Raw genomic sequence first — 142,202 nt, 5'->3', positions numbered from 1 at the left:
CAGTTGTTACTTTAGCAAATGGCCAACTAAATAAAAGCTACCTTAATGTGGGTTGTAATAGGCCTTCCGCTTTTCCTAGTAACATTGTGTGTCCCTTCCTGAAGAGGTTCCTGTCAGGGTGAGAGGTGGCCAGGCTCCCTTGCCTTCTTCCCAGGGAGATCCACAAAAGGCAATTCTAGAAAACTCAGACCTATCGGAGGGCTTGGTCTGAGCTTGGCTTCCTAACAGGATTTCTTAAAGTTCAATTTGCATTACAATATCGTCCCCACCAAGCTTCAGACCTGCTTCCCTTTGAAGCTGATGTTGGAGATGAGGGTACAGCCCAACAGGAAGACCTCAGCAGGAATGCATTTGGCTGATGCTAACTCTTCCACCTTTATCCTTTTCCACAAGGGGAGGGGTGGGGGGTGGGCAGAGAGAGGGGACTATGGGGGGAGCAAATGTGCTTCCTAAATGCAGCCATTACCAAGTCTGAGAAGTCTGAGTCTGCGTGCTGACAGCCTCATGCATATCAACGAGGAATCCTGGAAGTCGAAGCGGAGACTTTTCCCACTACCTCTGGCATAAAGTTACATCTTCTATTGATGTATTCTGGAGGCCAGAAGCAGAGCACACATTTTTAAATGATTAAAAAGAAAACAATACCTACCTCCCCCTCTTCCTCTTCCCTCATTTCCCTTCAGTTCTTACTCTTCAGACTTTAAAGAAAAAACAGATTACTGATTCGGCTTACTCAATTCTGGAAATCTCAACTCAAGGTTAAGCAGCTGGGAAAATTGTGCCCCACAGATGTGTCCCCAGAACCTGTGGCTTCCCCCATGGTGGCAACCATGAAGACGCGATAAAGAGGCCTCCAGGGCGGCTGCTCTGTGCTCAAAGCATAGGATTCCCTTCTAGCAGATCCACGGTCAGGAAACATGGCCACTGTAAGTGGGATTTATAAAGAATGGGAAGGAGACAAAGCCTTCAAAACCACAGCTCGCACTCATGATCGTATCTTATTAGATCACCAGACAGACAGAGGATAAGCGTGTAACATGCTCATTTGATACAGGAGAAACTGAGGGTCAGAGAGGTTGGCAACCTGTCTCTAGCAAGGGCAAGTCCACAGCAAACATGCAAGCACCCTTCTCAATATCCATTCATTGCCTCGGAATATCCATTAGTACAAAAAACTCCCACCCCCGCTCCTGGTACCCCAAAGATACCTGTGGCGACACCCCAACACAGTTCCCACCTGACACAGGCTTGTTGTTTGATGTTAAGTTCTCCAGAGAAAATCCGGGAAGGAGAAGAGCACAGGAAGGATGAACTAAGTACAGAAACTAACAAAATGAATGTCACACAGACAGTGTTCATTAGATGTAAGTACATATAAGCAGTAACTTCTGGAGGGACGTTAGCATGGATTAGTAGAGTGTGTGTGTGCACCAAACATGAAAAGAGACAGAAAAGCCAATGAGCACCAAATAATTGAGACTCACTAACTATGCATGCGGTACCTCAGCTCCCACGAGGTCATATGTGATAATTGCGGCTCTCAATATTGATGAGGTCTTAAATCAGGCACGCATGACTACCATCTCTTCTGGCCGCCCAAGTCATCCATTGTCCGTAGCTGCCCATGAGAAGATTCTGGAAATCACAGTAGTGGCTCAGGCATCATTAGCCCTGGCCCTGCATCTTTGGCTAGGGCAGTGTTGGTCCCAGGTACCTTTTAGCTACCTCGATTCCACCCCAACTTCAACCCTCACCCGTGTGACCTCACCATCAGCAGGGAAGGCTCCTGTAGCAGAGGGATTATCAGCTGGGAGCTCTGCACATACAAGAGATGGGGCCCTGCGGTCCCTCTCCTCAGTGCACGAACCACCCACCCGCGTCCCCTGCAGCATGCCATGTAGTTTGAACGTTGTCTACCAAACCATGCGATTCAAACATCTTCACTTGGTCCTTGGGCTTTCCCAATGAGCGTTGTTCTAGCCAGGCATGGAGCTTGAATTGCCTCTAGATAATTTCCTGTGGGACAGATCTCCCTCCTCGGAGGCTCCCCAGACAGGGAGAAGAGAGCAAGATGCACATTTGGAGTTAGGCTTCCTGGATTTTCAGATCTGCCTTGGCTACTAACCTCTTCAAGCTCCCATTTTCTCTAGATCCAGCAACCATGTGTGGAAATCCCTCTGTCACACAATTGCTGTGATGATTCAATAACAGTAAAACAAAACAAAACTTTGCAAAGCCAGTGGAATCTGTGTGGCATTTTCCACGACAGTCACATGAAAGGTCTCTTCACTGACTGCTCTGCCTGGGTGGAAATCGCTAATCTGTTTTCTTCTCTAGGCCGGCTTTACCCTCACTTAGGTGTATGGGAGGCTCAGGTCCCAAGGCCAGGCCTTGAGGCAGCTGTTGCTCCGTGGGTACCAGGGTAGGTCAAACCAAGGTCACACACTGGCTGTTTGGTAACCAGGCCTTGGGGCCTTCACTCCGTTGGAAGCCCTGCCTCTGTGTGGGGTTTAGAGACGAAAGCCACAGAAGCCCCACTGCAAAGCTCCCTGGGCCCTGGAATGCAGCTCGTGCGGCTGACATAGAGCAAAAGAATTTACAATGCACACAGCCTGACCTAGGACCACCACAGGCCAGCTCAGTGAGCACTGGCAGGGGCTCCTGTCCTGTGCATCGCATGCACCCCTCTGAGTCTTGATGTGTGTACGAGGGGTCCATCCTGGTACCCACCACACCGAGTTGTTAGGAAAATTACATAGACTGAAAAGTGCTTGCAGCCGTGTCTGGCATGATGTCCTCAGCGTTAGTCACTGTCGTTATTTTTAATACCATTATGAGCATTTCTGTAATCAAAGAGAAGAAAGGTGATAAAACACCATACACTGCTTCTCCCCCCCCCCCGCCCCCTTAAGCTACAGGCAATAGAAGGGACAACCCTTGGCTGGTCACAGTGACTCACACCTGCAGTCCAAGGCATCTGTATGGTCATGGTTGGAAGCCAGCCCAGACCAGAAAAAAGTTAATAAGATCTCATCTCTACTAATAGCTGTGCGGGGTGGTGCCTTTCAAATCACATAGAAAGTACGAATGGAAGGACTGTGGTTCCAGCTGACCTAGCTGAAAACGTGAGACCCTGTCTCACAAATGACAAAAGCCAAAAGGTGTGGGGAGGGCTATAGCCTACCAAACGAGGTTCAAGAGTTCACAGGCAACAACAAATGCTGGAGAGGGTGCGGGGAAAGAGGAACCCTTCTCCACTGTTGGTGGGAGTGCAAATTAGTATAACCACTTTGGAAAACAGTATGGAGGTTCCTCAAAAAGCTCAATATAGACCTACCCTATGACCCAGCCATACCACTCCTAGGCATCTATCCTGAACAACAGGTCTCAGGATATCAAAAAGACATCTGCACTTCCATGTTTATCGCTGCACAATTCATAATAGCCAAAATATGGAAACAACCCAGATGCCCCTCCACAGATGAATGGACCCCAAAAATATGGTACCTATACACAATGGAATACTACATAGCGATTAGAAATGATAAAATATTGGTATTCGCAGGGAAATGGTCAGAACTTGAAAAATAATGTTGAGTGAGACCAGCCTAGAACACAGAAAACAAAGGGGCATGGTCTCCTTGATATATGACTGTTAAGGTGGGGGAGGGGGGAGGGACAGTAGAGACCAGATCTGCGAAACAAAAAACTTCTTGTCAAATGGTATTTCCCACAGGTGTGGGTCAGTGACCTTACATTATGTATCTAAAACCAAACAACTACTCAACATAAAAAGGTCAAAACTAGACCTCTCAGTGGATCACAATAGCTCAACAGCTATGTATGTATGATCATATAAGACAAGGATAAGCAAACTCTATTGTTGACGTTATATTTAAAGTTCTAGGTGAATTTCCTTTGGCGTACACCACGTGGCTACTGTATGTGTTTTTGGTACACTGGGTATTGTGTATATGCCTCCCTGATCTAGGGAAGGGAAAGAAAAACGAGGGTGTAAGATATCACAAGAAATGTACTCACTGCCCTATTATGTAACTCTACCCCTTTTGCACAACCCCTTGTCAACAAAATTGAATTAATAAATAAATTTTAAAAAAGAGTTCAAACCCACAGATCTGCAGGAGAGTTTCTGCTGGGTGGAGTCAAGAAGCAGGCAGGCTGGGAAGTGCCCTCCTCTCCAGGCTCTCGGGCCCAGGGTGAGTGGGACAGAGAAGCCCAGGGGTCTCTGCAGGGCTGAGCTGAGCGGCAGGGCTGGGAGCGGGGCCAGGTCCCCGGCGAGATCCATAGTTGATTTGGAGTCTGTGATTGTGCAGGCGGTGGGCGCCGTCTATGGCTTCCCTCGCCCCCTGTGGCCTCCAGCCCTCGGCCCCGGCAAGGCTGTTTATCATTTTAACTCATTTCACGTGCACAGTCTAGTTCACCTCCCGAATAAATTAATTATGGAGACTTTAAAGGATTTTCAGACAGAATCTCATTACTAACTGCACATTCTGCTTGACCAATCAATAACCCTTTCATTTTTACATAGCAAGTTGGAAAGAAGTAGGGAGGGGATAGCAAAAAAAAAAAAAAATTAAACCCTGTTTCTTATTTCTTCATCTCCTTGCCTTGAGTTTAATTCATTTTAATGAATGCTCTGAACCATGTTCAAACTCTCCATCCCCACTGCGTGATGAACAAATGGATTAACAACCTCTCTGTGCCTCCTTTTAAAAAGTGTTTGCTTTTCCCTCGACTTCGAATGTCCATCACATTGCTTTCTACATGAAAAAAACTCCTATTCATTCTTGAAAACCCTTCTACATGCATAATACTGTAGACAGAGATCAGATAAACAAGCTTTAAAATCCTGGGTTCAAATCTTGCTCTGACACTAGCTAGGGTGGCTACAGGCAAGTCATTTTAGTCTCCATCTTCTTTGAAAACACTCCCAGGTAGTTGTGAGAAATGGAATGAGAGGATGAACACGAGGCCACTTGCCGTGGGCAGGGCAAGACACGTAATGTGTGCGCGAGATTCATGGGTCGTTATTATTCTGCGCTCATTGTCGTAGTCACATTGTGGTGTGGCATGCACATTCATTGGGATGCATGTTCGTGACAGCTCCTGAGCATAGGTAGGCCTGCCTGGCTCACTGCTCCTCTCTAAACCTCTCTCTGCTGGGTCCCCCCTCCTGTCTACCCACCAACAGGCATGTTTCCTGCTAAATGCTGGGCTCTAGAGAGCGGAGGCCATCCCTACTTGGCTTTGCATCCCAAGGGTAAGCGTGGTGCATGGCACACGGTAGGTATGCAAATGGCGCTCCAACGATTGTCTTCTAAAGCCCGGCTCAGGAGCCACGGAGCACTGAGGACAGAGCGTTCACACCGTGTGACCAGGGAGCTCAGGATTCTCAATAGAGGGACAGAAGGGGAAATCGCAAACAGCCTTGATGCCCTTTGGTGGATGAATGGATTAAGAAGTACACACACACACACACACACACACACACACACACACACACACACAATGGAATTTTACTCCACTGAAATGGATGGACTTGGAAAAAAAATATGTGAATAAAGTCAGGATGCATGTCTTCTGTCATATGTAGAAGTTAGGTCTAAATTATGAATATGTGTGTGTGTGTGTGTGTGTGTGTGTGTGCCCTGTATCTACTCCAATGTGACAATTCCAATGGTGCAATGCCTTTTGAACAACTGCTTTGTTGTCTAACATGATAATTATCAGGCAGCTGGCTCCTGAGGTGTTGGGGGGGGGGACCTGGTGGGGTGAGGGCAAGAGCAAGGGAGCAGGGTGGCGGTTAGAGAGAGAAAGGGAGGGAGAATGCAGTCAGGGGGCTGGGAATATGGCCTAGTGGTAAAGTGCTTACCTCGTATACATGAAGCCCTGGGTTCGATTCCTCAGTACCACATATAAACAAAGAGGCCAGAAGCGGCGCTGTGGCTCAAGTGGCAGAGTGCTAGCCTTGAGCAAAAAGAAGCCAGGGACAATGCTCAGGCCCTGAGTCCATGCCCCAGGACTGGCAACAAAAACAAAACAAATAAACTGAGAATGCAGTCAGGATAGTCAAGGCGAGACTAGGAACACAGATGGGGAGGATGAGGAAAGGGGTGACGTCCTCACACATTGATAAACTGACTTGAAACCCCTTTATACCATCACTTCCAGTTAATAATAATTTAATTTTACTTAATAGTATATTTTAAAAAAAAAACAGAATGGGAATTTCCTGGCTGGTGGGTGCCCAGGCCAGTGTGGAAGCCATCTGCCATATTGAAAAGTTTCATAATCAACTTATTCCCACAATGCCTTCTTCTGTGGAGATAGATTCTGTGGTCATTTTAGGGCTGGTCGCTATCAGTCCACCGGAAGGTCATGAGCTAAGTATGAGGCGCGAGGGCCCCTCCCGAGGGGGAGCAGGAAAGATGGTAGAAGACAGCAAGAATTTTTTTTTCATCTTGGTAAACATTATTTTATATGATCAGAGGCACAGAGACTGTATGCCTTTGGGTTCCTCCTCTAAGAGTATCTTCCTTTGGTCTCACTGTGTGGGAATGTCTAGAGTCTTGTGCACAGCAAGAATGTTCGAGATGACTTTAGCTTAATTCTGCCTGATGTCCTATCCCCCAAGACCTAACAGGTGGGAGATGTCCAGTAAAAACTGATCAAGTGACTAGGAAGGCACGTTGAAGAACCTAAAGATCATTTATGAGATTTTCATGTTGAGGAGAAGTGTTAAAAAATGCGTACCAGTCAGGCACTGGTAGCTCACACCTGTAATCCTAGTTACTCAAGACGCTGAGATCTGAGGATCATACTTCAAAGCCAACCCAGGCAGGAAAGTCCATGAGAGTTTTATAGCTCCAATGAATCAATAAAAGGCCAGAAGTAGAGCTATGGCTCAGGGGCTAATGAGACTGAGGAGCTGAACTTCATGTTAATTCAACACTCACACATGCCTATAACACAGATCCACACTGAGAGAGAGAGAGCGCACACAGAAAGTATCCCCTGCGGTACTCTCTTTTTGAAATATTTAAATCCCCATGGAACACTTAAGTCGCAGTTTTTAATATATTTTTATGCATCACAATGCCAATTCCCATTTCTGATCAGCATGGTGCAATTCCAAATTAAAGCTGGCTATCCAAGGCAGGTCGTGCTACCACAGGCAGCTCTGCCTCTCCACTGGTTCTGCCTCTATGGATGCAACCAACAGCAGATTGAAAACTCACGAAATATTGCATCCTCTGAACACATGTACTTGTGTCATGATTCCCCAAAAAGACAGCAGGACAACTATTTAAATCGTATTTATATGATGTTTGTTATTGTGAGTAATCTAGAGATGATTTTTTTTTAGACAGGACTATTCTGTGTAGCTCAAGCTAGATTTGAACTCACAATCCTCCTGAGTGCCAGGATTACAGATGTGTGCCCACTAAAGATGACTTTAGGTATACAGAAGGATGTATGCAAATAGTACTCCATTGTATGTAATGCATTTCAGTATTTTGTTCTTCACAGGAGGCCCCGGAACCAACCTATAATGAAATCCCATAGACAGGATGTCAGCAATGACCATTTCTTGAGTAGACCCACAGCAGAAGCAGAAGGGGATGATGGAGTAGACCCACAGCAGAAGCAGAGGGGGATGGATGATGGAGTAGACCCACAGCAGAAGCAGAAGGGGATGATGGAGTAGACCCACAGCAGGAGCAGAGGGGGATGACGGGGTAGACCCACAACAGAAGCAGAGGGGATTGTGGGGAGCATGCCCTGAATCTGAAAGCTGGCTCCTATTTACACCAACTCTGATGCCTGCTATGAAAAAAAAAAAAAGATAGTATCTATCTCGTGAGATGGTTAGAAAGATTAGGTTGTTGATTCCTAGTTAAACAATAAAACCTGGCAAAGCTTAACACCTCGGAGCTGTTTGTGTGAACTTTACACTTGTGATCTTAGTGAATCCCCTCATCAGCTCTCCAAAGAAGAAGTCACCTGGCCCATTTTTCAGATGAAGAAACACATTCAATGGAGACCATTACAAATACATGATCTATCCTCACACTGACAACAAGCAGGAAGCCAGGAATCAAATCCAGCTTTATCTAAAGCCCTGAATTAAAACAAACCTACAACATACATGAAGCAGCAGATTTCTTAGCATCAGGCTATGTAGAAAGAGCCATCCATCCCCAAGAAAGAGGAAACAAACACAGTGAGTCCTAAAAATGCTCTGGGGGTGGCTGAGTGAGGGCTATACAGAAAAGGGAGACCTCGGAGTCTAAAATGCTCTCCTGGTTAGCAGGTGGCTTCAGACAGCACAAGAAAGCTGCAATTTTCAGAAAAGAGTGCCAGAAAAGAAAGAACAACACAGAGAGAAACCAAATGCAAGAGAAAAAGACAGATACAGGCCTGAAAGTCTGCACAGGCACACATGAAATCTTCATCCGAGTGCTGGTGTAGCCAAGAGAACTACCAGATGTTGGGGGAATAAACAAAAAAAGAAGAAATAAAGAACGGGCCCTTTGTCACTATCCCTCCTGATTTGACCATCTGACCACACATGAAGCATCAGCTACTAACCTAAAGGATAGTTTCTCCCATAGGGTCCACAACCATCTCAGATCCTGCCAAACAAGCTTTTTTTTTTTTTTTGGCCAGTCCTGGGCCTTGAACTCAGGGCCTGAGCACTGTCCCTGGCTTCCTTTTGCTCAAGGCTAGCACTCTGCCACTTGAGCCACAGCGCGACTTCTGGCCGTTTTCTACATATGTGGCAGTGAGGAATCAAACCTAGGGCTTCATGTGTACGAGGCAAGCACTCTTGGCCATATTCCCAGCCCCCAAACAAGATTCAAATCTTTTGAAAGGATTGATGTGTTTCTAAAGTTTGCATCCCAAAACAAGGCTCAAATAAGGATATAGAAATATCCACAAAAATCTACAAAGGAACAATCTACAATGCCTGATCTTCAATCAAAACTTATCAGACGTGCAAAGAAGCAGAAATATATAACCCTTAGTGAAGAGAGCAATCAACCTACAGAAACAAACCCAGAAACGACATCAATGATAGAATTAGATAAAAATAGATTCAATTCTTAAAGGCAAATTGAGGGTAGGAAGGGGGATGAGGATAGAACATTCTACACAAAAGAACAAAGATAGACCAGGCTAGTGGCTCAATCCTAGCTACTCAGAAGACTGAAATTCAAGGATCACAGTTCAAAGCCAGCCCAGACAGGAAAGTCCATGAGACTCTTTAGCTCCAATTAATCATGGAAAAAGCTGAAAATGGTGCTGTGGCTCAAGTGGTAGAGTGCTAGCCTTGACCACAAAGAAGCTCAGGAACAACAGCCACGCCCTGAGCTCAAGCCCCAGGACTGACAAACATATACCCAAAAACCCAAGTCCACAGCTATTTGAGCAATAACAACTACATCCCAAGAGCCATCTGGTTGGTATCCATTGTAATATTCCTCGAGTGTAGACATGTCTCCATGTGAGAGAAATGAAGTGTGAAAAAGTGTCCAAGAGCCAATGAAATACAATGTGTGCCAAGCACTTACACTCATCACCCAACTTATATCTAATCTGCTCCTGTGATATAACAGACTTTAAATAAGACACTAAATTACAATCAAACATGATAGGGATCAAGGGTGTAGCTCAGATAAAGTGCAAGGTTAGCATTTATGAGATTCTGGGTTCAACACCCACCACCAAAAACCAAACAAGAATTGTTTGTAATCACAAAACTACATCCTCTTTTAGTTCCCATAACAACCCTGCAAGCAGGACACTCAATTTACATGGGAGAAAGCTTGGATGGCAACTTGGCCTTCCTCTCCTATAAGCATACATGGATTCCACTAGAAACAATAAAATAATGTAACCAGACTGGTCTGAATAAAGATTCAACCATTTCTGCACCAAGGGTTTTTTTTTAACCCATTCTTTTTTCATTAGATTTTATGGAAAGGTGATGTACAGAGGGGTTACAGTTACATAATAAGGTAGTGAGTACATTTCTTGTCGTATTTGTTACACCTTCCCTCATTTTTCTTTCCCTTCCCTAGTTCAGATAATCATATATACAATATCCAGTGTACCAAAATCATATACAATGACCACAAGGGATACGCAAAGGAAATTCACCTAGTACATTAAACATAACAACAACAATAAAATCCTCCTGTTTCCATCTCTTGGAGTTCATTTTGTTTAGCCTCATCTTATATAATCATATGTGCATAGCTGTTGAGCTATTGTGATCCTCTAACAGGTCTATCTTAGACCTTTTTATGTTTATTTAGTAATTGTTTGGTTTTAGAGACATAAAGTCACTGACCAAAACATGTGGAAATACCATTTGAAAAGAAGTTCGTTATTTTAGACACGATCTCTATTTTTTCTTTCCCCTTCTCCCTGCCCAACAGCCACATATCAGGGAGACCATGCGCCTTTGTTCTCTGTGTTCTAGGCTTGTCTCACTCAATGTTATTTGTTCAAGCTCTGACCGTTTCCCTGTGAATGCCATTATTTTATCAATTCTAATCGCTGTGTAGAATTCCATTGAGTACAGGTACCACAGTTTTTGGATCCATTCATCTGTAGTGGGGCATCTAGGTTGTTTCCATAGTTTGGCTATTGCGAATTGTGCAGCGATAAACATGGATGTGCAGATGTCTTTGTGGTATCCTGGATCCTGTTGTTCAGGATAGATGCCTAGGAGTGGTATGGCTGGGTCATAGGGTAGGTCTATGCTGAGTTTTTTGAGGAACCTCCATACTGTTCTCCAGAGTGGTTGTACTAGGTTGCACCCCCACCAACAGTGGAGAAGGATTCCTCTTTCCCTGCATCCCCTCCAGCATTTGTTGTTGTGTAAGTTCAGAGTATAGGCCATTCTAACTAACCAATTCTTTTTTTTATCTATATATTAGTTCTTTTTTTTTCTCAGATTTTTATTATCAAACTGATGTACAGAGAGGTTACAGTTTCATACGTTGGGCATTGGATACATTTTTTGTACTGTTTGTTACCTTGTCCCTCATGCCCCCCTCCCTCCCCCCTTTCCCTCGCCCCCCAGGTGTTCAGTTCACTTACACCAAACAGTTTTGCAAGTATTGCTTTTGTAGTTATTTCTCTTTTTTTACCCTGTGTCTCTCAAATTTGGTATTCCCTTTGCATTTCCTACTTCCAATACCAGTAAACACGGTTTCCAATATACTCAGATAAGATTACAGAGATAGTGTAGGTACAACCATAGGAAGGTGATACAAGAACATCATCAATAATAGAAACTACACATACACATAGGACGTTGAAAGTAGTTACAACTGTGATATATCAATTGTTTCCATAACATGGAGTTCATTTCACTTAGCATCATCTTATGTGTTCATAAGGGTATAGCTATTGGGCCTTGTGATGCTCTGCTATGACTTGCCTAAACCTGTACTAATTATTCCCAATAAGGGAGACCATAGAGTCCATGTTTCTTTGGGTCTGGCTCACTTCACTTAGTATAACTTTTTCCAAGTCCTTCCATTTCCTTACAAATGGAACAATGTCATTCTTTCTGATAGAGGCATAAAATTCCATTGTGTATATGTACCACATTTTCCTGATCCATTCATCTATGGAGGGGCATCTGGGTTGGTTCCAGATTCTCGCTATGACAAATTGTGCTGCGATGAACATTGTTGTGCTGGTGGCATTACTGTGATTTTGTTTGTGTTCTTTTGGATAGATACCCAACAGTGGGGCTGCTGGGTCATAGGGGAGTTCTATATTGAGCCTTCTGAGGAATCTCCATACTGCTTGCCAGAGTGGCTGAACCAGTTTGCATTCCCACCAACAATGAAGTAAGGTTCCCTTTTGGCCACATCCCCTCCAACAATTCTAACTAACCAATTCTTTTCAAAGCAAGAATTGGAAATAAATGTAATACACATCCTATATTAGTATGTACACACTAGCTCTATTAGTTCTTGGTCCAGGATGTGACTATAGATCATCTCAACCAAACCATTTTGAAGTCATCAAAGGACACCTTAGGTGTTACAGTGGACCAGAGATTCTGAGGTAGCTGCAGTGGAGACAGGGGTAAAGAACCCAAGCAGGGAAGCCAGGTCACTGGGTTCAAGTCCCGGCTTCAGCTGTGCCACTTACCACACAAGTGAGCCTGGGTGGTCTTACCTTCCCTGGACCTCCATTTCTTCTGTAAATGCAGGTGGCATGGTCCCACCCCTCTTGTAGGCTGTAGCAAGGATTAAAAGGCTTCGTATGCAGCAGCATTCATAGAGATTTTCATAGAGCTAGGTTGGTGTCCTACCAGATTGTAGAGTCAGGGTCATGGTCCCCAAGAGGAACGGCTGAAGAAGCCATTCAATGAGCTGATGCACACCTGTTTCACAGGGACCATTTCTGGACATGGGCGGGACATCACTCCCGTGCTCCTGCACACCCAGACACTACTCCTGTGCTCCTTCACTCCTGTGCACCCAGACATCGCTCCTGTGCACCCAGATATTGCTCCTGTGCACCTGGACAAAATCTCTGCCCACCCAGGACATGCACGAACAGGTGAGTTGGTGTACTGAAACCATTTTGTCACTCACAGGCAATCCAGCTCAGATCGTTTACGGTATTGTGTTTATAAAAGCTCACCCTGGAGTTCCCTTAACCCAGAATACATATTTTAAGCATTATTTCTACACTGCCTCAGAGGACTTCTTTCGAATGGCATCTGAGGCGTACCTTTCAATTAATACTAAACAAGTAGAAGGCAACTACTTGAGATCAATACTCATTTTTTCCTTTACTTTATAATTAATGGAGTGACTGCTTTGCTTTGGCAACTGTAACTTACTATGGCAAAGGGAGAAAAAAAAACCACAGGGTAGAGGGATGAGAGATGCTAGTGAAATGCTACTCGTATATTAAATATTTGACCGTCTCTTCTCATTTTTCACCAGAGGCTTTGTTTGAAAGCTCCTGCTGGGATGGGAATACGGCCTAGTGGCAAGAGTGCTTGCCTGGTATACATGAGGCCCTAGGTTCGATTCCTCAGCACCACATATATAGAAAAGGCCAGAAGTGGCACTGCGCCTCAAGAGGTAGAGTGCTAGCATTGAGCAAAAAGAAGCCAGGGACAGTGCTCAGGCCATGAGTCCAAGACCCAGGACTGGCAAAAAAAACAAAGCAAAACAAAAATAAATAAAGAAAACACTCTGGGTTTGAGGTACTAACGGAAGCTGTGCTCTTGGAATTTCATGGTGGAGCTGGCAAACTAAGGGGCAAAGGAAGCTGGGGGATCATCATAACGAAGAAGACAGGAAGCATGGAAAATGAAATTTGGTATTGGCACCTCCAAGATGGTATGTCTTGGTCTGGTATTTGAAGGCGATAGGCACCTGTGGTTTTGACAGCCGACCCTGCATCCCAAGTTTCCTGCTCCCCCTCGGGAGGGGCCCTCCCTCACGCTTCATACTTAGCTCATGACCTTCCAGCGGACTGATAGCGACCAGCCCTGTAATGACCACAGAATCTCTCTCCAAAGAAGAAGGCATTGTGAGAATAAATTATGATTACAAAATGTTTAAATATGTTTACTAACAGTCATTTGATTAAATGGGTGGGCCTATAAAATAGTTCCATTCACATTTGTTTACAAAGATACAATTTTTCAAGGCAGGTGCCAATGGCTCATGTCTGTCATCCTAACTACTCAGGAGGCGAAAATATGAGGCTCATGGTTCAAAGCCAGCCCAGGCAGTAAAATCTGTGACTCTTTTTGTTTATTTGTTTTGTTTTTGTAGCCAGTCCTGGGGCGTGGACTCAGGGCCTGAGCACTGTCCCTGGCTTCTTTTTGCTCAAGGCTAGCACTCTGCCACTTGAGCCACAGGGCCACTTCCGGCTTTTTTCTATATATGTGGTGCTGGGGAATTGAACCCAGAGTTTCATGTATACGAGGCGAGCACTTTACCACTAGGCCATATTCCCAGCCCAAATCTGTGAGACTCTTATCCCCAATTAACTATCAAAAAGCCAGAAGTGGAGTTGTGGCTCAAGGGATAGAACATCAGTCTTGAGCACAAAAGTTCAAGAACAGGGCCCAGGCTCTGAATTCAAACCTTAGAATTAGCGCACGCGCGCGCACACACACACACACACACACACACACACACACACACAAAATGATGTTTCCAGAAACAGACACACAAACACTAGAGCCAAAATGGGTAAATTGAGGAGGGGGGAGGAAAAGGTTACCTTCATATTGATTTTCTGCACTTTAGAAATAACAGGCAGAATGGTTATTTGTATATAATTAAGTACCTCAACCAGTTTCTTAGCCATATATGTCTATAATACAGTATCAATGACAATTTTAGGGAATTAACAGTTGTTATTTTTAATATTGCCATAAATTTTCCTGTACTGTCTTTGGAAATTTTAAGCTAAATAAATTCGGACTTTTTCAAAGCTTTGAATGACTTTTGACTATAGAGTCAAACATTTTGAATATCTGACTGCTAAGAGGCAACTTATAGAGAAAAGTTTGGTACTACTCTTTTTCATCACAGAAGTGTTGAGGCTTAATCACTTGACCTGCATATATATATATATACATACACACACATATATATAATAAAATTGATGGGAAATAATCTATTTTGATCAGTACACTATCACAATTGTGATGTTATGGGTGCTGTGAATCATGCCTATACCACAGCCAATTTCCCAGTACAAGTTTGCTTTAGAGATATCTTCATTTGGTTAAAAAAAAAAAAAAAGATTGTTTTACTTAAAATTGGGTTGCACCAAAAACTATATCTGCATGAATCTTAAACCAAGTAACTTTCACTTCAGTGTTGAACTTCTTAATCTATGACAAAATTCACACACTCGTCTCTAGCGTTCCTCCTCCTGTACAATGAATTTCTGGATTCGGTTTGTTTCTCATCACTGGATGAAAAATTCAAACCATGATAGAAATGAACTTTTCTAAGTATCTCAGAACACGTTTATAATGCTAGCAATATTTAACTCTTTGCAAGTTCTTAAAGGAGTTCATATTTTAAAAAGACATCATATTATTTTTTGTCGTACTGCACATAAAAAAAATGATGTAGGCAATGAATGGGGTTCACTTGGAAGAGTGGTCCGGGGCTCTAAAGAGCCGGGTTCTATAGAGTGATACGCACAATTACTGCACATGTTAAATTGCCATTGTTAGAGATTCTGATGGCCCACGTGTGCCTTCTACACGTGGTCAGTGACACGCATGCTCCCAGATCGTTCCTGTCAATCTTTTTTTTGGGGGGTGGGGGGGGAGGCAGTCCTGGGCCTTGGACTCAGGGCCTGAGCACTGTCCCTGGCTTCTTTTTGCTCAAGGCTAGCAGCACTCTGCCACTTGAGCCACAGCGCCACTTCTGGCCGTTTTCTGTATATGTGGTGCTGGGGAATCGAACCTAGGGCCTCATGTATACAAGGCAAGCACTCTTGCCACTAGGCCATATCCCCAGCCCCCCTGTCAATCTTTGTCATCAACTTTCTTGAGGGATGAAGAGAGTCATTCTCTGATATTTTTTATGAAACAAACACCTTCCTTTAGGGGCTGGGGATATGGCCTAGTGGCAAGAGTGCCTGCCTCATATACATGAGGCCCTGGGTTCGATTCCCCAGCACCACATATACAGAAAATGGCCAGAAGTGGCGCTGTGACTCAAGTGGCAGAGTGCTAGCCTTGAGCAAGAAGAAGCCAGGGACAGTGCTCAGGCCCTGAGTCCAAGCCCCAGGACTGGCCAAAAAAAAAAAAAAAAACACCTTCCTTTAGCTTAGTGGTATGAAAATAATGGAAAAAAAATTATTACAAAATAGAAAAGAATTGCCAAGCAATAAAGTGAATAGTCACGGGTCGTCCCGCACGGCATGGAAGAATGAGAAACAAGAGGGAAGGAGAGAGCACCAAAGCAAGGTTGCTGCGTGAACGACGTCAAGGTGAGATTGGGTGGTGCTTGCTCTGCCTCTCACCCTGCAGCTGTCACTCAACGAACCCCCCTCAGAGGCTCAAACCGTGGCAAGGATGGGGCGAATCACCTGACCAACAAATAGCAAACACCACCTAGCAGCTACCCACCCAAGAGACTCTCCCCTCCACACCTTGTGAGCTCTGATAGGGGAATGAGGCCCAACCCCAAGAGCACCAGCCAATCCGGTTAGGACCTCCGCCTCCCTGAAGTACAAAGTCCCCGCCCAGAGCACAGCCAGACATTTCTCCCCTCCCAGTTTATTTCCCTAGGTGCGCACTTGATGAACCTAACTGTTCTAGTCCCAATGGCTAGGAAAGAAACCACCGAACTATCTAGGTGGAGAACTGGCAACCTGCTTTGAAGATTCTCTCACCAAGGAAACAAAAAAGAAGAAAGAAAGAAAAGTTGAGAAGTTTCTAACTTCTTTCCAACTTCAGTAACTAATTTTGTTTTTACACCATATATCCCATCCCATGATTAATGTCGTAATTGTACACCCCCAACAAATATTCACTCAATCCTTAGAATTTACCTAGCCACAAGAAACAGACCCAAGGGCTGGGAATATGGCCTCGTGGCAAGAGTGCTTGCCTCATATACATGAAGCACTAGGTTCGATTCCTCAGCACCACATACATAGAAAAAGCCGGAAGTGGCGCTGTGGCTCAAGATGGCAGAGTGCTAGCCATGAGCAAAAAGAAGCCAGGGACAGTGCTCAGGCCCCGAGTTCAAGCCCCGGGACTGGCAAAAAAAAAACAGACCCAAGTGTGCAAGGGGTAGCTATGATGCCCTAAGTTTCAAATGAAATCCTTTTTCCCAGGAATAAAGTATTTTATCCTTTGTATAACTTTTGGGCTTATTATTATCACTCCCATCTTACCATTGGGAACATTACGGCTCAAAGGGCAGTTCATCCAGAGTCATGATTAATAATAATGTCCCTCTCTAGCTCTTACTAAGGAAATTCCATATATTTACTCCAAGTCAATTGAAACGTAGAAACTATTCACTTACAGTCCTTTTTAGGCTTTGGATTACTAGAAAAGTAAAATCATGAGATTATGTAGTCATTGGAGCAATGGCAGTTTTATTTGAATAAGCGGAAATTAGGGGAAATGCTAGTCTTCTCTTTTGAGTACTGTTCATGATGCCGCGCTGACCATTCTCGCTGCTTTGATTACCTTTTCTAGTAAAACTCACTGAGCAGAAAGCATTTCAATAGCCTGATCCAGAAATACACTCCCTGCCCACCATCAAACAACATAATGCACTCAGCAACAGCAAGCAGGACAGAAAGATCAGCGAGTGTTTGTTTGGGGAAATTGTAGAATACTGGATACTGGTCTCCTGTAATGAGCAAAAGCCTGAAAAAAGAATGTCAATACCTTGACAAGAAGTATCATTATCATAAAGCTAACTGAACTGCAATAAAGCCGGAGATTGCCACTTCTGTGTGTCTGCAAACCCTTGATTTCTAGCAGATAACTTCTCACCATGATCCAATTGTATCTTCCATTATTGAAGAACAGAAACAAAACTAAATTTTAAAACATCTTGAGCCAGGCACCAGTGGCTCATGCCTATAATCCCAGCTCTTTCCAGTTCCACCTCCTTAACTCTGTATCTACCAGTTATTCCCAGGGCTTTCTTATGCCCTCATGGATGGGAAATTCTGCTCTCCAAATACTCATTTTCCTCTGCTACACAGATTGTAAAAAGTGAGAACCATTCCCCAAATTGGCCTTTACAGAAGCTGCAAGGAGGTAAGGCTGTATCTCCCAATCTTTATCTACTCCAGTAAGATCTTCATTTCTCGTGTGTGTGTGTGTGTGTGTGTGTGTGTGTGTGTGTGTGTGTGTGTGTATCCTCTTTCTACTTCAATAAAGAAAGCCAACTAGAAAAATGGGGTAGAGGCAGGAAAAGGGAACAGAAAAGCAGAGCAGGGAAAAGGCAGCAGGCCTAGCAGCGGGACTGCTGCAGGTGATTTATTGATTCGAGATCTGTGCAGAGCCTGAGCAGAGACGGGAAAAGAAAATTGAAGCGAGTTTCTCTGGCTGACCTCCCTGCCACAGCGAGCATGTGCTCATGTGTTGCTAACGCCTGCCCCCTGGTGGAAATAGGTGGGACTGCCCAAGAGCTTCACGTCGACGGAGCTTCACAACCCATGGAAATGCTTGTTCGTGAAATTAATTTTCAAAAGCAAAAATTTTTAACTGCGCTTGGTCAGAACTTCATTTTAACACACCGATGAATCGGAGGAACGGTGAAGATCACCTTCCTCAGAGTTCTGTTTCCACGGCTGCTGGGGGAAGGTTAGACTCAAGGTTGAGGTAAGGAACCACAGCGGGCCCCCCGCCCCCAGCAGTATACCTGCGGTCCTGACGATTGCTAGGGGATCCCAGAACACACAAGCTGACCTCCAAGCCAGTGAGGGGCCATTTGGAAAGTGAGCAGAAGCACCTAGGGATAAGCACTCTGCTGGCTAGCTCAGGGTGAAAGAACCTGAATGAAAATTCAGTAAGATTTCCACGTGCATGATCACCTAACTCCTCTAAGAAATTATTTCAGCAATAGAGCCTGTCCAGGAGAACAAAACAGACCCAAAGTCTGGCAGATTTTTCTAGATTCTAGCCATGGGTTAAGTTCATGAGACGGGACAAATGATCTGAAATGAGTTAAAGCCGTACCCCGAGCTCCCTCTAGAGGCCATTCCCAGCCTTACACCACGGCTCCACTGAACGGCGAAGGCAGGGACAGGGACCTCCCCACCCGCGGGGGTCAGGAGCCCATTGGTCTTAACCTATGATGTACAGGATTCGAGCTCTGGGCGCTCCACCTCGCTTCCCTTCCCCTTCGCGATTAGACTTCCCTCACTTTTCTTCTCTGATGTCAGTGCACTCTTACCTTGCTGCCTCTTCGGTTTCTGCACACAATCTGAGTGTCTCTCCATGGGACTCTGGTCAACGCTTCCTTCTCCACCAGCACATGTGAGCTCCTCAACTGTGGAATAAACCTTTTTCGCACGTGTGTGTGTGTGTGTATGTGTGCGCGCGCGCACACATGCACTTGAAATAAAGGCCGGGGTGCTGTCCCTGAGTGTTTGTGCTCAAAGCTAGGAGTGCTCTACCGCTGGAGACTCAGCTCCACGTCGGGCTTTTTTGGTGGTTCACTGGAGATAGAGTCTGCAGGACTTTCCTGCCTAGCTGACTTCAGTGATCCTCAGACCTCAGCCTCCCGAGTAGCTAGGATTACAGGCGTGAGCCACCTGTGCCCGGTTTAAGCCTCTTCCCTTTATAGTCCCCCAGACTCTGCTGTTTCATTATAGAACAAAATGGGCTCCGACAGCATGCTGGCAATGCTCCTCTTCTTCCTTACCTAATTTTGGCAAACTCGGCACTCAGTCTTCTCTCTTCTGCACATAGTGTATTGCTATCAGTTTATTTCACCACTGCTCCAAAGCCGCCCTGTACCGCCTGCTATAGGACTGAGATGGACCCGGGCAATATTTTCCCTGCCAAGTGGATATGATGCTCAATTTTGCAGATAAAGAGATAAATAATAAGCAATTTTTAGGTCTGCTTTCTAAACAAATTAAAAGCGACCAGTCCTTCTAAAACCAATTCGCTCCTCGGCGAGGTACTTATGGTGCAGCTTGTCCATTGGTAAACGGGAAAGGACCCATGCTGTGTGCTTAGGAGGGCGAGCAGGCGGACGCGGGAGCTGCGCAGGCGCCGTCAACAGCTGGACTGGGGCTCGGCTGAGAAACGTCACGGTTCACCTCCCCAGGGAGGCGCTCCCACCACCTCTGCAAACGCTCCTGTCACCGCAGCTGCTCAGGAGACTGAGGCAGGAGGACTGCAGTTCAAGGTCAGCCTCGGCAGGAAAATCTGGGAGACTCTCCTCCCCGGTTCACCCCAAAGAAAACACAGAAGTGGAGCTGTAGCTCAAGTGGTAGAGCACTAGCCACACACACACACACACACACACACACACACACACACAACCACCATGAAGTACCATGAAGGACTCCACAGACAATACAGAAATGACCCCAAGGTCGGGCACACTCACTCCTGTGTCTATCAAAAGACCCCAGAATGACAGTGCGCGAAGGGTGGCCCTGCTGAGGAGGGCGGGTGTGGACGGCTCGGGGGCTGAGCAAGGCAGGGGACGTGACAGCAAGATGGCGGCGTCTCTCCCGCACCACGCAAGAACACCACGCAGACAGCACGCTCGGGAAAACCACCGGGCGGGCGGGAAACGGCTGCCTGCCATCCTCACGCAGCAGGATCGGCTTGCGGGTGGACCGGGGAGCGGCAGGCTGCTAACAGGTGCTGCATTTGACCCTGGAGCCACTGTGACATTTTAGAACCGGTGGTGATGGTTGTACAACACCGTGTGTGTGCCAGACGTGCCAGGCCCCAAACCCTAGCTCGTAGCAGAGGTGGCGGGTCCGGCGCCGGCCAGCCGTGACAGTGGCCCCGGCCCCCACTCCTCCATCTGCACGCTGAGCGGACGCGGTGATACCACCCGTTCCCGTGAGAAGGGCCTGCACCGGTCACGGGAGGGTCTCTTTGCGACATGGGGGACCCCTGGCCCCCCTGAGTGCTGGCTATGTCCAGGACACACTCTGGCCTGTGCACCTGTGTGCAAAACACACCCCAGGATTTGCACACGGACCTTCTGGGAACACTGGAGGAAAGTCCTCCAGCAGCCCAGCAGCCCACTGCACGCGCTGGGCCCCGCGTGCAAGGCGGGCTGGCTACGGGGGATCACACCACACACCAGGCGTGTTTACGAGGCAGAACACTCCCAAGTGCTCCTCTTGAACACTCAGCCCAGCCCAGGCACCCGGCAGCTGCTCAAGAAAGGGACACAGGACAGAGCTGGGAGCTGTTGCTTCTACCACACACACGGTCTTTAAGGCAGTTTAACGTGAGGCCACAAAACTACAACCATGACATGAACAACACTCAAATACAACGCAGCCCTCAACACGTGCGCACCGCCCCCCCCCATACCAGCGCACCCTCAACTCCCAAGGTGGCAGCCACTGTCAGGGCCGAGGAGCGGCTGGAAGGCGACCCCACAGGAGCACGCGTGGACGCACGGGACGCGAGCCGCCAGCCCGCCTCGCGGGTTAGTTCACAGGGACGTCTCTCGTACCACGAACAGAAACTCGGGACACAAGCGGCCAGACGTGGCCGCACGGGGAGGGACAGGTTGGCGACGGATCTGGCAGGCCCCTCTCAGGCACCGAGACGAAGCTTAAAAGTACGCCGGGGTGAGCTCTGTCTTTCCCTCCGTGGTGACCACCTGCATCAGGCTGCCTGAGCTCGGCCGGTTTTTCCCGGTGATCCAGTCGTGGAAGGTTCTAGAACAAAGAACAGACACTTAACGTTTTCAGAGCTCATCCGAGGCTCATGCGTATGGGGCGGGATCATGGGAGGAGAGGCTGGGAGACCTCTGGACATCACGGATTCCAACCCAGGTTCCAGGAGCTCTGGGCCTGAATCGCTCCCAGAAATTCTGTCCAACACTGTAGGATAATGTTCAAGTCATTTTCAAAGACTTTAGTTGGTTAACTCGAATAGACGGACACATGCACAGTACACAAGGCCTTCGGTATGTGCAGGGGATGGGTTCTAAGACCCGAGGACACCAAATCTGACAAGCTCAAGTCCCTCACAGAAAACAGCGTAACTGCACATAACCTACACGCAACCTCCCATACTTTAATCATCTCACCATTGCCAGTAACCGCCCCAGGGTGAACAGCTTTGAGACTGATTGTTTAGGAACTATTGACAAGTGAAAAAGTATCTGCACATGTTCAGGGCAGACACCATGGAAGAACTCATGCATGGGTGCAGAACATATAGATGCCATGGTTAACTACACTCAGAGCATCACAGAAAGTTGAGAGGAAACATGCTTTCCTTCGTAAATTTTGCTTTTGGTTCTCGGCCGTTCTGAGGTTTGAACTCAGCTTGCCAGGAAGACGCTCCACCTCCCAAACTATGTCCCCAACTGTTTTTTCTTCCAGTTATTTTGGAAACAGGGTCTTACACACGGCTCAGGAGGAACTCCGCTCCGTGGTCAGGGTACCTGCTTAGTGTGTGTAAAGCCCTGACACCACCAAGAAAAGAAAGGAAATTCAAATATAATCAGGGTTCAGTGCTTCGTCTCTTCCACAAGTTTGCTGTTACTACAAATCACTGTGGCCGCCAGTAGAGGTGTCACAGAATCCCAGCCGCTGTGACTCTGGTTAGGGAGCCACACTGCTTCTGCCGTGGGAGCGAAGACTCCGCCTCCCCCAATGTCCCTAAGCCCCAAGTCTTACATAAGGAGTTTGCGTTCAATAAGGTAACCATGAGGCCGCGGTCAGAATGCTGCTTAGCACCTAAGTGATTCCAGCGTATCACTTCCTCCCAACATCAAATATAAGTCAAGTCGCAAACTCTGCCCAATTGAACTTCAATGAGTTGGAACCTTCGGCCAGAAATGCATCCGGGACTCTGCCAATGCCGTGGAGTCGAGCCTTGCTCAGAGGGCTTAGTACTCACTGCCACATTTCATCCTCCCAACCACTCCCGTGGACCACTTCACGGAGATAGGCAATCTGGGGCCTGGGGCCGGAAACGAGCCAGTTTGGCTGGGCAGTGAGCCAAGGTCTACGGTGGCACCACACGAACCCCTCCAGGCTACTGCCCCTCTCCAGATCCTGAGTAGCCAGTCCCCTGGGCACAGATCCTCGGGGAACGGACGCACCCCGGGGTCCTCAATGATTCTGGAGCACCTGGGCTTCTCCTTTCCCCATCGATGACCAGAAGCCGCTCCGGCAGCCGTGGCTACGCTGATACTCACTCGACCAGGAATTCCAAGGGCGTCCAAGAGCTGAAGTCGGCCTCAGGCATCGACTTCCTGTTCATGGGGGTGTCCAGGGTCACCCTGAAATGCAGAGACAAGGTGTCATTTACAGCAACAGGTAGGTGCTTGGCCCTGAGCCAGGAAGACACAACCGGGCAGCAGTACCACCACAAGTGTCTGGCTGGCACCAAGTGTGACATTTACCATCAGAGACCAGGAAGCCGTCCAGGCTACAGAAATTACCTCTCAGGTTAGCAATGTGACTTAGTTGGTGGGAGAGTGCTTGCCTAACGTGCATGAAGCCCGGGGTTCGATGCCTCAGTACCACATACACAGAAAAAGCCAGAAGTAGCACTGTGGCTCAAGTGCCAGCCTTGAGCAAAAGAAACTCAGGGACAGTGCCCAAGCCCTGAGTTCAAGCCCCAGGACTGGCCAAAAAAAAATCTCAGTGTAATTGAACAAGGCTCTTCATGACTCACCCTGCCGGCCGACAAGAACAAAACAGGCAGGGACCCATTGCGCTTTTTATTTTAAATACAGTGGCTCTTGGAGAAAAGTGCTTTGTGCACTCCCAAAATGTGGCACGCTCATTCATCTCCAAGGATTGCAATGGAATAATATTCCTTCAATAGGAGAACATTAAACTATTAAGGTTTCCACAAGAGAAAACGGAGTTCAGACCTTCAGGAATGTCTCCAAAATCCGCACCTCAGGCACAGGTTGGGGAGGTGGGGGGGGGGGGGGACCGGGGTACACACCCACCGGAAAGGGACCAGAAGTCCCTTCATGAACTGACCCAAGGGTCGAGCCGCACAGTGTGGAATTCCTCCAGGAGGAACGAGATACCTCCAACGCGGCGGCTCTGCCGGGACTGCTGACCGGGGAAGGCTTCCAGGTCACGCTCTCTCCCTCCCCCACCCCGGCACCCTTGCCTAGACACACGCATGCAACACACGCACGCGCTGGCCCGTGTGAAACACAGAAGGTTATAGCAAAATAGAATGTGTAGACTAGTTCTACAAAAGGAACGAGAGGGGAAAGAAAAAGAGAAAGAAAATAAAAGGAAAAAAACAAAACAAACAAAACCACCAGGCGAACCCCAGCTAGCCAATCACCCAGTCCAGACAGTGCAGGGTAATCCAAGACCCGAGAAGCCCCAAGAAGTCCTGCCAGGGGCTGTGTCCTGTCCTGTCCCACCCCCCACCCCCCCCCAGGCCCGGCAGGGATGGGTTTCCTGCTCTCAGAGGGGCCTGCGGAGCTCTGCCCTCTCCCTAGCGAACGGCAGGGAAGGCACATGGGGCACGAGGCGGGTTCTCACCGGACCCCAAGTCCGCAGTGCCTCGGGCCTGAGCTCCCCAGAACTGCAGGCGACCATTTCTTTTGCTCATACCTGACCCAGCCTAGGACATTTGGGGACAGCAGCAGGAACAGACCAAGAGAAGTGTCTGAAGGGGCCTTTGGTGAGTTTGAGAACTGCAGGCGACCTGCACAGAAGTCCCTGGGGGGGAGAGCCGCCAGGCCAAGCCGGGGCGGGGGCACCTACGGGAGCACGGCGATGGCGGCGGCCCCGGGCGGCATGCCGCTGTTCTTCCCCGCCAGGCTCTGGCACAGCTGGTGGACGGCGCCTTTGGCCATGCCGTAGCCGATCATCCCTGGGAAGTGGAGAGGAAAACGAGGCGGTTACCGCAGCAGCCAGGGCGACGGCCGGATCCCGCCAGCTCCTTCCTCTGCTCCCCGACACCGGTGCCCTTGGGCCAGCTGTGTGCGCCCCTCGCCACGCCCTGCTCAGGGGACGCTGGGGGGGGGGGGGAGGACGGGGCCTAAGAACAAGGGCCTCAGAGGCTGCCAGGTGTTCCTGGGCGGCAGGGAGTCGTGGAAGGGTCCTGGGTGGGAGTGGAAAGTGGGGCTCTCCCCTCTTTACCCTCTGGTCTATTTCTCCACGCGGAGATGGCAACGGGGCTGCGGAAGGGCTGAAAGGCAAGACACGCAGAAGGCGGCCTGAGGGCTCCCCTGCCACCCACACCATCACGCGCGGACCCACGATGCCCTCTCTGCGGGGAGCAGCGGCGGCCTGTGGCATCGACACAGCCCTGGCCCTGACTCTGCCTCTCCTACCACCTGCCACTGCTCTGCCGTCCACAAAGCCTGAGCCCCAACGAGGCTGGGAGGGGCCCCTGCGCCCCGGCACCAGAACCCCCCCCCCCAGACCCATCGCACAGGTGGATGCCAGGAGCACGAGGGAGACCGAGGCCGCGAAGGGCTCTGAAGGGGAATCCCAGGGCACCGGGCAGGATCTCGGTTCCCGGCCAGGGCTAGGGACGCAGACTGAGTGTCTGTCACCCTTCCAGCCACCTGTCCCCCTGGCTAACTGCAACCCCAGTGCTCAAGTCCCAGGGCTTCCTGAGGACAAGACGCAGCAAGCAGGGCACCGGACGTGCCAGGGGTCTCTGGTGACCAAGTGACATGGAGCCCACAGAGGGCTCGGCCAAGGAGCCCAGGCAGCCGAGAGCTGCAATAGTTTAGGCTTTTGGGGATGCTCAACTTCAAACGCTACACAAACTCCTCCCCTCCCACGCTCGGTGAGCGGCTGCCAGCTGAAAGGGAGGGGAAGGGGGGTTTGGGTGGCCGCCCCAGCGGGGGGGGGGGGCCCTCTCACATCTGGGCTCCCACTGCAGCGACCACCACCACCACAAGGAAAATGGGCATTCACGGCGAACCCCTGGCCAGCGGCAGGAAAGCACTGCTCTTTCCCAGTGGCTTCCCGCGCTGCGCAGTGCAAGGGTTGACATGTTCCAGGGACGAGCGAGGCCCCGGCCCGGCCAGCAGCCAATCACCAGCCCACTTCCACAGCAACCTTCAACCGCAATAAAGAGGTTCGAGGTCTCCGAAAGCCACTTAGACGCGCCGGGGGTTATTTCTCCATCCTTGGCTTCTTGCTTCGTCAGCAGGCAGGAAGCCAGCAGTGGTATGAAGACACAAGCTCAAGCCAGGCACCGCTGCCAGCGGCTTACACTGTTAGTCCCAGCTACACAGGAGGCTGAGATATGGAAGACTGTGTGGTTCAAGGCCAGCCTGGGCAGAAAAGTTTGCTAGGCTCCATCTCCAAAATAACCAGCAACAAAGCCAGGCTGGAGATGTGGCTCAAACCGAAGAGGATCCATTGTACAAGCAAGCCTAGCATGAGGCCCTGACTGAGTGCAAACCGTAAATCAAACACTCAACCACCAACACATGAAGCTCCGCAAAGCCCTAGGACTCCCTTTCCAATCCACTGAAGCAACACCAGAGCAGGGAATCTTTGGGGGTACAACCCAAGCAACCAGCTACCCAAATGGCTTCACTCTGTGCCACAACCCTTTCTTGGGGTACACAATGCAGGTAAGAGATCATTTGCAAGATACAAAACAAAGTATCCATTACTAAGAAAACTGTGTCTTCCTAATTATAAAATGATGCATGATCCCCAAGATTTGATTTCCATCCCAGCCCAGATTCTTAATTGGTCCACAGGGAGGCCCTGTCATTTTAGTATAGCTTACCTGACAGTCCACAGTGCAATCTGGGAAGGGTGGGGGGGGGAAGTGAGCATTTACTCAGCAGCTTTCCAAGTGACAAACCCTCTTTTGAGCAAGTCTTCTTGGGTTGAAGGGCTTATCACGTCTCATTCGTAATTTATTCTAAATTATACGTAGCCCTCCCCAGATATGGGGGAAGTATGAATCAAAGTTAAGAGAACTTGCAACCCAAAATAGCTTAGAACATCCCCTCAGCAGCCCTGAGCCCGGGACGCCACCTCATGCGACAGATAAGGAGGCAGAGCTCACCAGGAGTGCCGTCCAGGGCGGCCTTGGCACCGGCCAAGGTCAGGAGGCCTCCTTCCTTCAGGTGCTTGGTGGCCAGGTGGCTGGAGATCGTCGACGTCCACATGCTCTGTTTCCACATCAGGTCACAGTTTTTAAAGAGAGCTGAAGAGAAGGAAAGAAGAGAGGAGGGAAAATAAGTGGACTCATCATTCCCAGAGAAGAAATCAAAATTCAAGCTCGACTCATACAACCCAACACTCAAGAAAGACCCCTCCAAGTCTTCCCCCCACCCCTTCCTCATTCCCATTTGCAACAAGATCTAATACAAACAACCTCCAGTTCAATGGCAGAGGCACAGTTTTGATGACCAACCAAGTCTCAGCTTCCCTACTGGCTACTTGGTAAAACCTAAGCCAGTAAGTTTAGGCAGACAAATCTGAGGTTAATAGATTTATTAGAGGGCTGGGGATATGGCCTAGTGGTAAGGTGCTCACCTCATATACATGAAGCCCTGGGTTCGATTCCCCAGCACCACATATATAGAAAATGGCCAGAGTGGTGCTGTGGCTCAAGTGGCAGAGTGCCAGCCTTGAGCAAAACAAAAGAAGCCAGGGACAGTGCTCAGGCCCTGAGTCCAAGACCCAGGACTGGCAAACAAACAAACAAAAAAAATAGATTTATTAGACTGGTGTTGTCTCAACGGTTTAACCAGGCAGGCACTGGTAGCTCATACCTATAATACGAGCGAGGCAGGATACTAAGATCTGAGGATTGAGGTTTGAACCCGGCCTAGGCAGATATATCTGAGACACTCTTATTTCCATTTAATGAGCAAAAATCCAGAAGTGGAGCTGTGACTTAAGAGGTAAAGCACTAATACTGAGTGAAAAAGCTCAGGGACATTATCCAGATCCTGAGTTCAAGTCAAATATGAGATCACACATACACATACACACACACACACACATTTAATCTTATGAAGGACACTAGATTTATAGTAAGAACATATACGTTTATGTCGGCTTTTGCCCATGATAAGAATCCCAGGAGACTACTACTTGGTAAGAAGCTTTTCCTTCACCCACAAAATGAGGTGTCATCACTACTTTGCAGGGTGCTATGGTCTGAAGGTGGCCCCGAGGTCCAGCGGGGAAGCTCAGTCCCCAGTGCGGTGGTGCTGATAGAGGGACCTCTACACTGGAGGTCATGCGCAGTACCAGTGTCTGAGCACGAGTCCTGGCTCTCAAGAGAGCTGAGATCTGGACAATCACTGTTCAAAGCCAGCCTAGGCAGGAAAGTTCACTGGACTCCATCTCCAGAAGCAAGGCTGGAGGCATGCTTCAAACCGTAGCATGCCTGCCTAGTTAAGAGCAATGAAGGCCCCAAGTTCAAACCCCAGGACGGCCAATTCTTCAGCGTGAAGTCAAGAGCTCAGGACTCATAAGTTGGTTAAGGCCATTCCTGCAGGAGTGGGTTACTGGCAAAAAGGATGTCTTCTTCTGTGGGATGATGCTACAAGAGGCCCTTGCCGGGGGCCAAAACCTCAGCGCTAGAAGTCCTACCCTCCAGTCAGAGGACAGGGACAGATAGCTACTGAAAGATTCTGGGAGACAAACCTCTGGCCTGGCACACAGGCTGCAGGGCAAAGAGCAGGGCAGAGTGAATGAATGATTAACTCGGAAAACGACTTACATTTGGATTTGGCATTGCCCCCGGCCCATCCTCCGGCCACACAAAGAATGGCGTCCACCTTCTGCTCGCCCAAGAGCTTTGCAACCTCAGCAGTCACCTTGAACGCAGGGGCACAGAGATGCGTGAGCTGTAAGGCAAACTGAGACACGAGACGGGCCCTCCCCCATACCTAGCCTCCTTCTTCCTTTAAAGCCAGCTGACAGTCTGCATAGGAAACTAGACCGCAGACCACGCTCGGCTGAGGTCCAACCAGATTTCAGTGTGATTCTCCTAAAGGAGTCTAGTCTCCTTACAGACATTGGAAAAAGCAAGACGGGGCTTGCTGGGCTGGGGCATAACGCAGTGGCGAAGCACTCGCCTACCAAGTACAGCATCCTAGGTTTGATCCCCAGTACCAAAAAAAAAAAAAGAGAGAGAGAGAGAGAGATAAGCAGTCCTTGAAATAAAACAATAAAGAAATAGAGTAATGATATATTCTGGCATATTCCTTTCTAGGCTTGCTTCGCAAATCATAGAATCACAACCTAAGAAAATGTCCAAGAAACATCAAGGGGAAGATAAGGCTGTCGATGGCAAACTACTGGGAAATCCAGATTGCACCCGAGTTCTTTTTCGTCTTTGTTCTGCCAGTCCTGGGGCCCTCTGTGTCTTCCTGATACATTTCATGTTCAAGTCTCTGACAGGGAGAGCAGCCACACACGCAGCCCTCCTGGGCACCGGAACCTGCTGTGAACAGAGCGGCAACCCAGATGGCAGGAACCCGCTCTTAGAAGGCATGCATCTCCACCCGGCCCGAGCTTTCACTACGCGGCTCACTGTGCTTCTGTTCAGTGCTCAGAGCACAGCCGCCCCACCCCGCCTCCAGCTCAAATCCCACCTAAGCCACCCCCTGCCTCTCGACCCTGAGCAAAGTCCAGGATCTTTCTGGGCTTCAGTCTCCTTATTTCTAAAAGGGAGAGCACCTGAGTAAGGGTGTTAAGCACAGGATGGAGAGCAGGTGCATTCGTGTAAATACAGCGCTCAGAGTGGCGGCTGGCAACGAATGAGGCCTTGAACCCCATAAGGCCAATCTGTACCACGTAATCATGGTAAACGTTAGGATCCTACATACACCCTAATGTGGGCCGCACACCCAAGGTTTCAACCAACCTCAAACTGAAGATATTCTGGGGGGACATAAAAATAAAATTGAGAAAACACTTCTATCTGTTAAACACATTAAGGACTTCTTTTTCTTGTCATTATTCACTAAATAATATGGTTTAACGACTGTTAACATGGTATTGACATTACACTGGGCAATATAAGTGCTGTAATAGAGAGGTGGGTGAAAGTGTATTGGAGGATATACAGATCATATATAAAGCTACACTATTCACCTAAGAGAACTGAGCACCTGCTGAGTTTGGTACCCACATTTATTTTTCAGAATAGCCAACAGTCATGAAGTCTCAGTGTTCAGAGCCCCAAACGTACAGTCGAGCCACGGAGTCACCAAGTTCACACGAGGAGAGCACTCTGCCACTCACTGGCTGGTTGGCCGTATCACTTAGCACCTGAAACCCAGTGCTTCCAGGGAGAAAACTGCCCATCACCAGCCGCATGGAATGGTGGTGAAAATATGGTACCCCAAGCCTAGTGCTGTGGCTCAAGCCTGGCCTCTTAGCTACTCGGAAGCCTGAGGTCTGAGGAACACAGTTCCAAGTCAGCATGCGGCAGGAAAGTCTGTGAGACTCTTATCCCCAAATAACCACCCCCCTACCCACTCAAAAAAGCTGGAAGTAGAGCTATGACTCAAAAAGCGCCAGCCATGTGCAAAGGAGCTACAGGACAGTTCCAAGGCACTGAGTTCAAGCCCCGGTAGTGGCACCAAAAAGAAAAAAAATCTAAAAATGTATAAAAATACAGTGCATCATACAAAAAGGAAGTAAAGATTTCTCTGGGAACAAGGGCTAGAGCACTGGCACGAGGCACGCTAAGCAGAGTCCCGCAGGCAGCTCCGGGATGACCCCTGAGTCAGAACAACTACACATCAGTGCCAGTGATCCTTCTAGAGGGTGACACTATTCTGGGGAGAAAAAGGAAGAGTTCAGGGGCTGGGGATATGGCCTAGTGGCAAGAGTGCCTGCCTCGGATACACGAGGCCCTAGGTTCGATTCCCCAGCACCACATATACAGAAAACGGCCAGAAGCGGCGCTGTGGCTCAAGTGGCAGAGTGCTAGCCTTGAGCGGGAAGAAGCCAGGGACAGTGCTCAGGCCCTGAGTCCAAGGCCCAGGACTGGCCAAAAAAAAAAAAAAAGAAAAAGAAAAAGGAAGAGTTCAAAGGTGCCCTCAAAGTATTTGTGTCATTTCAACGGGCTTCTTGTTTCACATGACGGGAATAACGTTACAATTTAAAACAACGTGTTCAGTGAACATTCACGCTTTGAGCTAGGTAACTCCACTTCTTAGAACAGATCCCAAACAATGAGGTACAGTGACACAGACAGGCATCACACCATTCTTGATAAGTAGTAAAATAAAACAAAACAAACAAAAAACACTGAAGCAGGAAGTAAACTGTGGCGATCCACAAAATGAAAGTGATGCACTGATATTTAAAATAAATATATACGAAGGGTTAAAGGCAAACCAATGCAACAGCAATACTTACAAGGCAATATGCTGTAAACCAACTGTACATCTCAGGGGAGGGTGAGAAGGGAACTGGGGAGGGGGAAGAGGTGGAAAAAATGAAGGAGGAGGTAACAAGTTTGCTAAGAAATGTACTCACTGCCTTACGTATGAAACTGCAACCCCTCTGTACATTACTTGGACAATTTTTTTTAAAGTTAAAAAATAAAAATAAGTATATAATATTTACATACTCAAATTGAATATAGATTGACCTCTAAGAGTTATTAAATACATATGACGATATGTTTAAAGAGTAATTTTTTTTTTTTTTCTTTTTTGCCAGTCCTGGGCCTTGGACTCAGGGCCTGAGCCCTGTCCCTGGCTTCTTTTTGCTCAAGGCTAGCACTCTGCCACTTGAGCCGCAGCGCCACTTCTGGCCATTTTCCGTATATGTGGTGCTGGGGAATCGAACCGAGGGCTTCATGTATATGAGGCAAGCGCTCTTGCCACTAGGCCATATCCCCAGCCCCTAAAGAGTAAATTTTTAAAACTCTAACCATTAAATAAAAATACAAAATTATCCCTACTTGCAAAAGTAGTACTATTCAGCATGCATAAGACAGACAAGAAAACAGGATTAGATAATTTATCTTTGTAATTTGTGTGTGCCAGTCCTGGGGTTTGATCTCAGGGCCTGGGCATTGTGTGTGAGCTTCTCTGGCTCAAGACAAGCACCTTACCACTTGAACCACAGCTCCACTTCCAGCTTTTTGTGGTTAATTGGCGGTAAGTCTCACGGACTTTCCTGCCTGGGCTGACTTGGAACAGGGATCCTCAGACCCCAGTCTCCTGAGTAGCTAGGATTACTGACATGAGCCACTGGTGTTATTTTATTTTTTTTCTTTTTCACTTTCTCCAAACTTTTCCTCCACAGGCCCAAATAGCTTTTATAATTAGAGGCAATCATGGGAGGGCTGAGGATGTAGTTCAGTGGTAGAGCACTTTCTTAGCACGCACAAGGCCCTGGGCTCTACCCCTAACACTGCAAGAAAACAAGTAATTGAAGAAAACTCATAGCCAGCACAAGCCTTGCTGCAGCATTTGGAGATCTTTCTGGAACTACCTGATCAGCTTGCTCTGTGAACGAGTCTGTCATTTTAACAATGACACTGGCACTGGCTTCTTCATTCTCCACGACATCGATGCTGGCAACCCACTGAGCAAAAGAGAAAATAGTTTTAGTCAAGAGACAGGAAATTCTTATCTTAAAGATCCACACCTGAAAATGGGGCAAGTGGAGAAAGGAAGCAGCTTACAGGTATCCCTATCAGAAATGCCTGGGACTGGAAAGGTTTCATACTTTGGACTTTTTTAAAATGGAGTATTTGCATACATACGTGTGCGTGTATGCATATGCGCGTGTACATATACAGTATCTTGGGGATAGGATTCAAGTCTAAACCCAAAAACTCATTTGTTTTATATATACTTTATACTCATAGCCTGAAAGTAATTTTACACCATTTTTATGAAATAGTTTTGTTATTATAAAGGTTGTTAGGTCCTCTCCCTGAGGGCTCCATGTAGATGCCCCCACCTCATTAAGTCTCCACCCAGTTACCTGGGTAACCTGCAGACCTGGAAGCAGTTACCTCCCCTTTCCCTGACATCACAGCCTAATCCACCTGGCCACACCCCTTCCCCCTGCCCTAGATATAAGGCAGGGCTGGGTGGGGGTCGCTTTCTCTCTGCCTTCTCTCCGGCCATGGATCATCTTGGCCACGGGCCAGCAGTTCGGTAATAAACTTTCTTTCCTGCCTGAATACCGCGTGGTGTTCTCCTTTACCGGCTACCTACTTTAAAAACCTAACAAAGGTGATGTACAGAATGGTTATCATAGCATAAGTCAGGTAATGAATACATCTCTTTTGGACAATCTCACCCCTTCCTTTGCTCCCAGTTTTTCCTTCTCACAATTTTTTAAAAATAATTTTGTGCATGTGGTGAGGTTTCATGGCACAGGATTTTTCCAGTTGGGGCATCACCTGAGCTCTCCAAAAAGCTTTGGCTTGGGGACGGAGGGGATAGATAGCTCAGTGACAGAGTGCTTGCTTGCCTGGCAGGCCCAAGGGTTCGGTCCCTAACACCAGAAGAAAAAGGGGGGGGGGAGCCAGTTTGGGGGGGCCTCTTCCACACCCCAACCCGCAACCCCCTTGGGAGACAGCAATTCAATTTCGATTCTTGAAAATGGAAAACTCTTCCTGGCTCCTGGGCTGTATACAAACAGGCAACTGGCCATTGGAGGGCCCCTGCCCTATCTATGTCAGAGGGAGATAGGTTTCGGGTTTGGGGGCTGAATGCTGACTCAGCCACAAAGTAAGTGTGTGTGTGTGTGTGTGTGTGTGTGTGTGTGTGTGTTTTCCTCACCAAAAAGCACGCCGTTAAAGATTAATAGGGCTGGTTAGAGAGAATTAAACCAGAAGCCGGATTAAAACCTCTCCTGGCTCAGGTGAAGCCGGGCTCTCTCACTTAGTATTCAGAAGTCCCCAGGGCTGTAGTCCCGTCTGAAAGCCCCCAGAGAGAAGTGTCCCCACTCTAACTAGTAATCACAGCGCCATTCAAAACAAGCCTGGGGAATAACAAGGAAACAAAGGAGTCTCCCGCACAGCTCACCCCCCCCCCCGCCCCTGCCCCCCCCCCCCCCACCAGAAGGGGAGGGAGGACAAAGAACTGAGGTCAACCAGTTCACCAGGCTGTGCCCAGGTCAAGGATAAACCACGCATCCTCCCCGGGGGAGGAGGAGGGCCCGGCCTGCCCACCGGCCCACACCGACCCGAGATCGATCGGAGTTACTGGGGGGCTGAATCAAGTTGGGAGCGGGGGGGGGGGGGGGGGCGGGGAGCTCTGCGGAGTGGCTGCTCCTCCTGGGCCGGGAAGGGCCCGGGAAGCCACCCCGCTAAGCCTCCACGGAGGTGGGTGGTGAGGAGGCAAATTCCAAAAGAAAACCCCCCGGCTCTCCTGTCTGGCTGGGGGGGGGGGGGGGAGGGCGGGGAGGGAGGAGCTTCTCTCGCAGGGGGCAGAGGCTGCTACCTGCCCCTCTCTACCGCGTCCCCCAGAGCCTCAGGCCCCACTTTTGGGAGTGTCCTAGGGTGCTGGGCGGTGGGTGGCTGGGGTCAAGGCCACGGTCAGCTCGGCTGCCCGCCCCCGTCGCCCCGCACAGGGGGTGAAATGTCCGATCTCAGGTCCAGGCCCGCTGGGGCGGCGGGTTACACGGGGGGAGAGGCCTTCCACGACCCGGCAGCCTAACTCCAGGTGTCCTCCTCCCCGCTCTCCCGGGTCCCGCACCCCGGCTCCTCTCCCTCCCATCTAGAACTTTCTCCGGACCCCGCGTCCTGGCTCCGCCGGCTAGGCCTTGGCCCCGGGCACCTCGCCCCCTCACCGAGCCAAGGCCCCCCCCGCACCTGGCCCGCGTGCGCTCGCACCCCAGGCCGGCGCGGGTCGGCACACGCACGTGAAGCACCTTCTCCCCGGAAGCCAGGCCCCCCCCACCCCCGCTCCCTCGTGACAGCCCCCACGGAGGCTCTCCCAAGCCGCCACGAGGCCCGTCTCCCGGGCCCAAGGCCCCGCAGCCACCTGGCCCGCGACATTACCCAGTTGCGGGCCCGGAAGGCCTGCACGCATTGCGAGCCCAGCGCGCCCCGGCCGCCGTACACCAGCACCCGGCGCGCCTCGCCCGCCGCCGCCGCCGCCGCCGCCATCCCGCTCGTCCCGCCGGGTCCCCGCGACTGCAGACGCCCAGCTGACCCCAGAACCCCGCCTGGTCGCGCCCCGCCGCCCTGCACCCCGCCCCCGGCACGCGCGCTCCCCGCTACCACGCCCTGTCGCCACGCCCCTCCGCGGGCGGGAACACCTGCAAGGCCACGCCCCCGAGCCCTGCACCCCGCCCCCGGCACGCCCGCTCTCCACGGCGCCACCCCTGGATGCCACGCCCCACCAAAGGGCGGGGACACCGGACAAGCCCCTCCCCCGGCACGCCCGCCCTCCACTGAGCCACTCCCGGATGCCACGCCCCCCACGGGCGGGGACACCGGGCGAGCCCCGCCCCATCTGCCATCTGACCAATAGGAGTGGGCCCCGGGAGTCCAGGGCTGGCACCAGACAAACGGCCTAAAACGTGTTTTTCCATAAGTAGGACTGAGGCCTGAGCTTGGCCACTCGTTTCAATACCTGCGTGGCCTAACCGACTCCCTGGACTGCCCCGGGCCTCAGTTTCCTCACTCTGAATACGGGAGTAATCGTCTGTTCCCTTAGGGTTTGGGGAAGGATTACTAATGGTAATAGTAAGGTTACATAGGTAGTGTACGGCTAAGTAGTAAAGATTTCAATAAATGCCAAGTGATCACCCAATTCACCACTATGTGATTGCTTTTATCACTATTTCTAACCCTTGGAGACCATTAAACATCTTAAGGGATTGAAAGTGTCAGGTTTGTTCTGAATGTGGGGAAGGAGATAAATAATCTAATTTTAAAAGGGGGGGGGGGGAAACCCCAAAACTGATACACATTCATAGTGTATACACGTCACGAATTAATGCCATTAAAACAATACCATGGAAAGGAACGACAGGGTTTCTTACAGCACTGCGCCGACTGGGGTTGGAGCAGACACAGGTGATTATGCAACTCTTAAACCGGTCTGGTCTAAGACTGAGGTCTGTCCTCAGACCTCACTCGAGGACAAAGTCCAGGATCCACACTTGAAGCTACAGATGGTGAGCATCCCTTCCCCAGCCACGGCCTGGTCCTCCCATGGAGAGGAGATTTCAACTCTATCACAAGTTTTCCTGGTGTGGTTTGTTTTTGTTTTAATAGTACTGGGCTTGACGTCAGGGCTGTACCCTTTAGCTGGGCCTTTTCAATCAAGACTGGCAGTCTATCACTTGAGTCATGCTTTTGAACCAGTTTGTTGTTGTGTGTGTGTTTTCAGGAACAGAAATCATCATATCTCAGCCTCTTGAGTAGCTAGAATTCAAGATGTAGCACTTGTGTCCTGCTTTAGATTTTTTTTTCTTTTTGCCTTTAATTTCAGCACTATTGCTGGAAAGGAAAGGGAAGGGAAGGAGGAGAGATGGTGGCCAGGAGAAAGGGAGAGGGTAAGGGAAGTGTGTGGGGGTCCAGGATTCAGGCTGACCCAACAACCACAAATAGATTAAGGTTGCAGGTTCTGCCAGTGACTGACCCACAAAGCTCCAATTTACACTCATTTCCATGAGAGCCTAAAGAACTGGAGTCCTTGTGTCATTAACAACAGCCTTGGGGATTCTGACAGCGGTGACATTTTAGAGAGAGAAATGCCAGGGCACACACGGAAGAGACCGATATTTGATATTGAGCTCTGTTGGCAAGTGCTAGTCACCGTGTGTGTGTGTGTGTGTGTGTGTGTGTGTGTGTGTGTTCCTTCTATCCGGTGCATTACTTGAGACTGGTGTATATCGCCTTATCATCAGATCGACCTGGTTTTGCCTGTTCATAACTGCCTGGCCAGTACGAAGTCTATGCTAGGGTTATTCAAATACTTGAACCGGGGAGCAATTAAGCCCGCCACTGAAACCCTAGTCTGGTGGGAGATATAGGGTTACTGCCTTCAGTAACACAGTGAAGTCAGAAGCACACACAGAGATCGTCTCTGCAGAGGCTCCGGGTGTGAGTGTAGTAAACACAGGCGCTGAGGAAGGATGCAAGGACGACCTCCAAACCTTGCCGTGGTGTGCGGGGGGAGCTCTGGCCTCGGAGCAGGGCATCGCTGAGATTCCAGAAGACCCCGAAGAGATCTTCAGCTCCTGCGGTTGCCGGGAGAGCTGGGGGATGATCCACGCGCACTAGCATGCCCGGATGGTTCAAGAAAGTGTGGTATGGACTGGCGTCTTTCCTCAGCTTCTCCTCCTTCCTCCTGATCGTCGTGGCTCTGGCCGTCCCCCACTGGTTGAGTGGGAAGATCCTCTGTCAGACCGGAGTGGACCTGGTCAACGCCACCGACCCAGAGCTCGTCAAGTTCCTTGGTGACATTTACTACGGGCTGTTCCGGGGGTGCAAGGTTCGGCAGTGCGGGCTCGGAGGCCGCCAGTCCCAGTTCACAAGTGAGTAAACCGCTGGGGACACGTCTGTGGATTGGTTTGTGTTTGGTGGGTGGGTTGGTTGGTTGGTTTGGGGCATGGTTGTTTATGTCTACATGTCAACGTTCATGGTTGCCTTCCTCTAACTCAGAATGTTCCACTCCATAGAAGAGTTCTTAGCCCCACAGAAGCATTAATTCTTCCTTTATAGAGAGACATATAAAATAGGAATTTGTATATATTTCGAGCTTGCCACTATTAGTAACGTGTATTAAAAATGGAGTGCTGACATGTGTCAGTCATTCCACTCTTGATCTGCACTCTGCTCATCTCTTTTAAGTCTTGCAACAAACAGACGGAGGGAGTTACACATGCGCTCATTTTTCTGAGGATGCACGGAGGCATTGGGGGGGGGGGTTACCTAAGTTGCCTGCCTTCCCTCAGGTAGGAAAAGCAGAGCCAACCCATGCCACGTGAAAGCTGTGACAGCTTCCACATCTATTTATGCGAATGCTTCAGAGTGGAGGAAGAGCAAACGGGCCACAGTTGGGGCGCTGGGGTGTAAAGGGCACGTAGATGTTTACTGGCTGGGAGACAAGACCTCAGGCAAGTCACGGGACTACTAGGAGAGCGGGCATGAGGCCCTGGCCTTGGCCGGCATTCAAGGGTCGGTCCAGAGCTACTCAGGATGTCAACAGAGCAGTTGGCAAAGAGCAGAGGCCGGGATCGGAGCAGGGCTGGGTACCAACCTTCCAGAAAGGAAAACTCAGCAAAGAAGACAATGTGTTACAGGCTATTAACCAGTCGAATTAACGTCAAAAACAGTATCCCACCAAAACACACTTACTCAACACTTTGTGAGTGCAAGAACACTAGGAGTTCTATTTGGTGCTTGATTTCTTTCAGAATTGTAGTCTAGATACCTACCCAGGCTGTGGATCTTACTAAACATGCATAAAGACAGGAAGCTAGAACCATTATAAACGTTATATGAATTTCTTCATGGATACAGATGAAGGAAATCCATGCTTCTTATTCAAGGGAGAAAGTCTCGGAGCTTATTTATATTTGCCTAGCCATTCAGTTAGACCCTGGTGCTCAGAAAGATCCTCCACTGAAAATGTCCCCTCATGTTGAAAACATCCACGGAAATAAAACCATGAAAGTGGAGGGAATCTTTAGAGTAGACCATGACGGTTGTATGCAAGACCTAATTCTAACCCGGATTTCCGGGGCAAAGCTGAATGGCATCAGGGTCACGGAGGTGACAAATGTCCCTGACGGTACCATGACAATAAGACCCCTGTCTCCCCCACTGGCAGACACGCAAGCTGCCCGTGACTGGAGGCCGTAGCAAAGGAATGCTTTCCATCTCGCCAGTGCTCCTTGCTCTCCTGCCTCTTCCTCCTCAGAAGCACGCGCGGGCAGCCAGCCTCTTCCTGCCTTCCTCTGGCATGCTCTGAGCTCAGGCATCAGAACTGTGGAAGAAATGAAAGCACTTCCATGATTACCCAAGCAGTAGGATGCTGTTGGAGTATGTCTTGTTTCTGGCTTCCCCATGCCCTGTCCATTCATAGATGTCCATTCATAGTACCCCGAAGGGATCATCCTGGAAATGATTCTATTTTCTAGCGCCAAGTGTCTTTGAGATCATTCCCGTGCAGCGTAAACACGACAGCCACGGGGCTATCGAAGGCTCCTGCCCTAAGCTGGAGACACATTTGCCTGCTTCTGTCCTTCGCTGTTTAGCGGTAGAAACTATCTTGTTTACAGGGTGGGATGGAGATCCACAGAGGGGGCATCAAGGGCTTTGTGAACTCTAAAGCCAAGCTGGGAGTTTGGATGGCTCTCACTAACAGTCTTTCTTATCATCACCAAAGCGAGAGTCCCAAAGGAATCTGCGCCCACCACTTACAGGGCACTACAGGGCACCACTAGTTGGCAAAAATGGTGAAGGTTCTTATATCTGAGAGAGAAGCTGGCTGTCCAGGTAGCTGCAGAAGGAAAGGGGCAACCAATTCAGGGTCTGCATCCATTAATCAACTGTATTGTTCAGAACTTGCAGGCCAGGGGCCATGAGGGAAACAGGAACGAACACAAATGAACAGACACAGACGAGTGTCTGCCCCGAGAAGCACATCACGGAGAGGAGGGGAGTGGAGGGAGGCACATGGCATGGTCAGACCCCAGGGCAGAGCCTGTGGTTCATTGTGCTTGGAGATCTTAATACACACAAGTGTGTGTGTGTGTGTGTGTGTGTGTGTGTGTGTGTGTGTGTACTGGGGCTTGAACTCAAGGCTTCACACTCTTGCTTAGTCTTTATTCTTGCTCAAGCTGGCATTCTACCACTACAAGCCTTTTGCTGGTTAATTTGAGATAAAAGTCTCATGGACTTTGGCCCAGGCTGGATTTGACCCTTTCTCTTCAGATCTCAGGGTCCAAAGCCTCAAGAATTACAGGCATGAGCTACCAGCACTTGACTTTTTTTTTTTTTTTGGCCAGTCCTGGGCCTTGGACTCAGGGCCTGAGCACTGTCCCTGGCTTCCTTTTGCTCAAGGCTAGCACTCTGCCACTTGAGCCACAGCGCCACCTCGCCGTTTTCTATATATGTGGTGCTGGGGAATTGAACCCAGGGCTTCATGTATACCAGGCAAGCACTCTTGCCACTAGGCCATAATCCCAGCCCCAGTACTTCGCTTATTATGCCCATTTTACTGAGGAAGAAATTAACAAAAGAGAAATCAATGCATGAAAAAACCTCAGTAAAAGCAACTAATACTATAAATATGTTGAGGTTTTTCGTTCTCTGATTCCATGCCTGCCTTCAACCCCACAAGTCCCTCCTCCATTGCAACTAGAACAAGTGGCTCGCTTCTAAGCCAAAAGGGTCTTCTATGGCAGGAGGAACAAACCATCTAGGTCTCAGATGCTGACAGAATAATACATCAGGCATAGTATTTAAATGTAGGAACTCTAATACAGAAGAAATCAGAATATCTATTCAAATTTGAGTGAAGTCTCTAGAGTTCCAGCTGTACTGTCTTTAAAATTTTAACCTTGCTTAAGTAACTTTTCTGATTTTTTCTCTTAAAAGCCCTGTAGCAGAGTAGTGAATGCAGGACTTCAGAGCTCAAGCTGACAGGGGCTAAGCTAGTCTCCGAGTCTCGGTTTCCTCATCTGTAGCGTGAGAGGAGGGGCACACACAGTGAAGGAGGAGCATGTACAAAGCACCTGGCAGGCACACAGCCCACGCTGGAGAGCAACCGTGGCCCTGATTCATGAATTTCAAGTGGGAAGCTTAAATTTCTCTAAGCCGCAGGCACCTAAAGCCCTTGAGAAGATTACAAACGTGAAAGGCCAATGCGCATCCGCTTTCTGGGACCGAGAGCTGGGGTCAACCTCAAAAATACATGGGAAATCATTGATGCTGTGACAACTCCCCAAGAAAGACTTGAATTTCTAAATAGTGAGGTATATGACAAATGACTAAGATCTCCATTCACTGGGCGAGCCTGAGCTAGCTGAGACTCATCCTTTGATTTAAAAAAAAAAGGTTAAAATATATAATTAGTACATTTCTTGCTATGCAGGCTAAGGATTGGGTACTCTTTCCCCAACATCACTCTTTATACCCCCAAATCCCTGTCCTCTATTACCCTAATAGAGTTTCTTCGCTATTGTTTATTAATCAAATATGGGCAGGAATATCCAGACTTACTGTCATTATGCATATATAATTAGCTTTTTTTAAAACCTTCCTTGTGTGATCTTGCCTATGTTTATTAAATCAGCCTCCCATTGATTCACATATAGATGTCTCTCCAATCCTGTGCTACTATGATGACCACCCAATACATTCAGCCGTGAGCGCGTATAAGAGCATGTTGGGAAAATAAATGCCAAGAAGTAAAATTGCTTTGACAGATGTTTCCAAATTGTCTTTTAACACATCTGTAGGATTTAATATCCCTACAAGATTGGACAGTACCTTCCTCTAACACCGTCACCCACGTGGTGTGTTCACAAACATTTTGAACTTTGCCAGTCACCTGAAATGATAACTTCCTATTTCAAGGGTTTCGAGAGGATTACTCTGGCTGGCAGGACGTAAGGATTACATAGTTGGATCAAGATAGGATAACGAGACAATTAGGAAATTGGGTATAAGCTTTCATGGTTGGAATAAGAAGAGCCTGGGGATTTGGAAGAAGGAAAAATAAACTCTAAGAGAGGGGGGGATGGAAGGGAAGCAAAGGGAAGAAAGATACCTTAGAAAGACCCAGTCCATGGAAAAGAGCTCATCTTCCGGGGTTCAGTTTCCACTGAGCATCTCCATGTGGAGATGATAATGGATGGAAACAGAACTGGAAGGAAAGTTAAATCAGAAATTGGGACGTGAACACAGGCTGCTAGAGGACGCGTGAGCAAAAGGAATACCTTGCAGGGAGAAGAACAAAAACTCAGCTCTCAGGCTTCTCCGGTTTGGGAGATGGGGTGTGTGTGTGTGTGTGTGTGTGTGTGTGTGTGTGTGTGTGTTCCGGTCCTAGGCCTGAGCACTGTCCCTGGCCTTGAACTTTTGTGCTCCAGGCCGGTGCTTCACCCTTGAGCCATGGCTCTACTTCTGGCTTTTTGGTGGTTAGACTTTCCTGCCTGGGCTGGCTTTGAACCACAATCCTCAGATCTAGCCTCCTGAGTAGCTAGGAGGGTAGGTGTGAGCCACCGGCACCCAGAGACAACTGCGTTTTCTGAGAACAGGCTGTCCCAGACAATGTGCGAAGCACTCTAGAATGCCACTTGACCTTCACCGGGACAGGCATGAAGAAAACACAATGCACAGGAACTCTTCATCCGCCTGTGTGTCCACATGCCCACGGAAAGGGGCCCCTGGGGCGGCGTCCACTCCCACCCAGGGCAGGCTGTGGGTCACGTGACTCGTGGCCACCCCAGGAGCAGTGAGTTCCCCTCCACACGTCTCCTCATTGCCAGCGGCTCCTCCTCTTCCCCGGGCTTCCCGGGCAGCGAGCTGGGCCCCCGAACGCCATGTCTTCTCTCCGCAGTCTTCCCGCAGCTGGTGAAGGAGCTGAACGCGGGCCTCCACGGGACCATCGTGCTGCTCCTCCTGCTGGCCTTGGCTCTTTCTCTGGTGAGCATGGGCTTCGCCATTCTCAACGTGATCCAGGTCCCCTATCGGGCGGTCAACGGCCCGGGAGGCATCTGCCTGTGGAATGTTCTGGCAGGTAAGTCCCCCTGGAGAGACACGCCTGGCCACGGCAGCTCCGAGCTGAGCTCCAAGCTCAGCCCTCAGCCTTCACCTCCCTGGCTAGAACATCTTCCTTTTTTTCTTTTTGATTGATCCAAGGATCCAGGGCTTGAACTCAGGGCCTGGGTGCTGTCCCTGAGCTCTTTTGCGCAAGGCTCTTCCACTCTAAGCCACAGTGCCACTTCCGGTTTTCAGGTGGTTCAATGGGGATGGGAGTCTCACAGAGTTTCTTGCCTGGGCTGGCTTTGAACCACGATCCTCAGATCTCAGCCTCGTGAGTAGCTAGTGCTACTCACTAGCGGGTGTGAGTCACCCGCACCCAGCCGATCTACAGTCTTATTTATACCCCTTGGACCCTATTTTCCAAGCCAAAACCTTTTCCAGGACTGAAGCTGGTTGGGGGAGGGGGTAGTTGCGGTTGTGTCTGTATAGATTGTGTGTGTGTGTGTGTGTGTGTGTGTGTGTCGTTAAGTGTATCGATACACATAAATTCACATTCGCACAGGTAACAAATGATCTGGATTAAAAGTAACAAATTCCTGTAACATCCATGTCAACACAGTTTTTAAAAGCAAGTATACAACTGGTGCTACTCAAAATGGACACGGTGGCTCACACCTATTATCCCCACTCCTCAGGAGGCTGAGACCTGAAGATGACAGTTCGAAGCCAGCCCAGGTAGAAAAGTCCATGAGACTCTTATCTCCAATTAACCACAGGAAGCCTGAAGTAGAGCTGTGGCTCAAGGGGCAGAGTGCTAGCTTTGAGCAAAAAGCACACACACACACACACACACACACACACACACACGTGCTGCCCTAGGAATTCTGTAAACCAAAGCCGCCTTTCAGAGTGCCACCAGCCACGGAGTGACAGCTGTCTCTTTGGGGCTCAGGTGGAGTTGTGGCCTTAGCCATCGCCAGCTTCATGGCCGCGGTGAAGTTTCACCACCTCACGGAGCGAATCGCCAACTTCCAGGAGAAGCTCTTCCAGTTCGTCGTGGTGGAAGAACGGTACGAAGAGTCCTTTTGGATCTGTGTGGCCAGCGCTTCGGCCCACGCAGCTAACTTGGTGGTAGTGGCCATCAGTCAAATCCCGCTCCCCGAGATCAAGACCAAAATAGAAGAGGCCACGGCCACAGCAGAGGATATCCTGTACTGACAGCCCCTCCTCCCACAACCCTGCCCTAAATCAGACTATAGTGTGAGTGGATGTCCAGTCCGAAGAGCCCCTCCTCCCTGCACCCTGCCCTGAATCCGTCCGCGGTGTGAGTGGGGACCCCATGCCCTGTCATGAGGCCGGGCCTCTCGTTACTGTGAGCTTCTCGGTTTCCTCATCTGTAAACCGGAGGTGGTCAGTGCGACTGGGTCCCCTTGGAGCCAGGCTGGAGAACTCGCAGACATGAGGAATGACGTCCAGGAAGTGGGAAACCAGTGGGAAGTTTCTCCATGAGCTGTGAGTTTAAGCATAATTAAAATAAGTGATGAGGTATCGATAAAGTCAACTATGTCTCCTTGGTAAAACGTGAGTACTATGTGATTTTCCTCCGGTTAAAATATAATAGAATATATGTGTTAAAAGTTTTGTATAGCAAAGACTTCCTTGTGTCAAATCGGGGCACTTAGGTGATACTTCTCTCTCTCTCAAAAGGAATATGAAGCACCATAAAGATTGAATTAAACAGTGGTACTTTCAATACGCTTCATTGAGAGTCAAGACTGAGATGTTTGCCTTAATTCTAGAAAATTCCCAACAGGCAGCACTTCAATTATTTAAAGCAGGACTCAGTGAATCCGGTCATTGTGATCTTGACGTTTTCTGCGGCTTCATCTCAGGGCCTGGATGTTGTCCCTGGGCTGCTTGTGCTCAAGGCTGGTGCTCTACCACTTGAGCCACGGCTCCACTTCCAGCTTTTGGTGGTTCATTGGAGATAAGAGTCTCAAGGCCTCCTGAGCAGCTAGGATTAAGGCTTGTGCCACTGGTCCCCAGCTCCATCTTTCGCTTTGTAAGTTTAATGGCTCTATGCTGGAGATACAGCTCAGGGGCAGAGCACATACAACACTTAGATTTGATCCCCAGCACCACAAGAAAACAAAGCAAAACCAACAATGGTTTAGTGGCCTCATTAGCATTGAGTCTCATGATACCCAGCCCCCTGGCAGTGGAAATTTCCAGGCTTGTCTTCTAGACAATGCTATCTTTAAAGATGAATTGGTTTATGGAATCAGAGTCAAAGGGTAACAGGGACAAGAATCACTTCATTACTCCATTGTTCCCTCCCCAGCTAAATGAAGGTTTTCATCCCCAGGAAACTGGCCCATCCCAAAGGCAGGCAGGCCCCAGAGCTCCCATCCCACCCAGCAGCTCCCCCAAGAGATAGACACTAATGCATTGCTCCCCTGTAGAGTCACTGCCAAAGAATGCACCTTAACAAGCCTTCCCAGCAGAAAGAACCACCTAGTTCATGATCATGGCTTGTATTAGAGAAAAATCGCAAATATATGTATATGTATACATATACACACATATATACACATATATTTACATATATACACATTTATATATGTGTGTATATATAGATATATCTATGTCTACAATATGCAGTGCAATATATTGTCTAGCTCCAGCAAGTTGGGCTAATCTCCACATCACCTCTACCCTTTCCTCCTCCTCCTCCTCTAACAAAAGCTTACTATAACCATCACCCCATATTTACTGGGCTGCGCCTGCCTTGTCCTCCCCTACATCCGATGATGTCACCATTATTTCCAGCAGATATTTGGGGAGCATGACTCTACCTCTGGCCTGGTGCTGGATCCCCGGAGAACACAGAGATGAATGGGACATTGTTTGAGGCTTCCGTTGCAGGGTAAGCGGAGGCTGGAGGCTGGAGGCTGGACCAAGCCTCACAAGCAAGAGTTGAAGTTGAAATAAATACGAATCTAAAAACACAGAACAGCCAGCTACAAGTGGGACCCTGAGGCTCCACTGGGGAACTGGAAGCTGACCACCATGGTGGACATGTAATAGAGCAGAAGCCCCAGGTAGGGAATTGTCTACAAAGTGAAGTGGGGGAGAAAGCCTGCCCTCAAGAAGTTCAGAAAATATAGAGTGGTGGTAGCACTTGACTAGCAAGCACAAGGCCCAGAGTTCGAGCCCCAGAACTTCCGAAGGCTGAGAAAATAAAAGAAGAAAGGAAGAGATGAAACACGGGTGTTCAGGGCTGCATTGCTGTCTCTGACAATGATCTCCATGTTCAAATCCTGTGCCAGTGTCGAGGTTCTGAAATGACTTACAGTGACACCATTAGGCTGCGTCCTCATAAGAGGAGAAAATGATGTCCAAGTTAGGTACAGTGGGAAAACGTGGCTGAAGGCTCAAGGCCTTGAGTTCAAGCCCTAGTAATGGCTCTCTATATAATATAGAGTAAGTATTGTATATTATATCATATATTATAATATAGTACCATATAAATAATATGTATAGAATATGCTTTTCTGGAATACCAAAAGATGCTTTAAAACATTTACTTCAAATGAAGCTTTTGTCTCAAAATGACAAACTTTTTGTAGCTATCATCTGTTTAATACAACAGTAAAATATACATAACTCCTTTGTTTTGTTCTGTTTCCAAAGGTGATATTGCTGGTAGGAGCTTGCTATTTCTGGAAAGTTAATCACATTGGCTTACCAACGCTGTGCACATGTGTGTGAAAGGGGCTGGCTAGTACATAAGACAATTGCATGCATTTCTTTCAGATCTCTTAACAGCGGGACTATCGGAAATCAGAGATCAGTTGTTTGAGGCAGAAAGAAATAAGGAAAGCAATCAGCTCCGACAAGCAGAGACACTTGTGTGTTCATTGTTCAAATCACAAGCTAACAGTGTCAGCGCGGTCATAACACGACCCTACCTCAGATGCATATGTTGTCAAAATCTTAGACAAAGCAATCCAGGGCGTAGACTCTCGGCCAAGTTTTTGAACACTGAAGTGGTGTGACTAGCCTGTACCACAAGGGGGCGGCATTCCACAGGCAATAAGCTTTCCCAGAGGGTTGGATGGACCACAGCCGACCCTGAAGGACCCATGTAATTCAGTCGTTCTATGATGTTAATGCACAAGACTCCTGCTTCAAGATGGAATTAGATAAGGCGAGCCCGCTCCGTGTGTTATGTATCATTATCTTTCAGGATGATGGGGATAGAAACTCAGAAGTTTAGGGATCTTGCGTCTTCCCAGTAATCATTAGTCACATCCCTGGACATTCCTTTTAGTGGCCACGGAGGGTCCTAAGAATTAAAATTCTGGATTAATTGGTAACTCATCAATATACAATATAGCACTCAGTCATCACGTGACTAGACTCACTTGACTAGACTCAATTTTCCCCTTAGTAAAGCTTCATTCTTCTTTTTTTTTTTTTTTTGCCAGTCCTGGGCCTTGGACTCAGGGCCTGAGCACTGTCCCTGGCTTCTTTTTGCTCAAGGCTAGCACTCCGCCACTTGAGCCACAGCGCCGCTTCTGGCCGTTTTCTGTATATGTGGTGCTGGGGAATCAAACCTAGGGCCTCATGTATCCGAGGCAGGCACTCTTGCCACTAGGCTATATCCCCAGCCCCCCATTCTTTTTTTTTTTTTTAGGTATTTAATAATTCAAGTCAAGGAAATTCGAAAAGTACAGAACTAAGATGAAAACATTAGTGGTGTTTTAAATTTATTTCCTTAACTGGTTGATTTCTTAAGTTACTGTGACTAGTAAGGTCAATACCCGGCTAATGGTAAAAATTACTTGGAGTCCTTTTTGTTTTAGGGAGTGAAATAGTCCAGAAGACCAAACTCAAGGAAAGCACTCTCCCACTAAATCTCCTCTCAGACTTCCTTGAGGGCATCTGAAAGTTAAGTCAGAACCTGCTGGGGGAAGAAGAGGAAGATGATTTTGTGTGTGTGTGTGTGTGTGTGTGTGTGTGTGTGTGTGTGTGTGTGTGTGTGTGTGTTTATAGTTGTCAGTTGTGGGGCTTGAACTCGAGGTTCTGTCCCTGAGCTCTTTTTGCTCAAAGCTAGTGCTCTACTACTATGAGCCACAACTTCACTTCTGGTTTTGAGTGCTCATTGCAGCTAAGAGTCTCATGGGGATTTTTCTGGCCAGGCTGGCCTTGAACGTGATCCTCAGATCTCAGCCCCCTGAGTAGCTAGGATTATAGGCATAAGCCACTGCAAGACCAAACATTTAATCCTCACATCTAAATAGGAAAAAAAATTGCAGAGTAACCAAATGAATCAAACTATTAAACCGAGCACATGCACATCCTGATCATTTAACTCTCCAGGAGAATCAGATGGCCAATAATTTAAATTAAAAAGAGACAAAAGAGAATGTGAACGCCAGTGCTGAGCCCGGCTCTGAAAGGATGGTGATAATTGTAAGGTCCACCTGGGGAGCATCCATGCAGATGCCCCCACCTGGTTAAGTCTCCACCCAGTTACCTGGGTAACCAGCAGACCTGGAGGCAGTTACCTCCCTGAGGTCACATGGGAATCCACCTGGCCACACCCCCTGCCCCTGCCCGAGATGAGGCAGGGCTGGGCGGGGGTCCCCCCTTCTCTCCAGCTGTGCATCACCTCGGCCACAAGCCAGCAGTTCGGTAATAAATTTTCTCTCCTGCCTGAATACCACGTGGCGTTCTCCTTTATCGGCTACCTACTTTAATAAACCTAACAATAATTAGATTGTGTAATCTGCCCTGTTTGCGGCAAGTACAAAGTTCAGTTTGGGCTGCTTTGTCGACACAAACGTTTGCATTTCTTCCCCTTGCTTTTGGCTGGGATTTCTAGCGTTCTGTATCTGGGAAGGGGGTGGGGGGACTAACGGGTGCAGATCCTCGGGTTCAACAGGCCAGGATCCAAATCTCTTAAGAGAGAAGGGTTGTTCTTGGTGAAGCCCCTGACATCTCATGTTAAGAAGAGCTGAGGGCTGGGGATATGGCCTAGTGGCAAGAGTGCTTGCCTCATATACATGAGGCCCTGGGTTCAATTCCCCAGAACCACATATACAGAAAATGGCCAGAAGTGGCGCTGTGGCTCAAGTGGCAGAGTACTAGCCTTGAGCAAAAAGAAGCCAGGGACAGTGCTCAGGCCCTGAGTCCAAGCCCAGGACTGGCAACAAAAAAAAAAAAAAAGAAATAAAGAAGAGCTGAGGATGGTGAGGATGCCTGGGACTTGTATGACACCTCCACATAACATAGCCTCTGTGGTCCCCATGTTGACTAGTCTGCTCCAACCTCTAAGGGGAGACTTTGTCCCCTTAGCCCAAGATGTCTCTGGAAGTTCCCCACCACTACCTCGATATTACAGGTACCAGGGTGGCAGAGATCCTGAAATCGCTAGTACTTCTTCCCGGGAAAATGCTGGGGTAGGGAGAATAGGTGTCTTTCCTTTCCTCTCACTAGGCTCCAGGAAGCGAGAGCAAATGGAGTCACTTATGCTACAATTCCATGTTAGCTTAGGCTGCAATGCTCATTGGACCTTCCAAGAAAAGAAGACAGTGACAGCAAATCCCCCCAGGCCACTGGGGAGCTGCCGAGATGAGGGTATCCCCTCGGCTTTGACCTTCTTATGCAAACGGACCAATTAAAGCCATTATAGTATTTAAATTAAGCTAGATACTGGTGGCATACCCCAGTCGCCCTCAATACTGAGACTGAGGTCAACAGGATCAGAATTCAAGGTCAGCCCAACACAGAGAAGTTTGGAAACCACATCTCAACAGGAAAAGCTGATACACACTACAGCAGGAAGTGAGCTGGGTGCAGGTGGCTCACTCTCGTAATCCCAGCTACTCAGGAGGTTGAGATCTGAGGATCACAGTTGAAGCCAGCTCGGGCAGGAACATCTCTAAGAGTCTTATTTCCACTAAGCTACTCCAAAAATTCAGAAGTGGCGCTGTGGCTCAAGTGACAAGAGTGCTACCCTTGAGCAAAAAGAAGCTCAGGGACAGTGCCCAGGTCCTGAGTTCAAGGCCCCAGGACTGGCAGGAAAAAAAAAAATTGTAAGATATTGATAACTATTACAGAGGATGTGGACCAGATAAGGACATTAAGGAATAAAGTGGGCTGTTAACTTTGAGTAGGGACCTGCGCAATAAGTAGCAATTACTGTGAGCAGAAATGGCTTGTGGCCTAATGAACATCTCCTTGGGTTTGGGAGCCCGGATGCTATTCAGCTACACTCGAGGCCTCCTTGCAGGCCAGGCAGGGAGCCCCCATGCAGCCCAAGCAGAGAGTGTTGGTGGAGGTTCTGGAAGCATTCTTGGTGAGAACTGTAATGCCCAGATTTTAAGGCCCCCAAAGACAAACCATCAGAGTCCAGAGTCAGAGCCAAACCGCAAGGGTCGTTTATTACAAGTTCGAACCCGGGGACACACACACACACACACACACACACACACACACACACACACCCCGCACTCGTTGCCAGTAACGCTGAGAGGCCCTGAGCACAATTCTAGCACAGCTTTTATAGACAAATACAGGGAAGATGAGGAAGACCCCTGGTTACAAGTACATGATTGGTTGACATTTGCCCTAGTTTACTGGTCGCCTCAGGATTGGCCTGGGTTTTCCCCGCCGAATGGATGGGCCAGACGGCCTTAACCTTGGGGTACAGATTCGGGTGGGCCTCCAGGAGTGGTCACGTAGCCACATTCCTGGAGCCAGATGGTTCTTGTCTCTTGTGCCCAGATCCGGGCCGGGGTCTGAGACCGGGCACTTAGTCATGTCCAACCTTGAGTGGGCGCCCGCGATTAATCACGTCCCGGGCCAGATGGCTGTTATCTCCAGTGCTCAGATTCAGATATGTACAGAGTTCACAGAGGGGTGTGGGGGGTTACAGAGTAGCTATAGGAAGACTGCTGGTATTTTTCTACTTCCCCACGGGTTAGCAAGCAAAGGTACAGAAGCAAAATAGCTGTTAGGGCATAATGGCACAATTTTATTCTCTACGCTCTTCAGAACCACTCAGCCAGGAAGGAGGAGCTGCTTGCCTTGCATTCCTCCCGAAGGGAAGGCAGCCGCACCCCCATCCTACCTTCAGAGACAAAAGGACAGGCTTGGGAAGCTTCCTCCCCAAGCTAATGCAAGGCTCCAGCCCTGCTCTTTGTCTTCAGGAGCCCTGGGGCTTGCCCTAGCCCTCAGGTTGAAATCTCATGGGACACGGGGGGGGGGGGGGGGGGGGGGGAATGGGGGAGAGGCTGGAGATGAGGAGCATCCAGCTTCCCTCCTGGATCCTGTCTCTTCCCCCACTCGAGTCTCCACCCAGGGCTCCACAAGGCTGGGTTTTCCTTGGTGACTCCTAGAAGCATGCGCAGCAGTGCTCTGACTTGGACAAAAGTCTGGTGTAGTGCTGCAAGTTGGGGCTGAACATCCAGGGGCGCCCTCCCCGCCGCCCCACGGTGACCCCAACAGGAGCACCTCCCAGCTGCCCAGGCACCATCTTGATGAATCTGCTGCTCTTTGCTTGCTTCCATTTCCTGCAGTTCATCTTGATAACTATTTTGTGTGATCAGATGTTCACAGGCATTGCGCCATGGTTTCACTGCGTCTGACTGCCTAGAGACTTGTATCATTTATCATGTCCCTGTAGATTTTTAGATCAGCTTTTGCATATGAGAGACAACAGGTGCTGTCTGCTGTTTATCTCTCTGAGCGTACCTCAACTTAACATGATTTGCTCTAGGTCCATCCATTTCCCTGCAAATGGATGGCTGGGTAAAATTCCATTGTGTATATAGATACCGCTTGCTTTTGTTGCTGTTGTTGTTGTGGGGTTTGAACTCAGGGCCTGGATGCTGCTCCTGGGGTCTTTCGCTCAAGGCTAACGCTCTACCACTTTGAGCCGCAGTTCCACTTCTAGTTTTATGGGAGGAGAATAGTTAATTGGAGATAAGTCTCATGGGTTTTCCTGCCTGGCCTGGCTTTGATCCACAATCCCCAAATCTCAGCCTCCTGGGCAGGTAGGATTCCAGGCATGAGCCACCATTACCCGCCAGATGCTAATTCTTCAGGTAAGGAGTGCATCCTATTGTCACTCTTAGAAGCAAAAATAGTGCTTCTGTGTTTCTAAACACCTGGTTTCTGAGTTGCCTTCACTCGGCCTCATTTTCCCCAATCCATCCTTCTGCCCCAACACTTCAATAAAGCTCAGAAAGAGGGAGAGAAAGAAATGCATCTGTAATTTCAATGGCAGGGGTCATTCCTAGCCTCGACTTTTAAGTACTAGGTTCACAGGTATCTGATTTATCAGTGTGCTTTGTAAGTAGTGTGCACATTATAAATACTCTTCTAATGTATGCAAACACATTAAAAGTAATTTCTAGCCATTAACAAAACCCATTTGCCTCTGGCTGCCCTCTGCTACCCTGCCATGTTTCCTTTGAGAAGCTCTGGGATCCCTCATCAGGAAGCAAAGGCCCATGGTTTGCTGCTTCCTGGAACTTCTGCACACTCATTTTTAGGGAACACCCTATCTGGGACATCCCGGCTCTCTGGGGTACAGGCAAGCGGTTCTGCACCAGCAGGTGGAGGCAGGCCCGCGGCCCATCTCTGCTGCTCAGTGGATCCTTGGGAAGATTTGGGTTTAGAAAGCGCTGCCAGAGAGAGAGGAACCGGAGTTCCTGGAAGGACTGAAGATGCAATCCCTGATACTCACAGACAGCAGTGGGCTCAACATGGGGCTTGTAGTGCGGAAGGCTGGCTGTCGGTGGAGACACTGATCTGGAAGGGGACCGGCTTCTCATCAGTTAGTGAAGCCATGCGGGCATTGCTCCAGGGAGCTGTGCCTCAGAACCTTCTTCCCTCTGGGCCCCAAGCCGCCCTTTTCAAACCCCGCTGTGGAGCCAGCGAGGGCTGGCATCTGTTGCCTGCAGGAAACGGTTTCCAGGGCTACTGTTCCTTAAGGGACAGATCTCACTCCCACTGGGCCCGTGGCAATGGCTACCCCGTTCTGCTTCATGCCACCTATTGAAGATTAGCTTCACCTTACAAAATTGTACTTTGTATGTTATTCTTATTTTCATTTACATAGCTGAGATGCTTACTGCTAGAATGAACTATTCTGGGAAGAGGGGATATAGAGAAAAAAAATTTCTCTCCAGACCTCCTAATCAGTAATCTTTATTTTTATTTAGAATCTAAGACAGTCAGTGACATTTAAATGACCAAAATGGGGGCCAAGGACTTTGCTAATCCTATTCTTTAATTAAAAGAATACTATTTAGCTTGCATGGAAATCATGTGTTTAAAGGATCACAGGACAGGCTCAGAGGAAGGTCATGTGTAATTGGGGGGATGTTGGGATTGAAGAGGCAGGGAAACATCCCCGAATGGGGAAGTGGGCTAATGAGCAGCTACGTGCCACCTCAACTTGCCCCCTTCCTGTCCATTAACCTTCTCCCCTCCTAATAAAGGCCTTGCTGCATCCCTGAATGCTTAGTGAAAGGGTTCCCACAGAACCTGAACAAGGCAAGCCAAAGGAGTCTCGAGAGTGTCCTTGCATAATGAACCATTTTCTCCTGAAGCTTAACTCTACCCTACCCTGCTCAGTAGTTCTCCACTTACACGAATCCCCACCAAGTGTACTAAAACATAGCTTTTCCTTCTCCTAGCTTCTTCAAAGTACCACGCTGGCTCCCTGTGGACTCCCACGCCCACAGTAAACTTGGCTGCCTACCTTTCAAGATCCTCCTTAAGCCAGCATCGCTCTCTTGCCCCAAGCTACTCCAAGCCAACACCATGCCACCCACTCTTCCTGCTCCTGAGGTCCCCTCCCCTTCATCTTATTCTTTAATTATCACTGCTACTCAGGCTTAGTCATGTGTTCCTTCAAACATTTTACGAGCACTTTGTCTAGATCATCCAGAGGCGAAAGCCATGGTTCCCAGGATGCCTGGGAAAAAGAAGTCGAATACACGTGCTTCGCATAGAGACAGGCTGCTTTGGAAGCAGGGAAAGGCAAGTACACACACACATACACACACACACACACACACACACACAGAAGTCAGCCCATGGGAAGAAGGGACATCGATCAAGGAAAGAAGGGAGAGATAGAATTTGAGCTTATGTTAGTAATTCTTCAGCCACACTGGAAGAGTCCAGCACTCTGCCCTGACTAGCTTTGCCTCTCTGTATTTTTGCCTCTGATTCTCTCTTCCTGAGTCTCTATTGCAGTCACCTTGGATTCCAGTCACCAGGCCTATATGGAAAAAAAAATCTATAGTAAATTATCCAAGAAATTATCTTCTAGCAACTGGAGCCTTGCAGGACAGATCATACCCCAAGTTGAGGAGCAATTATATATGAAAATGAGGCAGCACTTGGAGAGTAATCATTTCAGATTACTCATTTCAAGGGATGACCACAACAGCCTCTTTACAACCCTTTGCAAAACCAGAACCAGATAAGAATCAATCAGATTAGTGGTCTGACCAAAATTATATGCTAGGTCAGCTGGGCACCCTGAATCCTGTTCTCTGATTCCTTTTTCGGTAAAAATCTCAAAGTCCCTGTGAGTTCCTTGAAGATGAACTGTGGTCACTGAACTCCTCTTTATCTGTTCCTCCACACTGGTTAATTCTCCTTCCTCTGCCTTTTACCACTACCCATCTCTCTAATTTACAATACTGGGACAGAGGGGCAGGGGCTGTTAGGACTTCTGGGACTGGGGCTTCTGCCCTAAAACTCCAGTAATGCTGTCACAAAAATACTTGAGAATAGTCAAGTTATATGGAGGAAAGATTATTTCCAGATATTATTATTTCACAGTTCTAGGAAGTCTGTAACCACTTAGCCCTGTTGTTTTGGACTTGTGTTCAGAGCGTCCATCATAGCAAGAGGGGAGGAAGATGCCTGTTTTACCTCGTGGTGACCAGGAAGTAAAGAGACACAGGAAGAGGAAAAGGTCTCAATGTTCCCTCCTAAGACACAGGCTCAAGGAGAACTTCTTTGACTAGGCGCCACCTCCTCTGGGGTTCCTTCCATTACCTCCAAGTAGCGCCAAAACCTGGCAACCAAACCTTTAGCAAAGCAGTGGGGAAACACCTATCTGCCAAGGACCATTAGGATAGTTATAATATCAGTCAATTATCAATAAATTATCAATACAGGCAGAAGGGCCTTGAGCAGCCAATGAGAAATGTACATACTTATCTGTCCCATCTTGTGGCATAGGATTTCCTGAACCTTATAACTTCCTGATGGGGTGGGTGGAGAACAAAAAAGGTCCTCATTGCTTATGGCCTTGAGGACACACTGCAAATCCAAACCACCATTTTGCAATAGTAGTATTTCTCACCTCTACAAGATCACGAAAGCCAGCACAATACACAATCCCCAAAGATACCCCGTTAGCACTCAATTATTTTGAGCTACAGACCCTTGAAAAACATCCAGGTTTAAGAGAGGGAGATATTCTGGCTTCCTTCCTTCCTTCCTCCCACCAGAACGAAGATCAGACTCTTAGGTGAATGAAGCAGTTGCCCTAAGAGGCAAAGAATACTTCCACCAGAGACGAGTTGAGGCGGGGAAAACTGTGTCCATATATAAAACGTGTTCGGTTCCTCCTCCTGTTCCTTCAGCTTCCTCATCTACTTACTGTGCAAACAGGACTGTCCTGGTTACAATCGGTTGGGGGATGGGGGGGGGCAATGGAGAGAGAATGGAACCCCGCTGGTCTCCCAATTGCTCTCAGGTTCCCGGGCTCCAGAATGGCTCCTGATTTCGAAGACTTGCACAAAAGCAGCTGAGGAGGAAAGGGGCTAGCGAAGGTTCAGCAGCCCAGCGGAGCGACACCACCGGTAAAACGGGAAGCGTGACGCGAGTGCGACCGAGCCCGAGGCCGCTCCGTGGGGTGGGTGCGGTCCTCCCGCGGGCAAAATCAAAGATCCGGAGCGCCCCAAGGCCTGCGGCGCAGGCGGAACCACCTCGGTCCCCGGCCCGCGCCACGCACGCTCAGAAAGCCCCGCCCAGACGCATTCCCCACGCCCCGCCTCCAGGACACGCCCTCGCCTCCGGGACACGCCCCCGCCTCCAGGGCAGGCCCCCGCCTCCTGGACACGCCCCTTCACGTCAGCGCACCGGCCCGAAGCCCCAGTCCGGGGGCGGGTCTCCGACAGCCCCGCCCAATCACCCCGCCACACTCACACCTGTCTCCGTTTCCCCCCCCCGCCCCCTACCAGGCATGCGCGCCGCGGCGGCCCCAGGGCCCCGCCCCCCAGGCGCACGCCCCCTCTCGTGCCCCCCCCTCCTCCGCCCCCCTCCCGGGTGCCACGTGCTCCCGGTGGGCGGCGCCGAGCGCGGCGTGGAGGACGATGTTCTGGCTGCCGCTTCCGGCTGCGGGGCGAGTCGTCGTCCGACGTCTGGGCGTGCGGCGTCTCTGGGATCGGGGCATCTCCACCGCAGACATGACGAAGGTGAGCGGTGGCGGAGATGCTCCGGGGCCGCCGCGGGAGCTCGGTGCGCGCGGCCGATGCGCGCTGCGGGGCCGGCCGGGGCTGCGGGGCCGGGTGGTGGGGGGGGACTCCGGAGCTAAGTTGGCTCCGTTTGCAGGGGATCGGGGTCGGCTGGGCCCGCTACGGGAGGCAGCCGGGGTCCCCCGGTCCCTGGCTGGGAGGAGGGTGCCGGCTTCGGGCCGGGAGAAGCCGCGGCGCCGCGCGGCGGTGACCGAGCGCCTCCCGCGCCTCCTCGCGCTCCCCCCGGGTGCCGCCCGCCCGCGCGCGTCGCGCCCGCCGAGCCAGCCGTTCCTGTCACCCCCGCTGACACCCGCCGTGGACGGCGGCGGCCAGGGTGGCCCCGAACCTACGCCCAGACCCTGGGCCCGGCTCGGCACCCGGACCCTCCCCTCCCCCTCCGCGGTGAAAGGTCAGAAATCAGGCCTCGGGGTGTGTGTGGGGCGGGGGGGGGGGAATGGGTTGCCCGGCCGGATTTCTGCGGGAAAGCCCTGTCTTTGTACGGAGAGGGAGCTGTTGCGCACACTGTTGACCCTAGCTGAGCACAAAGGGCCGAACGCCTGCCCGGGGCTGCGTCGGGGGGTGGGGGGGGGGTGCTGCGCGGTCTCCTCGGAGCCTCGTGTGGTCGGGATCCCCACAGGGAAAAAGCTGGCAGCGTTGCCGGTGCCCAAGAGGCTCTATTTGCTTTGGAACATTATTGGGGCTAAGTACTTGTGGTTCTGTGGAAGGGACCAAGAACGGAGAGAAAGTACCCAGTCGATCCTCAAGGGGCTACTCGGCCCCACTGGGTTTTGGTTTCCTTCTCTGGCCCAGGGGGAAAAAGACAACCTGTTCTTTCCATTTCGCAGAGTGGCCCTAAGGCAAACAGAATGGTGTTCTTAAAAAGTCACAAATGGCCTTGCGGAATGATGAACTCAGTTTACTTTTTTTTTTTTGCCAGTCATGGGGCTTGAACTCGGGGCCTGAGTGCTGCCCCTGAGCTTTTGTTTTTTGCTCAAGGCTAGCACTCTACCACTTGAGCCACAGCACCACTTCCAACTTTTTCTGTTTATGTGGTGCTGAGGAATGGAACTCAAGGCTTCATGCATGCCAGTAGGCAAGCTCTCTACCACTAAGCCACACTGTCCCAGGCCCTACTTTTTGGTTTTGATGTTAGGGTCCTGGGCTTGTGTCACAGATGAAGGGGTGGTGCCCCTCTTGGGGGAATGTTCCCCTACTGCCCCTCTCACCCCTAGAGGTTGGTGGGGTACTTAATTATTAATACAAGTCTGAAAACCTGAAAAGATTCCAAGTCAGGAATTTTTGGAATACTCACTTCATGTTACTACCAATGGATGGTTCTGCATGTGATCTCTTGTGACAAGTCACAGTGAGAAAGCACAAAACAACTAAAAATAGTGTATAATACCTTTCATGAGTATATGGAGCAAGTGAATTTTATGCTTCGATCTGGCTTCCATTACAATGTCAGCTCACACATCCTGAAATCTGAAAAAAATCTGCAACATTTCAGATAAGAGCCATTCAATCTATAAAATCAGTATCAGCATTGGCTTTGTTGTGTTTATAACTGAGAATATCTGCATTTGAGTGTGACGGAGGAAAGAAAATTTCAGTACTCCTAAGTTTTGTGACTGGGCCTAAGAATCAAACTGACATGGATGCATTAACAGGACAAAAACATAGAAATGGAGCTCACTGTTTTCACACGCATATGGGAGTGGAGAGAAGGAAGAAGAAAACAAGTGCTTCCACCATGGCAGTGAGTTGTGGGAGCCAGGTGGAAATGAAGGCTTATTTCAGCAGGTTTGTTTGGACAGGTCCATTTGACATCAGCAACTCCCAGTCTGAGGTGGTAAAGGACTCTTTTAGACATAAAACCTGGGCTAAAGCATGGAGTGGTAGCAGTTCATTGCCTTGCTTTGGCTTAGTGAGGAGTTGGAAGCACTGATGTGGGAGATACCCCAACCACCTTCGTGACCACTGCTGCCCCTGTTCTGCCCATGGGAAAGACCAAGTTTTGGTGGAATTATTTGCTCCTTCTGGAACTTTGGGACCACTAAGGACTCAACTCTGATGACCTGCATCTTTCCTGATTGTCCTCAGGGTCTTGTTTTAGGGATCTATTCCAAAGACAAAGAAGATGATGTGCCACAGTTTACAAGTGCAGGAGAGAATTTTGATAAATTGGTGGCTGGGAAGCTGAGAGAAACTTTGAACATGTAAGTATTACCTGGGAGTTCCAGTTCCTAAAGCCCCCAAATCAGAAGAGTCTTCTTTCCTTCCCCTCCCTCCCTCCTCTTTTTTTCCCCCTTTTTTCTTTCTTTCTTTCTTTCTTTCTGTCTGTCTGTCTGTCTTGTGCTTTCTTGTCAGTAGATAAAATGCTGGGAAATCCCCTGGCCAGTATTCCTTAGTGGAAGTGAAACTGGAACTCTCCAGAAGGTACTTTGTATTTCAGTGTGGGTGAGTCTACAGTTCTGGGAAGTCACATGGTTTGCAAGTAGATCTCAAATCTATTGTAAAGGGACATAGGATTTGGGAAGTGCCACTGTTCTTCAGCTCACCCTCCTGGCTCAAATTCACTTTCCCTAATCCCTTCCTCCTACCTTCACACCAGTTTGTCTGTCTCCTGTAACTTAATAGTTTTAAAAAACAGTCAAAGGTTCTACCATTTATTGCCTAACTGGAATCTGAAGGCTTTATGAATGTTAAAGTCCAAGTGGCTCACCTGCTGATGTACAAGAATGCAGATTGTAATTCAGGAAGGCTGGGAAGGGCCTGAGACCTGGCTACTCTTCCAGTAGTTAGGGTCTGGAGAAAATAGGAAACCCTAGAGTTTCAGGCCATAGTTCCAAAGGTGGAAGTATTAGCATGAGCCATTCCAAATGGCTTATAATCTAGTAGACTCTGCTAGAAGTCTAATCATTTAAATAATTTATCTAATGGGTGGACTGCAGAGTTTGCATATCCTAGTCCTTCACCAGCAGCCTTCACAAGTGCCTGAAGTCATAGATCCAGACTTGGACTTTCCTGCTAGCTCCCCGGGGTGTTGGCCATCGCCCCGCTCTGCTCCTGTCTCCTAGCTACATGGAGATCTCTCTTTTGACTGGGGAATTGCCTCTTCTCATCCAGATAAGCCCCTCCTACAACCTCTGTGCGGACACACTGCTGTCAAATCCTCCACTTTGGTTGCTGTATTTTTTATGGTGTTCCTTCATAGTGTTCCTTTTCCTTGCTTTTGAATACATTCATGTTATCCAATCTACAAGTTTGCTAACAAGTTTCTGAGCTACTGTGAGAAGTGCTATATCTAAGAAATGTGGCCTGCGAGCATTCTATAGAAACAAATCCACAGAAGCAGTTATTAGAATATTGTACGGACAGATTGTCTTACAAACGGTCCTTTGTGTCATTTCTCCTTGCTCTAGATCAGGACCACCCCTGAAGACAGGCAAGACCCGGACCTTCTATGGTCTGCATCAGGTATGAGATGAAGATCGTGGTTATTTAGTACACTCCCGTGGGCTCGGTGCTGGCCGCCTAGTCGTGCTAAAAAGTATGTATTGGATCATACACGTTCATTCCAGCCTTAAGCAGAAGTATTTAAGATTGGGATGGGGCACCTGGCTGTTCTCACTCTGAATCTTCCTTCCACCAAGGCCCGGGGTTCTGTAGAATCATTTACAGAGTTAGCCTTACTTTCCCCTGTACGGAGGGCACAGTGCCTGCGGAGGAGCGCAGTGGCTTGCCACGCACCGTTTCCTGCTGGGAAGTTGTGCTTTACTAGACCTCGGGGGCTAACGCGGTGTGTTTGTGCACCAGGACTTCCCCAGCGTGGTGGTGGTGGGCCTCGGCAAAAGGACAGCTGGAGTCGATAAGCAGGAGAACTGGGATGAAGGCAAAGAAAACATCCGAGCTGCAGTGGCAGGTGATTTTCGTTTGATGTCTGTGTTGATGGACGCTCTTGAGGGTCCTCACTTTCAGACCTGTCTTTTCTCTGCTCTCCACCGTCACCACTCCTTCCTGCATGTTCTCATTCAACAACCCATTTTAGCAAAGTCAGTTTCCCTTTATGAAGGTGCTTGGCCATCTGATAGTCAAAGGTAGCTTAGAAGATTTTTACTTTGAATACTCTGGTACAATTTCTGTTAGGCTTTACTACCATTTACTTGTAGAGCTATACTCTACCAGAAATTGGGCTGTGTGAATAAAAAAATTTTTTTTGGTGTTATCAAACTTTTATGTGGAGTCATCATACTTACAGTCAGAGAAAAGAAGAGCAGAGAATGGGGCGCTTGTTCACCCCTAATAAAAAGGCCTGTGTCTGTTCCTGTTTGTCAAGCAGGTAGGATGGAGGAATTAAGGGGATACATTTGAGTCCCTCGGAGCTGAGTAGTAGGACAGGGACAGCCCTTGAGATGGAGAGACTGACCAAAGGTGCTTGGAGAAGCATTCTGGAGCACCTATAATTAGCTTGATTGATCCTTGGCCCTGTGTGCACCATAAATGCTTGTTAAGTTTACTTTGAAAGTTCATGCTAAGCTGTTATTTCACAACTTCTTCATAAGTTATGAATGTAAATCGTAAATGTTGTTAATGATGGACTTGGCTCAGTGCTATGGGCATCGTTACAGTGACATCATTTCTCTGTCGCTTTTCATCTGGATACCTCTTGATGATTGAGAAGCTTCATCTAAAACCCCAGTGTTTCAGAAACGATCCTAGTAAGAGTGGCCTCTCCCTGGGGCCTCTCCGGCCCTGGGATGTGCTGTGTACTTTGTGTCTGGTGGCTCAGCTCTGCCTGTGAGTTGTACACCCATCCTCATTTTACAAAAAAGGAAAGGTTCAGAAGTTAGGTGTCTGAGCTAGGGTTTGAGCCCCAGGCTTGTTGCCATAGCACCCAGCTTTGCCTCTGCTTCCTGTTGCTCCTCTTCTGTTTGACTGACACACCGTTTTCTGCGTCCTGGGTCCTCACGCAGCTGGGTGCAGGCAGGTCCAAGACCTGGAGCTGTCTGCGGTGGAGGTGGATCCCTGCGGGGACGCGCAGGCCGCTGCGGAAGGAGCTGTGCTTGGTCTCTATGAGTACGATGACCTCAAGCAGAAGAAGAAGACGGCTGTGTCGGCCAAGCTCTACGGAAGGTGATGGAAGGAAGCAAAGATAAGGGTGGCACTTGCTGCTCTTCTCACAGAGTGGCCTTTTGGCCATGAGCTGCCTGTGCCTTAGTACAGGTGCTAGTGCCTGGCCTGTCTGTAACCTTCTTAGTCATTGCCGTACCCACTGCCACGCTAGTAACGTCCAGGGCTCTGCTCCTGGCACAGTCCCAGGCATGCTCCCCCCCCCCCCACCCTGAGAGAGGGAGAGATGATGACAGAGGCATCCGAGCAGGTTTCAGTCCAAACCGTTCCCACTGAGCGGGCGTCTGTGGGCCTTGTGCTCATTACTAGAGCTCCACAGCTCTTTGCCATCAGAATCTGCTGGGGAGACTTCAGCAGGCCACGGAGCACTGGTGCACTCTGGCCCTACCCTGGCTTCTGAGGGGCAGCCTCCGTGCTGTCGGGAAAGACAGCCTGAGAGCTCTAGCGCAGGTGCCGCACCGGCTGTGGGTGGCCCTTGGCACACGGTGCCAGCAGCTGGAAGGGAGTAGCTGGGAATGCCAGCAGCTGGGTTTGGATCTTGGCTCCACCACTTTTTCAGATGACCTTAGTTCAGGGAGAAAAACCTCTAGCATTGTACTTCTAGTTCCATTGTTTCTGGGATGATGGAAAGACAGACCGTAACAAGTGTGGGACACAGTGACCCCTCTGAGCTAAATCAGCTGTTACTTTATCCATCTCCAAGCTGCCCATATTAACGCCTGATGTGGATAAGAAGAGCCAGGATCATATAACATGTGGTGGCATGCTACTGTTCTAGAGCTAATCTTGCCATCCGGCAGTTAGGATTTAAAGCTCTGACGCAGGCAAAGGAAGGCAACAAAGTCTCCCAACTTGATGTTTGGATGAAGGCTAGTGCTCCTGCTAGCCTCTGGCCTGTGTGATCCCTGTACTCTGAAAGTACAAAATAAACCTTTATACAGGAGCCTGCCCGCTGGTATTTGAGCTCCAAAGAGCCATCAGCCCAATCCCTATTTTATACAAAGGAAAGTTCTAAAGTTGACTGCTTGGCCTGACAAATAGGCCTTGGTGGGCCTGTTTTCAAGCTCTTTGCATTCTTGCTTTTACTCGAGTGTTTGTAGTCTTCTAGGCTTTCTTGTTTTGTTTTGATGAGCGTTTTCTAGCTGCAGAGTGGTGGGTATTTCTCCACGTCATTTGACAGTCACTGTTTGCTTCCACAGTGGGGATCAGGAGGCCTGGCAGAGAGGCGTCCTCTTTGCTTCTGGGCAGAACTTGGCCCGCCACTTGATGGAGACTCCAGCCAACGAGATGACGCCCACCAGATTTGCTGAAATTATCGAGAAGAATCTCAAAAGTGCCAGCTCTAAAACAGAGGTCCACATCAGGTAATTCGAGATTACCTCACACTTACCGGATGTTAAAGCCAGAAGGAGCTTTTCAGGTCCTACATTCCAGAGCAGTAACTTGAACCAAGAGGTGAGATGATCCACCAGCAGCCACCCACGGGCCGAGAGAGGGCCCTGAGGTTCTTCCTGTCTTTCCTCATCTTTGACAATGTGCTATGACTTCATGCTGTATGTGTGCGTATGCATGTGCCCAGGCATTTTCTATCAAGACATAATTCACTAACCCAACTCAAGTAGTCGTCGTTGATTTAGTATATTGACACGATTGTGCTACCGTGACCACGTGTTCATTACTTGAGAAGAAACCTTATACCCATTTCCGTTTCCTTTCCCCCAGGCCTTAGTGATGCACACACATTCATTCACCTTGTTTCTTCTCTTCCATCAGTTGTGTTCTACACACAGTGCTGGGAGCAATTGAATATGAGTTTTTGTGTGGACTTGTCTCTATTCCTTTTAGATATTAAGGAGTTGAATTGCTGGGTGACATGGTAATGGGTTAGCTTTATGAAGAACTTGAGGGAATTCCCATAGCTGGATTGCAGGATTGGTGTCGTCCGTCCCGGGTGAGGGATCAGGGCAGGGCTGTTGGACATGAGGTCCTGTCCTACCAAGTTCCATGGCTCTCTTCATCACCCTCTAAGCAACCCAATGTTGAGCATTTAGGGACTTAGGATTAAAATAAGTTGGCAGGTATTTGCCTTACCCAAAGAATTATTCACTAGCAAAGTAACTTCTTGAGGGACCTCATCTGAAAGTCTTCAGTAGTTGTGATTAGCGTTCATGTTCCTAAGGATAACATGAACATAGTTGAGTGAAGGTAAGTTGGTAATGTGTGGAAAACCTGGGGCTTAGAGCTTGCTGACGTCTCTGGAGTGGCTTGTAGGCGTTTAATCTTTATCGAGATGTCCTGGAAAACACTGCTTTGGCTCACATGAGGAGATGCCAGAGCTACTTTGTGTTCACAAGTAATGGTGGTGCAGTTACAGGAGGCGCCGTGCCTCTGGTGTACCTGGGATCTTGGCACACAAGGGTGCAGAGCGGTGGTCTTTGTCCTCAGTGAGGATCTTCGGGAAGGAATATCTTCCCCTCTGGCGAGCAGGAGCAGGGGCCAAGGTGGACCGGGAAAGGTTATGAGGCTAGCTTACACTTTCAAAGAGTGTGCAAAGAGTGTGCACTTCCGGTTTGGAGGCAGGTGTGCTTTGGTCTCCGAGGAAACAAGGCTTTTGGACAAGACGAGAGGGAAGAAGAGCTCAGGCAGAGAAGAGGCGGGTGGCATGTGACTCATGAAGCTGAGGTGTTGCTGCACAAAACCCTGGCCAGCGTAGGTGGGTCTCCGTCGAAGCAGCACAGACAGTTCTTCCAGAAGGAAGGTCTTTATAAAACATCAAGTACTGTCTTTGAGTAGCTTTCATAGTCCACCCTCGTTTCCTTTGACTTCTTTTTTTTTTTCCTCTTTTTTTGCCAGTCCTGGGCCTTGGACTCAGGGCCTGAGCACCGTCCCTGGCTTCTTCCCACTCAAGGCTAGCACTCTGCCACCTGAGCCACAGCACCCCTTCTGGCCGTTTTCCATATATGTGGTGCTGGGGAATTGAACCGAGAGCTTCATGTGAGGAGGCAAGCACTCTTGCCACTAGGCCATATTCCCAGCCCTCCTTTGACTTCTTGATGTGTGTGTTCTTTGTCCCTGTGAAATCCGGTGGCAGTCCTGGTTTAATCGTGAGGACTGATGGGATAGACAAGTGAGCAGTCTTCCTCAGACATGGTGCTGCTGGTGTGTCTGGGAGCACAGACCTAGGTACGGTGGCCCAGAGGGAATACAAAGCTCCCTTGTGCCCTGTGGAAGAACAGTATGGTGACTTCTAGTTTGCCTTAAGGACCGTTTCTGTCTATTCTAAGAATCAATTCGTTTTCCCACATTAGACACTTCAGAGACATCTCAAGTTGCAGTTGTAACTGTGAGGAATAGTGTGACAATATTGGAAAATGGAATTCAGCAGTACTAAGAAAGCAAAGAAATACAGTATTTTATTCTAGGCAGTGTAGTATAGCTTTGTTGGTTTTTTCTTGGGTGTTTCATCTGAGCTAAAACTTTAAGAATAATCTGTGTGTGTTGGGTTGGAAGTTATCATTTTTTTTTTTTTTTTTTTTTTTTTGGCCAGTCCTGGGCCTTGGACTCAAGGCCTGAGCACTGTCCCTGGCTTCTTCCCGCTCAAGGCTAGCACTCCGCCACTTGAGCCACAGCGCCGCTTCTGGCCGTTTTCTGTATATGTGGTGCTGGGGAATCGAACCTAGGGCCTCATGTATCCGAGGCAGGCACTCTTGCCACTAGGCTATATCCCCAGCCCGGAAGTTATCATTTATTGAGTATATACTATTACCTAACATTGTATTCCTTATTGTGCATATGTTTCCTTTTCATAATTGAGGAAACAGGCTCAGAACTATGTGACTTGTCCAGGATTATACACAAAGCAAGTAATAGCATGTTATCAATTGACAATGACTTGCCTGTTTACTTGCTCTAGTATGAGAGCTTTCACATAATGAAACACACTAAAAACTGTAAAATATGGAAGTATACTACATGCACATCAATTTGTTCAATTAATACGCATTAGTAATCTGGTCCTAGAGCTTGCGCTCAGGGCCTGGGTGATGTTCCTAAGGTATTTTGCTCAAGTGCACTACTACTTGGGCCACAAGCTCCACCTCTGGCTCTTTAGTGGTTAAATGGAATTCAGTCTCAAGAACTTTCTTGCCTGGGTTGGCTGCAAACCTAGATCTCAGCCTCAGTAGCTAAGGTTACAGGCCTGAACCACCTGCCCCTACAGCCTAATAAAGTTTAAGATTTTTTTTTTTAAAGTGCCCATAAGCTTTTCCTAGGAACTTTTGAAATGTAATGGTCTGTCTTCTTTCCTCCCTTTCTGTCCTGCAGACCCAAGTCTTGGATTGAGGAGCAGCAGATGGGCTCATTTCTAAGCGTAGCCAAAGGGTCTGAAGAGCCTCCCGTCTTCCTGGAAATCCACTACACAGGCAGCCCTAATGCTGGTGACGCACCTCTGGTCTTCGTTGGGAAGGGCATTACCTTTGACAGGTACTCCTGCGGGGTCTGAGCTGTGCATGTTGGTGGCTGCTTTGTGTGTACGGGTGGTGCTTCGTGCAGAGTCTGAATCATCACCACGGCCTTTGAGTCTTACACTTTTTTTTTTTATGGTTGAAGTTTATTTGCACGAATTAAGTTAGAATGATGAGACCTATGGAAGTTATTTTAAGAAGGGGGAAGCATTAAGGGAGAGTGATAGAGAAGTTTGATTAAGATATGTTGTGTACATGTAGAAATGTCACAGTGAACCCCCTCTTTGCAGATTGTTTAAAATATATCATACCACCATGTACAAAATGCTTATGTTACATGTCAGACTAGGTTGTACATGTGCGCATGTGTGCGTGTGTATTACTACAGCTTAAACTAAGGGCCTAGGTGCTGTCCCTTGGCTTTTTCACACAAGGCTAGCACTCCTCCGCTTGAGTCTAGCTCTATTGCAAGTGTCTTAAAATCTGCCGCCACAAACTTTGATTCTCCCTGTAGAGAACCTGTCCATGTGGATGCAGCCACGGGTTGCTAAGATCATACTGTCTTCTCTTTGCGAGCTTTACTTCCCTGAGCTGAGCGGTCTAGCAGTCATTAGTCTTACCCAACCCTAAGTGTTCCTTACAACTGAAAAGCACTTTGGTTATTTTAGCCAGGGAGAGGCATCGGAAAAGACAGAGTGTCAGGATGCCCCACCACACATGCAATGCATGCTCTTTTTTTTTTTTTTTTGCCAGTCCGGGGTTTGGACTCAGGGCCTGAGCACTGTCCCTGGCTTCTTCTTGCTCAAGGCTAGCACTCTGCCACTTGAGCCACAGCGCCACTTCTGGCCATTTTCTGAATATGTGGTGCTGGGGAATCGAACCCAGGGCCTCATGTATATGAGGCAAGCACTCTTGCCACTAGGCCATATCCCCAGCCCCAACGCATGCTCATTTTTAGGGCAGTGGTTTTGGCCTCCGTCTTGCTCACTGCCTTTTTCCCACAGTGGCGGAATCTCCATCAAGCCCTCCGCAAATATGGACCTCATGAGGGCTGACATGGGGGGAGCGGCGACCATATGCTCGGCCATTGTGTCTGCTGCGAAGCTCAATCTGCCCATCAATATCGTAGGTAAGAGGGGAGGGAAGCTTCTAGCGCACAGCGGATGTGGTGTCCTCCCATCCAGAAAGAGCCAGAGACAGGTTTTAAATAGCTTTTCATGGAGAAGAGCTGTATAGCTAAGTGCTTTATGTCTGACTTAAATATGTTTTGCAACCAGTGAACCTTATAGTGAATTGATTTGTTTTACTTCTGCAAAAAGTGGGTAGCAATCGGGGACACGAATGTCAAGTTTGTGCCTTCCTTATTCAAGTAAAAGATGTTCCGTAGTCAGAAGGGCATCTCCACTGGCTCATTTCCTGACTGTCTCATAGGACCAGGTGGCCAGTTCAATGTCTGAGAGGAACTGCCTGGGGCAGAGAAAGCTCTTGGTGCTTGTCACGTCTTGGTGTTATTGCGGATGCGCAGGCAGCGCCAGGGGTGGTAGTGCTGCGACTACCATGTTTCAGAGGACAAGGAGAAGAGAGACGTGGGTTTCATGACTTGGCCAGGGAAGCAGAAGCAGAAGTGATATCTAAGTCTACCTGACTTGTGCTCCCCTCCTCGTCACCCCAATACCATTGCCTTTCTCCTGATGTTGTTTTGCTGTATCAGTCCTTTTCCCCCCACTGTACCCTTTTAAGCAAGTTGCCAACATCATGGTAAGTCTACTGAGGACATTTTACGTGACAGTACAATTACTTTTTCCAAGGATTAATACAGTAACAAAATCCGATTTCCTATTACCTTAAAAACAGGCCCATTTTTTTCATTATTTGGTTTTGAAAACTAGAAGGCAGCTAAGATCCCACATTGATTTGGCTGCCATAACCCTTCAGTTCTCCTTAGCCAAGAGTCCTCTTCCTGCCCTTTTCTCTCTCATGTCATGGGTGGGTTTGAAGGGCCCAAGTTAGTCTCCTGCTCTTCCACCAGTTGAGTTTGTTTCTTCTTGGTCAGAATCACACTCGGCCTTGGATAAGCATGCCGATGTATCTGGTGATGTTCAAGTTTCTCACTCAGTTAAGGTCATGTCAACGTCTAGCGTGCTCTGTCGGCACACCTGCAGCCTGCTATGACGGCATGTGTGGACCCAGTATGGACTGTGTTTGTTTTATGTTCTTTTCAATAGGTTTGGCTCCTCTTTGTGAAAACATGCCCAGCGGCAAGGCCAACAAGCCTGGGGATGTGGTTAGAGCCAAGAACGGGAAGACCATCCAGGTGCGTAGTGGATCCTCCCTCTGGAGCACCCCACTCCTGAGGTCCTCAAGGAACCCCCGTCATGGCCTTGGCTCCCTGTTGGGGCTGTCTGCAGGGTGGAGTACTTTTTCACGCAGAGTCATGAGTGGTTTTGTTGTTATTTTGTTTTTTAAATCGGCGATACTTACCTTGCTCTACTGCTTGAGCCATACCCCCAGCCCTATAGGAATTTCTCAATAGGAATATTTACGAGTATTTTTCATGCTCACTAATATGTTCCTTCCAATAACTGTTGGTTGTGCACACAACCCTGAAATTGCAGCCAGGCCTGTAGAGCACGGTATAGCTGTATAGCATGGTCTCTGGGTCTGAATAGTAGGAGCTGCTGTCTGGATATGCTGTGTCACGATTAGCTTTCATCCATGTTGCATGTGCGTGGAAAGTGCCGCTCCACACGCTGAGGATGGGGCAGTGTGGCCTTGGGTGAAAACCGCCGGGAACATGGCCTCTACTAAGAAAGCAGCATACTGACAAAGGATAGCAGGAGTTGGCAAGAATTCTCTAGAAGCCTGGGGATGCATGCTGCCACTTCGCTCTTTCTTAAGCTCTTTAGTCTAATTGTTAGTAAAAAAAAAAAAATCCAATTGAAACATTCTTCTACTAAGTCAGCTTCAAAGTTGTCAAGTCTGGTGGGAAGGGGGGCGGTTATTCTATTTACTTCCCAGCACAAGTATGTTTTCAATAGTCGATGGCAATTTTTACTCTCACTTTTCCATTTTTGAATCCATTTTGACCCTTGTTCCCTGTCTCTTGGCTCATCCTCTGTTCAGGTTGATAACACGGATGCCGAGGGGAGGCTCATCCTAGCTGATGCACTCTGCTACGCTCACACCTTTAATCCCAAGCTCATCATCAACGCCGCCACCTTAACAGGTCACAGCGCACCCTTTCTCTGATTTTGTGGTGGGTGATGTGTCACGGGGTTTTGCATTGAGCCAGACGCAGCTGGAAGCTACTGAGCCATGCTAAGCAGCAAGGTGCTGAGGTCCAGTTTGTGCCTTGGAATGGTCACCAAGCACGGCAGTGTGGAGAGTGATCTGCAGAAAGACCCAGATAGATGTAGGCTGGCCGGGGAAGCTAGAAAGCCCTGCTGCGGTGGTTGAATTTTGAGGATGTGGATCTGTGTGTGTTTTAAGGATGAATATTACAGGATGTAATTAGTTTCAAAATAAGAAGTTGGGTATGGAGTGATAGGTGAGATAGTTTCTGTGAAATGATCGCTGTTGATATCTGGATGCCTACTTCATTCCTCTCTTTTATTTGAAAATTACTGTATTCCTGTAGTAGATTGCAGCTCAGCAGCAGTGCTGGAGTAAACTAGCTAGACTTAAGGGACCACTGAACCAGGGCTATCATTCATTTTCTATTCGCCAATGCCAGATCGGGAAGGCAGCAGCACTAAGCTGTTGTACTTGAGGAGGAACTCGCACCTACAAATAGGAGTTTGCAACTCATTTTGTTTAAATGCCACTCGTTAACTTAAAGGTCAACCAGTGGGACACAAGTTTATTAGGAGATGGAAATGTAGAAATGTTAGAATAACAGCAGACTTTTTTCTTAAAGGAATCAAAGTCTTGTAGCAGATAGTTACTGAAGTGTGATTAGAAGTGCTGAAAACTGAGAGGCTTAATGCCAGTAGTAAGGTCAATTGCTGTACCTCCATCTGTCTTCCCATTGTTAGAGATTTTTTCCGACATCTGTTTATAATAGAGGAATAAGTGTTTAGAGCATAAAAAGAAGAATGCCCATTTAATTAAACTCTGAAAGGAAATAGCTAAAGTTGGCAGTTGTTACCCTGGGCTGAGATTACTTTCCTTAATAATAAGAGGTGAAATTTTGCCTGGACTGTAGAAATGAAGATTTCTGATGCTCAGATGTTTTTGATAATGAGGAGATTCATTACACAAGGTTAGAGTTATGGTTCTGGTCCGTAGAGGCGGATGGTGACCTGAGAGGCTTGTGTCTTACAGGTGCCATGGACATCGCCCTGGGGTCCGGTGCGGCCGGGGTCTTTACCAATTCCTCCTGGCTGTGGAACAAGCTATTTGAGGTAGGAATCACAGAAGGGAGCCTCAGTTACAGAGATGAGCAAGTTATTGTGGTCTTCTACTTATATACTTGTCCAACCCCTGTGTTACAGTAATTGTCAGGCTGTGGGTTTGCCTTTGGGCTGGAAATGGACCACAGCAATAATTGTAATTCCAGGGGCTTTGGGTTTCCTTACAAATGAGTCAGCTTAACAAATAACGTAGCCATGCTTGGGAAGCCCTGAGACGCGGAGGGTGTGAGGATGGCGTTGGGAGGGAGCGCCTTGGGAGTCACAGTGTCCAGGCAGCTCGCCTGCTGGATGAGTGCGGTGACTCATCTGACGGCTGAGCTCTGGGCCCCTCTCGTGTCCTTTCCCATCCAGCCCTGCCAAGTTCACCTCCCATCCCCTCGCCCTCCCCCCACGGCAGCTTGCGATTCTGACCTCTTGATGACATCCGGCTCTTGGCTTCTCCGTCCTGTTTTCTCTCACTGTCCTGCCTCATTCCCCACTTGCTGGCCGTTGGCTTTGTGCCCTCCTTGGGCTAGCAGTCATTCGCCGGTCCATGCTCTTGCACCTCAGATTCCTCACGGCTTCCTCCAGTGGCTCTGCTGATGCCCCCAGCTGGCTGCCCTGTCTGCCAGCTCCTTCACACTTGGCGCATGCAGTTACTGGGAGTTAACTATGGAAAACAAACTCCATGCATCTACTTGTGAGATTGGGCTAAGGGCCTAAATTAGATTTTCAGCCTCCATGGCTTTCCTTCACCTCTACTTTCTCATCATTGATGAGCTCACCCTGTCAGCCTCTAACACTCAACTCAGGTGTCTCCTGCCAAGCTGGGCTGGGAGCTTCTCTGGCCTTCTACCCACCCTCTGCCCCACTATCATCATAGCACCCACACTATTTTGACTTCAAAGATGATCAGTTATAAGTGCATACAAAATTATCTCAGTAATTAGCAGCTTAGAGTCTTTTTTCCTGAAGGCAGCTTTGATATGTACTTACAGGCCAGAATTATATTGTTGCCTCTTCCCTTTTCACTTTGGGTCTTCCTTTTAGCAATTCAACTGACTCAACACAGTGAGTTAAAACAATCTGTTCATGTATCTATTTATTCCTATAGCCTGTAGGCCTTTCGATGGCCCAGTTATTAATATCTCAGCATACTTGGAGATGCTCAGAAGATGACTACACAAAGACAGAGTGACTAGGTATATGATGAGTGAATAAATGAATGATATAATTTTGTGTCAGGATCTGGTTTTCAGTGATGTAGGCCCAGACCCCAAAGCCTGTCCCCACTACAGGTTACCTATTTATTAAACTGAGACAGATTTTAGCAAATGCTTTACAGCTTGGTAGAATTGTACAACATTCCTGGTTTCTTTTACAATATGAAATAAATCTTCCAATGGTTTCAAACAGTCATATGCCTGTTTATAGGTTCATGCTTTGGCATAGCAGGGTGAATTGCCCTTTCATGTCTCAAGCATTCTGTGAATATTCCAGAACTGGTTTCATTGTTTTAACTGTCACTCAAATGTCTTCTTTAGGCCAGCATTGACACAGGAGACCGTGTGTGGAGGATGCCCCTCTTTGAGCATTATACAAGACAAGTTGTAGATTGCCAGCTTGCTGACGTCAATAACATTGGGAAATACAGGTAAGAGCAGCTAAATAAATGTATGTTTTTGTCACCATCCATGGTTGCCAAAATGACTCTTTTCAGTCCCAAGTCCCTTAACAAAGGTTTGGCTGCAGTTTCTTTTTGATGTAGAGCTTGTACACTTTCTGATGTGTTAAATGCTGGAAGTACTTCCCCGACAGACTCTTAAAAATGTTGCAAGCTAAAGGTCATAGCAAACCAAGAGGCAAAGAACCAGGGTCAATGGCTCCCACCTCTTAACCTATCTATTTGGGAGGCAAAGATGGGGAGGATTGATGTTTGAGGCTAACTTGGCAAACGATTGAGAAGACCTCATCTCCACCAATTAAATCTGGGCCTATATAGTGGCATGTACCTGTCAGCTAAACTATGGGAGACTTAAGCGGGAAGACTGGGGTCCAGGCATAATAGTCAAGATTGTATTTGCAAAAAGAGGAAGTAATGAGAGATACAAAACAGGGAAATGTAAAATAGGAGAATTTGTTTCATGTTTGGCTTAAAGCCACATGTAAAAGCAATACCTTGACAGTGATTTCTGGGTTCGCTTCTTATGTGGTCTTACCTGCTTTTTGCACTCTGATCACAGAACCTAGTTAGGAAGAATACAGGCTCTTACTGACGCGTCTGGTGTGTGAGGCTGTAAGAGCGAGCAATGCTGTTTGCCTTTCTCACCAGATCTGCAGGAGCGTGCACAGCTGCAGCCTTTCTGAAGGAATTCGTGACCCATCCTAAGTGGGCGCATCTCGACATAGCGGGTGTGATGACCAACAAGGACGAGGTGCCGTACCTGCGGAAGGGCATGACCGGGAGGCCAACACGCACGCTCATCGAGTTCCTGCATCGCGTCAGTCAGGACAGCGATTAGCTCGCTGTCTTCAGCAGTGGAGCCTGCAAACGTTTTTAGATGGAGGAAAAATCTTTTCGAGGCAACAAAGGATGTTTATTTTGAAAGTGCAGCACAATGAAAGACGTGTATGCCTTGGTGTGAAAGTTTCATTTTATGCAAAGTGTCATGAAAGTAAAGCTAGTATCTTGCTTGGCAAGATTTTTTAAGGTGTTCTACACATGGCAATTAATTTTCCAAAAGCATTTCCTGATCATTTTTCAGATCATATGTTTCTAATTGAGGAAAAAAATTGTATTTCAGATCTGTGGTGCTATGAACATGAGAAAATTAAGTCACTATGCAGTTGCAATAAATAATAAATCCAATTTTTTGTGCTGTCTAGTTTGGCTGATAGTTATATATTATGACAGTAACTTTACTACCACTTGTCTCTTTTGGTCTTGTTATGTGAACTAGGTAATTAAACTGTGGTATAGAAATAGAGGTCTTTTTCAATGCTAATGATTACTTTGGGGCACTCAGTGATTCAGTTTACCAGTGTATAAAATAGTGACCTGGCACATGGCTTCCGAAAAGAATCTGCCACAGCATAATTGTATTAAATATGTATTAGCACCAGCCAGGCAGTGTTCACATATGCTTTCCTATATTATGCTGTTATATCCTTCTAGCGACACAATGAGGTTATTTCCTGTGACAGATGAAAATAAGCATGAACAGGATTAGCAATATGCCTGCCCAGGTGGTCTCCTTGGCTGACAACCTTGTTTGCAAGCTAGCATACTACAACGCTTTCTTTCCTTTTGGTAACTTGAACTTACATGGAGTTTACTGGAATACCAACTAAGAAATGAGGCCATAAAAGGCACATTTGCTCACCTCTTGAGATTACAACCAGTCAACGGAATTCCAAATTTAGGGCAAAGACTTTGCTTACTTTTTTTTTTTTTTGGTCAGTCCTGGGGCTTGAACTCCGGGCCTGAGCACTGTCCCTGGCTTCGTTTTGCTCAATGCTAGCACTCTGACACTTGAGCCACAGCACTACTTCTGGCTTTTTCTATACATGTGGTACTGAGGAATCGAACCCAGGGCTTCATGTATATGAGGCAAGCACTTTACCACTAGGCCACATTCCCAGCCTTTGCCTACTTTTGTATCAAATGGGTCACATTATCCATGAAAGAGATCTGTGCTTTTTTTAAGACAGAAACATTGGATAGAAAAGGAGGCTTACTTTTAACTTCCAGAAATGTGAGGTGTAATATTTTATCTAAACTGGTTTGCAGAGGAAATGTAAGTGGGCACACCTATTTGTGGTATTTTCTAGAATTAAAGAAAAGCAAACAACGAGCATGCATGGATACCCGTCATGAGTTACATCATCAGAACGAGTGGAGTCAAGGTTGAGTGTAGGAAGGAAACTAGATCCAGAATCCCAGGTGGTTGAGAAGGGCTTTGGTAGAAGGCTTTCTGTGAAAGGGCTCTTAGGGATAAAACAGAGCTCTTTGTTTATTTGTGTGTGGGATGCACAAATTACGTGCTTAAGCCCGATTTAAGATGAAAAAGTTGTTACTCGTCATACATCTAGCTGCCAATACTTCACCCTTTGCCTGTTTTCTGTGTGTGTGTGTGTGTCCGCTAGAACTTGGTATGGCTGAGAGCAGCAAATCCGAACCAGCAGTGATTTAGGGCACAGTTTTAGTAGGTAACTGAGTGAGGAATACAAGCCTCCCGGAAAATCCGAAACCTCAGGCGCTGTACTCAGCATGGCCCCCAGGCTTCTCAGTTCCAGGCAGCTATTCACGTTGAAGGTAGCACCACATAGAAGGGCAACCAGTACAGCTACAGTGTGGAACTTAACCACTCCACATCTCCTGGGAAGGGGAAGTGTCTTCCCTACCTCATCTTTCGTCCTCACGTTCATCTCCACACGATATTACTACATGTGCTCGGCTCTCCCCCCCCCCACAGACAGGTAAGAGAGTGATGGCGACGACCCCCAGGTTATGAAGTGGTGCCTGCCAGGGAGAGTTCAGTTTCACGAAGACGATAAGATTTGAAAGCAAGTCGTTGGACGATCCGCACCACTCACGCAGCTTCACGACGGAGGCCGTGTGGTCCCGCTCCTGGTCCCAGGGGCTGGCCTGGCCTCTGGGATCCAGGGCGCTCCCACTGCAGGGTCAACGGCTGACCGCTAGTTTGACTAACTGCTAAGACTCGAGAGGGCTCGCCGGCCAGAGTCGCGCTGGGCACTCCGGGACGCGCCGGGGAAGGAAGGGTTCGCGTCGGCTCCGTCGCTCTCTGCGTACCGCGGCTACGAGTCCACCCAACGCCTTCGCTTCCCAAAGGAAGAAAAGCAAAAGGAAAAGCCAGGCAGCGCCGGGGCCGAGACGGAGGACCGGACCGAAACCCTGAGAGTCCGGCTCCCGGGAACGCCACAGGCGCCGCGCCATCACCGCGGCGTCACGTGACCGCGCGCGGCAGTGACGCGCTTCCGGCGCCGCTCCGCGCAGGCGCAGTGGGCTTCCCGTTCACGCCTCCCCCCCCCTGTCCCGCCCCCAGCCATTCCAGCTATGGCGGCGCCTCTGGGAGGGATGTTCTCGGGGCAGCCTCCCGGACCCCCGCCACCCCCGCCGGGCCTCCCGGGCCAGGCCTCGCTTCTTCAGGCAGCGCCGGGAGCTCCGCGAAGTTCTAACACCACGCTGGTGGATGAGTTGGAGTCATCGTTCGAGGTAAGCTGGGGTTAACGATAGCTGCGCGTGCGCAGATCAGCTCCGGCACCCTGCGTGCACGCGGGGATACTGAGGCAGGGAGAACGCGCGGGTCGGGTGGCCTGAAAGGCTGAATGCCAGTGGCCGGCCGTGTGCTGCTTAGGGCTGCAGCCGCGGGCCCCTGGACCGCACGTTTCTGTCAACCCTGGCTTTCCAGCCCGCTGTCGTTTGATCTCTGCGTGCCGAGTTCGAGTCCATCCTCTACACAGCGCAGCCTTTCTGCCGAGCTCCACTCTTAAACACTCTTGGCTTTCTCGTAATGAGACCTTTTTAATTTTTAATTTTTTTTTGCATTTTCCCCTGTTTTCTGTAGACCTCCCAATGGCCGCTGGCACCTGCTTGTCTACTTTCGCATTTCTGTTTGGGTGACACTCTTTCCTCCCACCCTCCCCCACCCCTTTTTCTGGCTTTCCCCTTCTAGTTCTATAAATGACCTTTGATGGAACGAATTTGTTGAGGTGTTTGCCGCCTTGCCATGGGGAAGAAAATTGGAAATTATTTAGTCCCGTCTCCTTTTGTGAGCGGAGTAACTGAGACTCAGAGCAGAAGAAACCTTCCCAAAGCCACACTTTAGGTTTGTATAAATTAGGACCAACACACAGGCCTTTAACTCTTCGACAAGAAAAGTTAGCTGTGCTTCATATATATGTAATTTCGGGCTGGTTCTGGGGCTTGAACTCAGGGCCTGAGCACTGGTCCCTGAGCTTTTGCTCAAGGCTAACCCTCTACCACGTTGAGCCACAGTGCCACTTCCGGTTTTCAGGTGGTTAATTGGAGATAAGAGTCTCAAGGGACTGTTCTACCTGAGCTGGCTTTGAACCCTGATCCTCAGATCTCAGCCTCCTAAGAAGCTAGGCTTACAGGCATGAGCCACCGGCGCCCACTTTAAAATTTTGAAAACACTTAAAAAAAAAAACTGCCATACCATGTCTTCTGCATATTGATGTCCAACTGTGAATAAGGTTTGTGTACTTAATTTTTTTAAGGGTTAGAGAGGATTAAAATTCCTCAAATTAGGATTCCTCCCATCTTCTTCATAACCCTAATACTTCTAGGCAGCTACCCAGCCTAGTGGGCTTGTGTGTTGGTTGATATTCTGAAGGAGATGCTTTTGGTTAGCCATAATTTTCCCAAAGCATGCCTATCCTAATCATATCCCAAATGTGACAGGAATTAACTTTTCAAGTAGTACACAGAATGGTAATTTGTTGAGCAGTTGCAAGGATAGAGGAATTTCTCTGATTGTCTTTCTCAGTCAAACGGGGAAACTGTCTGCTGGAGAATGTGTTACTTTCGCAAGTCATTTAGTTCATGACCTAAATTCGCCTAACTCCCACCAAGTGAATTGGCAGCCTGCTCATGGGATTCTGCTTTCCTGAAACTTGAAACCTTCCTCCCTTGCTACCTGACAGCTGTCGTCATGCTCTTTGGCCCTGCAGAGGGCCAGCATGATGCGTTTACGGAGAGTTGCCTGTGCATGAACTCCATAACAGACTCATGTGCATCTCAGTCATTGCTCCTTGAGAGAGAACATCCTCTCCTGGGTTTGGTAATCTAAGACCTGCATTACTCTCTTAAACTTAAGTGTTCCTAGTACTCAATATACTGGTGAACCAGGCAGAATTTTCACCCATTGGTAAGGAACAGATAATAATGGATAATAATAATGTCAGTTCATTGTGTGAAAAATAAGTTGGGCCTAAGGATAAAACAGGAACAGAAGGGAACCGATTTAAAAAGAGCAGACTAAGATAGCATCCTGTCCACTGATGGCACTTGATAAATAGTCACATCAGTAGGGAGGGGCAGTAGGGGCTGAATGATATTCAGGCTTGATGCGAAAAGAAACAGTAAGGAAGGGTAGGAGGGAGTAAGGTAACAGTAAGGTAGGAGGGAGACTAGATGATGGTGCCTACCAATGCCATTGTCTCATTTAGGAGGCTGGTTGGGATTTAGTTTACCAAATATCTTCATTGCTTTGAATGCTGAGCTGTTGCTAACTTACTGACTGCCTCGGGAGAAGTTACTTCTTAGTGCTGAAGTAAAGTTTTTGATGTGTAAATGACATTGTTTTCTGTTTTTTATGTTTTGACCACACAGGCTTGCTTTGCCTCTCTTGTGAGTCAGGACTATGTTAATGGAACCGATCAGGAAGAAATTCGAACTGGTAAGAAGCCCTCCCCCCCCTTTTTTTTTTGGCCTGTCCTGGAGCTTGAACTCAGGGCCTGAGCACTCTCCCTGGCTTCTTTTGGCTCAAGGCTAGCACTCTGCCACTTGAGCCACAGCGCCACTTCTGACCATTTTCTATATATGTGGTGCTGAGGAATTGAACCCAGGCAAGCACTCACTAGGCCATATTCCCAGCCCAGAAGCTCCTTAAGATAGTGTTTTACTCAGTAAGATTCCTCATGCTAATTTTACACTTAGTATTTTTCAGTCTTATGTGTATACTGAAAGAACTTTTTTGGTGAATAAGATGTTTATAAATGCAGTACACTTCTGACATACTGTGATGCTAGTTGCTGAATCTGAGTTGTCTTTCTTCAGAAGACCTCATGGCTTGCATGTCAGAGAAGGTCTCTCACTCAAGAAAGGCATGAATTACCTGATATGTAATTTTGGTTACACATGGAAAGTTGAGACGTCATTGCTGTAGCAAAGATTACGAATCTCAGATTATGTCTATGAGAAGAGGCTGCTTTAACATTCTGACCATTTATGTGAGAGATCTATTTGTCTTAGTTTTTATTTAATTTCTCTCTTTTTTTAAGGTGTTGATCAGTGTATCCAAAAGTTTCTGGACATTGCCAGACAGACCGAATGTTTTTTCTTACAAAAAAGACTGCAGTTGTCTGTCCAGAAACCAGAGCAAGTTATCAAAGAGGTACAAACTTCCTTTGTTCTTTGTGGTGAGGATTGTGATTATGCTTTGATGGGTTATACCCTTTTCCTGTGAGTTACTGTAGGACTCCAGCCTGCTGCTGTCAAGCACTGCTGGTTGCAGTGTTCATGACCCTCTGGGTAAGTAGGGAGCCAGGGAGTAGGGTAGAGCCTCAAATAGAGCACACAGAAGTTGGGAGAATTTTCCTGGAAGAGTTTTCTTAAAAAGGGCGGAGAAGTCATTCGAATAGGTGAAAGTTTATTTCAGAGGAACTGTGTCCTGTTTTTTAACTTGATTTTGAGACAGTCTTGCCACGTAGCCAGGTTGGCCTTGGACTGAGAATTCCTTTGCCTCAGCCTCTGGAGGGCTATTGCTACCACACTGCTCAAAAGTTCATTTGTTTTAACTTTGTTACTACTTAACAGAAGTTAAAAATGAAGACAGTATTAGATAGACATCATTCACTGGAAGAGCTGCTTTGGGTTCTCACACATTGGACTCAAGCCGAATAGACCGTTACTTTTGAATTTGCTTTCTCCTGAGTGTTCCTAGTCAGTGAGGAACTTGTTTTCCCTGTGTTTGTCTGCCCTGGCTCACTCCATCACTGTCGTTTGTAGGATGTCTCAGAGCTGAGGAATGAATTGCAGCGGAAAGATACGCTGGTCCAGAAGCACCTGACGAAGCTGAGGCATTGGCAGCAGGTGCTGGAGGACATTAACCTGCAGCACAAAAAGCCAGCTGACATCCCCCAGGGCTCCCTGGCCTACCTGGAGCAGGCGTCCGCCAATATCCCTGCTCCTCTAAAGCAGACCTGACAGCTCTGTGCGGACAGTTTTGCCAAACACCCTCTTGTGGATATGACATTTTGGAAGATCGCTTTGCTAGACAATATGATGACGTCAGTTGTATGTTCACATAGAATTTCCCCCATATTTTCACTAGCCATTAGCTTCCCTTTTTCTCCCCCGCTCTCCTCTTGCGTTGTAGCCCACTGGTCTCAATCTCAATCCCCTTGTTTCAGCTAGTACTCGCTTGATTTCTTTCATACTTTGTAAAATGCTTATGTTTTTGATAATGGAAATTTGTTTTGTTTCTTGTATGTAAGTTCACACAATTAGTATGGAAACATGGATTCTTAGAATTTTTATATTTTATTTTTTATTTTTGTTGGTCCTAGGGCTTGAACTCTGGGCCTGGGTGCTATCCCTGTGGTTTTCAACTCAAGGCTAGCATTCTACCACTTGAGCCACAGTGCCACTTCCGGTTTTCTGGTGGTTAATTGGAGATAAGAGTCTCATGGACTTTCCTGCTTTGAACCCTGATCCTCATATCTCAACCTCCTGAGTAGCTAGGAATACAGGTGTGAGCCACCCACACTTGGCTGATTCCTAGAATTTTAAGGAGCTTTGACTTACTAATTTAAATTTTTTTGTGTGTCAATTGTGGGGCTTGAACTTGGGGCCTGGGAGCTGTCTTTGAGCTCTTTGGTTCAAGGCTAGTACTCTACTACTTTGAGCCATGGTGCCACTTCTGGTTTTCTGATGGTTAATTGGAGATAAGAGTCTTACAAAGATTTGTAAATTTGCTGTTTGAAGACTGAATTATGTCAGGCAACGTTCTAACGCATTATAGTGTTGGAGATTGTGAGTCAGAAGAGGGTCAGAATACGCTGGGTCAGGATAATAATGCAGTGGGAAGATCTTCTGGATGCTGGCTTTTATTGGGCAAGTGTCTATTTTTGGCAGTGTTTACTCACGGATCGTAAGGAGCATGATAAGCGGATGCTGTTGTGCTCTACAGCAGTGAGTTGGTGTGAGGACTAGGCTGGCCCTGTCCCAGGAGCAGGACAGTTGGGGCACTTCAAGGTGGACGTCGAGGGGCCCACGCTTACTGAGTGGTTCTTTTCATTTTGAGGTTTGTTCACGTTTGTTGTTCGATTTTCCTTTTGGGAAGCAGAGTCAGTTTCCTTAAGGAAGGTTCTTGTCCATGGGTTTGACTCCGAAGGCCTTGGGCTTGGGGTGCCCTGCAGAACACTCCTCGCCCCTCCTCAGACTTCACCTTTGCAGTGAGCACGTGGGGCTGAGCGGGGCAGGTACTTGCCCCTTTGGCGGATGCTCTTGTTTCTCTTACATCCTGTGGCCCACATACTCCGCATTCTCTGCATAGGATGACTGGCTCTGTGTCCTGGCACATTCTCTCTCCAGCCTGAAGCCCCCTTCACATGCCTTCATACGCACATGGTCCAGCCCGGGTGCTATTCTGCTCTGGTTTGAGAGGGGGTCTCATGAACTTTCCTGCACAGGACAGCCTATAAATGGTCCTGTTCTCAGTCCCCCCAGTAACTATGATTATACGCATGAGGCGGCAGCAATTGGCTTATTTAGCTGTTGTGTACATGATACTTAGGCTCATTTTTTGTGGTGTGCTTGTCTGTGTACTTGGCACATGAACCTATAATTACCAGCCAGAGACCAACCAATTTCCTTAATCAGGTGCTGGTTGCTTCGTAATCCTGGTTACTCAGGAGGCTGAAATCTGAGGATCACAGTTCAAAGCCAGCCTGCACATGAAAATCTATGATACCCTTATCCCCAGTAACAACCAAAAAGCTGGAAGTAGAGCTGCGGCTCAAGTAGTAGAGCACTAGCCTTGAGCAAAAAAGCTGAGAGACAGCACTCAGGCCCTGAAATCAAGCCTTGGGTCTAGCACATACACAAACCAAAAATTCCCTTAATTAGAGGTTTAGTTAACACATTTTTTTCCTTCAGTACTGGAGCTGAACGCAGGGTCTCCCATTTGCTAGGCACTGGTACACTACTTGCTAAGACATATTCCAAACCTTTTGCTCTTATTTTTCACATGGGGTCTCATGATTTTTCTGGGGCTGGGCTGAACCTGTAGTATTCCTACCGATGGCTTCCATGTCACTGGGATCGCAAGCACATGCCACCCTGTCTGGCTTATTGGTTGTTTGTTTGTTTTGTTTTAGGCCAGTCCTGGGGCTTGGACTCAGGGCCTGAGCACTGTCCATGGCTTCTTTTTGTTCAAGGCTAGCACTCTGCCACTTGAGCCACAGCGCCACTTCTGGCCATTTTCTGTATATGTGGTGCTGGGGAATCGAACCCAGGGCCTCATGTGTATGAGGCAGGCACTCTTGCCACTAGGCCATATCCCCAGCCCTGGCTTATTGGTTGTGATTGAGTCCTTTTTGCCCAAACTGGCCTTGAATTATATTTCTCCTGCTCTCTGTCTCTCAAGTAGCTGCGTTTACAGGAATGAGCGACCATGCCTGGCTTACACAAAGCTTTGAAAAGTTGTGTGTGTGTTTTTTTTTCTTACATTATAAGGTTTCAACTTGGTTCTCATGTTGATTACAAGCTCTGATTGGCAGCTTTAGATTTCTTGATTAAGAACGTAAAATATGCTATGTTTACAGAAGTCTTTCAATAATGAAGTTGTTCTTGATGAAAAGATTACAAACCTTTGTACATGGTGCTTAGTGAAGATGTTTGGGGTTTTTTTGAGTCAGTCCTGGGCCTTGGACTCAGGGCCTGAGCACTGTTCCTGGCTTCTTCCCGCTCAAGGCTAGCACTCTGCCACCTGAGCCACAGCGCCCCTTCTGGCCGTTTTCCATGTATGTGGTGCTGGGGAATCGAACCGAGAGCTTCATGTGTAGGAGGCAGGCACTCTTGCCACTAGGCCATATTCCCAGCCCAGTGAAGATGTTTTGAACTAGTGTACCTACAAGCACTTGCCACCTGGGCAGGTGTGGGGGTGGAGTCAGAGGACCAGAAGCTGATGTAACACTGTGGGGCTGTGGTACCCTGCTGATGAACACCAGCCTTACCATAAAGTAAGACAAAACACATTGCTTCATAATTCCGTGTAGGCAGACAACCAAAAACAAGGTGCTTATGATACCTGCAAATACCACATGTCCTGCTGGCTAAAATAAGGGACTGATCCCTTTTCTAAGTAGTTACAGCTTTATTCTTACTCTTAATATCTAACAAAAAAGCTGGAAGCATATATATACACAGGGTACCTTGATCTTAAACTTCTTATCCACCACCATGAGCAGTGTATTTCTGATATTTATAAGTTATCCCAGCTAAGGTATTTTGTCATAAAAGTCTGAGAGGATAGTGGCTTTAGGCTATCCTGGAAATTAAGCAAATAGGACATAAAAACTGGTACTAAAACATACATCATGTCACCTGTAGGGTGAGAAAGGTTTGCATTTAAAAAATGACCTTAGGGCTAAGGATATGCATTCCTAGCATGGGCAAAACTCTGGGTTTGATACCTAGAACTACCAAAAAAAAGGACAGAAAAATTGCATTGGCATGTTGTCTTGTTTAGATAATATGTTTGCCTTTAATTTGTGAATTTCAAACTTAATTATATTTCTCCCAAAATGACGTACGTGTGTAATCAGCTATGTTTTATTTGTAGATCTCAACGTGCACTTTCTATTTTCAGTCTTTTCCTTCCTTTAATTTTATCTTTATGGAAAAGGGATACAAGTCACAACCATTTTGTTATTGTTCAGTTATGTAAAGTTTTATTCAGACAGCAAAAGCTTCAACAGTGCATAGAATGACGTGTTTATAGGCCACTTGCTGGACCAGCACCGAAGGATTGAGAAGAGGGTTTTTTCCCACCGAACGTTGCACCACATCTCATCTGATTATGTTGCTCTGGCAGAGGGTAAGAAAAGTCCCTGTGGGCTGGGAGCAAGGTCAGCACCGTGAGCAGTTCAGTTCCAGGTTCCTTTAGTATGATCAATATCCATGCACTGGGTACACAACGCATCCTGAGGCAAATGGTCTAAACCCAAAGGCCACAGGTATGGCTGACTCGAGAACAGACAGTCCAGGAGCCTTCGAAAGGCCCCCATCAGCACAATGGTCATGGCAACTAAGATACACTGCAGAGCAAGGAAACACTGTGGGCAGAAAATTCCAGTTGTACCATCTTGCTTAGTCCTCGCAAAGCCCCTTGTGAGGTAGGTGTTATCCGGCTGTCATCTCTGCCTGTCCTAGACCTTGGAGGTCAAGACCAGCCATCTACGCAAGCTAGAGTACATTCCTAACAGGTATGCGCTTTTTGGTTATTTGATTGACTTTTTCTGTTTCTTTTGAACTTTGTTTTACTCCTCTTTCTATTGAGGTTAGATGTGCATTTTAGAATTACATTAAAAACAACTTTTCAAGTGCAGATGACTAGTATCCTAAGGAAAATGGAAACCACTTTTAAAGCAGACTGGGAATCACTAACGCTGGCATACCACAAAGTGGAGTGCAGCGTTACAGACACTTAGCAATAATACAATATGGAAGTCGTTAGGAAGTTAATAACAGTGTCTTATCTGGGTGTTGTCTCTAATAGCAATACTTACATGAATATGTGTCACAATGAAATTGAAGTGTTAGTGCCAAAATGTTGTTTTAGCTATCATACAGAAACGATTATAAGTAAGTTATTTGGTTGGTGTTCCTTCATTCCGATGGTTTAAATGCTTTTCTATCATCCTGTAATGTATGCCAGAGATTGGCTTAGAAGGAAAAGTACTTGGTGAACCATTCCTGGTGCGCGGAGCCCTGCTTCTGTTGGGCCTCCTTGGCTTGGGCTGTTTCCCCTTCTTGTGGCCTGAAAACAAGCAAAAAGAAATTCCTTAGGTGGTTTTGAAGAGTATTCATTCCTCCAGGGAAAGATACCTTCTTTTTTTTGTGTGTGATAGTCCAGTTAAAGGTCTGTACTTCTTTTTCTAATTCACTTTTATTGTTTTAACGGTGATATACAGCAGGGTATGTTTGCATACGTCAGGTAATGCGTACATTTCCTTTTGCTTAGTGTCATCTGTTCCCTCATTCTCTCCCATTCCTCCCTCCCGTCTCAGCCCATGAGTTGCACAGTTCACTTTCATTAATGTCCAATGCACTCAGCTGCTGCACTTTTTCACACTTCTCAGATTCTGTGCCCCCTCCCCACCCTCGCACAGATGTGCACACGAATACACCGCATAGACGGTAAATACGAAGTCAAGAGAAAAAGAAAAAACAGATTAAGAAAAAAGTCCTTTGTTTCCATATCTTTGGAGTTCATTTCAGTGTGTATGTTATTTTATCTGCATATGAAGAGGTGCTTCGGTATTGCACTTCTGTGATTCTCTCCTAACACTGTCTTCTTTGGTCTCACTGTATGTGTGAATTCAGAATTCTGTGTAGTTTGTCATATCCTAGTGTGTTTTTGGCCTAACGTCTGCATATCAGGGAGAACACGCACGCAGGGTTCCTTTTGCTATTCTTTCCATTTGCCCAAGTGCCAGGCATTTAGCAGGTGTCAGGAAGGATGCCCACCCACACCGGCTAGGAGAACTGGAATAACACCCTCTTACTCCCACTTACCTTGGGGCAGTTTTTGCATCTAGAGCCTGGGCAGCTTTGTAAGGCCGGCTACAGCTGGGGCTGGGGTCCAGGCTGGGTGACTTCGTGATGGGAGGGGCATTGATCCTGGAGCTCAGATCTCCACTCAGAAAGTTCTTTGCGTAGGAGGCGAGGTTGGGCACGCTGACCACTCTGCTGGGCACCTCCTCCATCTTCTTCTTCTGAGTGTTAGAGGAAAATGTCTGCTAATGCTTCCCCCAGGTCACACTGCGGAAAAGTGAATGAGGCCCACCCCACCAAACTTCAAAAGCATATTATTTTTAAAGTTACCTTTTCTCTTTCAGTGTGACAACCCAGTACTTCAAGCATGCTAGATAACTACACTCAGCCACATCCTCAGCTATTTGAATGTATTTCTCCGATCTTTATGTTTGCAAGAAGCACATGTTCACAGACTCTTTATCCAAGTGCATACTATGTGATTCTTTTGATTGTTGTTTTAAGAATTTGGTAGACCATTCAATATCCTAAGCACGGGCTGCCTAAGCCATTCAGTAGTATACTTGGATGAAACTTAATATGGCCCACCCAAAGAGGGATGTATGGAAAACTATAAATGTACTCTACTGGTTCAGCTCACTTAAATGTATTATGTTGTTGACCATGAAGAATACTTGGAGGATCCCGAGTACCACTCTGGGGTAGTCTAGTCTCAAAACAAATCCCAACCCAACAACAGCAACACATTACCATTTGCAGGATATATGATAGTACATTCCCCAGTACCGTTAGAAAAAAAAAAACAAGGCTGTGTATGGTGGTGCACTCAGGTAATCTCAGCTACTGGGAGGCATAGGTAGGAAAACCCTGGTCAGAGCCAGCCCCGGGCAGGAATTTGAGATTCTATACCAACCAAAACAACAGGAAAAGCAGAAGAGGGCTAGTGTGACTGGTGAGAGAGCACCTGCCTGGCGGAGTGGGAGGCCCTGGTTGCAAACCCCAGTGGAAGATTCCAACCACTTCCCTAGTCTCCCATTACCCAGACAGAGGTACTATTAGTAATGACACATCATTTGGAAAACAGGTTCCTAGAAAATAGTGGTGAAAAATAGTAACAAACAGTAGGCAGACCACACCAAATCTGCCCACTGTTGGTTAGTACTTTGTTTATTTCCTATGGGTCTCTTTTCAGTGACAATTCAATATGCTATTGCTACCTCGAAGAGAAAGGAAATCAGCAGATCTGTGTCATGCACTAAAAGCAAAGTGTGTGTGGGATCCAGCAGCTTACCTTCATGGAAGGGGTCAAATACCCCGGATGCGGGTTAAATGAGAAGGACCGATTCCGGTGGGACATTGTGCTGGGGAATGCAGCATAGTGAAATCTTCTCTCTTCCTGGGAACCAAAGAACAGAATCTAAATGAGCCGAAGAACAGGGCACTGGCAGCCATGGAGATTGATCATGTTTACAGACTGGAGGACGTAATGGTATCCTGAGGAAATCAATTCTTCCTGAAGTGAGCCTGGCACTGGGCTTCACTTGAGAGGAGATGGCGATGAGACTATGGGAGGGAGAGGAAGTCCATCAACCAAGCTGCCAGCCTCTGAAGCTGGAAGTAACTTCACCTCCTATCCCTTCTGGAGGAAAGGGCAAGCTGATTACTCAGCAAGAGAAAAATCCAAGCAGGTGTAGCTTCTGAAATCCCCAGTCCAGTGCAGAATGTTACTTATTAAGGCAGTGAACTAAAACTCCCACATACACTCCATCACTTTTTAATTGCTTTTTAATGTATGCACAAATAGAGGCAAACACAACCCCTCTCTCATTTCAGCTACAGCTGTGGTCAATCTGTGTGTGCCCTCTTTCAGTTTGTCCATTCCTCCTGTGTAATTTCTAAAGCAAATTTGATATTCAGCTATAACATGTTGAATACCTATTTCTATTAGATGAGGATTCTTCTTAATGATACGATCATTCCTCACAATTAGCAAGCCCTTCTTAGTATGCTCTAAGTGTCAGTGGTCCGAGGAGGAGGAGATGAGGTGAGGCAGGGGTGGATGGAAGGAAGGACAACCCAAAGGAATGACTGCTAGGCCTTGATGACCTGGAAAAAGAATCAGTGGGAGTTGAAAATACTCCTCTCAGGAGCCAATGGTATTGCTTTGCCCTTGAAAATACATGGTCATTTTTTATGAAAGGAGGACCACTAAATGAGAAATCTGATTGATTCTACTAATATGTCATGGCAAGCCATTCCAGATTTTTCTCAGGCTTTTTAGGTTACACAAAGAAAAGGGCTGGGAATATGGCCTAGTGGTAAAGTGCTTGCCTCGCATACATGAAGCCCTGGGTTCAATTCCTCAGCACCACATATATAGAAAAAAGCCAGAAGTGGCGCTGTGGCTCAAGTGGTAGGGTGCTAGCCTTGAGCAAAAAGGAGAAGCCAGGGACAGGCCCTGAGTTCAGGACTGGCCAAAAAAAAAAAAAAAGAAAAGAAAAGAACCAGCCAGGTGCCAATGGCTCTCACCTGTAATCCTAGCTACTCAAGAGACTGGGATCTGAGGATCACCGTTGGAAGCCATCCAGGGCAGGAAACCATAAGACTCATATCTCCAATTAACCACTCAAAAACCTGAAGTAGAGCTGTGGCTCAAGGCAGTAGAGTACTAGCCTTGACAAAAGAGCTCAGGATAGTGCTCTGAGTCCAAGCCTGTGACCCAAACAAACAAAAACCAATATCAACATCAAGCAAATGCTTTGATTTTCCTATGTCAATTTTTTTTTTTTTTTTTTTGCCAGTCCTGGGGCTTGAACTCAGGGCCTGAGCACGGTCCCTGGCTTCTTTTTACTCAAGGCTAGCACTCTACCACTTGAGCCACGGCGCCACCTCTGGCTTTTTCTATATATGTGGTGCTGAGGAATCGAACCCAGGGCTTCATGTATACGAGGCAAGCACTCTACCGCTAGGCCATATTCCCAGCCCTCTTGTATCAATTTTCAGTAGTACTTTATAATACCAGAGAAGAACCGAAGGGAAGAGTCTCTGTAAGGCCAAATTTTAGGCTCTTAGCGACATGGAGTGCATGCCGCGAGTCCCCGGGACTGAGGTATCCAGTGAGAGTTTGCGGGCAGGGAGCTGAGGGCCCCTGCCTCACCCCGCAGCCTCACCGTGAGCTGCTTGATGATCTCCTCTCTCTCCTTCAGGCGAGTCTGCAGGCGGCCGATGAGCTGCAGGTCCTCCGGCCTCGACGCTCCCTTTCCTGGCTTCTCTCCGCAGTCTTTCAGTCTGTTCAGGGCAGGTGGCAGGCAGGCGGTTACTACCGCAGTTACTCAACAAGGCAAAGGGAGATCAAGGGCTCAACCTGGGATGCTGTTTGCTCAGCCCAGCCAGCCTGCCGCAGGCTGCTGCCGAGGCCGAATCCAGGGTACCACCTCCCCGTGACTTCCGTCACTTCTCTCCAGGCCTCAGGCCCTAGAAGCCAAAGACGCAGGTGTACACATAGATATTGCACGACACCAGGGATGCAAGAGCCAGGGATGTTGCTGGAAGACCTGGGCAGAAAATGCAGCCACCAGCTGGACAGCAGCAGAGTCCTCTCCCTGGGAGGAGATGGCTCTGGCGCCCTCTACTGGGAACGCTGGGTGCAACCTGAGCAAAAGGAAGAAGTGGGTCCCACAGCCCCTTTTAGCTATTGGGGGACAAGAGGGGCTTTGCTGTAGTTGAGAATCTAGGGTTTGCAGAACATTTCAAGTCAGGATACAGTAGGGCACTTGAACATACATGTTCATTGTTGGACTGTTCACAATAGCCAAGTTATGTAAACAGCCCAGATGCCCTACAACGGATGAGTAGATCAGGAAAATGTAGTACATATTTACAATGGAATTTTTCTCATCAGTTAGAAAGAATAATATGTCATGTGCCAGGAAATGGATGGACCTAGAAGGAATCTTGTTATATGAAGCAAGCCAGGCTCGGGGAGATAGACCACACATTCACCCCTCATTGAAAGGTCTTCCTGTGTACCTCTGCACCCCTCTGTATCCAGGTCCTGTTTATCTTTTAGCACTTTCACCATGTGGAATGAAGGTGACATTCACTTGGCTCCTTATTTCTTGTCTGTATCCAACATTTAACATTTCCGAGCATATGACAGCAGAAGCTGTCACTAGGACGAAGCTTGATGTTTAGAAGTAGCCCAGATCTTGCTAATTTCTTCCTAGTGTAAGGGGTGACTGTACCCCCAAGGAACCATCGATTCTCACAGGTTTTCAGCGCTCTACAGTCTCATATTCTTGCATGCCTAGAAACAAAGGGCTTCCTGGAACTCGGAACTTGTGGATTTCAAACCGGGAATGTCTAGGGACCCTTAGAACAAGCTGGTATCCCCACAAATGGTAAATCTGTGGGTCTCTCCCAACCCAGGGCCCAACATCTTACTCACTCGGCCTCCAGGGCAGCCAGCCGGGCCTGGAGTCGGGCCTGGGCACCACTAAAATCAGCCACCATGGCCTGCATCTCCTTCCGGTGCTCCTGGCGAAGCGCCTCCACCTCCCTGGCCCTCTGGGCTTGATGGTCCTCCTCTAGCAATCTGTGGTGGACAGACACACAGTCAGCTTGGTCCAGGCTCCAGGGCTGAGCCCCTTGAACCTCTGGGGTTTATTAAAACCTTCTCTCGTGATAGACCTGCCTGATTTGGGGACCCCTGAGTTGAGGATTATGGTACATGCACCCATAGGAAGGAAAGCTGGGTCTCTGAGTTATGGAGACATCCTCTTAGCAAATTCCCCTGCCATTCCACATCCACGAAGAAGAAATCCAAAAGAAGAGCCACCTTCTCGGGGTGAATCGAGAGCAGATCTGCCTGGAAGGAGCCCCAGAAAACACACTTCCCATGAGGCAGCTGGAAAAGCCTCTCGGAGGCCTGGGAGACCACTGGTCCAGGACCAGATGAGGTTGGAGAATATCCCTTGGGGCTAGCTGCTGTGACCATGCTTGTTCTTTATCACTTCCTGGCTGACAACGGGGGCAGCGTCCTCTTCTGTTCAATGGAGGTGACACCGGTCCCTACACCACAAGGTCAGTGCAAGGAGAAAGTGTGCCGCCTGGGTCTAGAGCATCCCCAGGGCCTGAAAGATGTGTCCAACCACCGTCTATCATTGTTTAACCTGCAGGTGTGGCCCTAAGGTCCTTTTCCCTCAGGAAGCACTGCATAATTTGTACAAGATCCTTTTCCCCAGAGAGGGGCACTGTTTTCCTAACTTGGAGGGGAAGGTAACCCAAAGTAGTTATGACCTTCACTCTTTCTAGGGACTTGTCCAGGTCCATACAGCTGATCATTAGCTGAATCTATGATATTCTGCTCCTGTCAGTGAGCTCAGGCCGGCTCCCTTGAGCGGGAGCCCCATAACCTAAGCTTACACGGGGCTTGAGATAGTTCTCAGTGACATGATCCTGGTAGGCCTGCTGTCTACCTGGAGCCTAGAACTCTGACCGCTGTGTCCCTGCCACAGCGCTTCTGCCCATCCTTACTTGGTGCTAGAACCTGAGTTCTACTGAGTTCTACTGAGTTCACACTGAGTCCTGGGTCCCTCAGACTCCTGCAAGCAGGGTGGGGCCCTGAGTTCAGGTTTATTTAAAGTTCACTTTGATATGTATTATTTTAGTAGACACATAGAGGCATTGCACCTTTGTGTTCCTCCTCTAAGACTATCCTTTGGTCTCGCTGTGAGTGAATGTCTGGAGTACTAGAGTTCAGACTTTTAACAAAGCTCTCGTGAGGCATCTCAGCCTGGGAACCTGGGTCCCCAGGGACCCAGGTTCCTTTAAATTTTAACAACCTGTGTGCTAGACAATGTTCTTCCTGGAGAAGAAACATTCCCAAGGTGAAAACCCAGTTGTCCTACATCTACTGGTGATGGGAAACCAATTTTGTGAGTCCCCCTGAACTCCTTCCCTCTCCTCCATAAAGAAGTGCCGTGAAAGGTAAATGAATCAGCACAGCCAAAGCCCAAAGGAGTTTTGGGCTCATGGAGTAGGATTCAACATACATAGCTAACAAATAATGGGGGGCGGAGGGGTGTTGGTAAAAGAGCAGAAGGCCCAGGTGAACTAGCTCACCACTTGGTCTCTTCTGGCTTGCCCTTGTTTATTCTGGGAAAATCCACCCCCCGCCCCCCGCCGCAAGTTCTGAGATCTAGAATTGCCATGAGCAGAGGAGGAGCATCCGCGAGAGGCTGTGTGCCAGGGAGCATTGTGTTTGGAGAGTACCTGTCTCCCACCGAGGCCCACACACCTGCGCTGGTCGCGGAGCTGCAGCGCCTCCTGCTGGTGCTGCTCCACCTCGGTGCGCAGCCGCAGCAGGGCCTCTTGGAGCTGAGCATTCTCCTCCTGAAGCTCGGAGGCCCCGCTCTGCCCCTGCCCTGAGGTGGTGCCCGGTGCGAGGCAGGTCAGGCCCAGGCCTTCTGCATCCTGAGGAGAAGACCAGTGTGTTCAGGACCAACCCGAGCAGGCACAGCCCAAGGGAAGAGCAATGGAGGCCCCTGTGCTCTGCCCAGCCTGGGCCCAGGCCAGGCTCCCGGCTCTGGAGGGAGGGTGGCACCTCTGCTGTCTTGTGGTTACTGTGCTTTGTGGATCCCTCCTCCTGGGGTGCCCTTCCAGCTAACGAGTAGTCTTTCTGTGCTGCAAGTCGGGGCAGGAGGCCCTAGGTCTGGCTGAGCTGGAGCAGCAAGGGGCCTGCGAGCTACAGGGTGGAGGGTCGTGGCGCTTGGTCAGTCCTCCGCATGGAGGGCGAGCTGTTCACAGAAGGCCTCGTGCGAGGAGGGAACGCGCAGGGGGGAGCAAGGAGGACCACAGACAAGGGCTGTGGTGGTGAGGATGCGGGCAGATGTGCGTGCCAAGAGCCAGACGGGGAACAGGGCCAGGGACACCGCTTGTAGCCAGAATTAGCCGCTTCCTTTCCTCCTCTTTCTCTTTATTCTTTTTCCCTCTCTTTCTCTTCTTCCTTCTTCCTCGTCCTCTTCTTTTTTCTGTCTCTTTTCCTTCCTTCCCCTTTTCCCTTCCTCCCTCCCTCCCTCCTTCCTCCCTCCCTCACTTCCTCCCTCCCTCCCTTCCTCCCACCTTTCCTTCCTTCCTTCTTTCCTTCCTTCCTTCCTTCCTTCCTTCCTTCCTTCCTTCCTTCCTTCCTTCCTTCCTTCCTTCCTTCCTTCCTTCCTTCCTTCCTTCCTTCCTTCCCTCCCTCCCTCCCTTCCTTCCTTTCCTTCCTTCCTTCCTAACTCAGGGCCTGGGCATTTTCCCTTAGCTTTTTCACTCAAAGCTGGAACTCTGCCACGTGAGTCACATCTTTTCTTTTGGCTTTTGGGGGATTGATTGGCAATAAGAGTCTCATGGACTTCCATTCCTGGGCTGGATTTGAACCAAGATCCTCAGATCTCAGCCTCCAGAATAGCTAGGCTACCAGGTGTGAGCCACTATGCCTGGCTAGTGGAGGCTTTGTGATGCCAGTTTGGGGGTCATTTGGAGCTTATTCCAGTGGGAGTCGCTAATGCGTTTATATAAAATCATGCTAGGCATCACCTGGATATCTGAAGTCGTTTGTGACAAGCTGGAGGAGAGAAGCCAGGGGAGCTCATTGTGCTGCTGGCTAGAGCGGGAACGATGGGCTTGCAGGAAACTGATGGGTAAAGTCTGAGCAGGAAGTAGGAGAGTCCTACAGAACCTGGCTGTGGAGGCTCCTCCTCTACCGACTCCTTGCTGGAAGTTTCTCTAGGGAGGTATTCTGAGAAATCCTTCTGCAGACCAAGGTGGGACTTGTTGTCCGCAGGCTGTTTTGGCACCTACACCTCCAGATGCCATATATCATAGTTATAAAGAAGGCGCAGCTCTAAGACCCGCATTTTGCTTTTCAAGGGCGGGAGCCCGCAGGGTGCGGCCCTGCAAGCGGAGCCTTCCATTCAGGTCTTTGGGTTTATCCCACTGAGTGGTGAATCATCTTAATTAGTCAGAGGGTTCCATCCGAGGTGATGCAGGGTGGGGGTGGGGCTGACTTCTTCATTACACAAGAGCTACCAGGTGACCCCCTTTGCCATCCCATGGGAAATGCCAGCTCTAGGGTAACGTCCGATGATCCCTCAGTCAAATGGAGGGTGTGGATATAGGTGTATGATGGTCAGACCTTTCTCTCATATATTTGCCTGTCACTGCAGGGTGCCAACTGTCCCCTGGACGGTGGGTGGCGCACGATCCCACCGCTTGCACCGCGTAGCGATCCAGCCCCTGGAGCTCGTCTTTCATGGGGCCACTCCCTGTGGTCCTAACGCCGCTCCAGGAGAAGCGGGGGTGAGGGGAGGGACGGGGCTCTCACCTTTGTGCTCTCAGGGTGGTTCTCACTGTCTTCTGGACACGGGCTGATGAGCTGCTGTCTCCTCGAGCTGCCCAGAGCCCTCAGCTCAGCCTGCAGCCCCTCCAGGTCCTTCTGGTGCTCGGAGCAGGCAGCTCGCTGCTCTGACAACTCCTGCCTGAGGGACTCTGGAAAAGAAAGGCCAGCGGGAGTCATAGTCAAGGCCGAGGTCTGCCCTGCTTGCTATCCTGGGGTAGGGTCGGCAGCTGCGGAAGGCTGGAGAATGAGTTCACTGAACGTTTCCCAAGAAGACACAGCTGTATCCAGGCTTCAACATTGAATGTGCTGGGAAACAGTTCTCAGTGAAGCCCTGCAACCATCTAATCCGGTTGGTGTTACCCTCCATTACTGCTCCATTTTACAATAAGCGTCTGAGACACTGAGTCAGCTGCCCAGAGTCTCACAGTTATTTCCTGGTAGCGTGGGAAATCAACATTTCTGGGAATCACCTCCTGGGACACTGATAGTTAGGATGGGTAGCAGTTAGGGTGCGCCAGGCTGAGCCCACGTAGAGAGCCAAATCCTGAGGCAATAGCAAGCAAACCTCAGCTCCCGAGTCAGGGAGCTAGAAGGTCAGGGGTCAAGTGACCTAGGGACTGCCACTGGGGCTCAGAACCTCAGGCCAGAAGTCTTGAAATCTATGTCAACTGTAGGGACATTCTCCTTGCCATGGTGGGGGTCTTGGCTGGATGACGGAGGTGGGAGACGAGCTCTTCAGCTCAAGGCTAGGACTGGCGGAGCCATACCACCACTTCTAGTTTTCTGGTGGTTAACTGGAGCTAAGAGACTCACAGACTTTCCAGCCGGGGCTGGCTTTGAACCCTGATCCTCAGATCTCGGCCTCCTGAGTAGGTAGGATTGCAGGCGTGATCCCCCGGCCCCCCCGGCTATACTTAATAACTTATTAAATCCACACTGTAACCCTACCAGGTAGAAACAACGGCAGCTCCATTTCATAGAACAGGAACATGGGACTCAGGGTGCTCATATCATCTCACCGCTGGTTGGGGACAGAACCAGAGCTGTTACTCTGGCCTGCATAGACCTGGGCCCTGCTCTAGTTGCTAATGGTACCATGGGAGTGCCCCTGCAGGGGCCCCCAGGTATGGGGGGGCAGTTTTACCCAGCAGCAGGGCCTGCTGGGCTTGCATCCTCTCCCGCTCCTCTTGCAGCTCTTGCCTCGCCTTCTCCTCCAAGGCCTTGAGCTCCAGCCGGTGGGCCTGGTGTTGAATCTGGAGGCTGTGGCTGGATTCCTTCTTCAAGCGTTCCTCGGTGGCCTGTGAGCAGAAGCAGCAGAAAGCAGGCATGACTCAGGCTACAGGAGATGGTCTAGCAATGGCCTTCCCACAGCAGCCATTTTGTGCCGTATAAAGTCACTCCATCCACAGCCGATTGGTCGAGAGCAGACTCATGCTCTAAGATGGGCCAGTCGGACTTCTTTTCTTTGGGAATTTGGTGTTAAGAAGTGGAAGAGAAAGGGTGTAAGAAAGAAAGACACAGATTAAACATGCCACTGCAGATTTACCACACTCAGGAGCACTGAAATGAGCATCTTACATCTTCTCCAGGACAAGGGAGGGGGGAGAACGTATCTGCTAGGAGGTAAAAAATCAACTATGGGGATGTTCATGTCCGAATCCCTGTGTTGCCTTCCAAGGAAAAGCATGTAGACATGACTGATGGAAGATGTTGGGATGGGAGATTACTCTGAATTATCTGGGTGAACCTCAGTCACGAGATTCACTCTCAGAGGGTCGCAGGCAGGTCATCGGGAGATGATCTGGTAGCGGAAGCAGAGGAGAAAGCAGGAGAAGAGATCTGCAGTTGCTACACTGTTGGCTTTGAAAGATGGCAGTGGCCAAGCATCAAGGAATTCAGACAGCCTCGGAAGCTGGGAAAGTCAAGGAAAGAAATTCTCCCTGAGAGCCTTTAGGTGGAACTCAGCCCTGCAAAGGACCTTGGCTTGAGAATTTTGAATCTCTAGAACCATCAGCTAATTCACCTGTGTAAGACACTTATATTTGTAGTAACTTATTGCTGCAACAATAGCAAACTAATAGAGTCCTTTTGCTCCTCTCCCCTCCCTTTATCTCTTCTCTACCCATCCCTCTCCTCCCCTCTCCTCCTCTCCCCTCCCTTCTTCCCCTTCATTCCCCTTCCCTTCCCTTGGCTGTAGAGCTTCACAAGACCACCAGGGGGCACTCAACAACCTCGAAGTCAAGTCAGTACCTGAACCCAACAGGCTCCTCTGGGTCCGCTGGTTAGCCTGCCACATCCACTAGCAGCTGTATGTAGGTGGGCTTACTGTGCCCCCAGGAAACCCAGCCATTGCATGCAAAACTCCCTGCACTTTTCTTGCACTGCTCTGGCTTAGAGAACCCCGATTGGCGACATTTGTATCCCCAGGAAAATGGAGATGAAGAAATTGAAGTGAAGGGTTATAAAAGTTTGCAAAATCTCTCTGGCCACGTGGCTTTGGATTTGTGTACCTCAGCTGCCATCTTGCTTGGACAGAAGCCCCTGGGCACCACGGTTGGGTTTCACAGTGGGCGGGAGAGGCATCCTCACTAGGTCCTCTAGCCTCAGTGGGTAGTCTAGATACTGTAAGGGCTCCACCTCTCTCTCTCTCCATGTCCTACACTGTGGACAACTGATTCATGGGTCCAATACACAGAATTACAGACACAGTTTGAGTGGGGCAGAGACTGTTTAACAGTGAGGTAGCTCTTAATGGCTACTTAGATATATCCAGAATAAATAAGTGAATAGGAGTGGACCTTTAAAAACCAAAGCCCTCAGCCATCTCCTGGCCTGAGTACTTCAAGTGTATTATTTCTTGATCTCTACCACCCAATAAGATACACGCCGTTATTTGTCATTTTATAAAGGAGGAAACTGACGTACAATAGAGCTAGGTGGTCTATCTGAGGTCCCTCCCCCGCACCCCCGCCCCTGAAGAGGCAGATTCAGGACAGGAGCGCTGGCAGTTCACTCTTAATCACAGTGACTGAATATCTACGATTGTCAGTGAGAACCAGGACTCAGTTTCTTTGGTCTCATTTAGCAATTATCCCCATGAGACTGGATGATGAAGATCTCCTAAACCCAGTACCAAATTCTTCAGGGACTCCAAGGGGGACTCCTCTTCCTTTCCTCTACGTAGGCCTCAGACCCCCCCCTCCTTCAGCACAGACCCACAACCCCAGGGCTTCCTCCACCACTCTAGAATGGGTTAGGGTGGGCAACCTAGAAGGAAAAGGCCTCTGGAAAACAAAAAAGCCAAAGCCAGAGTATATGGTGTCCTGAAAGACTAAATACTGTTCGAAATCAAGAAAGTACCCATTCTTTTGTGCCCCCCCCCCCCAGTATCTATCACTCCCCACTTTCTGACTAAGTGGAATGTACAAGGATGGTTTGATTCCCTGACCTTACTCCTGATGAGTAATGTACCCAGAACTAGAAGGAAATAAAAAAGCCTGGCACAAAAAGTATTTTGTTCAAAAGAATGCTCCAAAACAGTTACAAAACAACAACAGGCATCCATGTCACAAGGTCCTTTACTGCATCACTTCAGACCCCATATCTCTGTGGTGGGGTGATAATGCCGAAACCTCACAGTAGGGGTCAAGCACGGTTTGAGAGGATTTTGCTGCTGAGCTGGTGTTTCTTAATGTGCTGCTGTGGGGGCCTCCCTCCTGTCATGAAATCAAGCCACTCCTGGGTTATGAAGGGCATGTGAGGGAGGAAGCAGCATACGACAAGCCTGCAATGCTGGATCTGACTTCCGGCCTGGCCTTCAGGAGCTGGGTGACCTTCAGCAAGGCACTGGGTCTCTTGCAGCCCCTTTCTTTGTGTAGCAAAAGGCACTAGGATAATGAGGACCTTGGGTGGTGGCGAGGACCACAGATAACAAAAGGCATCTCTTCCATGAAGGGCACTGCAGAGGTTGTATGCCCTGTAAACTCCCTCTTCGGGTTGTAGCCATACCTTGAGTTCCTGGGCTTTGGCCTTCTCGAGCATGCGCAGGGCTCGCTGGTGGGCAGCCTCCAGCTGCGCCTTGGTGGCCTGGCTCTGCTGCAGGCTCTCCTGGAGCTCATGCTGCAGCTTCTCCCTCTCGTGGTCTGAAAGCTGCTTGAGCGCCTGCAGGTCGTCACGGTAGTCGTTGGTACACTGCTCCAGAGCCCGCTGCAGCTGAGAGACCTGCAGGGAGGCATCCTGCCTCAGGCCCTTCCCAGGACTGCCCTTCCTTCCTTCCTTCCTTCCTTCCTTCCTTCCTTCCTTCCTTCCTTCCTTCCTTCCTTCTCTTTTTTCCTTCTTCCTTCCCTCCTTCATTCCTTCTTTCTCTTTCCTTCCTTCCTTCCTTCCTTCCTTCCCTCCTTTGTTCCTTCTTTCTCTTTCTTTCCTTCCTTACCTCCTTCGTTCCTTCTTTCTCTTTCTTTCCTTCCTTCCCTCCTTCATTCCTTCTTTCTCTTTCTTTCCTTCCTTACCTCCTTCGTTCCTTCTTTCTCTTTCTTTCCTTCCTTCCCTCCTTCGTTCCTTCCCTCCTTCGTTCCTTCTTTCTCCCTTCCTTCCTTCCTTCCTTCCTTCCTTCCTTCCTTCCTTCCTTCCTTCCTTCCTTCCTTCCTTCCTTCCTGCTTGCCTTCCTTTCCTTTCCCTTCCTTCTTTTACCTTTTTTTCTTTCTTTCTTTCTGTTTTGCTAGTCCCAGGGCTTGAACTCAGAGCCTGGACACTGTCCCTGAGCTAACTTTAGCTCAAGGCTAGCGTTGTGCCACTTGAGCCACAGCTCTACTTTGGCAGTTCATTGGAAATAAGAGTCTCGTGGAATGTCCTATCGAGGCTGGCATTGAACTGTGATCCTCAGATCTCAGCCCCGGAGTAGTTAGGAATACAGGTGTGAGCCACGGCTGCCTGGCTAGGACTGTAGTTTTCAGCGCAGGCATTCCAACCTAGAGAGACCTCACCATCTGTGGGAACTCTCAGCAGCGGGTGGGAAACGCAAACTTTGAAAACCTGCAGAAGTTAGACTTAGACCTGTAGCAGAGGATACCCTGACTGCCAGGAAGGAGGGAAGACCCGCTGGGAGAAAAATCAAGAAGAGACCTGACTTCCCTTTGGAAGGCAGAGGTCGCTAGGGTCTCCCTCCACTCCTTCCTGGGCTTGCTCAAGCGTCATGGCTTCCCGAGGCCTTTTCCCAGAGCTGCATTTAATGCCTCCTTTCCAGCTCCCCAACGCCACATAGCGTCAGCACTCCATCTGCCGTTCTCTTTCCCCAGGTTCGTAGCACCTTCTAATGCACTGTGTGACTCACTTTCACCTATTCCTTTGTCTAGATGTTAGTGTTCATTCATCCTCCGCTAAGACACACACTGCACACAGCCCTTCCTCCCTGCAGGGGGCTGCTCCCAGGACTTCTGCGGTCGCCAGGTACTGCGGGGAGTCTCTGTACAGCACATCCACACACCCGCCTGAGTATTCAGTCATCTTAGACCCAATGCAAGGCACACAAGTAGTTACTAAACTGCATTGTACAAGAAAAACAGAAGTCTATACATGTTCACCAAAGGTGCATTTTTTTCCCCCCAAAACCTATTCAATCAGTAGTTGGTTGAATCCATGAATGTTGAAACCAAGGATACAAAGGGCTGATATCTACACTGCATGTTCCGTATGTGGCTGGCATTATGTGATTACATGCAATTATTATGTATAATATAATTACATTAAGCATAATCATATGATATAGTATGTCATTCCTCATATATATATATATATATATATATATATATACACACATATATATGCCCAAGGACTTTTATCTGGATGATTTATTGATATAAATCAATTACTCATCTGTGATTCTCATGAGGACAGGAAGCTTGGAATCAAAAAACAAAACCAATAATAATAATAATGACAACAATAATGCCATCCTAGCTCAGCTAGAAAGCAGGCTCTGTAAGCCTTCCCCATACTGCCCGAGGAGGTCACGTGTGTCTCCGGGCTGGCCTCCTACCTGGGTTTGCAGCCTGGCCTTCTGGCTCTGCCAGTCCTCCTGTAGGCGTCGAATGTCAGGTGCCTTCTTTAGCAAAGAGCCCAGTGGAGGCTGTGGGTCACTTCCCTCCTGGAGGGGCACTTCAATCCTTTGGAGATAAAGACACCATCACTGAAGGCCCCGGGAAATGACATCACTGCCTTGATGGTGCCTCCGCATTCTGCCTGGGAGGAGGGAGCTCTAGTCACTCACCAGTAATGGGCGAGAAACGCCTTATTTTTCTGTCATCAGGCAACCTGACATATACATTTTAAGTGTTATCACATAAGATTCTGCAGGATTATTTTAATGGGTGCTTAGTAAATAAAGATGGGCTGTCAGGGTGACAGAGAGAGAGTTTTTTTTGTGGTCTGTGGAGACACCAAAAAAAGAGGTCTCTGTGGTCTAATTCCACAATTCTTTCTACCTATGAGAAATAAACACCACTTTCACACAATATTTTATACTTTTCACAGCACGCTCATAACTTTCACTGCCTGTCCCCCTTTGTAAATTGGGGGGTTATAAATAGGCCTGCTTCATGTAGCATGAATGCAAACAATGCTAGTTGAAAGCTTCAGAATCCTAGAGAAAATGTTAGCAAATGCGGGGAAGGGGTTGATGGAAGGGAGGATGCCCCCTTTTTCAATTCTGAACTTTGAAACCAGCCAAGACATTAAAACACAAGAGGGCTGGGGATATGGCCTAGTGGCAAGAGTGCTTGCCTCGTATACATGAGGCCCTGGGTTCAATTCCCCAGCACCACATATACAGAAAGTGGCCAGAAGTGGCGCTGTGGCTCAAGTGGCAGAGTGCTAGCCTTGAGCAAAAAGAAGCCAGGGACAGTGCTCAGGCACTGAGTCCAAGCCCCAGGACTGGCAAAAAAAAACCACAAAAAACCCACAAGAAACCCATCCTGATAAGATTAGTGCCCTTGTAAGAGCAGTAGAGAGTTATCTGTCTGTCTATCTATCTATTTATCTATCACCTATCTCTCCTTTTAAAGACATAGTAGTGAGAAGATGATTGTATGAAAAGAGATCACTATTAGGAATTCAATTGATCAATGGTAATTTGTGATAGAACACACATCTGACCCTCAGCTAGGAGCCAAGTGTACATCAGCACAGTAGAACCTGCACAAGCCAAATGAAGTTAGGTTCCAAATATCACTGAGAATTTGAGGATGCTGTTATTGCAGCAGCAGCTGACTAATGTAGATGATATAGTTGGAGACTTTCCTTGATTAACAAATGCTCCTAACTATAGAGGCAAAGGTTTTATACAGTCCTGTCTTGACTCTTGGGCAGGTTGCTAATGTTTTTGAGTTTCAGGTTCTGAAATTTATAAAATAACCTTTCTGGGTATGATATTCAATAAGTAGTTTATGTAAAGCTCATAGATGCTCAGAAGACATGTCTGTTCCTTCACTGATGCATGATGCGAAGAACAGCAATGAATATTTGAGGATAGCATGACTGAAAGAATCCTTTCATATCTGAACACTTATGTGTTAAAGGCTATCCACAAAATATACCTTTCTTCTTCTTCCTCGCTGCTGGTTCCTTCTTCGGCTCTTATCTTATCTTGATACCCTTCTCTGGGAAGTGTCTGAGAACTTTCCTTCAGTTTAGAGCAGGAATCCTAAAACAAAGAGAATGACAAGAGTAAGTGCAGTTTTCTAGTTTCACCTGGCTCTTTGAAACCAGAGAGCCATTCACTGCTGACACAGGGCTCATAAGTTTGGGATGATAAAACTTGTGATGATGAAAGAACTATGGCAGTGTCTGGTTTAAGATCAGTGTCAAGTCCTTCTGATCTTCTGTCTATGAAGCAGTCCACATGGTTAATGGAACTAAAGCCCAGAGAGAATAAGTAACTTGCTCTATTCTCAGAAAAAGTAAGTCAAGGAGAGAACATGCAACCGTCGATCTTGGTGTCTGAACTCTTCACTACTCCAAGAGACCATCTTGTGTGTTCAGAGTGGTCCTTGTTGGGCCCAATATTGGGCTGTGGGGAGGACCAGAGAGTAGCATTGACATTGTCAGGAGAGTAGTATTGACATTGTCAGTGGTCAGTGCATGTGAGCAGCTGAATTATTACTATAGTCATTTTCTAGGTTGCAGTATGACATGTTCATCCAGTAGAGTCAGAAATATGGAATTCACTAGATGACTAGAAGCACCAGAAAGTAGAAGTAGGGATTTGGGAAAAGAATATGGATAGGATTCTTTAACAGCGAGGCTTCTCATTTTTTTTTTTTTTTGCTAGTCCTGGGGCTTGAACTCAGGGCCTGGGCACTGTCCCTGAGCTTCCTTTTGCTCAAGGCTAGTACTCTAGCACTCAAGCCACAGCACCACTTTCGGCTTTTTTTTTTGTTTATATGGTACTGAGGAATCAAACCCAGGGCTTCAGGGATGTGAGGCAAGCACTCAACTGCTAAGCCACATTCCCAGCCCCTGGCTTCTCATTTAAAAAAATCAATTGAATTTATTTAACTTATCCATCTCTCCCTTTCACTAAAGATAAGAAAAATCTTACAGTTTGATTGTCACAGTAATCACTGTCCATGGAGAATAGAGTTACAGGACAAGCCGGACACAGATCCATTTGATTGCATATTTCAGTAGATAATGATAAATGATATCCAGGGTTTAAAAAAAACATTGAGCCAGCATAATCTCTCTTTTCTGGATTTGCTCATAAGCTAGAGACGACACCTCCAATTATCCACCCAAATGCCAGGCTGAAAGTGTAGCTCAAGTGGAAGAATGCCTACTATAAGTGGGCAAGCAAGCAAGCCCTGTGTTATGCCCAGGTACTAGCAAACCAACCAAACAACCAAACAAACAAAACCAAGAGGCACTTCAGAACTCTTAATAAACAGCTAAAGAAACACACTTAAAGGGAAATTTAAAGAGGTAAACATATTTCTAAGATTATTTAAAAGTTAAAAAATGAACAGTATAATAATTCCAAAGTAAGTAGTTGGAAAGAGCTACTGAAGATAAAATAAATGAAAGAGAAAAAAATAAACATGACCGGGCTGGGGATATGGCCTACTGGCAAGAGTGCTTGCCTCCTATACATGAGGCCCTGGGTTTGATTCCCCAGCACCACATATACAGAAAATGGCCAGAAGTGGCGCTGTGGCTCAAGTGGTAGAGCACTAGCCTTGAGCAAGAAGCCAGGGACAGTGCTCAGGCCCTGAGTCCAAGCCCCAGGACTGGCCCCCCCCCCCAAAAAAAAAAAAAACACATGACCAACACATCTTAGAGCTGCCTTTTCAAAAAGACACATCAAACTTCTGTCAGGTCTGATCAAGGAAAAGAGAAAAAGGAATTCAGAGCAACATGAATAATGGACAAGGATCTCACAGCTCACAACAGAACAGAGATTAAAAAGAATTCCAAATGGACTCAGAGCTGCCAAGAAGCCCGTGAAAGAGAATCTGCAGGATGTAATTTCTGAACTGCTTCATTGACCACTGCTATATTTAAAGGCATTCTGGGCAGAAATCCAGAAACAAGAGCAACTAAAAACATTAAAAGAGCTGATGCATCAGGTAACAACACTATCCTCAGATGCATCATGTTGGTCTATTTTCATGTATTCTCTCATGGGTGCAAGGAACGGCATTGTCCTCCTTGATCTTGAGGCAGCACTAATACCAGAGATGTTCGGCGATTTGTCTCAGGCAACATGCCTACTGGAAGGTTCATCAAAAGAATGACAGTTACTGTGGTGTTTCATGCTGGTAAAACAAAGGATAAAAACCTCATGGTAGTTTCAGTAGATAAAGAAAAATGTTTATGAGAAAATTGAATCTCTTTTCATAACTAGAAAGTCAACAAATAAAAACAATTACCTAAAGCTATAGGAAAGATCACACATTAAAAATTCTATAGTTAACACCACTATCTTTTTTTTTTTTTTGGCCAATCCTGGGCTTGGACTCAGGGCCTGAGCACTGCCCCTGGCTTCTTTGTGCTCAAGGCTAGCACTCTGCCACTTGAGCCACAGCGCCACTTCTGGCCATTTTCTATATATGTGGTGCTGGGGAATCGAACCCAGGGCTTCATGTATGGGAGGCAAGCACTCTTGCCACTAGGCCATATTCCCAGCCCGTAACACCACTATCTTTGGTGAAAAAGATGGTAAGGTTTTCTTCTAAGACTAAAAGGAAGATACTCATTTCTACCACTTCCATTCAATATAGTCCTAGATGTCACAGCCAGAGCCAGGTGCTGGTGGCTCACACCTACAATCCTTGCTACTCAATACACTGAGATCGGGAGGATCATAGTTTAAAGTCAGCCCAGGTAGAAAAGAACACATGATGACATCTCCAATTAACTAGCAAAAAGCCAGGGAGAAGTGAGTCTCCAGTGGTACCATGCCAGCCATATGTGAGTGAGTAAAAGTGTGAAGCACTGAATTTAGTTTCCAGAACTAAAAAAAAAAAAAAGCATCCAGATTACAAAGGAAGGGGCTGGGAATATGGCCTAGTGGCAAGAGCGCTTGCCTTTTATACATGAAGCCCTGGATTCTATTCCTCAGCACCAAATATTTAGCACCATAGAAGAAGAGGTGCAAGCTAAAAACATATTCAGTCAACAGCAAAAACCTTCCCCATTCTTGAGAAATACATTCCCATCAGGTTCAAGAGGCCTTCATGGCCCAAATCTCTCCATATCATATTAGAGTTCACATTAACTATAGAGAACAAGGAAAGCATATTGACAACTGTAAAAACACCAAGACATCTATAAAGGCAGATCCATGAAAACAACAGATTTATTGGCAGAAACCTTATATGTAAGAAAGGCATGGGAAAATGCATATCAAGCTCTAAAAAGAAAGGAAGTGCCACCCTAAATTACATTACCCTAGAGATCTATAGTGCATAAGAAAGAAATAATGGAGGAATACTATTAAGGGAGAAATAAAAGCCTTCCGTGAGGAATTATGTCCACTATGCTAGCAATACAGAAGATATTCACAAGATTGTCCGTGTGGAAGAGGCAGTTACAATCATGAAGACATAAATAAAAATAAATTTCACCAGTAGAATAGATAAGCAAATGAGGATCAGGGAAGAATCAACGACTACACAAACAGCAGAATCATAGGAAACACTATCTTTCACAAACAACTGTAAACGGTAATAGTCTCAATTTTCCAACCAAATGACACAGACTGGTGTACTCTCTTAAAACACAAGACTGTAAACACAACATTATAAGGAACATACCTCACTGCCAAAGACAACATAAGCTTAAAGTGAATAAGCAAATGAAGCCAAAAGCCAAACAGAAGTAGCCACACTCATATTTGACAAAGCAAATTTCAAACCAAAATTAGTCATGAGGCCAGAAAAGTTACAATTCAGTAGGAGGACTTAATTATCGATATGATCGTATACTTAAAGACTCTACTAGATACAGTTTTAGCAAAATGATAGGAAACAAAATCAACACACAAAATCAGTGGCTTTTCTAAGTACCAGTAGTGAATAGTCTGAGAAATTAAACAGAAGAATAACCAGTCATAACAGCGAGATGAACAAACATAACAACAGAAGTGAAAAGTCTTCTGCAATGAAAACTATAAAATACCGAAGAAAAATTTAAGAAGGCACTGAAAGATGGAAAGACCTCCTATGTTTATGGATCATCAGAATTGATATTGTGAAAATGGCTGTATCATCTAAAGCATTCTATGGATCCAATGAAACTCTCATCAAAATATCAATATCTAAATGGGCAAGAGAGCTAAGAAGAGACTTCTCAGGGAAATGGATGGAACTGGAGATCATTATGCAAAGAGAAGTAGGAGTGAGAATGGTAAATATCCTACGTTCTCTCTCATGAGAATATAGTCCTTAAAAACAAACGATAGAAATGTTAACCCGCTTCTATTTATGGGTGGGCACCTGTGGGAGCAGGAGGGTTGAAATGAGAGGGTATAGGAGGGTGATCCTGGTCACAGTACTTTATATAAATGTGTGGGAATAGAGAAATAAAACCCATTGAAATGGTTTTAAGAAGGGGGAAAGGGAATGTGACAGAATAATAGATGGGTACACTTGATCAGGATACATTACATGCATATGTGGAAATATCACAATGAAATACCTTTCTACAACTGTAATATGCTAATAAAAGCAGGGAAAAATCCTTCCCCACTTCCCCAAGTTGTGCTACTTAGATATTTGGTAACAATGACATAATTAGTACAACTCTTGTGCTGCCTTTTGCTGTTGTAGTTGTTTCTGCGTTTGAATGCCAGTGAATACTCTAGCAGGAAAATACAGCACCACTCCTAACAAGTCCTACCTTTTTTTTTTTTTGGCCAGGCCCGGGCCATGAACTCAGGGCCTGAGCACTGTCCCTGGCTTCTTTGTGCTCAAGGCTAGCACTCTGCCACCTGAGCCACAGCGCCACTTCTGGCCGTTTTCTACATATGTGGTGCTGGGGAATTGAACCCAGGGCTCCATGTATACGACGCAAGCACTCTTGCCGCTAGGCCATATTCCCAGCCTTGACATGTCCTACCTATATCCACCCTGATTCACCCTCTTGGCTTCCCCTCAGGCATTTTTGCAGATTCATTGCAGACCTATATCTCACACATATGTGGCCCAAGTATAAATAGTGTGTACAGAAAAATAAGCAATTCTGCTTATTTCCTGAACCACCCAACGCAAGCCTCCTCCTTTCTCCTGACAAGCAAATAGCTGGTTATTTTAAACCTATGTTCACATTAGGTCTTCATCTTTCAGTCATTTAACCTTTTCTGGAGGTTTTCTATTTTAAACAACACCCACTATCAGGGAATCTGGAAGGGAACATCTAATCCTATTCAAATTCAGTTGACAATCTTTCAAAGGTAGCACTTTGTACACCTGAAAATAGAACACCTAATGCAATGTGGCTTTGCTGAAATGATTGCAGGGGATTGTAATAGATGCTATAAAGTTACATTTACAGAGTTTTTAATGGTTTTGAGAAGTGCCTCCATATGCCTTGCTGTGTTCCTTGTACGTCTCTAGGATGTGGAGGGCAAGAATTACTGTACAGGAAGTACCTAACAAGAGAATATGGGTTCCAGTCCCTCCTATCCAAAGATACTCCAGCTATCACCATTGTTTAAAAGCTTCGTGACCGTTTACTGGACATCTTTTGCCGTAGTTTCACATGGTCCTCCAGGTATGTGTCCAGCAAGCCACCTGGGGCCTCAAGTGAGCAGGACATACTTCTCAGATGTAGGTTTCCCCTGTCTCCTTTCTCACAGACCTGAGAGACCTTACCTTCTGCTTTTTCCCCTTGGCGTGCCTCTTTCTGGCAAGGTCATGTTCAAATATCAGCATCAGTAGGTGTCAGTCACCTGTGAAGTCTTCCTGAACCCTCCCCAGAACTTCCTGTCTCCCAGGGCTGCAGAAGGGTCTTTCTGACATTATCATGGCATCCACTAGATTATTATGTACGTGAATATTTATTTCCTCCATTTGAATTTCAGCCTTCCAAGACTGGGTCTTGTTTATTGAGCCATCCAGTCATAAGGTTTGTGCAGTGGCAGTACTCATAAATATTTGTGGGGATAAGTGATGTAAACAGAAGTCAGCACAATGGCTCTCTTTTTCTTCCTGGAAAGCATAGGCAGCAGGATCTATGGAATTTCCTACCTTCTCTGTCCCTAGTTCAGTGTGACCCAGATAATAAGCATGTCTTTCAGAAAAAAAAGAGGTTTCTTTTGGAATTACTAAGAGAGGGCTGGAAACCAATAAGTGGCATTATGAATCAAAGAGAACCAGGAAACTGGACATAAGAAATAGGGACAAAGTAAACCTTACAAAGGTTGGGTAAGGTCCCAGATCTTTGATACAGATAGAGCCATACCCAGGCTTGGCTACCCTCTCTAAGAATGGAGTGAAAATTCTACTCTCAATTGGTATTTATTATTATTGTTGTTGTTGTTGTTATTGTTGTTGTTGTTGTTATTTTGCTAGTTCTGGGCTTGAACTCAGCGTCTGGGCACTGTCCCTGAGCTCCTTTTGCTCAAGGCTAGCACTCTACCACTTGAGCCACAGTTCTACTTTCAGCTTTTTCTGTATATGTGGTACTGAGGAATCTGACCCAGGGCTTCATGCATGCTAGGCAAGCACTCTATCACTAATCCATATTCCCAACCCATATTATTATTATTATCATCATCATCATTATCATCATCATCATAATTATTATTTTGTCGGTCGTGGGGCTTGAATTCTGGGTCTGGGTGCTGTCCCTGAGCTCTTCAGTTCAAGGCTAGTGCTCTACCAGTTGAGCCACAATGCCACTTCTAGTTTTCTGATGGTTAATTGGAGATAGGAGTCTCATGGATTTTCCGGCCTGGGCTGGCTTTGAACTACAATCCTCAGATCTCAGCCTCCTGAGTAGCTACGATTAAAGGCGTGAGCCACTCGTGCCCAGCTGGTGTTATTATTTTTTATCTCTCTTGACTCACTGAAATGCTTTGGCAGAACAGTTAAGAACCTAAGGTTAAACCCCAACTCTTGAACAACCTTAAATTTTATAGCCCACAACCCAGTAAGAATATCACTAGGGAGGCTGTCACATAACATCCTGAGGTAATGCAGCTATCTCACTAACAGATCGACTTCAAATTGTTCAGCTCCTCTCAACTGCTGAGCATGACTTCTTGCTATTGTCCCATGTACCGACAAGCATTACAGAATGCTGCGAACACAGCACCTAGTTCCTCAAAGAGCTTCTGTTTGCTAGGCTGACGTGCAGGTTGCCTTTGGAGGTATTTGGCAAATTTTAGATTTTTCCCCTCACTGTATTGACAATCTTGTGTGGAAATGGTCACTAATGTGTGCTGCAGGTGGCAGCATAAGTTGGACCATCCCCAGTGGGAGGCAGTGTGGTGGGGTTGGTCAGTTGAAAATGCACATACCGCTGGACCCAGCAAGTTCTATCATACTAGGAGCTATCGACACTTGTGGAGTGCTACTTCCAAGTCTAAGCATATATTAATTAATCTGATCCTCACACAACCCCACTGAAATAATTGGTAGCATCAGCCCTATTTTGCAGGTGAGAAAGCTGAAGCAAAGAGATGTTAAATATCTGCCAACATTATCTAGCCAGTAAGAACCCAGGAATCTGGAGACATCAACTTTATAGCAGTAGCTTCTATTTTCTGATACCATGTGGCCACTGCTTACTGAGTGCCTACATTGTCCCTAGGTTGTGGGGTACTTTATGTCCACAGAAAAGTATGCAGCTCTAGATTGGTATCTGTATCTGGTATCTGTAGATGGAACCTTATTTGGAAATAGGGTCTGTGCAGATGTAGTGATGGATTTCAATGGGTCCCAACTCCAGGGCATAATAGCTTGGTAAGAAGGTCATGTAAAGACCCAGACACTCCAGGAAGGAGTCATGGCTGGCAGAGAGTGGAGTGATGTGCCTGGAAGTTGAGAAGCACCAAGGATGACCAGCAGCCACCAGAAGTAGGGGGAGAGACAGGGAGTAGCTTCTTCCTAACACTTCCCCAGCCTTGCTAATGCCTCGATTTCAGAACTGTGTCTACTTTCCAGAACTGTGGTAGAATACATTTCTGCTGTGTATGCCACCATGAGGTAATCCTTCATGGCAGTCCAAGGACAATAAGAAAGAAAAATGATGAGGAAGCAGGTTCCTGAAAGATAGCTTCACAGGCAGAGCTGTGATAGGAATAAATGGGCTCAAAGATGTGGGGGGAAGTGGTACCCCAGCTGTTATTATACAATATTAATTGTGGTAATGGTGGACAGAATCAAAGGCCCCTTGTATCTGCAGGGCAGCCTCTTTATCTCTGTAGTTCTCAAAGAAAGAGGGACAAATCTGGCAAGACTTTTTTTTGTTTTTAAAGCCATGAGAAGATGGTAATTACTCAGAACTCTATTTCCTTCATGGTTTCTGCAAATGGATTTTGTGGTAATTTTTTCTTCCGGGCATTTGGCAGGGCTGAGTAGGATATAAAGAATAAAGAAGTCCAGTAATATTAGTATACGATCACTGGGGATGAGGAAGTGATGAAAGGTAGAGGAGAAATGTCCTTAATTAAAGTTCAAGATGCTGGAGGTTACCTGGGCCTCTGAAATGCTGTGGTGCTGGCAGTCTGGTTCCTGAGGCCTTTCCTTGGCTCTTTGTACAGGGACTTTATGTTGTTGGATGAATTCCTCCAGCCTTAAAACCTAAAACAGAAGGCAAGAAACACTAGGCAATGAAGCAAAGTCATCCTTATAGATATGGTCATCAACCTGAGAATCAATTCTCCTGGGTCAATCTGTTCTAGAGAGAATCACCTCAGACAAATCTTATGTGCTTCTAGGAAAGCTAGCACTAATTAGCTATTTGCTAGTGCTTGTTAAACAAAAAGAGTCTAAAGTAGGCACCGTTGGCTTACACCTGTAAGTCTAGCTACTCAGGAGGCTGAGATCTAAGGATTGTGGTTCAAAGCTGGCTTGGGTAGGAACATCCATCATATTCTTATCTCCAATTAACCAGCAAAAAGCAGGAGGTGGTGGAGCACTAGCTTTGAGCAAAACAGCTCAGGGACGGTGCTCAGGCCCTCACTTCACAACTTAGGATTGGCACCAAAAACAAAAAAAACAAACAAAACCCCAAAAAAGAGCCCAACAGGGTTATTGTATCCTGTACTTTCTTTTAAATTATTTGCATCTATCTATATACCTGGTGAATTTTATTTTTACTGTTATTCCAGCCTGAAAACCCACTGAATTTCTTTTTCTCTCTCTTCCCTTTCATTCTCTCTTTCTTTATTTTATTCAAATGCTAATCATGTCTCAAGGAATGGGAATATTAGACTTTTCAATCTCTTTTGGCAAAACATTTGCTAAAAAAAAGTATCAGCATTTAAGAACTGCTCAGATAAATTTAGAGAAGAATGGCTGGGGGGGTATTAAATTTTAAAGGTTTAAGTATGATTACTACTAACCAGCTAATTGTGACATATCAATTAAACAGATTGTTTTCCCCCCAGACTCTGAGGAAAATGAGGCCAAGAACCATAAAGAAAACTCAGACATTGTGAAAATTTGTCTAGAAAATAAAGTCAGAGGGAATGGAGAGAATGAGAGCAAGACTGTAAGATCATAAAACATGGTCCTTATCTTTAAAACTGTCATTTTGTGTGGGACACATAGTTTTATAACCATAGCAACACTCAATAGAGGAACATATAAAATGATATCACACTATTAGTAGTATGACCTCCACGGATCTAAGCACTTTATAGTATTAGTTATTTTCATCTTCACAGCATCCACCCTGGGGTGGGACTGTACACAGAATTTGCTGGAACAAATGCACCTCTGTGGATTCCAGGAAGCTTGAGGGTACTGAAGGATAAGTAGGAGTCTAGGAGTCGGCCAGGGATGAAGGTGGGAATGGGCACCCTAGGCAATGAGACCAACAAGTGTAATGATAGAGAGCAGATAGGATGGGTGTGAAGAGTGACATTCTATTTGAAGGGAAGGGTGGGAGTAGACTGAAGAAGTGGAGGGAGTGCCAGAGTCTTAGTGGTGGTGAGAACAAGGAGGAAGAGGAGGAGGCGGAGGAGGAGGAGGAGGAGAAGAAAAAAAAGCCCCAGAAGTTATTGTACAACACCTGGGCAGATAGCCAGTTTTAGGGAACAGATAGATCTCCTCTGGAAAGCTTGAGGGAGGGCCTAGAAAGAAAGGAAACATTATACCTTTTGGTCTAATCCAGCTCAGAAAAGGCTCTTAGGACTTGTTTTTTTAGCCTTTTCTACTAACCTAATACTTTTAGGATCTTGTTAAAAATGTTTTGATTTATTCTAAAATAAAAATGGAAAACAGACCTTGGGTGACATTTTTCTTTCTTTTAAACATAAAGTTTTAATTAATTAGCTAATTCATTCATTCATTTTTATAATGGAAGAGGCCCAGAAAGGCGAAGGTGCCCTAGGCCCACAGATAATGCAGATACAGAGTAGGTAGACTTGAGATTTACTGCCCTTGATATCACTTAGCCACAGAATCAACACCAGCAGCCTCCTGCTGCCTTCTTTTATGTGAGGCACTAAAGTGCTCTTTGTCTAAGCCTCCATAAATCAAGCTTTCTGTTACTTGCAGTGAAGATTTATGTCCCCCGACACAGCCATCCTGTCTGGCCAAGTGCCCTTGGCTTTGTTCAGAAGACTTAGAAAGATGGAGGTGCCAGAAAGTCCCAGGGGCCACAACCACGATTCCCGTGCATTGAGGTTTTTCAGGGTTTACCTCAAGGACAGAATTCTGAAGCTTCACATTGAGGGATGCTTTCTCTTCTTCCAGCTGCTTTATTTCCCTTTCTGATTTCATTTTCACTTCCTCCAACTGTGCTTCTACTTCCTATATGATGACAAGAAGGATTAGCGAAACAACGAAGGCAGGAAAAGAGGACATTTATATATTTATATAAAAAAGAGGACATTTATATATTTACACCCTGGCTTTTTCCCAATGGGGATCAAAGAAACTTAAAAGAGTAATAAAATACTGTTAGAAGACAATAATAAAAAATGTACAAGATGATCATTAGAAAACAAATATTACATACACTCCCCAAAGTCTAATTTACATAAGTAAGGATGCAGTAGATCTTTGACTCTAATTCTGACATATTCAGGTAGGTTAGAGTAGGGTAGACCCTTGACACTAAGTTTTCCAGCATCAAAAAGGAAGATAGAACGTTTAACACAAGCAACATTCTCAGTGTCCCATAAGTCAATAAGCCACACTCTTAGATGCAAGGAGTTATTAAAAGCAGACCAAAATTTATCTATCCCTGTAGGATCCATTCCACAGCCAGAATGATGGGGTTCATGTGAAGTTTCCTCCACGGTCCCTACCATAGCCTGCGAGCCTCAGTACAGAGAAGATCCAGATGGAGAAACATTTGGAGACCACAGGAGCAGCATAACCACTTTCTAGCTGTGTTGTCCTGAGCACATTTCTCAACTTGCTATGATATCCTGTGTTACTTTCCTGCTTACCATTGTTCCAGATACACAGTGAAGGCTCAGCAAATGATGTCTTATTACTCTTATGGCTGAACTTTAGGTAAATATTCATTCAACAAATAGTTATTGAACCCTGACATGTATCTGCCCTCATCATCGCTGAGAATAAAAAAAAAAAAGATAAAATTCCTGTGTGTCGGAAATTTATATGAAAAAAGAGCTGTCAAAGTCAGTAAGTACCAAATGAGAAATATTATGTAAGATGGAAAAATACTGAAGTAGGGAAGGGCAGTACATGTGTAGCAGAATAGAAAAATGACTTTTGAGTATAAAATCCTTGCATTAAGTAAGGGCCTGCCAGATAGATGACTGGGTTCGAGTTTTACAGGACTTACAAAGGCTTTTCCATGGTCTAAGGATAGAAGAGACCATTGTGTCTGGTGAAGGAGGGGAAATAGTAAGGCAAGAGGTTACAGGGACATCGGGTAAGGACTTACATATCTTGGTAAACAACACAGTAAGGACACACAACATGGGAAGGACCTGTCTTCATCTAACAAGGACAAGGAAGGCACTGGAAGATCCAGGCAGAGGACCCACATGACTGAATTATATTTTCATTATACCACTGCTATACCATTGCTACCTTGGGGACACATAAGAAGGAGATGCCGTGGAAGGACCAACAGTGGCAGTGGGGTGGCCCACTATGAAAACATACAGTGAGTAGCAGTCACAATGTAGCATTGCCTTGTGGCACAAATATTAAAATGCAGGGACGAGGTGCCAGGTATCAGAGCCAGCATCGCATCTGAGTCTGGGTGGGAGCGGCTGATGTTGAAACAGGCATCAGCGAGAACTATGGGTACATGTGGGAGTGGGCAGGAAAACGTTCTCCACTGGGGGAAAGCAAGGCATAGAAGGAAAGAACATGGAATGAGTGAGGAATGAAGAGGCTGGTGGGCAGATCTGGGACATTGGAAAGGATAGGGCAGGACTGGCAGAGAGGTCTTTTTCTGCAGGTCCTTTTGAACAAAGTAAAAGAGTTGGAACCACGCTGTGGCAATGACAGGTGCCGTAGAGAAGCTGGAAAACAAAGCTGAGCTGTGCAAAGATCCTCCTGGAATGGAGCCAGAATGACATGGAGTGGGAGGGCTGAGGCAGAGAGGTCATCGCAAGGTCTATGGAGATACAGTGGAGGGGTGGGAGAGGAAGCACACGGGGGTGCAGGGTTATTCTGCGTCACTAGAACAGAATAGCATCCCACTCGTTGGCTGACTGAATGCCAGGGTGAGATGGAAGACCTGGTTTTGGCTTCTCAGCTTCTTGTCTGAACATCTAAGAAGCTATACTGCTGAATACCCGGGTGATGCTTTTACCTGTTCTGTGGTGCCCAGGCAGCCCAGCCAGTGGCCCTGGAGTGGTTCTTAACTAATGCCTTGGACTAGTCATTTGAAAGAGTGGAAGAGAACAATTTGATTAGATTGTCAGGGTTGTACGATCTGGCCATTAGCCTATACTGGCCATTAGCCTATACAGTCTCTCTGCAGTAAGCCTGTGCAATTCTTAGCGCGTTGAGACTTGTTGTTTGGAGAATTCGACAAACAGGACACTATACGTTATTGAAGTTATTAAGAAAACATATAAGTTATTCTTTGGTACTAAAAATGTTGAGATAATTTAAGTTCCCATAAGAATTCCTCAGTAAAGCTGATTTTTTTAAACTTCATTAATTAGTTCACATGCACAAGAGCTTTGACTGGACATAAGTTTGGCATATCATACTTATTGGCACATAGACGAACTCTGTCAACACACTCTCATATAACAGCATAGTGAAAATTCCCCGCTATGGTGATTTTGGGCTTGAAGGAATGGCCTGCACTTCACCTCGCACAACTTCCTGCAGTGCTGTACTCCCTCACTGCTTCAGCTGTTGCCTTGATAAAGGGACCTAGTGAACAAACAAATTCCCCTACAAGTGAAAATTGCTGATTTTAGCAGTAACTTTTGACATGACTCAGCTTCACTGTAGGTGCAAAAGAACTGGAGTTGCTGTGGAAAAGCAAACAATTCTGAGTCACCGGGAGAACACAGGGGTGATGTGCTCAGCTCAAAAAGACCTCGAGGATCTCCACAGTTAACTCCACTAACTCCACAGAGTTAGTGCTCCCATTTCAGGAGACAGGAAAAGCAACTACAAGGTCAAGACTGTGAAGGAAATGAAAAGATTGGAGCTTTCACATAGATGACTTATTTGCCCCTGAGAAGACCGTTCCATGAACACTGATTATAAGCTGCACTCAACACACTATTCTATCTCATATGAACAAGTGCATATTAACTGTGCATCCCATAGTCTTAGGGGTGTCCTTTTATCTCCTCCAAGAGCCCCTGAGCTCCCTTCGTGCAAGAACAGTGTCCTTCACCTGTGTGTCATTAGAGAACCAGCTCAGGTGTGCACACACAAGGTCACGGTAAATAATTGGCAAGGAAAAAACACATCAAAGAGAAAAGGGAGAAAATGGGTGAAAGGGAAAGAACCATCTTGGTGAACGTGGGTCTCACCTTCTGTAGCTTTTTTCTCTCCACATCCATGGATGAGCGCACAGACTTGATTTCCACAGTGTGCTTCTTTACTAAGTCCTCCAGACGTCTCACTAGCTGGTCTTTGAGGTGTTTCTTCTCCTCTTCAGTTTGATGTTTGATCTTACGAAGGTCTTCTTCATACTGTTGCTTCATATGTTCTGTCTCAATACTTGCCACTTTCTATGCAAAGAAAGAGGACCTTGTAAAACTGCTGGGAAGCAAGGAAGTCCAGAGTCACAAATTCTCTCTAAATAGGCTGACTTTACAGAATATATCAGAAGGTTTAATTTTTGTGTGTATGTGCATTGGTGTTGGGGTCTGAACTCAGGGCCTGGGCACTGTTACTTAGCTTCTTTCATTAAGGCCAGTGCTCTACCACAGCTCTAGCAACTTCTGGCTTTTTGGGGGTAGTTTATTGGATATAAAAGTCTCACAGTCCTGCCTACTCAGGAGGCTGAGATCTGAGGATCACAGTTCAAAGCCAGCCTGGGCAGGAAAGTCTGTGAGAGTCTCATTATCTCCAATTAAGCACCAGAAAACCAAAAGTGGTACTGTGGCTCAAGTGGTAGAGCGTGCTAGCTTTGAGCTGAAGAGCTCAGAGGCAGTGCCCAGGCACAGAGTTCTAGCCCCACCAAAACAAAACAAAACAAAACAAACAAAAAAAATCTCACAGGAAAAAAAATGTGTCACAGACATTCCTGCCTGGGCTGGCTTTGAACTGGGATCCTCAGATCTCATCCTCCTGAGTAGTTAGGATTACAGGTGTGAGCTACCAGTAAGGCTATATATGTGACATTTGTAAGACTTGAGAAAGGCCTCACTAGAATGGCTTATCTTTTGTCACAGGATCTGATGTGCTAGACCACATCATGGTAGTTTCTGAAGGATTCTTGTTTTGACTTGTTTTGATTCGGAGTATGTAGTAGGATCCTAAGCAATTCCCAATTTTCCAGAAGTCAACACAAAGAGATGGGAGAATTCTGCCACAACCTCAGTCACTCAATTTCAAATGGCACAGGCTTAGAGGAAGTTGGTAGAACTTCCTTTCCCAATCCAGCGACTCTTGGACACCATGGGATCTGATAGTTCCAAGTGGATTCTCTATGGTTGGAAAGTGGCTTCTACAGGAAACTCATGTAGGAAAAGTCACTTGTACTTCTCCATTCTTGAGGATGGTTAGACATTACCTGTGTAGCTGAGCTTCCTTTGATGCAGGAACACTCCTTAGGAAAGCCTTGATCTTCCTGCGGATGAAAATTCTGGGCTTCCAAGTTATTTTCTTCTGCCAGGACTTCATGCTCTGAAACAAGTTCAGTCTTCATGTCATCTGCAAACGTAAGTTCCAATATCAGTTATGAAGTTCTTGGCTTTGGTGTTGAACATAGTCAAGTTCCCATCTTCCTATTCATCCATTTTTCTTACAGCTCTTTAGACAATCCCTGTTCTATGTCTGCTGCTCTTGAGCGTGGTAACAAAGTATCTCATCTCTGCTCAACAGCATCTGACCCCTCACATATTTGCAATGCTTTCCCTTCCTAAGCTAGAACTGACAATTGAAAAATTGTACATTTAGGTTACAAAATGGAGTATATTTCCTCAAACACACACACACACACACACACACATGCACACACACATACATACACACATATAATTATTTATTCAAGGCTGATTTAATGGATGAGAAAAAATACATACAACTAGAACTAATACGTTTCTCTTCTCTTTATGCCATTTTGGGGTAGTGCTATTTGAACTCAGGATTTTGCCCTTGACAGGCAAGAGTCTACATTTGCGCCACATCCTTAGGCTTTTGTCCCAGTTTTGACAATTGTTCTAAAAGCTCATTAGGCTTCTGGTTCCTATTGGAAGCTTTCTTCCTTCTCACCTGTCCAGAGTTCTTTTTCATTTACAGACACATTATTCCGTACTACAATCTTCAAAAAGCAGAAACCATGTTTTGTGCATTTTTTGACAAGCTGATCACCCGACAGGTGTTCAAGGGACTTGAGGAGCAGGCACTTGGATTCAGATATTCTTAACTATAACGGCTTATTACCACCCATTTAACTGACTTAGAGCCCCACACATTCTTTTTTTTAGCTTCAATTTTTTATCATGGCACACAAGACATAGCTCATAAAATTAGTGGGAAGATCTGATCACGTGATTGTGTCACGTGACATTGAGATGTCCAGTCTGTGCCCCAAGAGACACAGCTCTGGGTCTCAGCTCACTTGTGCCCTGAACGGAATGGACTCATCAACTGCAGGGCACATCCACCATCCCTGCCCCTGCCCCCCTACCTCTGAAGCCGTCTTGAAGATCCAGGAACACCAGGCCACCCTGGCAGCTAACCTGCTATGTGTAAGGAGTTGTTTCAAGGCCTCTCACCTGGTTTCTGTGCCGTGTGACACCCCTGTAGAATCAGCCTGTCTTTGGCGACAGCCAGCTTCTCCCCAAGTTTCTTTGCCGTGCTCTTCAGCTCCGAGTTCTCCTGGCGAGCCTCCCGTAGCTGCAGGTCTAGGTCCTAAATTAGACAGGAAGGATCTCAGTCCTCTGGCTGCAGTTCTGTAGAGAGATGTGCTGCAGGCACAGAAGAGCTGTTAGTGCTGAAAGGTTGCTGTGCACCCAGCAGGGGCCCTGAGTCTTTAGAATGAGTGGCTCTGAGTTCAATCAGTTCCCTACTCATCCTCTGAAGGACAAAGATTTAGTTTTAGTTTTTTTTAACCTTCCTCCAGTGTGTGTTAACTAAGATAAAGTATCTGTGACAGAAAAGAAAATGTTCAGGGAGTATTGCAACTATTGAACTGTGGCTCAGCACTTTTGTAGGGTTCACATAGCAGACTAATCTATGACCCTGCTTTCTGTGGATGCCAATGTCCTAAGGATTTTAGGACAGGCAAGTGACTGGGAAAAGAACGCAAGCATTGGAACTGGATTGACCTAAGTTCAAAAGCTTCCTTACTGTGTGCCCAGCTGAGCCAGGCTTTAAACCTCTCAGTTTTTCTTGTCTTCATATCTGTAAACGACTACAAATCTCTAACCTTGTGTCCATAGCGTAGGCTTGGCACATAGTAGGCCTTCCATAAGTATTTGCTGAGTGTAGTTTTATCACCTACTAAATTGTAACACCCACTTGGGTAGAAACCCAGTGTTTAGACAGTGCTCAGCACATAATCGGTGTTGAATCGCTTGCTTAATGATTGTAGTCAAGTTGGATAAAGGCAGAAACCATCACCTAGGTAGAAGTCCAAGCTTTAGCGGTGTCTGGCACTGAGTAGGTGCTCAGATTTAGCAGCCCTCTCCATTATCCCGTTGGGAGGTATGAAAAGAAGTGGCTTTACCTGAATCCTCTCCTTCAGCTTCTGGGCATACTTCTTCAGGTCGCTGATCTTGCGGCCCCGGTGCTCTAGGTCGCCTTCCAGCTTCCTAACCTGGGCCTGCAGAGCTGACTCTTGAACCTGGAAGTTCTTGCGGAGGTCGGTCTCCTTCTCTTGCCACTGCCACAGGGCCTCACTCACTGACTGCTGCATGGCCTGCCGGATGGCCTCGTTCTCGCGCTCATAGGTGGCCTGCAGCTCCTCAGCCTTGCGGGCGTAATCCTGGCTCAGCTGTTGGTTCTCAGCGCGTAGTCGCTCTACCTCCAGCAGCACCTGCTGCATTTCTGGGCCCTGGCTCGGCTGGGCGGTGGCATCTGGGATCTCCTGGGAAGGTCTGCCCCACTGGAGCCCCTCGTGGCTCATCAGCTGCCGGAGCCTCTTCTCATAGTCTGCCTTGAGCTCCAGCATCTCCTTGGAGAGTGTGAGCACCCGCTCGGCGTGTTCCGCCTCCACCCGCAGCTCTCTCTCTTTGGTCTCTAGCTTGCATGTGGCTGACTCTGCCAGTGCCTCCCTGGTCAGCCTCTTCTGCAGCTCCAGGGCACTCTCCAGGGCCTGGATGCGCTGCAGAAGGGTCTCTTCATTGTCACCAGCGTGGCTCTGTTCCTGCAGGAGCCTGGCTTTGGTCTCAGCCACCACGCCCTGGAGTTCCTCCTGGTGGGCTTCCCGCAGTGCCTCCATGGTGGCGTCGGCCTCATCCTGGCGGGTGTTTAGGGCATAAATGACCTGCAGGAAAACCCACAGAGCCTGGTTAGTGCAAGGCAGCGGCGGCTGCAACCAGAGATGCCTTGCCACCTTGACACTGTGGTGGATTCCCCACACACAGTGCCAGTGACTTGCTAGAATCCAGTCCCAGGAGAAGATAGGGAGAGAAAGCAGGTAAGTGAGACAGGAGATGGCAGCTGCAAGGAGTGACATCGCACCCACATCGAGAGGGAATCTGTGGCCAAATTCTGGAGGGGCCCTCCTGAGTACAGAAGCAATGCAGGAAAGTGTGTTAAAACAAGAAGTTGATAGGAAGTCATTTGTTTAAAGTGAACATTATGGACCGCAAAACCTAATAAAACCGTAGGAATCGAAACCAGCAACATTCTCAATAAATAGGCACAGCAAACACATTTGAGAAAACTCAATTTCCTCCTATGATAAAAACACTGAGCAGAATGGAAATTGAAAAAAACTTAATCCACCTAACAATTACATCTAGAAAAACTCACAATTAGTATCATACTCAATGGAACCGAATGCTTTCCTCAGATTAGTGATGACAAAGATGTAAACCAAAGATGTAAATTAACACATATTCTATATAGTTATTTATAATATAATGCATGTAATATGGTTATATATTAGTTTACAATATATATCTCATGATATAGAGTTTATATATTAGTTTGTAATCTAATACATATACATATATGATATATTACACATATATGCACACATACACACATATTAGCTGAAGGAAGACGAAGACAGGAAGTCCAGGAATCAAGAATGACTTCCAAAATGTGGTACATATACACAATGGAATTGTATGCCTCTATCAGAAAGAATGACGTTGCCCCATTCCTAAGGGAATGGAAGGACTTGGAAAAAATTATACTAAGTGAAGTGAGCCAGACCCAAAGAAACATGGACTCTATGGTCTCCTTCACAGGGAATAATTAGCATAGGTTTAGGCTAGTCACAGCAGAAGATCACAAGAGCCTAATAGCTATGCCCCTATGAATGCATAAGATAATGCTAAGTAAAATGAACTCCATGTTATGGAAATGAGTGATATATCACTGTTGTAATTACTTTCAACGTGCCATGTGAAACCGTAACTTCTATTGTTGATGATCCTCTTGTATCCCCTTCCTGTGGTTGTACCTGCACTATCACTGTATCTTATCTGAGTACATTGGAAATTGTATATACTGGTATTAGAACTAGGAAAGTGAAAGGGAACACCCAAATCGAGAGACACAGGATAAAAAGACAAATGACTACAAAAGCAATACTTGCAAAACTGTTTAGTGTAAACCAACTGAACAACTCATGGGGGGAGAGGGAAAGGGGGAGGGGGGAGAGGGGAATGAGGGAGGAGGTAACAGTACAAGAAATGTATCCAATGCCTAACGTATGAAACTGTAACCTCTGTGTACATCACTTTGACAATAAATAAGAAAAAAAAAAAAGAATGACTTCCAAGATGTTGATCCGAAAAATGCTTGCTGAAAAGGGAAAAACTGTGGGTAGAATATGTATGAACAGAAAAATCAAGAGTTCTATTTGGAGATTAAACTTTATGCGCCTCTGGATAACCTAGTAGAAAAGTCAACAGGGAAAGTGGATACACATCTAGTGTCAGAGAACATACTTGAGCTAGAAATGAAGTTTTCTAGAATCAGGAGAATTCTATGTTGCTCTTTCTTGATGAGAGACTTCAGTGCATGCCTGTATGAAGGTGGGAATGACTGGCCCCTCCCCATGTTGTACAAAGAAGTTGAAGACCTAGGAGACAGAGCAAAGGAGAGATGGGAACAGGTGTGTGGCACTCATGACAGGAGAATGAGGACGCTATCACCTTGTTGAGATGAGAAAGTGATGCCCACATTTACAACAAAACAGGAGGAAATGTTTTCAAGTAACTGTGCTGAGTCGGACAGGCAGAAGGTCTGTGAGGTCAAAGGAGTGAGACGGTTTCAACTGTGAGGTCAAAGGAGTGAGACGTTTTAGAAAAGGAAAGTGAGTTATCTATATTTCAGGGCAGCCATAAAAGCTGTGAGAATTATAGTTCTCTGCCTCACTGTGACATTTTCATTAGCCATGCCCACTGGACTGAGTTTGAGGATGGACGAAAGGATTGTGTAGAGTTGGGGCTTCACAGGGTGAATGGGTCAGAGTGAGAGAAGGGTTATGCAGTGGAAGTATGTTCAAGAGCTGGCAATTCTCCATTCAATGACAATAAGACATGGGCAAAAACAGTATCAATTTTCTGTGGGGTGATCCACAGCACTTGTTTAGTGCCTGGTAGTTGCATAATGAATATGTTATGGAACTCTTGCAGGTCACAAATAATGCCTGCTTTCCTTCCGCAGTGAGGAGATACTGCAGGGGAGCAAGCAGCACATTTATTAGCCCCTTGAGTTTAGATGGCATTGATTGGTGGTTACAAGTGGAATTTGGATCAATGTCACCATTTCATCTCGGGACAAACATGGGGGTTAATTACAAAGGGTCTATGTCCTTCCCACAGTTTCTTTCACTGTCTGAAAACTTACTTGGGAGGATTCAAATGACTTAGGAAGGTGAAATTTAAGATGGAAGGTATCTAAACCCTAAATGATTGAGTAGGAATACACATTCATTAGAAGCATTGGCATCTAACTTCACATAAGCCAGAAATATACTACTATAAGTGAGCTCTGATCTCCTGGATGTTGTTACAGTATCTACTAGTTACCTTAATGTGTCAGAGGGCCCCAAGACCGCTCCTAGCTATGGCAGTTCACTAGAGGCTTCATAGGACTCAGTACATTGTCATATTCATGACTATAATTTATTACAACAAACACAAAGCAAAATGAATTAAAGGAGCAGGTCATGCAGTTAAATCAGAAGGCAAGGCAGGAGCAGGCTTCAAAGAGTCCCTTCACAGTGGAGCTAATTCACTGAGTAAGGAAGTGTGACAACACACGTGAAATATTGTCTATCAAGAAAGCAGACTTCACACTTAGCACTCAAGGTTAATGCTAGGAGCTGATTTAGGCAACTTCTGTTTGACATACCCTGAAATTCCAAACTCCCAGTCAGAAAATATGTGTGTTATGCAATCCACGGTATTTACAGAAATATTTGAGGTATAGTGCGACACTTTTTTTTTTCTTAGTTTGAGTAGTAGAGTCCCTCAGGAAATGGGGTAATTTTCAAAATGGATAATTTTCAAATGTCAACCTTTCAAGCAATCAACTGTCACGTAGCAGTCCCAAGAGTGCTACATTAACAACTTTCTGCATATCTAATATACCAACTAAAAAAATGATTTTTTCCTCTACAGTGTTATTAAACTTGTGCAATAAGGCAAATACTATCATAATGGGAGTTTCTTATAGTAAAGACTAAAATATTTTCTAAAGGATAATTCCATGAGACTTGGCATTGTGATTACAGTTAGGGGAAAATTCACTACATAGTGATATTGATGGTGATCTTGGGTTAGAGTTTTTATATCAACTTAGGTTAGAATTCTTCATCTACTCCAAGCAGATTCATAGAAATCTTTCCTGTCATGTGAAAATATGTCCTATGAAAATCACTCCACACAAGTTCTGATTTTAGGCTCAGTGTAGCAGAAAGAGGTCCACACTGTAGGCACACAGTGTCTAAAGGTATTCTGGCCCATACACATTGAGTTATGGTGTTGTGGTACTAAAGACTCAAAACAATCCTCATCACAGGATACACTCAAACTGTTCTGTCAGGCTAAGGTCTGGTTATACCGTTCTTAGCTTTCTACAGTTGCCAGACTCACATTCCTGACCTCCCTCCCCCAAGAGTACACAGACAATGGCCCAAATATCTTTCCAAAGATAGTACACATACAAACAAGAAAATTTTACTTAATCATGTTATAATGTATTTTATACTTTTTTGTATTATTATTTATGTATTTGTATTTATTATTTATTATTTTATTGTATTATATACAATATAATATATTGCATTTTGTATCATATTTTTCATGCTCTTTTATAGATATACCAAGTTGTTTACCTCTTTATATGTAGCTTTTAGAGACTACAACATTCTGTACATAGAGAAAAATTTTTATTTTTCTATTTGGTTGCTTCAGAATCTATTATATCAAATATGCTTTAACTTATTATTCTCTGCTCATAGTCATAAACTTGTTTCTACAGAAAGTTACTGACATGTTTCTTATTTCATCATTATTAATTATTTTCTGCACTGCTTTTCCATTTCTGTCAAAAAAAATTGAGGTTTTCTTTTGGCTTACAAAATCACCTAGCAAAACTCCAGAGCCTGGTTTTAGACAACTGAAGTCTTAGCCTGAATTGCTTCCTCAAACCCAATGGTGCAATCCAAAGAGAGTAATGGGATGAAACTGGACTAAAGACACAAAGCACAAGCTGGAGAGCCTAAATGAGGCAGGGAGGGCTGACCTTTAAGGTCACATCTTCATCCCTGTGGACACAACTGTACCACATGGCTGGATCTACCAACAGATTTCTTCTCACTCACAGAGTCAAATTTTAGTAGAGAATTCCATAAAAATGAACACTTCTGGATATAAAAGGACATATAAATCCCAATGCAATAAGAATGCATGATCACACTACCCGACTATAATCAATAAAGAGGTTATACAGACAAAGAAACTTCAGAATTAAATGATATTATACATCAAATAGATTCGAGTGAATATCTACAGACTATTCTACCAACCAGTTACAGAATAAACATTATTCTCAGAAGTACATGAAAATTTCTCTGAAAATAGATCTATTTTAGGACACAAAGCGAGTATTAACAAATACAAAAAAAAATGGAAATAGGGATGGGGATATGGCCTAACGGCAAGAGTGCTCACCTCGTATACATGAAGTCCTGGGTTTGATTCCCCAGCACCACATATACAGAAAGTGGCCAGAAGTGGTGCTGTGGCTCAAGTGGCAGAGTGCTAGCCTTGAGCAAAAAGAAGCCAAGGACAGTGCTCAGACCCTGAGACCAAGCCCCAGGACTGGCCAAAAAAAAAAAAAAAGGAAATAACTCCCTACATTTTATCAGACCACAGTGGAATAAAACTACATATGATCAGCAAGAAATACTACAGAAAATACTGAAACAAACATAAAGACTGAACAGTTAATGTTTGATTGAAGAAATGAATTGAAATAAATAATCTAATGGTACATTTCAAGCAGTTAGGAAAACAAGAAAAAGTGAAACTTAAAAGTAGTAAATGAAAAGAAATAATAAATATCATGACAGAAGGCCACGTGCTGGTAGCTCATGTCTACAGTACTAGCTACTCAGCAGGTAGAGATCATGAGGATTGTGTTTCCAGGCAAGCCTGAGCAGAAAAGTCATGAGACCCTGTCTCAACCAATAGCTGGATGTGATGGCCTATCCCTGCTACTCCAGCTACATGGAAAACCTGAGATTGGGAGGACCTTGGTTCCAGGCCAGTCCAGTCAAAATACTCAAGGGACTTCATATCAACAGAAAAAGCTGAGCATGAAGGCGTATGTCTTTCATCCCAGATATAGCAAAAAATATAAACATTAGGATCTGCCAGGCCAGCCTGGGGAAAAAATGAGACCCTATGTTAAAAATAATTGGAGAAAAAATGCTGGAGAAGTGGCATAAGGTCTAGAGCACCAATCTAATGAATGTGAAGCCTTGAGTTGAAAGCCAGAAACCACCACAACAAAAAGATCATGATACGAAGTAATGAAATAGAGACTAGGAAAAAAATACAGTCAATAAAACAAGAATTTGATTCTTTGAAAAGATAAATATGATTGACAACCCCTTAGCCAAATGAACAGATGGAGATGAAACAAATTAACAAAATTAGAAATGACAAAGTGGATAAGTAGGACATTCAGATAATTAGAGAATAGATGGAAAAATACATTCCAATAAACTGGAGAAGCTAGAAGAAAAGGACAAATCTCTAGATGAGTATGACTGAACAAAATTGAACAAGTGGGATATAAACAACTTAAACAGATTTGGAGCAAGCAATTCAATTGCTGGAAAGTTTATGAGATGTATTGGGGTTGCCTACCCCTGTGGCTAAACTGGATTTTAGTCTCTTTAGTAGTCACAGTAATGGTGCAGTCTCTACAAACAGGGCTTTGACTTTCTTATTCCCCAAAGCTGAGTATGCTCACTGGGAAGAAAAATGGAGATGGTCATGTCAGTCTCGCTCTAAACCAAAATAGTCTAGGACACAGGAAGATAGAAAAGCCACCATCCTCGTTCCTGACTCAGATCCCAGAACACAGAGATGAGCCTAAATTTTCCAAGCAGAAAAATGAACTAATTGAATCTCCAGAGAAAGCTCTGAAGTTGGGTGCTGAACTTCCCAGAAGAGCAAAGGTCTTGTGGTTGTTGTCCTTTCTTTCATGGAAACAGGTTGGAACAGGTCCAGATAAGGCTGGGCACATTGGAGCAAATGAGTTTGGAATGACTTTCTAAACAGTTCCAAGATGCTAATTAAAATCTTGTCATTACCCATTAGAGAGTTGTTACTAGGTGTCTAGCTATACACATGGCATTGAACTGTAAGATGTAAGCTTCTGTGTAATTGAAATCCTACTGTCTCCCAAACCAATTTAGACTAAGTCTCAGTAGAAAGGTGGGTACAGTTTCCCTGGAAGACTCTTAATTAAAGCCACTGTCAACACTCACATAGGACATAGGTCTTCTTTCCTTCCTTAGAGTTACACAGGCTACAAAAGAACTAGAAGGAGAATCTCTTGTCTATCTCAAATTTCAACTGATTTTTTTTTTTTTGGCCAGTCCTGGGCCTTGGACTCAGGGCCTGAGCACTGTCCCTGGCTTCTTCCCGCTCAAGGCTAGCACTCTGCCACTTGAGCCACAGCGCCGCTTCTGGCTGTTTTCTGTATATGTGGTGCTGGGGAACCGAACCTAGGGCCTCATGTATCCGAGGCAGGCACTCTTGCCACTAGGCTATATCCCCAGCCCTCAACTGATTTTTTTCAAAGATTCTTTGTAATATTCCTTTGGCTACATAACCCACAAAACAGATATACATATGTGCGAATGATATTTTTATGAATAAAAACAGATAACTTAATATCTCTCAGTGGAAATATTTGATGGAGACATAATCCCAGTAGGAACATCAAAACCTATGACTACTTGCATAGACACAGGAGGAGATGTATGTAAAAGTAGACATAGCAGTTCTTCAAGTTCACCTGCTTAGATGATAATTTTATATATTTAAATTATGAACGCAGATTTTGCTTTTATATCTAGATAATATGCATACTCATGTTCCCATATAAATGATACAACAAGCAGTGCTAGTGTTATTTTTACACAGCACTTTACAGTTCACAAAGAAGCTTTATGCAATAAATCCCATAGCCAGACAAATATAAATCTGTTGAATGCTCATTCCAAATGAATTTTTATTTTCTCCGCTATTCTCTAGGGAGAAAATATTCTTTACAACTGTTTCAATTTGTTTATTGTTCCTTCTGAAAAATCCTCAGTAATGTTTCAAGCTATGTATCCTAGTCCAAATAACACTTTAACAAAACCCAAACACCTATTTATACTACTTAGATCATTTTGCAAATTGCTTGGTCACGTGTGGTTGATTTTCTATGTTTTGTCTGCATGTGGCTTCAAGTGCAGCAGCTGGGATTTTGTCAAATACTCTGCTGGATGTTCAATTTATGGACCAAGAGGGCAGATGTTGTTCACTTAATCTCCACTACAGTCAGTCTCTCCTAGCTAGTCTATCTTATCTAGCTTATGCTACCAGGTGCATATATAGAAAAACACCCTCTGTGACAACCTGCCATGACAATACTAAAAAGAAAAAAATCAGGAATAAATTAAGTTAAAATAAAGGAAGAGTGCTCGCTTCGGCAGCCACATTTACTAAAATTGGACCGATACAGAGAAGATTAGCACGGCCCCTGCGCGGGGATGGCATGCAAATTCATGAAGCGTTCCATATTTTTAAAAAATAAAACAAAAGAAAGGAAGACACGGCGACGATATAGCACCATTTGAATTTGTTTAGAATGATATGTACATGCGTAGGTACACAGGAACACACATCCACATAGAAAAATGTCAAGAAGATTTTAAAAATGTGATTGGCAGGGCGGATGTTGCAATTAAGAGTGATCAACTTTTCCCCTCTTGTTTTGCTCTATGATGATTATGTATCTCAAATCTGTCAGAAGAAAAGAGTTTTAAGCCAAAGGTTATGCATCAGAACATTCTGTATCAGTTACACCTCAGGTACATTAGCCTGTGATCCAAGTCCTCAGGAGAAATGGATCCTGATGGGAAAGAACAGGTCCTGAGACTTCCCATCTTGCATGGTGTGGCTTAGATGTGCTGCCTCCTCCTGGCTGTTGACCAACAAAAACTGGTCTTTTTTTTTTTTTTTTTTTTGGTCTCTGCAGCCCAATTCTCATAAATGTCTTTTACATTCAGGACCTTGGTTCCCTGGAGGAGATGAGTTTCAGAGTCATGTCGCAGCAGATGTAATGGGCTGTGAAAAGAGCTCCCTGAATGCATGTCACAGACAAGTAACGTGGAACCGGTGCTGGCTCTCTACTCTGGGCTTTCAGAAATGAGCTCTTGAACTCCAACTTATATAACCCCCCCCCCCAAGGGTAAACACACCAGCAACAATTAGAACATTTGGTTCTTGTGAAGTTGAGGGCAAGTCTGCTCTCCGTACTGCTTAGAAATTTCTGGGAACAAATCGTTTTTCCAAATCACTCTTCTTCCTATGACCACTGTACTTTCTGTGCATTTTATCCCTTGCTCCTCTGGAAAGGCTGATTACAGGCAGTGCTCCTTGAAGCCATCATCAACCACAGCAGTAGCTCTTAGGCTTTGTCTGTGCTAGCTGTCTTGAGAGCAGGTCATAGCATTCACCCTAAAGGGCCTGCTGGCTTGAGGCAGCAGTTCCTAACTTAGTATCTTTGTGTCCAAATGCCACACGTGGAGCTAGATGGCCCGCAGACACATCTAAGGAGAGGTATTAGTGTAGACTTTCTGCTATTTATGATAGTATCCTTTTTACCCAGCAGAATCCCTGGTTCAGAATAGAACAGATGGTAAGTGAATGAATAAATGAGTGATTAAAAATGAAAAACCCTGATGACAGTGAAGGGACACAATTCACATGTATTATATGCAAATGGAATGAAGCAGTGCTGGCCCGGAAGAAAAGGCATGTGGTGATTGTTGCTGTCTAATCCTTTTTAAATGCAATTTTAATGCAAATTTTCCACTCCAACTAATAAAGTTGGAAAGACATTGAAACTCTTCTTCACTAAACACTTAGTTAGTGACAATTATGTACCAGGGCCTGAAACCAGAGCTTCCTTCACTCAATTGAAAATAGCTGTCTATTAGCACAGTCTGGAGGGAAGGGTCTGGGAGGGGGCCAAGGCAGAGCAGGGTCATAGAATTAAGTGTAAAATCATCTCCATCTGCACAAACAGTGCCTATCTTCTTTCTCTTGGATGAGTTCCCTGAGACAATCTTATGAAGTCTGTCAAGCACTAGAGGGTAGAAAATCATATTTAGTAATAGTCTCACTAGTCCTTTTAATGCTTTTCGTAAAGGAAGAAAGGCTAGCAGCTGTGGAATCATGTTCTCATAGGGTGTTCTTCTAGAGCCTTTGTATCTAGTAAATGATGCAAAAATCTCTTTAAAATGTTAGGTATGTTTAGCTTTACTAATCAAGAAAAAAAAAATCTTACTTCTCCCTCCTACAACGTAAGGCCTGGGGTGTGCATGGCAATGGCCTCTGGAAAGGCAGTGTCTCCAGTGTTCAAGTATTCACATCATTGGAACTTAGCTGGATTTGACTCTAGATGCTTCTTCTTCATGTGACTCCTGAATGGCACTTGCCCTTTCTGCGGAGGCCATAGGTGGAGCCCTTCTTCCAGAATCTTAAGTCCTGTTGCCAGTGTAGTTGCCCTTCAAGGTAGACATAAAATTCGGCCCCTACAGTTCTCCTACAATTTCCTCCTCTGTTAGGGCTCACTTGTGATACCTGTACACACGTAAGTGTTCATCATTCTAGGTTCTTACCAAGTAGATAGTCAGGCTTTTACAAGCCTGAGAATGCAGCATAAAGGAAGAAAACTTAATTTTAACTCATGGCTTCAGGGAGGTCAGTCCCCCATGACAGGAGGCTGTGGCAGGCAGAGACGGTCACATCCTGGTGGTTGTGAAGCAGAAAAAGGGTAGGAATACAGGAAAGGTCTAAGATAAGCTATAATCCCGAGAATATGGCCAGAGGATTCCTCTCCTACTTTTTACCATCTTCCAATATTGATATCATAGTTTGCATCCATCAAGGGACTGATTCATTCAGTAGGTCAGTCATCATGATCTAAGTGTCTGTAGAACCAGCCAGACTCCAATACACCCTGAGGTTACTTTTCCATCCAATCAAGCTGACAACCCAGAAGAACATTCACACCAGGTTAGCCAAGCCCCTGACAGTTGAGTGAAAGGCTGTAGACCAAAGAAACACGCAGAACATAAAGAAAAATAAAGCCTGGCTCCTGACACGATGAATATTTCATATGCCAATATTTAACTGACTACCTCTGGACTTGCTTTATGTATGAGGGAAAACAAACATCTCATTTGTCTAAGATGCTATTATTTTTTGACTTTTCTGTCAAGTGCAACCAAATCCAATCCTAATGAAAATCATCTGTCTTATTCATTTTTAAAATTTATTGTACTTTGCACAGTGACTGGCACAATGTAAATGCTTTGTGTTTATAAAAAGGCTGATACTCCAAAACAACATAAAATAAAAACAATGCATCCATGTAGAAAACATAAATAGATATTTCTAGTTCAAAGAATATTTGGGGAACAGCCAGGGATGTTTCACTGTGGCTTCGAAGAGCCAGTTAGGCTGTTGTTTGTACTTTGCCCTCCATGGAATTCAGTCCATAATCTCATCTGGGGAAGAGTGCTGTTGGTGAGCTGGCCTCATTGTGGAGGACACAACAGACAGACAAGGAAGAGTGGCAGCTGCTTGGTGAGAAGCAGGCTGGCAGAGACGAGGGGAGGGTTTTGTGATTATACCCACTTAATATTTATAAAAGATAACTGTCATCAAGAGCCAACCTCCAGGTCCCCAGGTGTTTTCTATCATAAAGCCTCAAGGGGGATCTATGTTCTGTATCACATATTTCTTTTTCCAGCACAGTAGTTTTCCCTGTCAGCTCTATAAACTACAAAAACTAACTGTCTCTTATCCAAGATTATTGTGGCCAGTGAGAGCAGACACTTCACTATTTTTCTTAAACATATACCTACCAGAAATTTCTGCATAAGATGAAAGAAGTTACCCTTAGAACACATGGTGTGTCTATCTCTATGCACATCTCTCCCCCCTTTTTTTTTTGGCCAGTCCTGGGCCTTGAACTCAGGGCCTGAGCACTGTCCCTGGCTTCCTTTTGCTCAAGGATAGCACTCTGCCACTTGAGCCACAGCGCCACTTCTGGCCGTTTTCTGTATATGTGGTGCTGGGGAATCGAACCTAGGGCCTCATGTATACGAGGCAAGCTCTCTTGCCACTAGGCCATATCCCCAGCCCACATCTCTCCCTTTTGATTAATCATTTAGCAACTATTTATTGAGTCCCTGCTATGTGCCAGGCACTGGGCTGGTCCTGGGTTCACAGCAGACTTAAGACACATATGAACCCATAAAGTCAGATTATAAATAAATCTTTTTTTTAAGTAAAATAAAGAATTAGTTATATGTCAATTAGTGTTAAAGAAAAGAACAAAGCAAGGGAGGGGTGTTCAATGGGCTGAAGCTATAATTTTACACAAGAAAGTAAAGGAAGACGTCATTGAGAAATTAGCATTAGACTGAAGATCTAGCAAAAAAAAGGCAGAGTGAGCAATGAGGATTTTGAAGGATGAGACCTACCAGCCAGGCAGGGTTCAAAGACAAGATGACATGAATGACCCTACAGGACTCTGTGCTTAGTGAAATACGCCAGCTACAGAGAGACAAATTCTGTACCACTCCACTTTATATAAAGGATCTGAAATATTCAGATCTAGAGAGACAAAAATCAGAATGATGGTAACCAGGGAGCTGGATCAAAGGAGAAAGAGGGTGCGGTTCAATGAGTATAAAGTTTCACTCGAGCAAGATCAGTAGAATGCTAGAATTCATCAGAAATTAGTGACCAACGCATCATTCTAAAGATCTGTGGTATACCATTGCACTGATAAGTTAACAGCAATGTGTTGTGCATTTAAAAAATTGCTAATAGAGGAAAAATGTTAAAACTAAACAACTATGCAAAATAACGTACTCACTGTCTTACATATGAAACTGTCACCCCTCTGTACTTCACTTTGACAATAAAGAAAAAAAAGTTAGAAAAAAGAAAATACAATAAAATCGCTAAGATAAGCAGTATAATTAAGCCACTTATGATCCTGTATTTAGTAATGGCAAGAAGCCATCACTAGATAGCTCATAGTTACTTTCCATATGGCTTTGTGTATTTTCAAATCAAGCAGCTACATAACTACTCACCTGCCTTCTCCAAACAACAGCCAAGGAGCTGTCTACTGTTGGGGAGACAATATATATGACTGGCTTTCCGTGGCCCTAGCTTATGTATATGCTTTAGAAATGTGACAGGTGCAATTTTTTTCCAAGACAAGAGGAAGGGAAGGTTTGACCTCTAGTGCCTATTGAAGTGTCTGGAGAAGGCCGTGTTGTCGTTTTTATTGCATTAGTGATGGTGCTCGCACAGCAAAGCCAAAGGGGTAATGAATAGCATCTTGGAGGCAGCTAAATAGCACTTAGTGGAAGGGAGGCCTGAATGACAGCTGCACACTGCTCAGGGATCACAATGACACACTGCTCCTGTCCATGGTGCTCTGTGTTAAGAAACACTGGCACATCCTGGGCTGGAGCTTGGCTTTCATTTCTCTCTGCTCAGATGATTTGCCTGATGGGGGAATCCATGAAGCCTAATATAAATGAGACTAAAAGATGGTTGGAAAAGGGTCACATAAAAATGAACTGCTAGTTCAGAACTCAATGCAGGTATAATGATCATGTATTTTAAATTCAGTTTATCTTATCTCAAAAGTAGTATAAGACTGACATCAGCTTGGGTACCTAATCCATTTAGGTAAAAAAGTGACCTAGGTTAAATGTAGAACTTGCAATTAAATGCAAAACCAACCATCTTTCAAGTTTTCTGTTCCAGTCTCCTCTACCACCATGTTCCTGTGTCTGTTTAGTGTTCAGCTTGTAACAATGCTCAGCTTGTTACAACTGGGAGAGGGCCAGTGGCATCAACTAGAGACCAGAGATGCTGCTAAACAATGCACAGGACAGCTCCTACAACAAAGAATTCTTTGCCCCAAGTGTCAATAGTGCCTGAAGAAAGCCTTCCCTAGAAAGACAGAAGGGATGGAGGGATGGCTCAAGTGAATGTAGCATCAGCAAACAAACTGAACAAGCATGAGGTCCTGAGTTCAAACCCTCGTACTGGAAGAAAAAAAGAAGACGAGAGACACCAGAGCGCTTTCTGGGAACAGAGGAAAGACTATGTAGACTACATGAAGATCTATGCATAGTCCACAAGTCAGGAAGAGAGCCCTCCCCAGAAAATGCGCAGGCTGCACCTCGATTTTGGATTTCCAGCCTTGAGAAGAGTGAGAAATGTCTTGTATATCTGGTGAGTAAATGGCTGGTATAAGAAACAAGCTACAGTATTCTGCATATGATAGACTCTGCAGACTGACATAGATGCCAACATCTGGCTCTACGTACTACTCTCCCAATCCTGACCAATTACTCCATTAGTACCCAGACCAGCAATAATCCACTCTAACATTATAACTATTTTCCAGGCTCAATCTGCCTTACCTCTCTGCCCTATTACCAGTCTTCACTTGCTCTTTTGCCCCATAAAATGCTCTCTTTCCTTGGTTTCTCAGGCACTTCCTTTACCCAAATTTCCTATTACTGCTCTGAATGTTCTTTCATGGGTTAGTGATCCCCAAGGTTGTTGTGATCTTTCTCATCTTGCTCTGTAAATTCTCTCTGGGAAAGCTGCCAGGAGACCTATTGCCATGAAGATCTTGGACATTTTCTTCCACACCAACGAATATAAGTATTAACCACAGGGTAAGTTTGTACTAAATATGTGCTGAGAAAATGAGGAAATAGACAAACAAGCTATCTTCAGTGAGTTGATCATTCTCAAAACTTAATTTATTGTCTAGGTTTCTTTCCTGAGTTTCAGACTTTCTATATCAGCCAGTGACTGCCTAAAAGAATGCCATGTAATAAACAATTGCCTAAGCTCATTGACTTACACCAATGGAGCAAGAAGTATTTAAATGTCAAGCAGCATTTGTTCTCATATAGGTTTCAAAGTAGTTAAACTAAGCTTAAAGATGAGGAGATCTGCTTTTGTCAAGCTTCAGTCACTCAGGCTTAGATTCCGGTGGAACCTGGGATGTAGGACTATTACATCCAGGTCAGGCTGTAGGTAAGGGTCACTTAGGGTATGATCTTCTCTTGAGAGTCACCAAATCATACAAGCTCCATTAAAACCTTTGTCTCCACATCCCCGTGACATCTCACAGACCTGTGCAAGTCTCAAAGTAAATCCCTTCATCCATGAGACAAGAGAGTAATCTGCTCATAGGGTTGGAGGGGAACTGAAGCAAGCAAGCACTTGCTGAACAAGCAACTATCAAAATTAGCATATCGAATACATCAAACTGACCTCAAGACAGCTCCTTGAAGGTCTCACGGGCCTCTTAAATCCTCTCGATTGCTAAGAATCTAGCGCTCCACCGCCTCTCTCCTCCAGTGGAGCTGGTCTTATTGGCTCCATCCTACCAGCAGGGCTTGTTGCCTAATCTTGCAGCTGACCATACCCTGACTTGTGACCCTTCTACCATCTGGAAGCTCCCACTCTCCTGTCAGCACAACTGAACAGCTCTTCCTTCGCAGACCCATGCTTGACTCACTCCTATGTTGTCTCTAATTTTGAGGATTGTTTGTATGTTGCAGCTATTCCCAATGCATTTCCCAGCTGTCTGTCAGCCTCAGGTACCAAGGTCCTTGCATACTCAATGTTTCAGCTTCCTCTGTTACAACAACGAGGAGACTCAACGTTGGAGAGTCCTTTTGAACACTGACATTAAAAACAAATTTCTCTGGAGGGCCTCTTCCGGAGGACAGTATCTCATTGATGTAGCAATAAGTCACCTAAATGACATTAGGACCCACTAAAGGAGAGAGACGACAGCGACTGAATTACTGATTAGCTTTGTTTTTCTGTGGCCTGGTCTGGATTACAGTCAGAGTACACATGCACCCAGCACACACCCCTCCCCACACAGGCCCTTACTTGGTTCTAACCTCACTCATATTTATTTAGGCTGTCGCCGGATAATTTGATAGTCTTCCTCAGGACAAATGGGCTGTGCTCCAGGGCATGGAGGACAGGAATAGCAAGTCTGGATAAATGCACTTTGGTTGCATGAAGAGGAAAAGCTTTGTGAGACTAATGTTGGCACTGTTGCTGGCTCTTGCCTGCTGTATTAATTTCTCCCTTAATAGAAAGCTGACCCATTTTTTTTCCCCAGCCCAGAGCCCTAATGGACTTTATTCAGAGGCCATCCTTCTCCTACATAAAGAGCTGTATTGTATTTAATGATAAGCCTTTTAATGGAATTTGCTATTTCTGGGTCTCTGGGAAAAAGCCATTAATGAGCTTGCGAGTGGAAGGAGGAGCAGATGTTTGAGGAGAATGATTTTTCAAGGACAGTCTGTCCTGGCAGGAAAATCTACAAAACTCTTAAAAACAGGTTCTTTTTCACTTCCTTGGAATTGATTCAGCCTGACCCAGGCTCTGATACAGATAAACTAAGGCTTCAAACTAAATATATCATTCTCCTAGCTTCCTACTCCCCAGTAGCTACCTATGTGCTATCACCTACAAATGTCTGTCATCCTAACTATAGCAATGCTATCAGGAGAGTGCAAAAAGTAGACCACGATATGTGTGTGTAAACTAAGCAGGCTAACATCCTTCAAGCTAGTGTTTGATCAATATCTATTTAAGAGACTGGGCATAACAAGAGATGAAAGAGAAATGAGAATTGCTCAGGGGAGAGTTTAATCCTTCTCCTGCCTGGGGAAGTTTAGCTCTGGACCCAAACCTGCATATTTGCTCAGCATAACAAAATCATACTGTTTATTGATGGTCTCATAGGACTCCTCAAGGCCCTCCAAATAGAATGTCCAACCCAAAGCAATTCACTGAAGCATCGGTAGTATTTTCCTTAGTTCTGCCATCTTTGCATCTCTTGGCGTTTCCAATGATGTACTGGCCTCCGGTGATGACTTGACACTCCCTTTAGATTGTTGTGCTGGAATGTGCACTCTGCCATCTGTCTCTTAACGATATTATATGTGTCCTAGCATTTGTGGAGGTTCTAAAGATATACAGAATGTACCCTTAATGATTTGACAGTTGAAAGTAATCCAAGTCACACTAGGGAATATTTTCAAATAAGGGTATTAGGCTAGATGATGTTGGGAATTTAAAGATGAGGATGACCAGATAAAGATCTTTCATTGTCCAAGACACTAATTAGTCAAATTGTGTTCCGGGAGCTTGTTTAAGAAGGAATTCTCAGAATGTCCCTTTGATCTACTAAATGAGAAGTGCTACAGGTAGAGTCCAGTCACTTGTAAAACAAACAAGAAGCTCTGGTTAAATAGCTTCTAGTGAGTGATGTTATTTTCTATTAGACTGGTTGAGACCAGGACCAGGCAATCGGCCAAGGAACTTCCGCAAGTTTTAGAGTTCATCAAGGTGAGGACCCTCATCACACTGAAGTCTTAAGATGCCTTACTGCCTGAGTCCCTCCCAAAGATTGAATTCTCTACTCTGATTGTTTTCTTTCTTTTTGCTCAAGACTAGTGCTCTTCCACTTGATCCATAGCTCCACGTCCAACCTTAGATGGTGCATAATTGGAGATGAGTCTCACAGACTTTCCTGCCTGGGCTGCTTACAAACTGCGATCCTCAGATCCCAGCCTCCCGAGTGGCTAGGCTGCCAGTGAGCCACCCGCATCTGGCTAATTTTCTTTTAATTCACCCACAGTTTGAATGGAATGATTAGCAGAAGTTTTGAGAAGTAAGTCCTGGATGGTCATGGAGGGATGTAATAGAAAGTGAGTATCTTCACTTCTTGTAGCTCCATCTCAAATTGCAACCAGCACAGAGGTTTAAAGCACAGGATTTTACTCTCTAACAATTGTAGATGTCAGAAGGTGATGGCAGGACCACTGCTTTCGAAGGCTCATGGAGATAATCAGTTCTTGGTATTTTTGGTTTCCGGTGGCTCTAGGCATTCTTTGACTCATGACTACACCATCCCAAACTCTGCTTCTGTTTTCTCTCCTGCATCTCCTCTTCTGTGTCTAATCTTCTTCTGCCTTTCTCTTAAAAGGACACTTGTCATTTCAGTTATGGTTCACCAAGATAATACAAGACGAGACCATCTCAATGCTTAATTTAATTACAGTTGCAAGGACTTTTCTTGGAATAAGCCAGCTACAGACCTTAGGGATTTGACACAGACTTTTTTGGGGGGTGGGGGGGGGAGTGTCATGCTTTTTCATTGTCCACAGCTGGTATCAAGACTGCATACATAAAATGTACAATTAGCAGGAAGGAGTAAAAGAGTGAACTTGGGCCGTTGAACTTGTATTTTAGGAAAGTGAGAACCTGAAGTTCACATGACAAAATTGCCATAGTGGTCATTCAGAATTCAGCAGGAAAGATAGATCTCTGGAGGAAAATCTGCTTAACATTCATTGTGCCTTAGGAGTCTGGGAATTTTATTCCCAATAAAGATATCAAAGATGCACAAGCAGGTCTTCTGCTTTTTGTTCTGAAGTTCTCACAGCTAAGAAAAAGAATCTCTCGGGAAACCAGGGACAATGTTTAGTCTCTCAGAGAATAGTTATGTTGTCTCTACTGAACCACTTATCTCTGAGAAAGGAACTTTCTGATGCTTTGAGGGACCTGGAAGCATTCTCCAGGTATCTCCCCTTTCCCTAGGGGCTCAGAACATAAGCAACTGCAAAAAGGTCCATGAAACAGTATGTGAAAGTCAGTCTGTGATTGTGTCAATGTACTTCAAAAGTAATTACTGCATCATCTCAGGAACTACAAAGTGCTGCTCCCACAGAACTGTTCCAGAGTTTGGACTGTGAGAGAAAAGATTTCTCATAAATGCCATTTTAAAAGGGCAAAGGTTTAGTTAATGAGGCAGCGTCTCAGCACACCTGTGTATCGTATTTTTCTAAACTGCTCACTAAATATTTCCATCTGTAGGTGGTTGCCATCCAAATTTCCTGATAGTCTTTTATAGAAACCTACCTGTGACAAAAGTGAACTCTGGCCAGGCACCACTGGTTCACACCAGTAAGCCTAGCTACTCAGGAGTCTGAGGTCTGAGGGTCACAGTTCATAGCCAGCCCAAACAGAAAAGTCTGTGAGACTCTTATCTCCAATTAACCACCAAAGAGCTAGAAGTGTCTTGAGTATAAAAGCTCAGATACAATGCCCAGGCCACAAGTTCAAGCCTTAGGGGACACACACACACACACACACACACACACACACAATCTTGGCTATAGCAATCAAACTCCAGGAAATAATCTGGGAAATGTACAGGTGTAAAGTAAAAGAGGAACCATCACACTATTTATTATAACAATAACCAACTGAAATCAAGCAAAATGGCCACAAGTAGCCTACCACCTCAAGAACACTTCACCTAGTTGATTCATAGTTTTTCCAGCTCCATTTACTAGTATAATTAACACTATAATTCAGTTTTATATACAAACTAGAGATTTTTCATCAGTTCTCATTAAATCATCATTGCAATGATGATTTTCTTTTTCTGCTCAGCAGTATTTTTTATGCCAGCAGTATTTGTTTTTGTAATCATGTACTTTAAAGACATATTGCATAAATTATATGGTTATGTGAAAAAAGTCTTGTTCCCATGAAAATGGTGTTGAATGGTTTGGACAGACTCAATAAGGGCAAGGTGCTGATGAAAAAAATTAGAAAGGAACCTGGTACTAAATTAGGTGTGATGAAGAAGTAGGAAAGACTAGGTAACAGCATTTGCTGTTTCAGGAGGATTGTGAACTCAGATTGTTTCACTTGTTTTATATTCTCACTTAAAAGACAGCCAAAATGGAAGAAATGCAGATGCATTATGGGTATACCTGAAAGAAGGCTGATGTGGCCAAAAGGATGACATTGAGACGTAGAGAGAAACCACTTCCAGTGGTCACAGTAAACAATTTAATACAGGGGAACAAATTTCACCCAAGCAGAGCCTTGTATTTCATTCCCAACAAAGCTATAGGTGAGCTTTAAATGAAGGACTGACACACCCTGGCTCACAGGTAAAAGATAATTCTTGCCATATTGTGAGGGCAAAAGCCAGTTAGGAGGCCATGGAAGAACTTGGGGACCAGAAGTAAAGGTGATATAAATGGTGTAAGTGGAAATGGAGACTGGGGGTAGACGGATTTATTATAGATTTGTGGGGTAAAATCACCGGAACTTGATTTAAACCTAGATTTTAACAGGAGATAGACACAACTCTCTGTTTTAACAGATGTATTGGGCATAATAGTTATACTAGGCAACTTGTCCATAAAGGGTACAACCAAATGGTTTTCAGTATATTAAAATTACACAATCATTACCATACCCTAGTTTAGAAAGTTATTTTACCCTGAAAAGAACTCCTGCACCTCAAATCTAGTACCCTTGTATTGTGTATTGTACATTTTATTTGTCTGTCTCTCAGTTGATGGACATAAAATTCATTTCCAACTTTTGGCTATATAAATACTATTTCCATGCACATTTACAGTTGAATTTTTATGTAGGTATACGTTTTGCTTTCTCATGGGCATATGCTTAGGACTAGAATTTCTGGATCATGTGATAATTCTGTTTACCCTTTAGGGACCTGCCAAGGCTATTTTACAAATTTGTCTGTACTATTTTACATTTCTATCAGTAACGTATGTGGTTGTGAGATCACTCTGGCTGCTCTTTTATGAAGGTTGCAAGCAAGAGGAGAGATCAGGAAGTGGAAGCATCTTAGTAGGGTTCAGGGACACATACATCTTCATATTGTTTTATGGTATGTCACCAAGATTAGTGACAACTCTCTTTACATCAGGACTATATTGCTAAATTAAAAAAATTCCAAATGGAAAAGGCTTGTAAAAACAAATCTGTTTTCTAATCTCAAGTCCTAAAGCAAACTCGTATAACTGCTTATACGTCTGTCCCCAAACAAGCTCCTGCAAGTAGAAGGATATTTTCAGGGAGACAAAAGAGTCGGTAGGTGTAATAAAACTTCCACTCCTTCAAGTCATGAAAACAGGGCTCAAGTGGCAGCCTGTTGAGGGCTCCTGTGGCAACAGATATCAATCCCACTGCCTGGCGGCCCTGCCCTGCCCTGCCCTCTCAGGCTACTTCTGTGGCAACTGTGTTCATCCTTTGCGGTGCTTTTAGTTTAAAAAAAGGAAGGGAAGGGAAACATTTGTGAAGCTTAAGACCCACCCAGCACTGGGTTATAAGCAGTGCTTCCTTATATGAGGATGACTCAGGACAAATTGCCAGGACAGAATCCAGTCTAGATTCAGCCACTGCATTTAGCTGTAACTGGTGTGGTTTTAAAAGCTCTCCAAGTGTGCATTTTGGATTTTTAAACCACTGAATTTACTTACTACACTACTACATACTTAGGGCCTACTAGTTGTAAATCATAAATAAAATTAGGGACTTTAGTGTGTGTGTGTGTGTGTGTGTGTGTGTGTGTGTGTGTGTCTGTGTGTCTGTGTGTGTGCATACCAGTTGATCCTGAGCCTTGAAATCAGGGTCTGGGTGCTGTCTCTTGGCTTTGCTCTTTGCTGTCTCTGGCCAAAAAAAAAAAAAAAAGAAATACTGTCTACTGTGTGTTGCCTACCTTCTATATTGCTGTGTCTTCAGTGCTTGACTCATAATAGGTGTACTATAAATAACAGTGAATACAATGATTACCATCTCCCATTGAAATAATGTTAATATATGTTTGGCACTCCAACCAGGGCAAAGACTGTATCTTACTAAATTTTATGTCATAATATTCAACAGTGTTGGCACATAGTAGGTACTCTATAAATAAGAACCACTGCCTCTGTGTGTTTTGTTTTGCTTTTGTTGCCAGTCCTGGGGCATGGACTCAGGGCCTGAGCACTGTCCCTGGCTTCTTTTTGTTCAAGGCTAGCACTCTACCTCTTGAGCCACAGCGGCACTTCCGGCTTTTTTCTATATATGTGGTGCTGAGGAATTGAACCCAGGGCTTCATGTATAAGAAGCGAGCACTTTACCACTAGGCCATATTCCCAGCCCCAAGAATCATTGTCTCTGCCCATAATTATATAACCTTTGATTTTACTTCTATAGTACTCACAATTTGATACCCAAGTTAGCAATTGGTGATATAGCAATCGCTCCAAAATATTACAGATTCTTTGAAAACACAGCAGATGCCTTTTAGTGCAGTTAGATGCTTTTCCAGGTACTTGAATACATAAGAACTGAAAGAAAAATGGACGTCAGTATTTAGGTGAGTGTTAGAGCGTAGGTGCTGCCATACATGCCAAACCTTCCATTCTCCCTTTCCAGCCCTGAGTGGAGTCAGGTTCACGTGCAAAGAAGGCGGAGAAGTTATTCAAGGGGCAGGAAAAGGCAGCTAGTACTCTTCTGTGCTTCATTCTTTCTGGCAAAATAGTGAGGAGTACCTGTGATTCCATGAAAAGTGAGCGTAGGAAGTGTGTGTGTGTGTGTGTGTGTGTGTGTGTGAGAGAGAGAGAGAGAGAGAGAGAGAGAGAGAGAGAGAGAGAGAGAGAGAGAGAGAGGATGTTCTGGTCACTCCTCCTGGATAAGTTAGGACCTGATCTTGCACAGGGCAATGTGGTCTCCAGAGTTTGCTACCAAAATGAAGCCCCAAGCAAAGGGCTAAATTCTCCCACTCCGAGCCTTGTACAATAGACAAGAACTGTTGTTCTGCATCCTCCCACAGCCACACAAGGGGAACCTAGAAGAGGAGCGCCTAGCAGAAAACCATGCGCCCTGGTAGCATCTTCCTATGGGGCCTCACCAGGAAGCCACACAGACTGGGCAGGTTCACCCCAGGCCCTGGGATGAAAGGGGCAGATGGGCTGGCCGACCTCGGGAGGTCCTTCCTAATCCCACAATAATTGTGTAGTGAATGCGCTGCTCCCCATTTATGTTCCTCCGCACGTCTGCAGCCGGTTTGATAGTAAGTCCCTTGGGCCGCCTTCCAGGATTACTACGGTGCCACGCAAGCGGCTGGCGCTCAGCAAACGACTCAAATATGTGTTGAGTGAAGGAATCAATGAATCAAGGGTTGGAACAGCGCTCACATGACCTCCCCGGCTGTGAAGTACTGCGGTGAATAAAATCACAACATTCCAGGCACGATCACAGTGCTGGTGAAGGAGCGCGCGCGCCATACACACACACACACTCACACACACACAGGTGCACACACACACACACACACAGAGCACAGCCCACCTGGTCAGCCAGAGGGCTGTAGGAATTCCCTCGCTTCCCAACGCCGCTCCTCCAGGGGTCAGGTCCTCCAGATGGAGGGCCGCCTGCCTTTCTGTTGGCCTTTTAGACAAACTTTGTCAGGAAAGGGCCTGGCCTGGCCAGGAGACGCCTGCACCCCCACCTAGGCTCCTATTCCCCCCCCATCCCACCCCTCCACCCCCCCCCCCGCCCGCGCAGCCGGCCGGCCGCAGCGCCCCGCCTTACCTTGGTGAGCTGAGCGATCTTCTTGCACATCTTCACGTGCATCTCGGGATCGCGGTCCCTTCCCCAGTCGGTGCCGCTCTGGGCGCCGGCGTGGGAGGTCAGGCCAGGGCCGGGCGGGTGCATTTTGCCGTGGAGGGCGGATGCCATCGCGGCCAGGCGCCCGTGGGCACGCTAGGGCGCTCGCGGGTGCTCCCGGGCCCACCGTGTGTGCACGTGCGTGCGCGCGCGGCCGTGCGGCTGGGGCGGGCGGGAGAGGTGGCACTGCAGTCCTGCCCGCCCGCCGCGCGATCGCGTGGCTCCTGCCCCCTCCCTCCCCCCGGGAGGCGTGGGTCTCCGGGACCCACGGACCCACGGCGCCACCCTCCTCCGACCCCACCCCCCACCCCCCCACGCTCACTGGCTCGGCGGGCACCCGCGCCCTCCCGCGGGCCAGGCACGGGCGGCCGGCTCGCGCCCCGCGCTAGGCTCCCCGGCCGGGGCGGGTGGGGGGCGCTGCCCGCCCGGGGGGAACGGCTGCGGTGGCGGCTGGGAGCCGCCAGCCTAGGGGGTGCCCGAGGGCGGGTCGCCGGGCTCCCAGTGGAAGGCCACA

At 46.7% G+C, this 142,202-nt stretch overlaps 5 protein-coding genes and 1 non-coding gene across 7 annotated transcripts; 4 read left to right on the top strand and 2 right to left on the bottom strand.

Annotated features, from left to right (window-relative positions):
- Positions 1-20,845: 20,845 nt before the first annotated feature.
- Positions 20,846-34,860, bottom strand: Qdpr (quinoid dihydropteridine reductase). Of its 2 annotated transcripts, none has more exons than XM_048363959.1 (7): positions 34,703-34,860; positions 32,176-32,268; positions 28,436-28,532; positions 26,765-26,905; positions 24,484-24,592; positions 22,938-23,021; positions 20,846-21,444 (listed from the first exon to the last, which is right to left on the bottom strand). In XM_048363959.1, the coding sequence occupies exons 1-7, from the start codon at positions 34,808-34,810 to the stop codon at positions 21,339-21,341; spliced, it is 738 nt and encodes a 245-aa protein (XP_048219916.1). In that variant the 5' UTR covers positions 34,811-34,860; the 3' UTR covers positions 20,846-21,338. The 2 variants fall into 2 exon arrangements, with proteins under 2 accessions (XP_048219916.1, XP_048219917.1); XM_048363960.1 differs by lacking the exon at positions 34,703-34,860 and adding an exon at positions 32,369-32,425.
- A 1,410-nt stretch (positions 34,861-36,270) lies between these two features.
- Positions 36,271-43,588, top strand: Clrn2 (clarin 2). Its single transcript, XM_048363961.1, has 3 exons — positions 36,271-37,191; positions 42,225-42,404; positions 43,323-43,588. The coding sequence occupies exons 1-3, from the start codon at positions 36,939-36,941 to the stop codon at positions 43,586-43,588; spliced, it is 699 nt and encodes a 232-aa protein (XP_048219918.1). The 5' UTR covers positions 36,271-36,938.
- A 12,161-nt stretch (positions 43,589-55,749) lies between these two features.
- Positions 55,750-72,652, top strand: Lap3 (leucine aminopeptidase 3). The gene is made up of 13 exons (XM_048363958.1): positions 55,750-55,890; positions 58,033-58,148; positions 59,355-59,409; positions 59,749-59,854; positions 60,906-61,065; positions 62,262-62,426; positions 65,386-65,544; positions 66,530-66,654; positions 67,751-67,839; positions 68,649-68,751; positions 69,849-69,928; positions 71,461-71,570; positions 72,249-72,652. Exons 1-13 carry the CDS (start codon positions 55,789-55,791, stop codon positions 72,436-72,438), a joined length of 1,560 nt encoding a protein of 519 aa, XP_048219915.1. The 5' UTR covers positions 55,750-55,788; the 3' UTR covers positions 72,439-72,652.
- A 2,326-nt stretch (positions 72,653-74,978) lies between these two features.
- Med28 (mediator complex subunit 28) lies at positions 74,979-79,147 on the top strand. The gene is made up of 4 exons (XM_048364556.1): positions 74,979-75,152; positions 77,292-77,358; positions 77,963-78,075; positions 78,690-79,147. Exons 1-4 carry the CDS (start codon positions 74,994-74,996, stop codon positions 78,885-78,887), a joined length of 537 nt encoding a protein of 178 aa, XP_048220513.1. The 5' UTR covers positions 74,979-74,993; the 3' UTR covers positions 78,888-79,147.
- Positions 79,148-83,402: 4,255 nt separating this feature from the next.
- On the bottom strand, positions 83,403-141,760 carry Fam184b (family with sequence similarity 184 member B). The gene is made up of 18 exons (XM_048364127.1): positions 141,614-141,760; positions 117,865-118,623; positions 116,912-117,047; positions 115,705-115,844; positions 114,497-114,697; positions 111,207-111,317; positions 109,032-109,139; positions 100,431-100,537; positions 98,876-99,002; positions 96,850-97,062; positions 93,986-94,139; positions 92,827-92,990; positions 90,760-90,935; positions 88,909-89,055; positions 87,632-87,749; positions 85,753-85,857; positions 84,483-84,682; positions 83,403-83,724 (listed from the first exon to the last, which is right to left on the bottom strand). The coding sequence occupies exons 1-18, from the start codon at positions 141,758-141,760 to the stop codon at positions 83,631-83,633; spliced, it is 3,207 nt and encodes a 1,068-aa protein (XP_048220084.1). The 3' UTR covers positions 83,403-83,630.
- LOC125365065 lies at positions 126,528-126,635 on the top strand. Its single transcript, XR_007213622.1, has one exon. It is a non-coding gene; the product is annotated as a U6 spliceosomal RNA (small nuclear RNA).
- Positions 141,761-142,202: the final 442 nt, after the last annotated feature.

Source organism: Perognathus longimembris, chromosome 16 (assembly GCF_023159225.1).
Source record: "Perognathus longimembris pacificus isolate PPM17 chromosome 16, ASM2315922v1, whole genome shotgun sequence".
NCBI classification, from domain to species: domain Eukaryota; kingdom Metazoa; phylum Chordata; class Mammalia; order Rodentia; family Heteromyidae; genus Perognathus; species Perognathus longimembris.
The sequence above is the reverse complement of the archived record's forward strand: the minus strand, read 5'-3'. Positions and strand labels throughout refer to the sequence as shown.

Coding starts and splice junctions, on each gene's coding strand:
- Qdpr (XM_048363959.1), bottom strand. CDS start 34,810: ATGGCGGCGGCGGCGGCGGCGGCGGGCGAGGCGCGCCGGGTGCTGGTG. Junction 28,533..32,175: donor TCACAGAGCAAGCTGATCAG/GTAGTTCCAGAA, acceptor CCTGCGTTCAAG/GTGACTGCTGAGGTTGCAAA. Junction 24,593..26,764: donor CGCCCTGGACGGCACTCCTG/GTGAGCTCTGCC, acceptor TCCACTTCCCAG/GGATGATCGGCTACGGCATG.
- Clrn2 (XM_048363961.1), top strand. CDS start 36,939: ATGCCCGGATGGTTCAAGAAAGTGTGGTATGGACTGGCGTCTTTCCTC. Junction 37,192..42,224: donor CCGCCAGTCCCAGTTCACAA/GTGAGTAAACCG, acceptor TTCTCTCCGCAG/TCTTCCCGCAGCTGGTGAAG. Junction 42,405..43,322: donor CCTGTGGAATGTTCTGGCAG/GTAAGTCCCCCT, acceptor TTTGGGGCTCAG/GTGGAGTTGTGGCCTTAGCC.
- Lap3 (XM_048363958.1), top strand. CDS start 55,789: ATGTTCTGGCTGCCGCTTCCGGCTGCGGGGCGAGTCGTCGTCCGACGT. Junction 55,891..58,032: donor CCACCGCAGACATGACGAAG/GTGAGCGGTGGC, acceptor GATTGTCCTCAG/GGTCTTGTTTTAGGGATCTA. Junction 69,929..71,460: donor TGTGGAACAAGCTATTTGAG/GTAGGAATCACA, acceptor TGTCTTCTTTAG/GCCAGCATTGACACAGGAGA.
- Med28 (XM_048364556.1), top strand. CDS start 74,994: ATGGCGGCGCCTCTGGGAGGGATGTTCTCGGGGCAGCCTCCCGGACCC. Junction 75,153..77,291: donor AGTTGGAGTCATCGTTCGAG/GTAAGCTGGGGT, acceptor TTGACCACACAG/GCTTGCTTTGCCTCTCTTGT. Junction 78,076..78,689: donor CAGAGCAAGTTATCAAAGAG/GTACAAACTTCC, acceptor TGTCGTTTGTAG/GATGTCTCAGAGCTGAGGAA.
- Fam184b (XM_048364127.1), bottom strand. CDS start 141,760: ATGGCATCCGCCCTCCACGGCAAAATGCACCCGCCCGGCCCTGGCCTG. Junction 117,048..117,864: donor AGCTGAAGGAGAGGATTCAG/GTAAAGCCACTT, acceptor TGTCTAATTTAG/GACCTAGACCTGCAGCTACG. Junction 94,140..96,849: donor CCAAAGCCCAGGAACTCAAG/GTATGGCTACAA, acceptor TTCTGCTCACAG/GCCACCGAGGAACGCTTGAA.